This window comes from Pimephales promelas, chromosome 12 (assembly GCF_988280905.1).
Source record: "Pimephales promelas chromosome 12, fPimPro1.hap1.1, whole genome shotgun sequence".
Classification (NCBI taxonomy): Eukaryota; Metazoa; Chordata; class Actinopteri; order Cypriniformes; family Leuciscidae; genus Pimephales; species Pimephales promelas.
Window position 1 is genome coordinate 28,255,837 of NC_142780.1, and position 114,866 is coordinate 28,370,702.

General features: G+C 36.8%; 8 protein-coding genes and 1 long non-coding RNA gene across 15 annotated transcripts; 4 read left to right on the forward strand and 5 right to left on the reverse strand.

Annotated features, from left to right (window-relative positions):
* Positions 1 to 792: 792 nt before the first annotated feature.
* On the reverse strand, positions 793 to 7,683 carry gdf6a (growth differentiation factor 6a). The gene is made up of 2 exons (XM_039650593.2): positions 7,204 to 7,683; positions 793 to 1,825 (listed from the first exon to the last, which is right to left on the reverse strand). Exons 1-2 carry the CDS (start codon positions 7,538 to 7,540, stop codon positions 942 to 944), a joined length of 1,221 nt encoding a protein of 406 aa, XP_039506527.2. The 5' UTR covers positions 7,541 to 7,683; the 3' UTR covers positions 793 to 941.
* A 1,931-nt stretch (positions 7,684 to 9,614) lies between these two features.
* Positions 9,615 to 11,778, reverse strand: LOC148977036 (uncharacterized). The gene is made up of 2 exons (XR_016145771.1): positions 11,455 to 11,778; positions 9,615 to 10,488 (listed from the first exon to the last, which is right to left on the reverse strand). It is a non-coding gene; the product is annotated as an uncharacterized LOC148977036 (long non-coding RNA).
* Positions 11,779 to 13,904: 2,126 nt separating this feature from the next.
* sybu (syntabulin (syntaxin-interacting)) lies at positions 13,905 to 25,493 on the forward strand. 4 transcript variants are annotated; one of them, XM_039650880.2, is made up of 8 exons: positions 13,905 to 14,141; positions 17,157 to 17,211; positions 17,473 to 17,650; positions 17,865 to 18,068; positions 20,503 to 20,602; positions 20,998 to 21,147; positions 22,542 to 22,697; positions 23,733 to 25,493. In XM_039650880.2, exons 2-8 carry the CDS (start codon positions 17,188 to 17,190, stop codon positions 24,865 to 24,867), a joined length of 1,947 nt encoding a protein of 648 aa, XP_039506814.2. In that variant the 5' UTR covers positions 13,905 to 14,141; positions 17,157 to 17,187; the 3' UTR covers positions 24,868 to 25,493. The 4 variants fall into 4 exon arrangements, with proteins under 4 accessions (XP_039506814.2, XP_039506815.2, XP_039506816.2 ...); XM_039650881.2 differs by having other exon boundaries at positions 22,545 to 22,697; XM_039650882.2 differs by lacking the exons at positions 13,905 to 14,141; positions 17,157 to 17,211; positions 17,473 to 17,650; positions 17,865 to 18,068 and adding an exon at positions 19,490 to 19,654.
* A 2,590-nt stretch (positions 25,494 to 28,083) lies between these two features.
* On the reverse strand, positions 28,084 to 33,996 carry ebag9 (estrogen receptor binding site associated antigen 9). Its single transcript, XM_039650917.2, has 7 exons — positions 33,730 to 33,996; positions 33,198 to 33,294; positions 32,801 to 32,876; positions 32,166 to 32,324; positions 31,438 to 31,545; positions 31,230 to 31,321; positions 28,084 to 29,367 (listed from the first exon to the last, which is right to left on the reverse strand). Exons 2-7 carry the CDS (start codon positions 33,278 to 33,280, stop codon positions 29,250 to 29,252), a joined length of 636 nt encoding a protein of 211 aa, XP_039506851.1. The 5' UTR covers positions 33,281 to 33,294; positions 33,730 to 33,996; the 3' UTR covers positions 28,084 to 29,249.
* Positions 33,997 to 35,012: 1,016 nt separating this feature from the next.
* zdhhc3a (zDHHC palmitoyltransferase 3a) lies at positions 35,013 to 48,717 on the forward strand. 2 transcript variants are annotated; one of them, XM_039650791.2, is made up of 7 exons: positions 35,013 to 35,257; positions 36,584 to 36,903; positions 38,411 to 38,535; positions 38,638 to 38,734; positions 38,968 to 39,049; positions 40,661 to 40,791; positions 42,775 to 45,426. In XM_039650791.2, the coding sequence occupies exons 2-7, from the start codon at positions 36,604 to 36,606 to the stop codon at positions 42,931 to 42,933; spliced, it is 894 nt and encodes a 297-aa protein (XP_039506725.2). In that variant the 5' UTR covers positions 35,013 to 35,257; positions 36,584 to 36,603; the 3' UTR covers positions 42,934 to 45,426. The 2 variants fall into 2 exon arrangements, with proteins under 2 accessions (XP_039506725.2, XP_039506724.2); XM_039650790.2 differs by lacking the exon at positions 42,775 to 45,426 and adding an exon at positions 47,018 to 48,717 and having other exon boundaries at positions 35,014 to 35,257.
* Positions 48,718 to 49,173: 456 nt separating this feature from the next.
* On the reverse strand, positions 49,174 to 50,582 carry tmem42a (transmembrane protein 42a). The gene is made up of 3 exons (XM_039650793.2): positions 50,244 to 50,582; positions 49,838 to 49,984; positions 49,174 to 49,760 (listed from the first exon to the last, which is right to left on the reverse strand). The coding sequence occupies exons 1-3, from the start codon at positions 50,415 to 50,417 to the stop codon at positions 49,617 to 49,619; spliced, it is 465 nt and encodes a 154-aa protein (XP_039506727.2). The 5' UTR covers positions 50,418 to 50,582; the 3' UTR covers positions 49,174 to 49,616.
* A 443-nt stretch (positions 50,583 to 51,025) lies between these two features.
* On the forward strand, positions 51,026 to 53,408 carry kiaa1143 (KIAA1143 ortholog). Its single transcript, XM_039650851.2, has 3 exons — positions 51,026 to 51,275; positions 51,418 to 51,574; positions 52,615 to 53,408. Exons 1-3 carry the CDS (start codon positions 51,168 to 51,170, stop codon positions 52,812 to 52,814), a joined length of 465 nt encoding a protein of 154 aa, XP_039506785.2. The 5' UTR covers positions 51,026 to 51,167; the 3' UTR covers positions 52,815 to 53,408.
* Positions 53,409 to 54,149: 741 nt separating this feature from the next.
* On the reverse strand, positions 54,150 to 62,992 carry gpd1l (glycerol-3-phosphate dehydrogenase 1 like). The gene is made up of 8 exons (XM_039650850.2): positions 62,817 to 62,992; positions 62,265 to 62,442; positions 62,032 to 62,172; positions 60,415 to 60,553; positions 58,553 to 58,665; positions 57,125 to 57,361; positions 56,874 to 56,980; positions 54,150 to 55,710 (listed from the first exon to the last, which is right to left on the reverse strand). Exons 1-8 carry the CDS (start codon positions 62,858 to 62,860, stop codon positions 55,614 to 55,616), a joined length of 1,056 nt encoding a protein of 351 aa, XP_039506784.1. The 5' UTR covers positions 62,861 to 62,992; the 3' UTR covers positions 54,150 to 55,613.
* An 856-nt stretch (positions 62,993 to 63,848) lies between these two features.
* On the forward strand, positions 63,849 to 112,645 carry osbpl10b (oxysterol binding protein-like 10b). Of its 3 annotated transcripts, XM_089117890.1 has the most exons (13): positions 63,849 to 63,939; positions 64,092 to 64,272; positions 66,506 to 66,681; positions 68,772 to 68,851; positions 73,599 to 73,835; positions 84,629 to 84,851; positions 85,044 to 85,186; positions 96,362 to 96,508; positions 98,968 to 99,457; positions 103,961 to 104,147; positions 104,964 to 105,146; positions 110,735 to 110,888; positions 111,893 to 112,645. In XM_089117890.1, the coding sequence occupies exons 1-13, from the start codon at positions 63,879 to 63,881 to the stop codon at positions 111,935 to 111,937; spliced, it is 2,307 nt and encodes a 768-aa protein (XP_088974016.1). In that variant the 5' UTR covers positions 63,849 to 63,878; the 3' UTR covers positions 111,938 to 112,645. The 3 variants fall into 3 exon arrangements, with proteins under 3 accessions (XP_088974016.1, XP_039506772.2, XP_039506773.2); XM_039650838.2 differs by having other exon boundaries at positions 63,902 to 64,272; XM_039650839.2 differs by lacking the exon at positions 73,599 to 73,835 and having other exon boundaries at positions 63,926 to 64,272.
* Positions 112,646 to 114,866: the final 2,221 nt, after the last annotated feature.

Sequence of the window (114,866 nt, forward strand, 5' to 3'; positions counted from 1 at the left end):
TGAGTGCATTTATAAATGTACATTAACAAAGAAATGTGGTTTTGCATTTCTTCATACGTTGCACTTTAGGTTTTACTTTACAAATATTTACAGCTCAAATAATGAACAACAGTGCATTCAAAGCTAATGTGCATTTAAATATAATCTCGCTTGCGAGTCTCTTTTTTTTCTTTTTCTTGTCAGTCAATAGGTCGTGAAAAAACGCTCCTTCCAGACGACATGGACAGTTGCGGAAGTGCATTTTGTAAAGATGCAAACGTTGATGGATTTCCACTTTTTGACTTCTCTGAAAGTACAAAATAACATTTTGTGGATTTTTACCGTAGTAAAAATGTCCAGGCACTTCAAAAAAAAAAAAAATGCTCCTTTAAAAGCATCTGCCAGTCTCTGTTTCTCACTGCAGGGATGAAGCAGAATCGCTTTATGCCGTATTTAGTGTTTGGTACATTCACCTTTGCCCTGAATTTGACTCGATTACGCATCATTGGTCGTAAAAAGAGTTTCCAGGGCACTGTGTTTTACTCATTAATTCATATCCATATAGCATACAGTATCTTATCGATATATAACTAGATGAGTTTGAACAGGTGCCGGTCTCCACATTCTTCTGAGTCCACACAGATAATGGTGTAACACAATCCTCAGTCAATCCTGTCCAGACAGTTATGCACTGAACCAGGCGTTTCTTCTACCTGCCTCGTCCGAGAGACGAATCGTTATAGAAATATTATGGTTTGTGTAAGGAAAATGACAAGATTGTGTTAAAAAAAAACTATGCACGCGCTCTTGTAGATCATTTAAAATGTCTCTGATGAAGAATCCCTTTTGCATAGGTGAGAGTGCGCAGTTTGGGCGGCTCAAGCGCGTCTTTACGCATTGTTCAAGTTTTTTTGTTTTTTGTGTTTTTTATGTCTTGGTGCCAAACCCTCGTGTGTGATTCGCTACCTACAGCCACACTGTTCGACCACCATGTCCTCGTACTGTTTGTACACGACGTTGTTGCCGGAGTCTATGTATAGTATACTGATGGGACTGAGTTTTGTGGGTACGCAACAGCTCGGTGGCGTGCTGTTGGGGTCCATGGAGTTCATGAGCGTTTGAATGATGGCGTGGTTGGTCGGCTCCAGGTGCGACCTCAATGGGAAGTCGCACACCCCCTCGCAGTGGTAGGCTTCGTAATCCAGGGGAGCGATGATCCAGTCGTCCCATCCCAGCTCTTTGAAGTTAACATGCAGTGCCTTTTTGCTGCATCTCGATTTGGACTTTTTGCCATGCCTTTTCCCGTGGCGATTATTGAGCGCAGTTCTCCGTCTGCGCCGCGCTTTAAACTGCAGCGCGCTCTCCTCCTCCTCCTCCTCATGGTCTCCGCGAGACTTGATCTTCTCTTTCATCTCATTAAACAAATTTTCTCTCTTCCTAGACCGCGTGTAGACCACCAAAATGGCTTTTTCTTGCTGCGTTCGGCCGTGCCGATGCAAACCCAGTTGCTTTAGGTCGATCTCAGTGTCGGTTTTGCCATGCGTAACCTTGAGCTGGAGACAAAGCTGATTCCCTTGATGCCTGTTTTTAAAAATCCCCCACACATCCAGAACCTCCCATTCTGTGTTTCGGGAATCCTGAAGATCAAGGGATCTGGAAGCCAGTGGCCTCTCTGATCGACATGAGAGTAAATGAATGTTGTAGACGCCTGATGGGGACGCTTGGACATCCCCGGGCGCTTTGCGAAATATCCTTAATTCAGCACCGACCAGCTCCTCTTTGTCTGAGAGAGTTGAGACATCAAACAGATAAGTTTGTCTTCGCAAAGGAGAGAGCGTGAGATCGTCTGCAAGATAAAGAGAAATAATTGCAGTCAGATTCACTTAGAGTGACTCACATTCTAATAAAGGGGCCAGGTAAAACCTAAAAGCCTTAAATTCGGTTTTCGTTTAGTCTAGTTGAACAGAGGGAAAAATATATACAAAATGAAGCACGAGAGAGCAGATAGCTCATTTTAAAAGAGAGAGAGAAACGAAGAAGATGAAGATGCAATAGCTTAACTCACAGTTTCGTCGTTTTAGAGAAATATTTTAATTTTTGTTTTTCTAAAATGTTTGATAACCGTAACAAGCATATAGAACATTTTAAAATATTTGATTTATATTACAATGCAGCTTAAAAATAAAAGAAAGATGGATGGTTCATTAATTTCTCTGCTGACTCACATTCTTATTTTCAGATTTATTTTAGTTGGAAAGTGGGCAAACTCTCACTAAGTAAAAAATCAAGGAGAAACACAATTAACATGATGAAACAGCAGTACAGCCCACATATTTGTAGTCCAATATTTTCAGAAATATCTTATTTTTTCTTATTTTTTGGTTTCCCCCCGTTCTTCAGGCATAGCAAGAGCTTGAATAGCTAAACACAATTGGTCGTTTGGGATTCAAAATAAATTACTGGCGGTACTTTACAGGTTCTTCAGATCAGCATTGGTCTCTGAGGCTATAAAGCACCATGAAGAATTTAAAAAAACTTATATATATATCATGTGAACCAAAAGCGGGTTTTCATTATATTTTTGAAACTTAATCCCATTTTTATAAATCATAGCATATATATTTTCCCCCTTTTGTGGTCATTATTCCTGTCTAATGCAGGATAAACTGTTTGCAAAATAATTTGTCATAAATATGTGCAGGTGATAATAAGAGAGATCTGGTAGCTATAGTGAGGGAGAAAGAAAGAAAGCGAGAAAGTGGGGGAAAGAGTGCGCCAGACACAAAGCGACATACTGTACGTGTTGAACAATGCACAATTAATGCATTCTTTCCCCTTCAGGAATCCAGAGGCCTAGTCGCACTTTATCACCGCCTTTTATCTCTCTGACGGACCAAACGAGAAGCATTTATCTGAATTCACGTGGGCTTGTGTATGTAAGAAATGTAGTTGAACTGTTAGACGATTATCGCTCCAAATACGCCTCGAGCACATATATGGGTGATTCTCCAACTACAGGCACTTTTGTGTCCTTGGCCTTTTTTTGTAAATAAATAAACAAACAAATGCACAAATACATTGTATTTATGAAGTTCATGCTCCATCATCCTAGTAACCACCAAATCTGGCCCCTGTTTTCTTTTTAAAATGCCTTTGCAAGGCTGTTTATTAGCAGATTTTGCAGTTTTATGCTTGTCCCCAGCCCAGACTGGCCCTCTTTGAATGTTAAAAATACAAATTAAAGAATCGATTAAAAACATTTTTTTTAACATGTTTGTCTTAAGGACTAATAAAATAATATCTTACAAATCGAAATTCCATATGTATATCACAATTTTAAACTAATTTTGGAATAAAATAAGTCTGTCCCCAGGTTTTCCGTCATTTCCACCTCCCTCAACAAAATCCACCTTAATACATCCACCTTAAATATTTTATTTACTTGGTAACCATGGCAATATTAGTGAAATGACGTATTAGTTGAAGACGAAACTTCAGGCACATGTGCTCTTCAGTACAAGAAAATAAATCAAGGTAACTCAAGCTTTTATACAGAGTATTTTTATTCAGCGTCATTTCCACCGTGGCTGTAGTTTGGTTGAATTATGTACAACAAATATGAAAATAATGTATTTATGTTTATTATGAGTAAACAACATGCTAAGTCTAAAAGTAGCTAAGCATGACATGAGGGTGTGCTAATATTGCAGAAAAACTGCTAAAATGTCATTTCCACCTCCGTCATTTCCACCTCTGAGAAATTACAGGCATAGCTTTGGACATGATATACATGCAGTTTTTGTGTGCTATTTGTGTGTTCTCATGACATATTTGTGCTTTTGGACTGAAAACTATATATTAACATTCCAGTACACTCTATATGTATTTTTATGCATCTATATTTCTATTTAAGATGCCGAAGTCAGTGGCCAAGAAGTCACAGTTTTTTTACTGCTCTTGTTTATGTAAAACATGTTAGTTATGTCTAGCCTGTTTTTACGTAGCCTATGTGGTTATGGCTAAGATGTTACACTTGTGTTTTTTTATGATGGTAGCATTTTAATGTCTAATGCACACAACGTGATTTATAAGCTGGGGCATTCCATGCACTTTTATGATTCATGCATTCATGTTCGGGTCTCTCTATCTCACACAGACTCTCTCTCTCACACACACACACACACACACACACACACACACACACACACACACACACACACACACACACACACACACACACACACACAGTGTACAGCTTTATTTTAATGAAATTAATGTTTTGAGCAGGTTCATATATTTTTCATATCATTTGTAATCATTATTTTCAAAACTATTATGTATACTGTTCAATTTATACATGTTAAATAATAAAATACAAGGTTAAAAATATTTTGGACTGGCAATTTAAGTAAAAATTAACAGAAACTATCTTAACCGTCATTTCCACCACTTTCCACCACACAGTTTTTAAGTAAAAACATAAGAATAACAAATTATGTGGATCTAAATGTATTTTAAATCAAGTATTAATAGTTCATTACTTACAATAAATGTGTTAGTGACTTTAAAAAATAATCATAGACCTGAGCAAAAATGAAATGCTGTAGGCAAAAAATCCCAACTCGTGGCAACTCGTGGCATTTAACAAGTTTAAATGGAAATGTATTAAGTTCATGAAGTATTAAGATTTCTTTTGTTACATGATTAGGTAGCCACTGATGTAGTTGACTGATACATAATCTTATATAATCAGTTTTACAATATTATATTGTAATAAAATACATAAATTGAAAAGTGGTGGAAATGACATCTTTGAAATCGCTCTTCAGAAAAACTGTTAAAAATAATAATATTCCATGGAATTCTAAAACTGCCCACTATTATATTGTGTTAGAAGACAAATTAATGAAGCTAGGAAGATTGTTTTAAGTGTGTTTTAAGAGAGTGAATTTTCCAAAAACTCACAGTGCCAAAAGTGCCCCTAGTTGGAGAATCACCCATATAAGAACAAAAACACCAGACAAATACGTGCATAATTTCCAACAACACCATTAATTTTAATCCGGCTGTTCGAGAGCAGATTGCCTTGTAATGTTCAGAAATACAAAAAAATGCACTGCCTTAAAATCAATTCAGACTAAATTGCCATTTAGAACAAATAAAGCCAAATTAAATTATAATAACAATAGGCTATGCGACTTTTGGCAATGCGTGAACTTGTAAAATGATTCAAATTGAATGCACGTATGGCGTTTTTATAAGACCACAAACAAATCCAATACAAGGTCACCAAATAATTAACAGTTCCAAATTCCCTCCCACCCCACTGAAATGCACCCCTCTTATATTTCATCCCTTCTGCCAAAAACAAACATACCGCTTCAAAAGTGATTACTGCCCGTATAAAATGCAATTGCATGCAGCAAGAATTGGTCGAGTTTACGCGACGGCCTAAACTGATAAGTGAGGCAAATTTATCCACGAACATAAATTCATAAATCATCCCAGCCACACAATCGCACGCTTTTGATCAATGAACATTCTTGTCCAATAATTCAAATCTGTTGGACGAGAGAGAGAGAGAGAGAGAGAGAGAGAGAGAGAGAGAGAGAGAGAGAGAGAGAGAGAGAGAGAGAGAGAGAGAGAGAGAGAGAGAGAGAGAGAGAGAGAGTTCTCTTGGTGTGACTACCGGGGCACCATCTGCGTTTTAATGAGTTACTTACAAGTGCCAAAAGTAATTTTCATACATTCCGTTTGTTCTTGTCTGATCTTGCAACCATAACGATCTAAAATTTGGGGAAATGTCTTATCTGTTTTGGAGGAAATTCCTTCCTGTTACACAAAAAGATTACCGCCTTATCATAATTGAACGGCGCTTGAGTGGAAATGATTCTTGATGACATTCAGCAGCGAATGACGCGCATGACGCATATAGCCAAGACACTGTAGTGCAGCCAGGCAAAGCAACAGTAGGATTTTGCATTAAGCACTGACGGTAAATGTTCCACGCCGATTGCTACAGCACTTTAAGATGCTTCTGAAAAAGTTTTGATCTGTACCCCCGCCGCGTAATGCACTAAACTATCCACAATTTGAATGCTATAAAGTCAGCGACATGTCCATAAAGTAACAATTCTTCAAACTTCCAAGGTCCTCTCCGGTTTTTTTGCTCTCCTCTTTTGGTGATGTGCCACTAGCTGAACTAGTTCATTACGGGAGAATAGACAGTGTTTGATATGTTATGACATGGACACTCAATTAGATCACCCAGTTCAAATAGTCCAATCAGCGGTTTGATGCAAAGCAACCCTCAGAGGGTCCAGTGAAGGGTCATAGCCAATGACACATCAAATCAAAATCAGTGAGGAAAGTGAAGCTTTTTTCATCAAATCAGTGTGCGCTTCTCTTCTTTCTGCGAGCGCGTTTATCTGCAAAACGAAAAGTGCAATGTTTGCGCGCGCCTTGCTCTTTTTTATTGCATGTCTCTGTTTTCGTTTTGTCACCACAATGTTCACACAATTATACTTTGCTGCAAGTAAATACAATTTAACTGCAACTAATACGCACAGCATCATTAAATAAAATAACCCACTTGGGAACTCTAAACTGGATTAAAAGTTTGTTTTTTTTACTTTTAAAAGCAAAACAAAATAAAAGATTGTATCCGCTTTGTAGAAATAAAAATATTTCCTTTCAGTACAAAAAAGAGCAAATTTAATAATATATTATGTGCGCATGAAAGTCATTTTTCCTCGTGAGGTTTGTGAGAACCGTTTGTGAGACTGCTTGCACGCGAGGATGTTAAGGGAATGATTTATTGCCTTCATTTAGAAAACGGACCAATTAGTGTTTTATTGGCACGTTACCTTCGGGTCAATGTAAAGCCAATATAACTTTATACTAGCCAAAATATGAGGTCGTGCTGACCATTAAATTGCGGCCCAAGCAGGACGAGTGATTACCAAACCATTAGCACATGAACAAACCCTGAAAATTATTCCTCCAATTTCAACGCAAGATATCATTATTTTCCCTTTTAACAATAATCTAGAGCATTTTTAGCGCAAAGGGTTATGTTTTTTTTTACTAAAACGTTACTGCTTTACAAGTCAGCAAATCTTACATCATTTTAAAATGTGTATAAAGATTTAGTTAATAAAGACCGAAAATGCCAGAGTGCATAGTGCAGATAATGCATGGACAAGTGAATAAAACAAAACAAACCTTTTCCCCTGTCTACAAAACTCGTTATGGTATTTGCAGACTTTGAAGAGCGGAAAAAGCTTGCATTGAGCCCCAGTTTTTCAGCAGCGGAGTAAGTCCTGTATATGGAGATCATGTAATCGTGGGGCACAACCGGGTCCTTAAAGTCATCCCGACGACTCACGCCCGGGGAGGATGCGAAAATCTCTTTAAGAAATTTGGGTGACCTTTGTCCATCATACGCGCTCCTGGCACCCTTGCTCCTTTTCTGCGTTAGAAGCGCAGCTGACTGGCAACACGGTAAACTCCAAAGGAAAATGAAGAGTGTGTAAAAGGCGACTGCTCTCAAGGCATCCATGGTGTTACTGTCCCCCCAAAAGTGAAGCCGAGCCGTGTCTCCTAGTGAAGCCGGGGTATTTTTGTTTATGTTTTTTTTTTTTTTTTTTTTTTGGTTTGTGTTTGTCTCACGGACGCGGAAAGCGTGAGATCCGTGTTGCGTGTCTCAAGTGAAGTGCGCTATACGCTCAAGAGTGCGAGGCTGGAGACACACACTCACTCACTCACGAGTCACGCCCACTACACAGAAGCTCCAGCATTTATTGGAGAACTTCTCCAGACTCTCTGAAAACTTTCTGAGTTGGAGTCAGTTCTTTTTTAAAATTTTTATTATTTTTATTTTTTGTGTGTCATTCAATATAAAAATGTAAAAAAAAAATATATATTAGTTGTAGTATAGTAGTAGCAGTTGTGAAAGAATAGGCTATATGATGATGATGATGGTGATTATTATTATTATTTGTCCTTTTTAGGCTATATGGAGTTACATAACCATAACATTATAAATAATAAAATATTAGAACGAATGTACTTTCTTAATTATTCTGTAAAAAAATCTTAATTTAATAGGATTAATTAAATGTGCATTTAGAAATTATATTTATGTGCTCTTAAGGACAGAGTAGAGCTTTAAAATAAGTTTAGTCTCAGAAATTAATAAAAACGATGCACAATTGCTCGGTGTCAGGAGTCTGTCCTGAAAGGAAAAATCAGCCATAGTCTCGGTCTCTGTACCAGGCAACGCAACAGGATGCCAGGTCTTCCAAGTAGACTAACATGTTAACAGAGGTTAACATGTTGACAAAAATATTCACAGCTCAAATGAACTGGCTACAAGTGGTCATGGTGCGAAAGCGCATCACTGCAGGGCGCTTCGTCTCGCGAAGAACTGCACCAGTCTGTACAAAGAAGTTACTTCATAAATCAATGCCATTCATATGTCATGTTGAAATAGAGAACTTATTTGCAGGTCAGTTGAGAATATGGGTATGGTCAGGTAAATAACTTTAATCTGAAGTGTCAATCTTTTGTGAAGTGTCAAACTCTATTAAAAACTATGGACAGGCTATTTATTTCCAGAAAGTCTTGTCTCATGCGTATGTCCTAAAGCTGAAAGAATTTATTGTAACTAGTCGTCTCACTTCTATCCTCAGAATAACCGGCTGTAGGACACTTAATTCTCCAGTTTCAAATGCCCAGTTACCTTGCGCTGCACTGCCTCCTTGCGGTTATCCATTGCAATAATGTTGCATTTTGGAAGGGAAAAAACGGTAGAAAAGAAATCTGTGTTAGTGTGTGTACTATATGTAGATTTAAACTTCATAACATTTTTCGAAACTAACACAACAAAGATGGTCAGACACATATTATGGGAGACTGCTAGCTGTCAAATTTCGTTGAGAATTCCTCAGGGAAAATTAATTTTAAGTCATTTTCTCCATATTTGCATGCACCATTGCTGAGACAGAATATAATCTGTCTTTAAACAGGTAAAAATGTAAACAAATTTGAAGAAAAAAAAACTCAAGAACAGCAAGAATGTAACATTTAGACATTGTCACCAGGTAGACAAAATAAATGGTATTCGTTTTCATTAAAAACACATGTCCAGTTGAGCATGACAGCTTATCACATTGCACATTTAATTATTTTCCCACAACACAACTCGTAAATATGAAACCATGTAGCCTGCATATGTGTATAAAGATAGCCTAAATTATGACTATACACTCCTTTTACACCAAGATAGACAACAGCGCCCACAACAAATGCATCATTAGGCTACACTGTAAAAAATTTCTTGTCAAATTAACAGTAACTTACTGGCAACAATTATCCAGTACTTGCTGTATTTCATTTAACAGTAAAATTACCGTAACACTAACTACAGTACTGTTAAGCATACTGCAAATTAAATAACATTATTTTACTGTAATTTCTTACCATATTAAAGTACAGAATTACACTGTTAATTTTTAATAATACTGTATAGTATGAAATGTTATTGTATTTATTTTATAGTGCTACTGTGTAACCTGTAGAAAATCTGTAGAAATATTATTTTAACTGTTAATGGGAAATAGAAAAAAGAACAATTGAAGATTTAACTGCACAAGGTTTATTGTGTATTTTCAAACACATTAGTACATTTACATAATATACATTTAAATACATTAATACAATTAAATACATTAATAATAAAAATGTAATATAATACAATAAAAATCATGCATGACAATCATGAACAATTATGCATAAATACATGCAAAAATTATCATGAACAGGTAAAATAGAAAAGATTAAAGGGGTGCTATCTGATCAATCTATTAGAAAGATAGTTCATAACAACTCATCCACCCACTCCCTGCTGGGGTAAAACAGCTTAAACTAGTCTAAGATTGTCTATTGGTTTGAGATAGACTGTCTAACTGGTCAGTTGCTGATTTTAAAGGGTTTTTGGCTGCTTTCTATCTAAGGGACCAGATTTGCGGGGCTGGGAGACACATATAAACTTATAAACTATAAAAGCTTTGACGAGTAAACCACCAATCCAGATGAGTATAACAAAATGACAAGTTATCCAGTGTCCTTTAAAAAAAAAAAAATAAACACAAAACAACCTCATCATGCACATGTGCCATGAAAAACTTGCATTACGGTATCAATAATTATTTATATGCAGACTTATGTTCTAACTTTTGCAATAGGAAGTTTTCTATCCAAGCTTTTATGCAATTAAACCTTAAACTGTACTGTAACGTTTATTTTCACACAACAATTCTAAACAACTTGCAGATAGACAAAATTCACAGATGGATAAAAATCCGTTTAAAATGTTCTCAGTGGGTCAGTACTGGACCAAGGTATAGTAGTAGTAGTTAGATAAATAGAATAATTAAATTAGATTAGATTTACAATTCATCGGTCGTCAAGATGGATAGGGGTCTTCTTAACATGCACAGCTCACACCTGTGGAAAAGGAGAACAGACAAGACAGTTAAAATATAGTACGTTTTTGTTGTTGTTTTGGCTAAACAGCAAAAACAGACAAAATGATGTCTAAAGTGTAATTCACTTAATACTAAAATCTTGTTTGTTGGACTGTTGTTTAAAATTAATTCATTTACGATCACGTGAAAACGTAGGCTAAATCTTGCTTGTGTGATACTAAGTTACATGACTTAAAAAAAGATTGACAAGGCATCATTCCCTTCAAATGAGTACATGTCAGTTTACACATAGTAAAAAAAAAAAAAAATGATATTATAGCCGACAATACTGTAGTATATGCAGTGAATGGTTCCTACCGGAACACCCCCAGGCAGTTTGTGTAGTTGGTATGACCCGGGTTTTTTTTTGTTGTTGTTGATTCTAAGTTCGCTAGTAAAGTGTTCAACACCAGGCTAACTCCCTCGTGTATGTGTCGTTAATGATAACCACCAAAGATTAACAAAGACCACAACAAATACTGTAAATGTCACACATAGCTTTGTATTTTGGACAAAAATACACCTTGGGCGCTTTCCGCGGTCCAACTTTATCACTGAGGTAACGTTATAATGGCAGAACGCCAGGTCAGGATTTACACGAAAATAAGCGTGAAAAAATCAATAAGATGTCCTTGGATGTCCGATTTCAGGATACATTTATCGATTATCAATTCCTAACCCCTGTAAGTCATAAAATAATGAACGTGCAGGCGCTTAATCCACCGACTTAACGTGGTAAATAACAAAATGATTAGACCATTTTGACCGTATAAGAGGTTACATATGAAATATATGTTAATAAAATCACATTTAATCAAGTAAGGCTATCAACATAAAAGAAATCCGCGTCTGACTTATACAGACGTTATCGAACATTCCGCGGCCACTTCTTTCTAACGGTAATCTGTTAACTCATATGGTTTGCATAAAAATATGAATTACTAACCAGATGTATGGCGAAAACGTTGCCGACCGACAGCGACGCGATGCACGGCCTGCGTGTTCTTACAGAGGGAAGGGAACTGAAGAGTTCTTCATAAAATGGCAGCTTGTTGTGGTTATTTTTTGCGGTCATTTCGTACTAATGTATTTGAATTTACAGTAACATCCCAAATGGCTACATTGAAGAGTAGCCTATCATATACATATTATATTAAAATGTCTAGAATATATTAAATTGAATATAGAAATCGTGGTCAGCTATTCTAAATAACTTTAAAGTTATTATTAGCTAGAATCCGTTTGCATACACATTATAAGAATTATTACTTACCAGGTGAAGAAGTTGCAGGTCGGCAGAAAAGACAGCAGCACCACTGACACGACAGAGAAACTCTTCCAAAGTCAAATATGCTCTCATGCACACCCCACTGACATAAATTATGTCATAAATTATGACTGTTAATGGTCAACCAGTGCTACATTTTTATTTTAAATGTAAGAATAACATTAGTAGGCTAGCAATTTTACCCGTGGAACTGTGTGTGGTGTTTTTCGCGGTCAATTGCACTGCTGTATTTAGATTAACAGTAACTGATAATTTCCCAGAATGCATTGCAATTCTGCAGTAACATACTGTCAACTGTGTGCACAGTACATAACTGTTGAAAAAACAATTTAATACTGTGAAAACAACTAAATCTACTGTAACTTACTGTACATATATTATACAGTAAGAAACTGTTGAGAAAAACAGTATAATCCTGTGAAAACAACAGAAATCATTTACAGTGTACTCACCCCATCTCAACACCAGTACACTTTAATAATTTAAACAGTGAAACGTCAATTGTAGTTCGAATATCTACCAGAAGAGGGCAATGAAACATTGTTATTATTGCGCGACAATCATATAACAAACAGATACAGTAGCCTATATTCAATCAGTCAGAAGTGTTTGCTTGAGTAACTTAATTTGTTGCGTTAAATGTAGGGTATAGCAATTTGCTTTACAAACACTTTTTGTTATGCTGGTTGAAACTCTCATATTCTGATAGCAATCAATAATAGAAGTGGACTAAATGTATACATAGGCTAGCCTATAACTTCCGTGGAAGTCACCGACCAAAAATTGCCAATGATAAAACGTCCCTGTCAACATATTTCCATACCTCCTCCTCCCCTGCTCGTGCAGACATCACACAGCGTGTTCAGAAAGGCTATCAGAGTTAGACAGTCACGAACGCCACAAAGAAAAAGCAGCTGCTTTTTTACAGTCATCCTGAACCAAAACAACGAGCTTATGCTGCGTTCGTTCTTGACTGTAATTACAAGATGGCAACCCGATTTATGCTATGCCAACGCTATTAATGCTGAAATTAATCTAGGCTGCTAAAGTAGTTAGGTGGTACCGTACAACTAGAACACTGTATGTTGTTTCCATTCATTCTTAATGAAATGTTATGTGCTTTGAGACTGAAATTTGATGCCATTTCTCTTGTAATGCTTTGCAGACGCTGCTGTGCGCGCACGTCAATGGGTTTTAAAGGAGGCGTGGCTTTGGAGACGCTCTGAAGGGAGGTGGTGGGATCTCAGAGTTGACTTCAGCACCATGGAGAGCCGACGTCTCCTCTCAACTGCACTAAGTCTTTTCTGTCAGCAGTGCTAGTCAGTAAGAACCATATACCGATAATAAACATCTTAAACCAGCTTAAGCTGATTTTCTCATCTCCCAGCCCGGACTTAGGCACTTTTTATCAGTTTGTAAGCCTTCCATCCTAAACCATTTGAAGGAATAATGGAGAATTATTCAGTAAGTAAGTGTTAATTTGAAGCATACATCAAATAAGTATGCTACTTTTAGTTTGGTATTTTTAAAAAAGAAATATATATATATATATATATATATATATATATATATATATATATATATATATATATATATAGCATAACCAACAAGTAATTTACCCTATTAAACGTTTTGTTGAGTTTTCATTCTGATGTTGATCATTTTGATAGCCTACTGAATGAGACCGCTATATTTATTTAAAAAATGTAGTGTATCTTTGGATTGAAATACAAAATTATTTTCTTTAGTGCGTTTTTTGTTTTATTTTCCAAAAATTAAAAAGGGGTTTCCATTTTATAGTCAGTTTTACACGCTTCCGTATAAAACTGGCTATGATAAAGAGGAATAAAAACACCATGGGGCGTGATGAAAGAACAAGCCTGCAGGTTGCAAATGGTTGCAGGTCAGACTCAAACCCAATCCACTAACCACTACCCTAAAACAATGGGACTTCTAGTCACTTTTGATAAACATTAAGCCAAATGACTACTGTCATCTACTTACTAGCCTGTGAACCGTGCACGTCAATAAAACCGACTTGTTAAATGTCACTCGGGCACATAAGAGTTAATTCTTGCTGCTCGTTACATAACACACTCGGAACATTCACGTCGTACTGGCGATGTCAATCTCCTCAGTCTCTTCTGCTTGAGCACACACACTGATGCACTGAGATGTGCTGTGCGGAATAATCTGGCTTCGCTCGCAGACAGAGGCTGAGAGTCCTTCACATCAGATCAAAACAAGAGCAGAGGACCGAGAGCGCGCATTGTGTTGTTCTGAAGGGAAACGGAGCTGCGCATCCTTCACTCTCACTCACAGGAATCCATCCAGCACTTTACGAGGCAAGTGTATTTACTTACTGCGTCACAATGTTGTTTTCCACAGCGGGGTTTTTTTACGAAGAGATGTTAACGAAAAGAATGGTATAGCCTATATTATTTATTATTTGATATAACTATTTTTATTTCGAAAAAGACATACGGTACGGAAGCTTCAATTCAACACGTTTGCTCTAAATCTGTTATAGTGTAGCCTACACAAATGCATTGAACAACACTGCTATTGTTTAACGCATTGTGTAAGATTTATGTTTATGTTGAAGAAACAATAGGAATAAAATAAAATTCAGTCATTAGAAAAGCAGTTCATTTTAAATCGTGTTTTGATGCATATTTGCGGTTGGGGCAGAAGCGTCAACGTTTGTCAAGGTAACTTAATTTACTTTGTTTTAATTGAGATTCAAGCCAACATAGGCAATTATAAAACATCTGTCCTTTGTGGGAAAGCGGAAAGAAAAAAAAAATACGTCGTGTCACAGAGAACGCTATAAAACACTATAACGTGTGCTAAAAAAAGTTAAGCTGTATTTATTAAACCAGGCAAGTTACTTAAGAACAAATTCTTATTTTCAACAACTCATTAAAAAAATATAATGAGAATCCTCTTTGTGAATAATGGAAACTGACATTAAAATTACAAAGCAAAATTTTTTGCATTATATATTTCTCAAAAGCTGGTAGAAATATCACCAAAAAGTATTAGAGTGCACAGAATTCTCAACGGAAATAGAGATTTCACATTTGCTGGACAAAGCAGCCAGTTATAAATGTATGGAATACTGCAAAGTGTGTAGACTAAAAGAGAAGCAACTAGAGAAAAGCAATTGCTGAGATTTGTATTCACTGACTAATGTACATTGTCAGTCTGTATTTAGGAATGTCTTAGTCAAGCTCAAATGGCAACACTAAAACAAGTAAGCAGAGAAAACACTCAAACCCAGTAGCAAATGCATTTGTGCACATTACTCTCTGTCTCCAATAACATTGAGTCATCGTTGCTTTAGAGGACTAATGACAGAATGAGGAGTCACTGGTGCTGAGGCAACTAAAGTGTCTCTAGATCTCAATGTGTTGTGTTGACTAAAGGTTAGTAGCCAGAGGACAGACTGTTTACTTGTATTTCTGCATATCAGAACTAAAAAGTACTTCAAATTTACAGTATATTTTAAATATAAAAAGGCTAAAGAATAATATCTAAGATGATGTTCATTTTTACTGTCATGTTTTATGCATGAATTCCTTTTTCTTAATTAAATATGAGCAGTACATTACATAAGCTGATTCAATTAAAAAAAATTATATATATATTCAGCCTTTTATATATTGAAAATATACTGTAAATTTGAAGTACTTTTTAGTTCTGATATGAAGAAATACAAGTAAACATCTAACTGTGACTTCACTCCTGTTTATCACCTCAAGCCAGTCATGCCATTCCCATATAAGATGGATAAGGGGATTGAAGAGAGATTGCATCAGTAACCTCTAACTGTGTCAGGCTGAAACTAGCTTTTCTATTAGGCTGACAATGAGTAAAAACATTAAGCTTCTTGTCCTGACACAAGACATCAGTTAAGTGAATGGCTGCCTATGTCACTCACTGACCACTATCTGGCTTCTTTAAAGGCTCTGTTTCTCTGTGTTGCTTGGTTGTGTTGCTAAGGCTCTGACTTGGGATCCAAGAGAGAACAGTCTAGTTCCCATGGGTGGCAATCAAAAGATTTTGATAGCTAATTGAATCAGGCAAAAAAAAAAAAATCGACACTAAAGTTCAAAAGTTTTGGGGCTGGCAAGTTTTTGTTAGGGTTAGCAAGTTTTATTGTTTTTGTAAGAAGTCTATTATGCTCACAAAGGCTATACACAATTATTTGGTAAAAAAAACAGTAATATTGTAAAGTTTTATTACAATTCAAAATAAGTATTTTCCATTTTAATTTATTTTAAAATGCAATTTATTCCTGTGATGGCAAAGCCGAATTTTCGGTCTTCAGTGTCACATGATCCTTCAAAAACCATTCTAATATGTTGATTTGCTGCTCAATAAATATTTTGTATCAGTAATCATATTACAGACTCCAAACATTTAAATTGGTAGTGTACATTTTCAGAACAGTTCACAAAACCTCTTTTTTCTTTAAATGAAGCATAAACTATTTTTTTTTAAAGTGCCTTAATACTTCACAATTTATAAAAATGCAGTGACATAAGATACTCAAAATCAAGAAACATGTTTTCCATATCTGAAAGGAATGGGAAACCTACAAAAAGGTCTTTTGTAATGAAACATGGCATCCGGATGCAAAATGGAAAGAGGCAAGAACGCAGCGTTGCGTGAAACTCAAGGGGTCAATTACGTCATCCACATTGAAAGCAACTCTAACCCTTACATAACCAACATCAAAAAGATACTGAAAAACAAGTCACACATACACTATTAACAACAGGAAATGGACCGATGATGTCATAGTCAATCAAGCGTGATGCGTTATACTAAATGATTCAGAAGCTGTTTTGGTCCGTTACTTATGAGCAGATCTAGAACACCCAAAGCAGTGTTAACCAGAAGGGTGGTGTTTTATCATCTCTCAAAACAGACAAGGATTAAATTGACTATATTACTTCCTTCTCAAAGTGCAAAGCCTTTTACATAACACTCGGTAAATTCACTGACCGTCAAATGAATCATGTTAAATAAGAGCATTGGATTAATTCAAAATAAGAGTTCCTGCAGTTTAAATTCCAAGTACTAGTGAAATTAATTTAGATTTAGTGGATTTGACTGATGGGGTCATTTGTCTTTTATGGACAATTTAGAATCATACTTTATCATACTTCAATTTCAGACATATCAGCTTTATTCTATTTATAGAGCCATTCATGAATTGGGTTAAAACAGCCTGCAATCTTGTGGTCTGACCTAATTTTGTACACTGTTCTCTTTCTTTTTCTGGTTTGCTTGTTGTCATACCATCACTTCATGCTCAAGTAACCTGATTCCTTTTCTTCTTCTTTTTACAGTTTTACTTGAAGTATTCCCTATTTAAGAAGAATGGGACCTTTGCAGATATATGAGGTGCTTTACTTTCTTAACTTTAAAAATTTCCCTTTCTTTCCTCTTCCTTCCCAAATCCATTTTCCTTACAGCAAGACAAGCGGCATGCATGCAAAACTTACATTGCACACTGACATAACTTTAAGGATGCAAGCATAATTCAGCTCAATATCAGCTTTAAAAAAAGGTTAAATAACTCACCTCGGATGCTGGCTGTACAGTAGGTTGCTTGTCTCTATGTAATCGTAGCACCACCAGTTCTCAATATTCCATTTCCTGCAGGTGAAGGGAAAGGGAAGCATGCGCAGCCGTATCCCTCGATTTGTCCTCCACCCCTTGCGTACTAAAGCAAAGGAGTCATCGGTGTCCAACATGCCATTGTCAGAAGAGGAGAGCAAGGATTTTGACTTTAGCTCCCAGCACTCGAAAAGAACCATCAGCCCAAACAGCCTGTCCTCTGGTAGGCCATATGAGGTTGATAGGATACTTGGGAATTTTATTCCAAGTATAATGTAGAATTAGATAAATAAATAAGCACCGAAATGTCATTAGTTGCTGTATGATGGATTTTGTGTGTTGATGTCCTAGTGCTCTTGACCTTTCCGATAAGGAAAAGCACTATAGCATAACTTTTAAATGTGTGTTACATCATTGTGGAGCATCTGTCTTCTCAGATGATACTGGATGCCCAAGCAGTCAATGTGCATCGCCAACCAAGACCCTCTCAGCCTCTGACAACAGTCCAATGGGTTCACCCTCTCTGGGAGAGCGCACGGTCAAAGTGAAGAGAGTTCGGATGAACGTAGTGGCCGAGTGGAGCGAACCCACACAGAAGCACAAGAGAGAGAAGCAAAAGCCTGCCTCCATCATGCATAAAGGTCATTTTATTTCTGCTAAATTAAACTTTTTATATTCTAAAAGTTAACTATTTGAATAATAGTCATAATTATTATTAGGCTATATTTGATATACACTCTAAAAAATGCTGGGTTTTTTCAACCCAAATTTGGGTCAAATATGGACAAACCCAAATTTTGAATTAAAAATGCAATTAAAAAAATTACAATTGAAAGTGAAAATTTGATATTATTCCACATAGCAATATTTTTTCTGGCCCAGCTCCGGCCCACACAATCACTTTTCCCTCAGCCCAAGTACTGCAAAGAATGACGTCCCTGAAGCGGCCCAGAACTTGATTAAAGGCAAGGATCACACATGGGCCATAACTGTCCCGAATCTCAGCCAGTTAATTACCCTGAACTGGGCCAAAACAGGTTTTATTGTTGGTACCAATTCTCAGCCATAACAAACACCACCCTTTAACCAGAAACCCCAAAACTGAGCCATAACCCAGCCTAATCTTACCCAAACCATGTGAACCCAATCATCTGCCCAAGTACAGCAAAGAATGACGGCCCTAAAGTGGCCCAGAACTGGATTAAAGACAAGGGTCACACATGAGCCATAACTGGACTGAATCTCAGCCAGTTAATCACCCTTAACTTGCCCTGAACTGGGCCAAATCTGGTTTTATTATTGGTACCAATTCTCAGTTAACCATATCGACACCACCCTTTAACCAGAAACCCCAAAACTGAACCATAACCCAGCCATTTTTAACCCAACATTCAGGTTTGTCCATATTTTACCCAAAATTTGGGTTAAACAACTCAGCATTGTTTAGAGTGTAGTGCCTTTCTGATGCTCATGGACACTTCACAATCAATCAGAATTTAAATATATATATATATTGATAGCTATGACTTACATGATTATAAAATCAAGCCAAATAATCATGCTTTGAGTGAATGTTTATAGAACCGCATGTTTTACTGCATTCAGAAAAGTATGTACTGTACAATTAGAATGAATGGGTTTAGAAAGCTAATGTTTGGTTAGTCACTGAAACAACCACGACTAGTACAAGGAACGTTTGAGCATCAAATCCTTATCAGCTTGTGTGCAAGCATGCAAGTCCACTGGGATGCAAGCACAAACATGTAAACACATGCAGTTCTATTTCCTATCTCCTTGTTTCTTATTTTGAAAGTATGATAATGAATGTATTTAATGTGATGGTCACACCTGCCTGTTTAATCCCTTTAGATGTTCTTGAGACTGGGTTTCTCTGATGTATTTACTTTGAAGACATAAATAATTGGAGGGAACAATCCAGGAAGCTGCAGGTGCCATTAGCTTGATTACCCTGTTTCATTGAGGCCACTGATTGGTTGGCTTGTAGATGGCCAATCAGTGCAATTAAAAGTACATGGCTCCTCCCACTGCTTGTGAGAATTCACAGCATTTGAGCTTGATTTGTATTGAGCAACTGCACAATTTTGTGATTGTTCGTGAGTTTGTCACATTTGTTCGGTTATTTAGTTGGTTAGTTTGGTAGATTGTAGCACATTTCAAAAAGTACACTTTATCATGGTTTTGTCAAAAGGAAAGAGATGCTTCTCAGGTGTGTATATTTTGTGGGGACACTTTAGACAAAATTAAGATCTTGAGTTATCTTAGCCCCAGTATCCTTGTCACATGATCTGTCACATGATCTCTCCTTGTCTTTTAGTCACCTGTTTTAGAATTAAATACTTGGTTAAGTTAATTATTTATTTATTTATTTATTTATTTTCTCCAAATATACTGCGTTATCTGTCTTGATCTGATATAAGGATATCTAATATAGGTCAGAGAGTTATCACTTCACATTCCTACTTCATTTCAATGGAAGTTCAAGGAAGAACGTAATCATTAGATCTCTTTGCAGGACACAGGGAAAAATATAAAAATATTTCATGCTTTTAAGAACACTTGCACTGGTAAAAAATATATATTTAATAAATATTTACCTAAAATATATAAATATATTATTTAATAAATATTTACCTAAAATATATATTTTTTGCCATTAATATGTTGCTTGTGAGATAGAATACATTACGTTTGAAGAAGAAATGGTAAGTGCTAAAGCTACATAGAAAAGTTAATGTTTGCAGCTAAGGTGATATTCAAGAGAAATCAAATGTGAAAGAACTTTCCCAGCTGTAGTTCTTCCATAATGGATGCAAACAATGTTTGTCACGGGAGTGTGTAACCCTATATCCTCTGACAAGCCTCTTTGATCTGGCTACTGGTAATCTGCTCGGGTTGTGCATTTGCCAGGTTTTAAGTCTCTACTTCCACACCGTCTTTTTTGGATGTCCTTGAATGGAAAATTTGTACTGAAGTTTCTTTTTTTTCTTCTTTTTTTTTTTAGAGGAAACTTTAAACTTTTGATCTCTAAACTTTTTTTTTTTTTTTGCACTGTAGTCAGTGAGACAGATTTCAGCTCATCTAGCAGCACTGGAAGTTACAAGACACGTGAAACTCTGCCCAGCAACTCCACAGGGAAGATCCCATCTTCTCGCAGGTATGGCATATGCTTTATTTTATGCACTGGATCTGTAGCCTAATACAAGATGGTTGATATATGTTTTGTTTTTTCTACGATTTGATATTTCATCCAAGTCGTCTTACAATTTTACATGTTCCCTCAAACAAAACAACCTTTTTTAAAATATGTTTAAAACCGTGTGCATTAAACTGTTGTCACATGATCTCATTACATGCATGTTAAATTCAGTAAACGGTGTACATATGGCAAAGAAGTTAAGCATGATCCACATTTTGGCAAATGTACAGCAGTAAGGTCCATGCATTCTAATAGAATGTGTTGCATGGTTGTTTTTCATTCCAAACATAGCCTACGTGTCTTGCCTATTATGACACAGTCCTGTCCTATTTGCTTGCTCTTATCTCCCTCAGTCGTGAGCCTCACATCAGGAGCCTGCCTGTGTTCAAGCCCGCGGGAAGCCCCACCGCCTCTCGTGACGCAGAGCTTTATGCCCCATACAGGATGCCCCTCAAAGCCCCTTCTATCACCAACAGCAGTACCAACTCCAGCTCTACCAGAAGGTATGAACCAGGGGCAGAAACCAACAAACAGACAGAAAGGAGGCTGAGGGTTGAGGCACCATACAGAAATTGTGTTAACGTGTCCCCAAACTCTTCACAGAATAAAGGATTAGATTGGTCACGGTTTGGCTCTGCGAGGCTTTGTGGGGATTTTGACAAAATTGTCTGCTCTCATTTTGCCCACGCAGACTGCAAATCTGTTGCCTGGCTGATGGGAGTAAAGTGCTTTTCAGTGCCAAGTGTTTGTAGAGAGGGTGAGGGGGGCATTAATATTTAATGAGTGCGCAGTCAGTATGCACAGTCAGGGAGTGTCGTTTTGCTTGTTAATAGCATGATGTGGTGTTTCTGGATTTTGAACTTTCCATTTTATGGGATAGAGGATAAAAAAAGCAGTATGTAATCTTGCCGAAGGAGTGATTCTGGGTCATTCTGGTAAATACTGCTTCCATTTATTTATTTATTTATTTTTATAACCCACACTCTCCATTTTGTTTTATCCAAGCACAGAATGTGTGCTCTGTAATGCCTGCCTGGGCTGAGTCCTTGTTTGTTCTTCTATTGTTCCATCTCTGGCGCAGATGCAAATTTGACTTCAAAGCAACTTAGCAGGTTGCTAGGAGATTGTGCCTCTAGTCAGATAACAGAGCCTTTACTTTAATGCTTTCTTTCTTTCTTTCTTTACTGCAAAACAGTAAACTCTATAATTATACATTTCATAATTTAATTGAATATTTTGCTGTCTAATGCATGATTTTTGCTCTATTGACCATGGGGTGCATTTCCCAAAAGCATTGTTAGTCAACTATGGTCGCAAGTTCCTTCGTAATCAGTATAGATCAACGACTCTGTGTTTCCCGAAACCAAAGTTCCAATGAACATTCGCAAACAGCATCGCAAAGTTGTGTGGTCGAAATGACAGGTCTCGACCTGTGAAGCACAGTTTCTTGTTTGAATTACACGTGGACTGCCATGTCCGTAATTCATGGCAAGAATCTGGCATTCATTCGATCTCAAACTGATTCATTAAAAGAAGTTATTACTCCACCAACTGTGTGACCTAATTAACCGGCGTGGTTGAACTACAAATTTGCGACAATACGGTTTCGGGAAACAGTCTTAACTAGCTAGTTGAGCTATCTTCAGCGATGCACCGTACTATGGAAGTTAAGCGAGTTGCATCGTTGTATAAGAAACTCTGCAGTCCATTTTTGTGTCACGGCCCACATGTTGAGAACCACTGGCTGTGTATGTAATGTATGCTCTATGAAGTTTTTCAAATTAGAAACATTGGAAACAGTAACTGATTACAGACTCAACAGGCCATTACTTAAGCTCTTGTTGTAGCTTTCATCATATTATACATTTTAAAAAGGTAAACCTGTTTTTACTTTCAGAAGAACTACTCCTGTGCGCTACCATTCCTGCGGAGACAATCATGGCATCAAGCCTCCCAATCCAGAGCAGTACCTTACCCCTCTACAGCAGAAAGAGGTATCCATACGACACCTCAAGACCAAGCTCAGAGACTCACAGAACACGGTTTGTGACCGGTAAGACTCTGCTTTGACATACATGGGCTAATATGTCACTGTTCAAATTGATGGGATTTTCACTGAAACAGGAAGCTAAGGTGGGACATATTGAATGGCTCCTCCCCCTTTTCAAATGGCCAATAGCGTTTAGTTTACCTCACAAACTGCAAATCGTACTTGACAGCTCCATGGAAGCGATGATGCATCGGATTTCATAGTAGAGGTGTGAATAAATTCATTTCATTCTCGTATCATTTCGGAATAAAACTCGAGTGTTTGAGCAACCGAACACGCATCTCCAATCCATATTGCTCCGTGTTGTGTCAACGGTCGCTGGCCTGGTAGTATATTTGAAGAGTTCAGATGCAAAAGCCTCTAAATGCCATTTGAAATTTTCTTCTTTAATGATGATTTTTTATCAAACTTGTATATTTAAGTTCAATAATTTCACTTAAATAACAATTAATAGGTAATTATCGTTGCCATTTAAGTGAAATTACTGAACTTAAATATACAAGTTTGCTAAAAATCATCATTAAAGAAGAAAATTTCAAATGGCATTTAGAGGCTTTTGCATCTGAACTCTTCATTTATAGCATAGGGAGTGGGACGCTTCAAGATAGCATTTGATTGGACAGAAGATGTGATGTCATAAAATCCGTGATCCATTTTAGCGGAAGTGAGAGACTGTAACTTTTGAATGCTTATATCTCCTAAATGCAAATTTTGTCTTTGTTTTGGAACACACCAGCGACCAGCGTATTCATAACTTTAAGGCTAACATATTGATACTAAAAGCTAAAAAAAAAAAAACTTACATTTTGTTTCTTTAAGAACAAATTTTTTATTTATTTTTTTTACCTCAGAACAGTTAGATATTCAGCTAATGTTAGTTAGTAGTCATTGCATGATTATGTTCTAGTAAAACTGCAAGAAAAGTCAGCATTGGGGTCAAGTTATTCAACTAAAACTGAAACAAATGAGATTTTAATTGCAAATCCCTCAAGAGCTCTGACACAATTCAAACACTGATGTCACATTGATGGGTTACAGGGAGACTGAGATTGAGGAGCTGAAGTCCCAACTGGAGCGCATGCGGGAGGACTGGATAGAGGAGGAATGTCACCGTGTGGAAGCTCAGCTGGCTCTTAAAGAAGCACGCAAAGAGATCAAGCAGCTGCGCCAAGTGGTGGAAACTATGAAGAACAGCCTTGTGGAGAAGGACAAGGGCATCCAGAAGTACTTCATCGACATAAACATCCAAAACAGGAAACTGGAGTCCTTACTCCACAACATGGAGCTAGCGCAGAATGGCTGCTACTTGCAGGATGAGCCGACGTTAGACTTCATCTGTGGGTCTTCCGAAATATCTACCGCTGGCAAGTTGGAGATGAATCTACATGACGAGGAGGAGATGGCTGATAGTGAGCAGCTGGCCAATGACGAGATGGCCAACAGAGCAGAGACTCTGGAGCAGGTTCTCATGTCCACTGCTGTCGATTCAAGCCAGGACGGTGGGACCAAGATCATTCCCCAACCGGGACTGTCCACCTTGGAGACGAGCGTCTCGGAAAAGAGCACCGAGGAGCATATCTCAAGCGACCCCTTTGGTCCAGAAGAGAAAGGTGTCCAGACGGATGAGATCTACAGCGCTGATCTCCAAGCTCTCCTTTTCCAACTTCTAAAGCTCCAGGGTGGTGGCTTCTCTGGCCTCCTTATTCCTTCTCCCCTCCAATCCCAGGGATTACCTTCAGAACAGGTTCCCAAAAAGTTTGAGGACTTGCTAGAAGCACAAAGCCCCATAAAGAAGGAGAAGTCACCTGAAGCACAAGACAAAGTCGTCAAAGATGTTGGCCTCATTTGCACCAACATTTCCCAGAATGCTCCTGGTGATTCCGGTCTGTGCGTTTCTGAGCCCGGAATGAGTCCTGAGTTCATGGAGGAGCTGAATTTCGACTTGAAGAATTCAAAGAATACCTCAGTGGTTGGGAAAAGCCACTGGAGCAACAACTTCTTGGTGGATCTGGTTGCTGTGGCGGCACCCGTGCTGCCCACCGTGGCGTGGCTCTACTCACAGCACGGTTTGGTCGGAGGGGCTCCAGTGTACAACATTGTAGCTTTGATTCGAGGCTGTTGCATTGTGGGATTGCACTCACTCCGCCATGTCTCTCACGGGCCAGACACTTAGTAGCCCTCACCCACATCTACAACAAGAGCACTTAAACTTTATTTTCAAGTAAAAATTGTGTTTTTGCACACGTGATTATACGCATACACTTATTTTCTGTTTAGTTTTCCTAATTTCACTGTGTATTTTTCCCAGCTGAGGCACAAGGGTTGAATTTATAAGGTTATAACGGGACTTGATTTGTCTTTTTCTTTTTGTTATTTATTCCCCTTATGTTTGTGTGTATAAATATATAAATATTTTTGCAGAATCTGATCATGTTGCTGGTTATGTTGCTCAAGTCTTGTTCTTTGCTGACTGCTATTCCCTGCTTTTTATAGTCATTTGCAGTGACAATAGGGGTTGAATGTCAGTTAACCGTCGTTTTTGTTCTAGTTAAAATGTCACTTGTGTTCCAAAAGAACTAAAACCTTCTGCCAAAGCTTAAATGTGTTCAACCTTTTGTGTTAAGTGAAAGTGTATTTTCTCTCCTTGGAGTTTGAGCTTTTCACATGTTGCAAACTGACATTTCCTGAAAGGCAGCATTTGCCAGCAAACACTTGTTATGTGCCTGAGCTATATGTGCAATATTTTTGTTTATCAGATGTATATTATATTTATTATTAAAGCATGGAAAACCCCTTCAAGTTTGGTCTTTTATTGTATTGTCTAAACTTATTAGTATATAGGCCCACAACAGGTTCTGATCCTACAGAATTTAATGACTGTCATTCACTACACATCCCCCAACCATTTGCATGTTAGCTTGTTATAAATGTTTGCATCATGCTTTCAGCTACCAGTAAGAGTGTAGTATTCTTGTAAGAAGTAAAATCCTGCAGATTTTCTTAAATTGATGCATAAAATACAAAAACTGTTTAGGCGTGTTTTTCAGGTTCATCTCATATTTATATATTTTTCAATAATACGGAGGCCCCGGGGAAGACCTAGGACACGCTGGAGAGACTATGTCTCCCGGCTGGCCTGGGAACGCCTCGGTATCCCCCCAGAAGAGCTGGAGGAAGTGTCTAGGGAGAGGGAAGTCTGGGCATCTCTGCTTAGACTGCTGCCCCCGCGACCCGGCCCCGGATGAGCGGAAGAAGATGGTATGGTATGGTATAAATATAATAGAAATGTCCATAACCCAAGAATGAAAGTGATGTTATGTTCCGGAGAAAAAGGTTTAATTCCCAGAAAAGTGAGTTAAAGTGAGTCTTAATCTCCGGGATTAGTTTTAATCCTAGATTAACGCTGTTTAATTCTTTGCTGTTCACAAGATTAAGTTTCTTTAGAAAGCTAGTTGGTTATAAAGCAACATTTTAACAAACCAAAATGTTATGTCTATATGCCATATAGCATTTCCAATATTGTGTTTAATAGCATTATATATTTTTATATTAATCAAATAATTTTGCCAACTAATGTCATAACTACAGCATTTTGTGTGTACACACACACACACACACACACATTTTTTTATTTTTTCCCCCCTTGATTGGAAATGACAGACATTATTCTGTATACAATTAATGGTTTACGTTTCATGCATCATGTCTCCTATTTCATTTTATGATGGGTTTTAATATTTGCATGAAATTAGTTTGAAAAACAAAAATATAAAAATGAATCAAAATAAAACATAAATAAGGTTAAGACGTTTTAAGACAGTTGTACTATGACCTTAATATAACAAGAAGTAAAATAATAATTATAAAATAATAAAAAGAAAATTGACATAAAGTGCTCTCACTTGACAAAACAACCATAAAGAGGTTATAAACTGTCATTTGTTTTAAGATAAATCCTGTAGGCAGCGACAGACCTGCCCAAGACCCAAACACACACACACACACACACACACACTGGTGGTTCACTATCTTTGAGGGGACTCTCTATAGATGTAATAATTTTTATTCTGTACAAACTGTTCTAACACTAACCCTACCTAAACCTACCCATTACAGAAAATATTTTTACATTTAAAAATTTTAAATAATATAATAATAATAATAATAATAATAAAGATTTATAACTTTTCTCAATACCATAATTTAGGTCCCCACTGTCTGTGACACAAGTCCACAAGAGTCTGTGCATTCAGGTAAGTCCCCAACGGGATAGAAAAACACAACAAACACTTTAAACTGTATATTATATCCTCTTACGCTAACCCTACCCATCACAGAAAACTTTTTTAAGCATTTTTACATTTTCAAAAAAGATAATTCTTAATGATTTACATGCTGTTTTGGGGATATGAAGGTTATTATCTTGGAGACAAAAACAATGTCCCAACAACAAGGTCAACATTTATTACTAAATGGTGGTGACATTTGGTCCCCATAATGGAGAATCCAAAGACGCAAACAAATATAATATAGATGTATAATATGTATACATTGTATGTGATATGTATAATATAAAATGTATGGAGTATAGAAACCTAAGCACTGCTACATTCAGAAGCTGAGACGTGGAACCCTGGGCTGCCTGAAGAAGAACACACAGTAAATCTGTTACCAGATGGGACTTGACTGTTGCATAACATGCAGCCCCACATGCATGAAGTGTCAAGACTGAGGAAACGCTTGCTGTTCTCAGCCCATTTAGACACTATACAGATAGCTTTTGGATATGTTCCAGACTAAGAAATGAGGAAATCCAATGTATGTATTGAAAAAGATAACAGTGTTAATATGCTCATCTCTCAATGCAGTGGGATGCATTTTTACTGCATAAAATCTTCAAACGCTGTTTATATACATTTTATTTAATGAGCATGATCCAGAAGTCTTGATTACAAAGACAAAGTCGTGGGAAATCCAAGACAGTGTGATGAAGATGCGCATAGCTGCAGAAGACAGCATGTAATGTATAATTCAGTCATAGTTTATTTTCCTCTCTTTGTGTAAGTGGGTCAGGCTGTTGGAGGATTGGTCGACCGGGGGCGTCGCTGAGGCAGATGGGATTATGACATCACTTTCTCAGAGCTGGAATATTCCACCCATCCGGACAATGCGTCTGACCTTGAATAGCCTATCATAAATGATGACAGCTTCATGATGCTGTTTACAGTTTAACAGTCTGCGGACAAACAGAACAAATCAAGTCTTCTATTGCGGCATGATTATGTAAAAAAAAAAAAACATCTTTACCACAGCACAATGAGAATGTTTCGTTGTAGAAGTAATGAGATTCAGAAACCCTTCGAATACTATTAAACCACTGAACATTGAACAGACTTCCAAAGGTTTATTAAAGCTAAGGCTGGACAATGCAAAATTGTAAAAACAAATTAAAAAGACATGAGGGGGAAGCATAAATGATAAAAAAAAAAATTGATTTTATTCAGTTTTTCATGGTTTATCTGTACCTGTGGCTCTCATGGCTTCACGCTCCTTAATAATCATAGCATGCAGAGTTTAATTTCAGCTCACCATCATCATCCTCATTGTGTCAAAAAACATGATCAATTTATATATTTTTAAGAAATGGGAAATTCTTTAATAGTTAAAGACACAAAGTTGTCCCCATGGTGAAATCCCTTAAAATGTTAATTTGTGAATGTTTATCTCAGCTAATGGTCTTCTCAGTAACAGTCTCTTACTAAAGATAAAAGATGGTACTTAAAAATTTCAGCGTTTCCATGACGACCAACCCACATCCGCTCTCATCGAGTCTCAGTACACACTGTACATCTCTGTTCTCCATTCCCACTGACAATTATTAACTATACAGAGATGACCCAAATCATTTTTGTCTTCATAAAGATCAAAATATAAGGTCTTTAAGGATTATTTACAATTAAGAGCACGATAATCAGGTAAACTGAACGGTAGAAGATTAGATAGCCAGCTAAATAGAATGTGAAGAGCAGGAACTCAAGGTTGCATAAAATTGTTGATTTTTTTTTTTTTAAATACTGAGATCACCAATTTCTGGTGAGGTCCAGTGTTTAAAGCAGTTACAAGACGTTGATGAAGAAAAACAGGTGGGGGAAAAAAGCACCAAAAAAAAAAAAAGAAAAAAAAAAGCAGCAAAATATAAAAACCAAAAAGAACGGAATTCCTTATCTAAAATTATTCTGGGAAAAAATCGTTCAAGTATTATAAATACTGACAGAAAAAAACAATTTTTTTTCTTTCATCAAGTGCACAGTAAGAACAGTCATAACTGAAAGAGAAGTTTTTTTGTGCTGATTTCTGTCCAATGCAACAAAAAAAAAAACACAAAAGGACACAAACACACACAAAAAAACAAAAAAAATATCCCAAGATGGACTAAAAAAAAAAAATCCCAAAGTGTTGAAGACAGAAGTGCAGAGGGCAGGATAAAACAAGGTCAAATGTAATATGAACAGTTGTTTGGCTGTTGTTTTGAGTGTCCCATGCGCTGTATTAATGTTATGAAAGTTTGACAGCGATCTTCTGCTCTTTTTTCATCATTCTCTGTGCCTCTTTCTCCATTTTCTTCCTCTGTTGCTCCATGGACCGTCTCTCTCTCTCAGCCAACTTCTGCTGCCTGAGTTCAGGATAGACAGAGACAGATGTTAACTCACATGTTGACATGTTCATTTCAGTGAAATTGAGGGGGGGGGGAACTCTCAACGATCATGACTTTTCAAATATGATGTGATACATGATTTATCAAAGTAAAGCTTAATCAAGGACTGACACAATGCAGTGCAGATTGAATTCATCTGTGTTTGTACAATGACACCTAGTGGACAAAAACAAACAGAAAGCCACCCGACTTTCCTCAGCGTGAATTATGTGTAATTGCCAGGCACACACATAACCTGCTCAGCTGATTTCTAAAGAACTGAAACTTAGACATGTGCGATATACAGTAATACCAATACAAAGCCAAAACACATGTGCAAAATGACAGAATGAGTAAAGGAGACCACTGAATGAAAACGCACATTCACTCTCGGACAGCAGATGGCGCTAAAGGAAAAATATTTAAATCTTTTAAACAGCCATTTTTGAATTCACTCTGGTGTTATCACAGCACCAAATACTTAAATATGTAATAGTTAAAGACTTAAAGGTGCTATATGTATTTTTTTTAGCGGCCTCTATCTGTGATGTTTCAGATTGCAACCAATTTTTACAAGCGCGCTCTTGCACTTGCTCGAACACAAGAGGGAGCACTCATGGTACACGGTAAAAAATTTGGAGTAGGATTTACTTGAAAAAACCTTGCTAAACTATCTCACTCAGAAAATGCTAGTAAATTTACAAAGATTTTCCAAGTAAAAACCTAAACATATTTATCAGTAGCTTTAATTAGAAATCTTTAAGTTAACTTTACTTGGAATATGGAATTAAGTAAACTTTACAAAAAATAAGTAATTTTAACTCGGCTTGTAAAAGGTTGATTAATACCGATTTCCTTTGCCTTTGTATTACATTTCACTAAAACAAGAATCTTGAATTTTATTAGTCATTTATAGTATGTGCTTTACTTAGATCATCTAAGTAATTTATATATACTGTGCATCATGTCAGACATTAAGCCTCATGTGAATGCAAACACCTCAATACTTGGTAGGCAATACACAATGGCGGTAACATTTGATGGGTCGTTTTTGTGTTTGAATGTGTCATTTTGAGCAAAAAATTTACTCGAAATGTCACAAAATGGCAATTTACTAATACTGACAACAAAAATCTATGATAAAACAGTGTAAATACAGCTGGAAACCAGTGAAAAATGAGCCTCATTGATTATTCAAGGTCCAGTGCATGATGGGAACCCCAGTATCAGAAAAGTTGAGTAATTTTTACTTAATTTTATTGAGTTGATATTTACACTTTCATTTATACTCGCTTGAATTAAGTACTGATATGGAATTTAGTTAGTTTTTTAAATTCTTGCCTGAACTAACTTTTTCAAGTAAATTACATTGTTTTTTTTACTAGTATTTACTTCACCAAAAAAACAACATTTTTTACAGTGCACTGCACATGACAAACGACAGCCGTCAGACCGGAAGTCATTCATTTCCAATGCAGAGTCGTACGGGAGCTGCGGGGAGTTCCAATCATCTGCGTATGCGGAAAATTCGGATCGGATTTGAGCTTTGGATCCGTTGAAATGTCTGAACTTCTGTGGCTATACCGTATGCGAGTGAATTTAATAAAGAATTCGGTCTCGTATTCTGTCCTAACACACTGCACCTTCTAAGTCAGGTGGCTGTAAATGCGCAAAAAACTGTTTCCATTGCAGTTTTGCGAAATATTCCTTTTTTCAAACAGCCTTTTTTGCGATAAACGAGGGTTTTTGCGAAATTGACGCGTTACCATTGTGCGCATTTTAAATTCGCAATTTGAAGGGTAATGGAAACGCGGCTATTGTCTGCTGGTAATGCACCTTACCTTAGCACTTCTTCTGCATCCCATGATGCCTCTGCCTCATCCTCCCAGGCATTGGTGTTCTCCTGCCAGGTGTCCATGTCCCCCAGCTCTGCCTGCAGCCCACAACAAATAAAATGCGATGTGCGTTGATGGAGTTGGTTGCAGTCAGATAAAGAATTATTCTGGTCTCACAATAACTGTGTTAACATTGTTACTTTGTATTACTCACAGAGGGCTGGATGAAGGACATGTCCTGAGTGGCGGCTAGTCGGCTGGAGAAACCCGAGGAGCTTTCTGGCATAGAGAAATTCAGAGGTTCCCTTTTCTTCAAGACAATCTGGAAAAAGAGCACAAAAATACTGCATTATCAATAATACAGTATAGACACATTTTGGGGTGTGTAAAATATTTTTAAAGAAATATTGTATGTTCACTAAGGCTGCATTTATCTGATTATTACAGAAAAACAATTGTTTTCTACTTTTCTACAGTCTACTTAAAATTGTATTTATTTATACATTCCTCTGGACTCCATGATGAATAGTAAGTTCAAAAGCACCACATTTATTTGAAATTTAAATCTTTTGTAATATTATAAAAGTATATACATTTTTTTTCTTCACATTTTCAAACAGTAGTGTATATATTACACAAAAATGGGATTGAGATGGTCAGCACTACCACTGCGCCAGGCCTACAACATTTCATCACTGTTAGTCACAAAACCACAAGATTTTCTTGAATTTATAAACTATAAAAGTCTATTTCAACAGGTTTTAATTTTCCCTTTACCTAACTAATAAAACAACAAATATTTAAACAATTGTATGTATGATCCTTATAGTTTTAGAGAGAAAGCAAGAGAAAGACATTTGCTAGGACAGAAAAGAAAATGTATGGCAATGAAATGGCAGCAGATGTAGCAGGAAATGAAGCAGGCCCAAATATTGAACCTACTTTTTGTGTTTTCCTGATAGTGGGAGTCATGTCTTTGAAATAGTCCGGCTCTTCGTCTTCAGCTTCATTCTGTGGAGGTGGAACTATCCCGTTACCACCTTCGATTTTGATGCTCGTGGGAGCTTCCTCATCCCATGAGCTCCACTCCTCAATCTCTGGCTATTTTAATCATACAACAAACAAATTAAGTTAAGTGACATGTGAAGGCCAAGAATGGCAAACCATCCTTGGAATTTGTCCTCTGCATTTAACCCATTCAAGTGCCCACCCATTAGGAGTAGTGAGTAGTGAACAGAAACACTGAAAACCATGGACACACAACAAGAGCAGTGGGTAGACATTTTGCTGGGGTTTGTTTTTTTAGTTTTTTTTGTTTTTTTGCTGAGTGACTTTTTTGATCGCTGTAATTTAGGAATAATATTACATGGGTGTTTGAATCGAGATTGCAATCTTTCAACGATAAATTTTACAGCTCTAAAAATAAACAAGCACATTTTTTTTAATGTTTTTGGAAAAACTATGAAGTACTATATATTAAATGAATTACTATATATTAAAAACGATAATTTTTTTTGTAACAATGTAAAAGTCTTCACGATCACTTTTAATCGCTTTACAAGCAATTTTTCTCTGACCTGCTTTGGTGAAGAATAATCAACTGTGGTCGGGAGGGTGATCTGATCTCCACTCAGTTTGCGTGACCTTCCAGTCCTACATTAACAAACGACAACAGTCAAAACACAGTGTAGCAGAGTAAACTCATTCCCACAGAGTAAGAAACACACTCTAGATCCTCGTTCAGATTGACAATCTACAAGATAAATGTGCAAACAATTCAACAAAATAAATTAAGGTTACACTTTTTTTAAGGTGTCCGTCTTACGGTGTGATTATATATTTAAGTAGTGAGTAATAATTTCTATTAGGGTACAGTTTAGAGTTAGTTGTATGAAATTATGCACAATTAATAGTACAGTAACTAAATGTAAAAATGACACCATAAAATAAAGTGTTAGCGAAATTTGTACCCACCTGCAAATCAGTCTTTTCAAGAATGAAAGGATATATGCCAAGCAGGTGCATATTTTAAAAAGTCGAAACTGTGTAATGGCCATGTTATGAGTGATATCTGAAGAGAAATCGAGAGCACAGAGGGAAAGGGGATGTATTAATGCATAATTTCAAAGTAGAAACATATTTCAAGACATACAACATTAGCAATCCAGACATATGGATTATATGATGGTACTGAAAGAATTCATGACTAAGTCCTTGGACACATGTTATTTGCAGGATTGGCAAATATTCTTTTCTGAGGTTTATAAACTAATATGATCCATGCATTATATCATGCAATTTTTTCACCTATTATTTTGTTATATTGACCTTAAACAGCAACAATCAAGAAAGCAAGTGAACTGCAATAGCAATTGCTAATGTTAGCTATAGCCAGCTAACTGAACAACTATGTTGCCTAACGAGGTTACTTCGCTTTAGTTTACATTCACATGTCTTGTATGGGTAAATTAATTATAAAATGGTGAAGCTCCATCTAGTTACTCACCCGTCAGTTTAATTAAAGAGAGTTGATATAGGTAGAATCATAGCACGGGGCTAGCAGTCTGATGCAAATACAACACTTGATCTGTGCAGATGGCACGAACAGGGAGATTAGTGTGTTTCGGCAAAGAAAGAGTTTAGGAGAGCAGAACCATCATGAATAGCGGCTGTCAAGACGGTCAATCTCATCCATATTACTCTGATGCAGGCAGCCATCGTCTCTTCATTGTACCACCTCACGTCACACCAACAGGGAACTGGTCTAGTGGAGTCCGTGTCATGGGTTGCCAGGTTGGTCGTACAAAATAAATGCCCTGGGTTAAAAAACCATGGTAAAACCACAGTCTGTAATGTATGTAATATAAATAAACTTGTAATATATATTTTTTTGTGTGTCAGCAAATGACGAAAACACCCAATATGTTGTTGCATTTGTTTTTGCATAAGAAAAAAAAATACACACCTGTTCATCCAGATTCTGTATTTGTACCCCAGTAATTTTGTATTGTATATTGTATTTTAAATATTAAATAAAATTACATATTCAAATAAAATAATCTGTACGGTTTTATCAAAAAATATAATTTTGTTTAACAACCTGGTTTAGAATGCAACCTGGCAACCCGCATGTCAGGCTCTTTTGCGCAAATTCTAAGGGACGCTTTAAATTTTCAGCCATAAAAGTCCATGCTTGAAAATTGTCTTTTTTTCTTTCTAATAAATAAATAAATAGATCTATCTATCTATAGTATATATTAGCATCAGTTCTAAATTAGCGATTAAATTGAACTAAATTGATTGATTTATTTATGTTATAAACACACAATCAAACTATGTTTTTCATGACACTTATGCTTATGGGGCTGTTTGTGTTTCACCAAAACAATGCAATGCATTATCAACGGCCCACATAATATACTCAATATATTGAGTCGATTTAATATACAGAAATTTAATAAGAGGCTAGAATGGCTACCAGCATGCGCGGCGGTTTCTCTGGCGTTACCGCGAGGAATCTGTTACTTTTCTCTCCGCTGTAAAAGACGAACCAATCACAGTCGTTTATGATGACTTAAAGGGCTACAATAAAAAGTAATTTTACAATACGTTATGGAGATTAAATGCATTTGTGTATCTGATTCAATTGTTACGCGGGTCAATGGGACATTCTTCGTTCAGAGCCTCGAAGCGCCCTCTACTAAAAGAACTCAAGTTTCACTATCCTTGGCAACGCCTAGCAGTCTAATGATTTATTGTCTGGAAGTGGTTTCCATTTCGGATCGTGGTCCAGTTGCGCCTCCAGTGTAAGCTAGGGAGGTGTGGCTATCAGTTTCTCCAGTGAAGGGAGGAGCTGGCACCGCATAAAAATGCAGCATTTCACTAGCCTCTGTACATTAATCGGGTAAACCACTTTTTACTGTGTTAAAACTAATCTGGAACATGTTCCCCTGTTAGTATGATCCATGCATCATTGGATCTTCTCGGCCTTGGTTGGGCGAGCAAACGCGAGGAGCACCAATGTCGCCAAATATGTGAGTATCGCCATGGCCAGGTAACGCAGGTTTCTACACACAGCTGGCTGAATTATTTCAGTGTTATTCAATCAATATCGTGTTATTATTATCTATCATGAATATTCCATTGAGATCTAATTAAATGATCAACAGTGCGCTTGGATGCTTTATATGTTATTGCTGATGTGTCTTGGCAGTTGGCACAGTCAGTGCGTAATTTACGCCATTGTGGAACTAGGTCCTGTTTCGGCTGCTTTGGCTTGTTAAACCAGATTTTTGGCTGTTTATTGATGTTGATTTTGAAACGCACAATGATAATGCTAAATAATGTATGCCACTCTTGAACGGTGCTTGACTGTCTCTCCTCATTATGGACTCAAGTAGATAGGAATGTCATCAGTAGGCATAAAAGTTGGTTGTAGTATTGATTTCTGGGCCATAACAGGGGGAAAAAAGACTGAGACTACCACAGTGTGTCCTCTACTGACATTGTTGGTTCTGCTCAAGTGACTTTATCAGTGAGACTGCAGCTCCCATACTGCTGTGTCCACAAAATATGACCTTCTGTGTCTCCTAAACCAGTGGATCTCAAGCTTCTTGACTCCCAAGTCCACAATTATCAAAGACAATAGTTAATTAAATAACTACACAAATTATATCTGGTTCTTCAGCTCTAAAACTGCTTGTTTTCTAACTTTATTTACAGAAGCTAGTGGAAATATATTAAAGCAATTAAATGAAACATTACAAAAAAAAATCTAATTATTAATTTCCAGAATTAGGGCCTAAATGTTAATTTGGTAAATGACTCCAGGGTTTTGTTTTACTTTTACACTAATTTGGACTTTTCTAGTAATTTGTGATGAGATGGTTTTAAAATTATTTCCACTCCAGTAAATGTTTTAGCGCTTGACATGACTAGAACAATTTTATCAATTAAAATCATCCATCCATCTATCATTTTATTAATTTGAATCTTCCATGTCTAGAAATCACACTTTTTATATATGAGGTTGGTTATGAGGTTATCCAAGACTGGGAATGCTGGTTCTTACATAAAAATGACAGTTGTTGAGTCAGTGAATGATTTAAATAAGAAATAGGCCTATCATTTCTTTTAGATGTTCGTTTAAGCTTATTTTAATGCTTGTTTTGTCTTATTTAAAATAATTATAATTCATCTTGCTGTTGCTTTGGACGTTTTCTCTGATCCACTGTCCTCACACGTCTATACTTCTGCTAACATTTTGTATTTGTGAACTAGAAATAGACTGTGAACAAACTGCTATGAAATTCGACCGTTTAATCCAACTTTGACTCCTTTTTCCCCATCATCCCCGACAGGATGGCCTCTCTGTGGTAGGATGAGAAGTCCAGTGCCGCGCTTTAGGGACGTCGAGAGGCAGGCCGGTGGCCAGCATCCCGCACAGTGTCTTCCTCCCTGTCATGAGCGACAGAACAACATGTGGTTTATCAGAGATGCCTGCGGCATCGTTTGTGCGATCATCACCTGGTTTCTTGTCTTCTTTGCTGAGTTTGTCGTGCTGTTCCTCATGCTGATTCCATCGAATAACCTCACCTACAGCCTGGTGAACGGCACCCTGTTCAATAGCCTGGCCTTCCTCGCCTTGGCGTCTCATTTCAGAGCCATGTGCACAGACCCGGTGGGTTTTACTTAAAGCAATAAATGCATGCTTTCATGGTGCCTTTGGGTTGGGGAGACAACATCCCCATTATGAGGGAATTTTATACAATATATAGGGGGAATTATAGCACTGTATATCACATATTAGTAAAAATAATATAATTTAATTTATACTTTTAATTAACACTTAATATGTGTGTTATTATTATTGGTTTAATAATAATTAAAATGTTAATTATAATATTAAAATATTAAAAAACAACATAACATTAATGTTTATGGTAAGGGTGTTTCCGACAGCAGTAGACCAATCACAACAGACTAGCGACAGGCTGACCAATCAGAGCAGCTTATGCTTTCTAGAAGGTGGATTTTTTAAAAAAAAAGAAACAAATTAAAACAGTGCATTCAGATGCCTTGTCCAAATACCCACACTTGGCCACTTGAAATTCTTGAAGTATGTTAGTAACATACTCACTACTGAACAGACGAGTAGAAGTTTATTTAAAAGTATAAAGTATTGCAAATATGATAAATAAAAGCTCTGTATGACTAAAAAGTGTGTCCCATCGAGTAATCAAAGGTTCTATACACACTTGCAGACAAGTGGTCAAGTGTAAAGACCGCAAGTGTGGGTATTTGGACAAGACAACACAAAGAGTGAAAAAATGCTGCAACAATGTAAATTATGAGAAAAAATATATTTTTTGAACATTAATTCATCTCAACATGGCGTAAACAGAATTATGTTTGCGTAAACAGAATTATTAACATGTAAATGAGCATAAAAGGGGCCCACAACATCCCCTTTTACAACCTAGAAATAACATAGACATTCATTTAAATTCAGACGGTGCCAACTTTACACAGCAGAATAAAAATATCGGGCATAAATGTCATCACTGTAGCATGTTTGCTATTTAAAGGGACAGTTCACCCAAAAACTCCCCCTCATGTTGTTCCAAACCCGTAAGACTTTCGTGCATTTTCGAAACACAAATAAAGATCTTTTTGATGAAATCTGAGAGCTTTATGTCCCTCTTTAGACGGCTACACAACTGACACTTCAAGAAGTTCATGAAGAACTGGTAAAACTAATCCATAACAATTGAGTGGTTTAGTCCAAAATTTTCCTAAGAGACTCGACAACTTTACATGATGAACAGATTAAATTTAGGATTTTATGCACTCTACAAGAACCAGTGAGGTTCATTCTTGTATCACTTCAGACTATTTATACTAGACTACTTATGGATTAGTTTTACGATCTCTTTATTTATTTTGTAGCTTCAAAGTGTCAGTTGTGTAGGTTGTCTATGGCGGGACAGAAAGCTCTCAGATTTCATCTACATTTGTTTTCTAAAGAACTTAAAAACAAAAGACTTACGGGTTTGGAACGACATGAGGGTGAGTTAATAATGACAGAACTTTCCTTTTTGAACGAACTAACCCTATAAGAGATTTTTGTTATGTCTGCCCCCGTCTCCCCTAACTCACGTAACTGAAGTTGCCTTATGGTTTCTTAGGGAGCCGTGCCGAAGGGCAACGCCACTAAGGAGTACATCGAGAGCCTGCAGCTGAAGCCAGGTCAGGTGGTTTACAAATGTCCCAAGTGCAGCAGTATCAAGCCGGATCGAGCTCACCACTGCAGGTGAGAGAGGAACATATGGAGACATATAGACGCATAATCACAGGGTCAGCCATGTTTTTTAACTCTTTTCTCTCTCCAACCTTTCTTTCAAACTCATTTTAGTGTTTGCAAGCGCTGTGTACGGAAGATGGATCATCATTGCCCTTGGGTGAACAATTGTGTTGGGGAAAATAACCAGAAGTATTTTGTGCTTTTCACAGTAAGTTTCAAAAAAAGTCTCATCCTGCACACTTCTATAAATACGTTTTACAAGTGTTGCAAAGATTCAGAAGTATATCTTGGATTCTCTGATGTAAGATGTGAATTACTCCCCTGTGTTAATATGAATTTGATTGTAATCATTTCACTAAGGATTCAATTTCATATTTCATTCAGATTCTTTGAGAGCAGCACTAAAAAAACATCTAATGTTGATTCTGATGTGTTTTCCAGATGTACATTTGCCTGATTTCTCTGCATACCTTGGTCATGGTGGTCTTTCATTTTCTCTACTGCTTTGAAGATGACTGGACAAGTGAGTGAGAAAATCAGGCTATTGTTAGCAAGACCGATAACTTGACCCCCAGTGACCTCTAGATGACAGGGTCAGATGACAAGCATGCAATTTAGAATGTTGTCTACTGGGAAAAAAGAAGTCCAACATTTGCAGAAGTCCAACCAGTACTTCTTAAAGCAACAGTACACCCAAATATCAAAGTTCTGTCATTTAATCACCCTCATTCCAAAGTTACATATGTCTTTCCAGTACATTGTGATTAATATGCTGGAAATTTTTATATTCACTTATAATGTAAATAACAGTTTTAATATCCAAAAAGGATGCAAAAGCACCATAAATGTATAATAAAAGTAGACCATAGTCTGTGTGCTTGGGGAAGTGCTGCTATGCCGGCCAATCAATATCATTTAGATGAAATGTAATGCCACTTCTATTGGTAATAAATGAGTGGTCAAAGGGCAGATAATGAAGAAGAGGAAGTTGTATACATGTAAAGTTGAAAGCTAGATTCAAACTCCGATTGCACAGATGAGCGCCATAGCTCGATGTGTTCGAGGACGTGTGCTAGCCTTACTACCACCGCCCCAGTGACACTTTTATGACATTTTAATTTAAAATCCTGTGTTTAACATTAAAGGGGTCGTGAACTGGCTTTTTAAATTTTATTATAATGTTGTCTGAGGTCAACTTATGATGTTCGCTTGGTTTTTACATTAAAAACCATCAAAATGAGTAAGTAATAGGCTATTTTCTACCCTAGTTTTGAGCTTAGCTCAAAAACACTCGGTTTGTATAGGCGTCTCGCATTGAAGACTTGGAAGTAAACGCCCACTGCTGTGAGTGGATAACAGTCTTGCAAATTAAGAGTTTCACTCTCAATCCATTTTGTCATTACAAGGTAGCTAGGTCTATGTTATTTAGCTATGCGGTGGGCGGGGCTAAACCGGCCGTGTTGAAGTAGGCGTTGGTCTTCTTCTGCGGGGGTGGTGTTTTATCCTCTTTGACGTCATAGTTCCCCACTTTGAAAAACAAGTCGTTTGCTGAGCCTGGTGTCAATAAAAGCTTTTATTGGACTAACAAGGACGTTTTCAGTTCTGAAACTTACAGGTTATTCTTATAATATGATGACCTCTTAGATGTCAAAAGCTCAAGGAAAATTTAATTTCTCAGTTCATCACCCCTGTAATTTTACTTTATTCAGAGATGCAACTCGTCCGAACCACACAGTTATGTTACCCTAAAACACTCTCAATTAAACTAATATAAACTCTCTTTGCAGAACCTGACTTACAGAAAATGCTCTTAGAATAGCTTTTGATTTGCTTTCTTACAGATAAGATCCACATTATCAGAGAAATCCCTAAATGCCAAAGAGTGTAATCAGTGTTTTCAAACAGGTCAGCTGAATGTTGCTAACCAAGCTTAGCTAAAAGATGTTCTGTTTAGATTCTTCCAACCGTGTTTTGTCCCAGTTTGCACATGCAAATCTAGATGCCCGCTAACCCTCCTTTTTTTTTCTTCTTCTAGTTACAAATAATTTATAGATGTGTTACTAAATTGTATAGCTTGTGTTAATGGCGCGTGTGTGTGTGTGTGTGTGTGTTCCCTCTCCCCTCTTGACCCAAGAGTGCAGTTCCTTCTCCCCTCCAGCCACTGTCATCCTCCTCATCCTCCTGTGCTTTGAGGCCCTCCTCTTCCTCATCTTCACCTCTGTGATGTTTGGCACCCAAATCCATTCCATCTGCACAGATGAGACGGTAAGAGAACGCTTCCTTTAGGCAGTGGGCGAATGTGGTGGAGGTAGTGCTGCTTTTGGCCTGATATGCGCTGTTATTTTTAGGTTAATGTGTGGACAGTTGTATCTAAAATGCTATTGTGCTTGAAGTGAAATGTAACACATATAAAAGAAAGAAATAAGTAGGTCATTGTGTATTGAATAGATAACATGCATTCATGCTGGCTAATTTTCATGTACCGTACCTTGCTAGTAGAGTTGCACGATTCTGGATAAATTGAGAATCATGAATTTATTTTGTTTAAAATAGAGATTAGGGTTCTGAATAGACAACTAAACAAAATAGTTACTAGAGGTTCTGACAAAAAGATATGATCATCTAGGAATAAAATCACTTGGATGCTTTAATCATTTAATGATTAATCGTGCAGCTTTATTTGCTAGTTATTATTAAAATATACTGTATATTGGTGACATGTGATATTGACATCTGACATGAGTTCAAATGGTCCAGTGCTGTAGGCAACATTCTTGCACAACACATGATCTTGTGAATTTCTAACAGCTGACCTGGAAAACAAAACCCATATTCCTGTGCTAAAGATGCAACGAGATCCTTAAAAACTTATTCTAAGGAGATTGCTATTTCACACTGCCATTAGATTCTCTTTGATGGACTACATGTATAAACTGTTCACTAGATGCCTTTGATAAATGCAGGTGTTTAGCATCTGCTCAGAATAGCATACTATCATACTATTTGTAGGGTACTATTTCTGCAGTGTATATACTCTACCGTTCAATCTTTGTAATGCTTTTATTCTGCAAGGGTGCTTTAAATTAGTCAAAATGACAGTAAAGACATTAGCATTAATTAGAACGTTTTGTTTTTTTTAATTTGAAAATTGTGTGAAAAAGAATCCTGGAAAAATTTAACATGGTTTCCACAAAAAATATTAAGCACTACAACTGATTTCACCATCGATAATACAGTTTCTTGAGCACCAAATCAGTATATTAGAATGCTATCTGGTGGATCATGTGACACTTAAAAGGGATAATTCACTCTAAAGTGAACAATTAACTCATAAATTAATTACCCTGGTGTTGTTCTAATGCTGAATTCCCTTCTTTCTTTTATGGACCACAAAAAAAAAAAAAAAAAAAAAAAAGTCACGCTCGCTCTCGTACATATAATAGTGACCTGCATCCAGCTTTGTTCTGTTATAGGCCAGGAGCCATGTCCACTCCTCAGGATGTTTTCTGCTACCTTTTTTCACTATTATTTCCTAGTATCTTATATGTTGGGCCATCACAAGTTGATAATGACCACCCCCAACTCTGCCCCGTTTGGTCTCAGGGGCCAAAAAACACCCTTTTTGAGAAAGAATTTTTTTTTTTTTTTTTTGATTAAACAACATAAAAAAAAAACATAACAAAATCATACATACCCCAAACGTTTGAATGGTAGTGTATATTGTGTGCAGTAAGCAAATTTTCCACAATCCAATGCATTCAACTTGACCTTCCTTTCGCAGATTGAGGAATGAACTAAAATGATTGCATATATTTATAGAAAAAGAAATTATAAAAATATTTCCAAGAATAATACTATATGTGAACCATCATCCCAAAATGCAATGCACTTAATTTGACCTTTTTTTTCCTAGTGTGACAAATAAACCTGAAGTAATATCAGATGTACTTTTTAACCTTCTCAACTGCCTTCAATCCTAATTTGATTTGAATGTTGAGTTAAGGCATTTTACTAAAAAATGTATTAAAAATGTTTCAAATGCATCTTTTTATAAAATAAGTATGCTAGTATTTTATTCTGAACATAAACTTATTGGCATGATTTTTCATTATGAAAATCACTATATTATCTAATCTAAGATGAAAATATGGTTACAGTTCTGTTTTATGGAATGGGTCAGTTGTTCTTTTCCTCTTTTGTTTTGTAATATTCACACACTCTGAAGTCTCGGTTATCTCTTGTTTTTAGGGCATAGAGCAGTTGAAAAAGGAAGAGAGAAGATGGGCTAAAAAAACAAAATGGATGAACATGAAGGCGGTATTCGGACACCCCTTCTCGATAGCATGGTTTAGCCCGTTTTCCACACCCGAACACGGGAAAGCCGACCCCTACCAGTATGTGGTCTGAGCTCAGGAAGCTTTAAGCTAGAGACTCGAGTGCACTTGGACTGCCCTTAAAGAGCGTCTTTTAATTAATCCGGACTTGAGCGGAGCATTTACCAGTGAGACTAAATCACCTTCATCTTCCTTTTTTTCTTCAGGGAACAAATCATTGCATATCCAGTCATTCTTGCCTCTTATTTATTTGAATTAACAGAAAGTGGAAGCTTCATGTCATACTCTCAAGCATCTCTGCCTAGCTACACTGAAATAAAGATGAATGATGTGCAGATTATAGAAGACAATTTATGCTAATATAATCACTATTGTAATCTCTTCCGAATGTTGCTAAAATGATAACCTACTTTCTGAAAAACCTTCATTTAATTCCTTATACCCATCTATGATATAAAACCATGTTTTTTCCCGGTTAACGGTATAAGAGCACTGACAACCATTCACTAAAAAGGATTATAATTCTTATTGCTACAAGACATTTTACACCAAGGATAGTAATAACCATAACGATATTAATAACCATTGTAATCAGGGCTTGACCTTAACTTTTTTTTTCTCGCCGGCCACCGTGGCTGGAGGTTTTCCAAAGTTATTAGCCACTCAACATTTTCACTGGCTGCAATTTTGACATCGATTCCATAGGTAAAACTTCCATATAGATATTATATCATAATTTGACAGCAGGTACATTAGGCTGCTGTCACTTTAAGACCTGACACACGGATCCATTATACTGTTACACATGCATGTCTTTATCAACGGTTTAGGTTTATTTAAAACATAACTGTTTACGTGAATACTCACCAAGACTGGCATTTTTTGACATTATTTTGTGTCTATTTGACAGTTTAAGCGCAATAAGAAGCAGAAAAAAACTCAATTTAGTAGTGAGAGACGGCTTTATGTGCGGGCACTTTGAGTGTGAGCCCAAAATCTGGGGGAATGAGTAAAATTATGCGCAATATGAGCCAGCCCACACCAAAATTCAAGCCCTGTAACAGCAATAATATTCATCCAGAGCAAACGAAAGGAGTGAGTTAGGGGAGGCGGGTTTGTGTATCTATTCTGCGAAAATTAGTGTTGAAAGCATTTCAGTATCGATATGCATCAAAAAATATATATTTTTGACAACACTACATTGCACTTGGTTTATTATTTCAGATGCCTTTTTAAAAGACTGCAATTAAAAAAAAAATGTATTCATTATGTAAAATTCAAACCACCAAAGTGAAATAGAGTTCATATCAAGCCCTGATTGTGATACTAGGAGAATAGGCAAGTCCACACCACAACTACGGTATCATTATCATGACATAGAGGAACAATATCGTTGGAATCACTTTCAGAATTATTAATTTTTTCCAAGTGATGAATTATAACAGCAGTGACAGCCAATCAGAAACCACATGACTTTAAGCAGCTCAAAAATGTAGCGGCATATGACATATGTGCACTTATAATAAACAGAATTATCATTTGTTGCTGTGGGTGCTAATATAATTATTGTTGTGGTTCTTGGTGTGATCAGGCCTTAAAGCAGTAGTTCAAAAATGAAAATTGGACTTGAAGATGAACTATAGTCTTTTGAGTTTGTATGGAATAACATGAGATCACAGCATAACATTTTTAGGTGAACTATCTCTTGAGTATGGGTTATGGACTTTGGCTTTATGAAAAAAATATAGGAAATTTAATAGGGGTGTAAATATTTGTTCTGACAAAGCTTAGATTCTAAATGATCCTTTACTAAATGATGTAGTCATGACATCTGATCTCAATTTGGTTCGATTACTTTTGATTTTTTTGTTTAGAACTACTCGAAACGCTAATAAAATAAATGTAACCAAAGGTACGGTTCATACCGAGTTAAAAAATTGACAAAGTCATCCACCAGTTTTTGCATTCACATGTATGTACCACAGAATTGAACACGTAGATTGGATATTGTTAAATAAAAAATTCTATAATGAGTGCAGTATCAGATCATTGTTACACCCCTAAACTATCAATAAAAAATAAAAAATAATTCCATCTCAATAATTATTTTATAAATGTACAAACTCTGCATTGAGATATTATGAGTACTTTTGCTGTTATACATAACAATTAAAGTGATAACAGCACTTACCATTACAGAACAGAATTGCTGATTTACTTGGTATGTTGCCATAAACATGGTTTGCAGAAATGTATAAGAAAGGAACAGGCTTAAGAAATTGTGGGAATCTGACCATAAGATCAACTACATTTATATACAGTATATGAAAATATTTTATATCTTTTAAGGCTTATTACATGAAAGATAAATTGTGTTTTTGACAACTTTATTGATTTACCATTGTTGCCATTGTTTTGGTTAATTGCATATATTTTACATTTTATAAATATACATTTTTTGTTATGATGAACGGATGATATGTGCTTGAACTTTTAAGTATGAAAAAGACAATCATTCTGTTCTTCTTTGTCAAATGGTGAATTAAAAACATGAAACACTTGGTCATTAGTGCTGCTTTGTAATCACTTTTAAAGTGTCTGACATTGAATTTCTTAAATGCACAACCATCTGAAAAGTCGTATTACAGGAAATTCAACAGCTGAAATTCTATTCGCATTGCAAAATCCTTGTGTTGTAATCTCTCAAAGGCTCTAAATGTTTTCAAATGTGCTTGATCTGTATCTTTCTGTCCACTTCCTCTCTGTCTTTACCACTAACCTAGTTTCCCCAAAACAGTCTTAGTAAATTTATTTTATTCTTTCGTGTTGTCTTATGAATGGTTCCTTTGCTCAGAAATGTCCAGCCTTTGTGGTTTGGGGAATTAAAATGAATCTAAAAACAACTAATTACGTTTAGTATTAAATCAGGCTGATGTCCCTGTTTGATTGGTGTGATGGAGGTAAGCTTGATTGCTATCGATATATAGGCCGTTCAAACACATTCGATGTGCCTTTTGCCTGATCGCATGCTATAAAAAATAGATACATGCTGTGAAGGCATGCTGCATGCTTCATGTGTTCTTGATTTTTTTTTTTTTTTTTTTCATAAAGTGACAGTTGCACCATTTCTTCCAATTGGGTTATCTCTTATTGAAGATTAAAGGGATACTCCACTTTTTTGGAAATTGGCTTATTTTACAACTCCCCCAGAGTTAAACTGTTGAGTTTTACCGTTTTTGAATCCATTCAGCCGATCTCCGGTTCTGGCGGTACCACTTTTAGCGTAGCTTAGCATACATCATTGAAGTGGACAAGACCATTAGCATTTATCAAAAACGTTTACCAAAGAGTTTCGATATTTTTCCTATTTAAAACTTAAATTTTCTGTTGTTACATTGTGCACTTAGACCGACGGAAAATGTAAAGTTGCGAATTTCTGGGCTGATATGGCTAGAACTATACTCTGATTCATAATAATCAAGAAACTTTACTGCCGTACCATGAGTGCAGCAGGCGCAATGACTACACAAACTTAGTCCCGGCCACGTTGAAAGTTAACAAGGTAGGGACTATTTTCAGGTGCTGCGTCATATTGCGCCTGCTGCACTCACTCATGGTACGGCAGTAAAGTTTCTTGATTATTACGCAGGAATGAGATTATTAGCCATATCAGCCTAGAAAATCACAACTTTACATTTTCTGTCGGTCTTAGTGCACGATGTAACTAAAGACTTAAGTTTTAAATTGGAAAAATATCGTAACACTTTGGTCATTTTTTTTTTTTTTTTGAGAAATGCTAATGGTCTTGTCCACTTTTATGATGTATGCTAAGCTATGCTAAAAGTGGTACCGCCAGAACCGGAGATCGACTGAATGGATTCAAAAACGGTAAAACTCAACAGTTTTACGCTGGGGGAGTAACCCCAAAAAAGGTGGAGTATCCCTTTAAACACGCAGGTGCATGAATAAAATAAATCACTTCCCATTCTTTTTTTCTTTTAACCATGGTGGTAACCATTTGCTTTCCTTTTCCGTTCACGTAATGTAATGTATGTTTTTTGGCACTATGGATGTTGTTTTCCATGCATATGTGGATTATAATTCACGAATATAACAGACACAGAATCACAGATGTGTTGTTTTTTTTCTTTTTGCAGGGTATTGAAAAGTTGAAGCGTGAAGACCCTACATGGGAGAAGACTTCACCCTGGGAAGCTATAAAGTCAGCTTTCGGAGGTCCTCTTTCTGTGGCCTGGTTGAGCCCTTTCACAGATCTCTCGTGCCAGAAAGATGATTCTGCTCCTCTTCCCATGTTCCCACAGGGTGAGATCATTGAGGAGGATGTGATTGAAATTCCTCTGGAGCCTAATTCGATGTAAATGTGTTTGCTGCTTAATTCCTAATGACTGAAACGGCACAATTGGACCTGCAAAGAGACTACTGTGAATATTTGAATTTTACTTCCTTTTTTAACCTCTGGAAACCGCATTTATGTACTGTACCAATGTGCCTTAAAACAGTATTTACAACCAAAAATACATCTCACTCTCCTAAAGAGAAACTTGTGTCATGCATAGAGAGATGTGACTCTGTCATTAGTTTATTAACATGTACTTCATTATAAGCAGTTCCTGGAGCAGTAAAAACAAAAAATGGCTAAACACTAAGCTTTAAATTGTTTTAACCACAAATTATTGGTCAGGAAATTGGCAAGATTTAACTTAAAATGCAGGAAAAACTTTTTGAGTTTTTGGCAGAATATGGGAAGTTGTGTGTGGAGTGATGGGTCACGATGAAACACGAGTCACATGGTGATGCTCCAGAGCAGTGTCTTCGACAATCTGCTGAGAAATCTAATAATAAATACCACTGTGAAGAAAGAGGTGTCATGGTGTGGGGAGCCTTTTTAGCTGCTGGTATTGGTGATCTGCTTCACTGTGAAAAGTCATTTAATGCTTTGGAGAACAGGAGAGTATTGCAGAAAGGCTTGCTTCTCACAACTGAAAAGTTATCTAAAGCGAAATGATTAGATGTTATTTTCGACACTGCGCTTGCCCAAATTGCGAAGATAACCAAGAAGTGGTTTGAGAACAAGTTCATCAGGCTCATGTTTTGGCCTTGTCAGAATCCAGATTTAAACCCTATGGTGAATATTTGGTCTCACATTACACTCAAATGAACTGGGAGACCTTTTTAACTACTCATGAAATGCTTGAAGTCATGAACTTCGAGTGAACAACACACACTCTTCTTCCTGTAAAAAGCTGTCTGTAAGTTTGCTCACATGGCAGAGGGGAAGGCTATTGCTACTCATTTGCAGTGTTTGTGCAATTCTTGCTAATTTCCTGACCAGTGATTTGTTTGTGATTTAAAATGGTTAAGACCGATAAAAGACCACTAAATATTTTGCCATTTTTTTTGTTGGACCTTTATTCTTTGCCTAGGAGTTTATCTTTTTTAGTTTTGGTTAAAAAGAAAAAGAAATGTATTCAGTAACTGGAAGAGATCTTTTTTTCCTATAGGACCTTTTTAAGATATAATATCACAGTTAAAACTATAAAATCTCTAAAGTGTCCTTAATGTACTACAAGACTCTTAAAATGGCCTGACATTGAAAAAGGCATAAACCCATGACTATGCAAGTTCTGGTGCAGTATTTGATAATATAAAATGATGGTGCTTATTTGTAGACCTGTTAAGACTTTTCCATAATTGTCAAAAGCACATATCAGATTTACCATCCCAGGATCTGATTGATATATTGCTTATTTTTATTGTTGTTCTATGTCATATCTGTCTTTTTCATTGTATTTACGACCTTTAAAAAAATAAAATACTTGTACATCTTTTTCCATTACAGGCTCGTTGTTTGTTATGCTATTGTTTTGGATTTTTTTTCCATTACCTGATATTTCTCATTGGTTGACTAGGTAGTATCAAGTCAATTTTCAGATGTGATTTCAGAGCAGAATACATTGTAATGGCCAGCTGTGCTCAACAGATGCTGCCTTTGTGGTTGGGTTTAAAATAGAGTCCAGGTCAGTGGTTTACTCAAAATGACACACAACAGAAGAACTTTTCATTTTAAAATACATGTGGATTTTTTTTTAAACCACATTTTGCTTATCAGGTGCTATTTAATCCAAATATAATTTGTATGAGGTAAAACAGTGTAATGTATTATTATTAAAATATATACAAAAATGAATATATCTGAGTGTGCCTGTTCACTATTTGGAGTGCAAGTTTAAATAGGTTTTAGTTTAGAAGACTTTAAAAAGTTACAAACATTACGTTTAACAGTAAAACAAAATAAGATCCACAGCTGTATTTGGTCAAATATACAGCAAAAATAAACACATAAATAATAAAAATAGCGTTTGTGTATCAGCATCACACAGTATGACATACATATTTAATGTAGTAGTTACCAAGAGTATAAATTAATATATTATAAACGTGCATAATGTGCCCTTGACGGCTGAAGTATGCATTCACCTACTTGATTGAGGTAGGTAGGCACAAAGTGAGACACATTTCAAGGCTTTGATCGTGTCAATATTAACATTACCATGATGCACATCATGATGCACAATAATAAATTAACTACAAAGATTGTATAAAACAATCCCATGACAGAAATAAAAGTGCATAATTCTTATTAGCTCAATAGCTTTACATGGTTTAAGTTACACACCATCTGACTTGATTGATTTGACTTCAAGCATTGGATAAGGCAATGTTTGTGTTGTTCTGTCACTCATATTTTTTTTCCACATTTTCCTGTGGAGACTGAGGAGTCGATCCATGCAAGACCAGAAGCCCTGTCAGGGTCAAGATGATACCAACCCACCACAGCGTGGCATGTGTTTCGCCAAAGATCACATGTCCAAGGAAAGCCTGGGAAAAAGGCAATGAATTTTAAAAGAGTAAGTAACTAGTTTCTAATATGAACTTGAGGGTTTGAGCAATCTTACAGAGAAGATAAAATTTGAGGCAGTGGTGGTCACAGTGGCCCGGGCAGAGGAAGACGAGTGTCGGAGGGCTTTGGCGAAGAAGGTCCACATTACAGCATTGCAGGTGAACAAAAGACCACCACAAAGCAGCCGCAGAGGTATGTGTAACTGCGATTAATGACAACATTAAAATGACATTATGTTCATTGTTCATTTAAGGCAAGCTACTACAGTCAAAATCTGTTTTTAATGCATCTGATCTGTCAATTTTGAGATTTTGGCTTTTCATTAAATGTTTTTTTCAGACTAAACTCAAGATGTATGGTGATATCTATTAGTAATTTTCTTTTACCCTATTCACCTGAGGTGTCTTGCCTTACACACACATATATTTATTTCTAATATAAGATATATACACACGTCTTACCCAGTCACAAGCTGTGGTATCAACTCCTGTAGTGTTTCCCTGCCCATCTATCCGGATCAGCACTGTTTCACACACACCTTTAAGATAATCAGCACCCAAAGACAACTTAGCAGAAGATGATGCTAAAGCTGCCAAAAACCCGGCGATCAACGCATAAAACACCCCAGGAAACATAATTCCAGCTCCTACTGCCTCACCTAGACTTGACTATGGTAACACCACTACTTTATCATCTGGAGACATAAAACATACAATTTTAAGACATAAAATTAAAATGATAATGAAACTTCCCACTGTGCATCACAGAAATATATCGAACAGGTAGAGTGACACTTAGCGTGAATCACGTGGTCAAATGGGCGGGACTTAATAAAATAAAAACATAGTTGACCTAAATAAAAACGTCGTATTTAACATCTTCACCCCGTGTAATTGCTTTTTAATGTTGAAGTGTCATTACTTGTGTGAAAACTGTTACCTAGACCTTCAAGTCTTTCTTGTGATGCGTGTTACTTTCCTCAATGCTGTTCATAATGGACCAATCACATGTGATCACTGCATAATTAGTTTGTCAGAATAGCTTTTTTGGATTTCTATTTAGCTATTAAAATCTATACATCTAATTGATTATACAGTTTACAATGTCTCCAATAGGAGGGAAAACACTCTGTAATATAAACGGGGTTCAGTGGAGACTTCGGCTTTCTGGGCCGCCAAGCGCCTCTTGAGGAAAATAAATGTTGTGGAAAGTTAGCAGCCAGCAATGCTGCTCAATGTAAGAAATAATGAAGGCTCGCGATGATTGGTCATTCCCAGGCACTTATTGATGACGCAAAATTTACACGCCTGGCTTTTGTGTGTTTAGTGTTTGTGAAACATTAAGCACATTTACAGTTTATCAGTCTGATTTGAACTACAAACACAATGAGTAAAAAGGGTAATGTATCATGGGTGAAGCCAGCCGAACCATCTTTTTTGAAGAAATTTAAGAATGATGTTGGTTATAAAGAAGGGCCGACAGTGGACACTAAGGTAACGTTAAGTGTTTTTATTCACATTGGTCATGCCTCAAAACATAGTGAGATGCTAGCTTAAAAATGCTAGCTCAACGCATCTCTCTATTGTATTCATGACATGTTTAGTGTAGGAAATGAAGTGAATGTTGCTGTTGCAGAAGCAGCAGATGCCGCAGTGTGATGATGGTGACAGTGCTGACAGTGATCGGGAGGACGAGATGCCGCAGGTCGTGGTGTTGAAGAAGGGAGATCTGAGTGCTGAAGAGGTTCTGAATGTCAAAAAAGATACAAAGAAGGACACAGATTCAGACACAGGTAATGCGTTGTTGCACCTCTTTCTAATGCGACGTGCATTGCTTTCATGGATAAGAATGTGATCAAACCAAACCTGTCTTGCAATTCTAAGTCAATTCTTGATAATGACCCACATACTCCGAATGCAATAATTTAATAACCTAATATAATCTCCAAATAATCTAAATTACAATTAAATAGGTGCATTAAAAAAATCCATAGATAAAAGCATACTTTTTTTAAAATTATTTTTAACGTTTCATAAAATTGCTGTAGTTATTTCTGAAAACGAATACAATACATATTGGTACAGTAATCACAATAAAATCTTATTCATAAGGAAAGGTTTGATTTTTTTTTTTTTTTAATGACACTGACTTATTTAGGTATTCCATCTAAATATTTATTTTGCCAATTAATATTTTAGTCCTCCACATTTCTTTGAGGAGTTGTGTGTTGCTCAGACTGAATGTGGTTGATGGTAGACTTTTTTTTTTACTTGCCTAAAAATGAAAAGAAAGAAAGAAGATAATTATACAAGCTCTTTGATCTTTTGCTGTGAAATTTGCACACGTTTTGAATATTTCAATAGCTTAGCAGCTGTTCTCAAAGGTTGTGCAATGGTTATTTGTTCTCACTGTATAGATTACTGTGATGGATTGAATTGATATTTTTTATATCCCAATTTTTTTTTTGTCTTTTCACTGAAAAAAATTATTCAGTGACATAAATAACTACTATTAGACAAGTTTTATTATGTGTTTTTATTTGAGACAGACAGTGAGCAAATATGCAATTTAATTTTTCAGTTTTGACCAAGTTGCAAACTCTCGCTCTGGCTTCTTTAAATTTTATTTTATTTCTGTCTGGTTACTGGTCTGTTGATAATAGTTACTTGCGACGCAAATACATGTTTCTTATAACAAAGCTGGCAGGTACATTTGTAGAGGTCTGTGAGTTATGATGGGAAGAAGTAGAAAATCAATCCAGTCTCCCTTAATGTTCTGGTGTTCAGAGAGTATAAAGTCATTCATTAAATGAAATGCTTTCATTTTCTCCAGATGAACAGCCTCCATCTGATGGAAAGATCGTCTTTAAGAAGCCTGTCAAACGCTCCTCTGATAAATTCAAAGGCATTACGGCCAGCTCTAGCAAGAAGAAGAAAAGCGAGGATGGTGACAAGAAAGAGTCAAAAGCTGGTGTGAAGGTGAAGAACAACAGTCTGCTGTCCTTTGGTGATGATGATGATGATGAAGACTAGTTTGACATCGATTCAAGTATTTCTTCAGGTCAGATTGTGTCTCAGACTGTTTCTTGAAATGACCAATCTGCTCTTTTAAAAATATATTTGTGTGTGTGTAGATGGTGATAGATGTATATTGATGTTTGTGAGAGTGATCAAGTCCATGCAGCTTAATTAATTTTGTTAAATAATTTTGTTAAACATATGAGTCATTATGAGCCTCTGAAGGATCATCAATAGCAGGAAGGAACTATATATAACAACATCAGAACCATTAATAACGACAGTTTTAAAAACTGTGACGATAAACGTATGGACATAAACATAAATGAAAATATGAATGGAACAGGTTGATTTCAAAGAGGCTATTCAGTGTTTCATAGAAATGAAACTGTCCTGTTAGAGATGTCCAACAGGATGTACATATATGGCTTCTATGAAGGAGCTGTGCAGTTACCCTTTTTATCTTTGTTTTAGGTTTTTGTTTTGCAAAACGTTGACACTCAAAATCCCTGATTCGGGGACTTTTGCAGTTGTATTTTATTATACATTGTGTCCCATTTTAGAGGAAAGAAAAAAAATGCATTCTGGAATAAAATATTTTTACCACCATTTATCTTGTGCTGCAACTTGAAATTCTGAAGATAAATCATGTGTCTGTTCAGGAAGAAAATCTCATAGGATATTTTATCAGGTTGAGTGATATTACACTAAGAAAAAAAAGGAACAAATACAGCCAATGGTGTTTGCCACAGAACATATACACATATTGATATTAATATATAAATTCTCAAACTTTTTTGATTCAAAGGCCAAAATAATATGCAAAGGACCCCTATATAATAGATAATATAGATATATTACATGTACACAAACACATTATTATATATTTTATGATGACATTTTTTGATGATTTAGTTAATCTTTATTCAGTATTTAATGAAATGTGTTAAATTTACTCTGAATATTTTAGTCCTTCACACCCCTTTTCGACAGTCTTGTTTGCTCTTGCATAAACTAATAATAATGTTCTTCAATCAATTTTATTTATTTATTTCAGTTTACATATTAATTTTATTTTAATTTAGATAGTTTTAATGAGTTTAAATCATAAAAATAAATAATATAATTTGAGTTTTCAGTTCTTCATCCACATAACTTGTGATCTAGAGTTTACATATTGACTGTATTTTAATTTAGATTAGTTTTAATTAATATAATAAAAAAAAAATACAAGTTTTCAGTTCTTCCACATAACTTGTGATCTACAGTCTAAATTGTGACGCATCTAATGCTAATCATAAAATGTTGCTTCATATTTAGACCAAGATCAATGCAATAATGAAACAAACATTTAGCACAGAGATTATTGTATTGTTTACTTTCAAAAGCAGCATTTGTTTAAAGTTCAGCCTTGGACAACTTGCAAAGATGATCACATTCTCAGAGGAGAGAACACAGGATGGGTCATTAAACAACAGCAGTTTGATATACTTCATCCACTGGAGTGTTACACTGAGCACACTGCGACATTTGCACAGTTTAATACTTTTAAATGATTCAAACTCTTACATGAACACTGAAAAAATAAAAACAACACAGGAATAATAGACACACTGTAACAGCTACATGCAAAAAGCAAATCTAGTGTTAAGGTTAGGTATGACCCAACCGATTTGTAAGCACAGTACAGTGCTAAAAAAGGCCATTATGGGTTCAAACACTAGCTGCTCACCTATCAAGATCCCTTGTTTAAAAAATACAGATCTCATTCCTTCATTCTTTTCATAGTACAACTAAAGATGCGAGGACTAACGTGAACTGTTGTTCAGCTTTTCAGGATGCTAAAATGATTACTACATCAACGATTAGAGGATTCAAACAAGATGTTAATGCATTTCTGAAGCTTAGATATGCAACATTGCATTATTTTAACACTAACACAATAAAAGTTGTAGTCAACATTGTTGTTCTGTAACAAGTTTCCAGTCATAGAAGGGTGTTGCTGGGAAGTTGAGATGACAGATTTGAACCTCTTATATATTGAAATTTGAAACAAAAACTCAAAAGTGAGTCCATTAAAGTATAACTTTCATCTTCCTGACCAGTAAGGCATCTTCACATTTAAAGAAATCTAATGTCTCCCAAAATGTTAGGTGTAAATGGAAGTTGACATTTATCAACATGAAACAAACAGAAATGAAATAATGAAAGTGTATACTTCGTATTAAACCTAGCTTGTTCCCTTGAGTCAAACGATGTGTAAAATAACCCCCCGTTTTCTCTTTTATTAAAGATAGTGGTATTGTGCTGGTTCAACATGATATTAACACTCATGCTATTCATTGATTATAACGGAGGCGTTCTAGTCGCGTCGTGTTGCTCTCAATGTGGACGTGGAGTGAACGTTTATGATTAGATCTCTCTATGGTCATTTAAAAAAACTAAAAATAGGCATTTCATCTCATCTGTCAGTGAGGTGATATTGTGGACTATCCACAAGAGGGCAGTCAGACAGTGAGAAAATAGTTAAAAAAACTCCATATTGGCTCAAACAGAGTGAACAACACATGGCTTTTCCAAAAGAAAAACGGAGTACATTCTGTCATGTACAAAACCTGCGAGGTCGCAGGCAAACCCCTGAGTTCAAGCCTAACCATTGGTCAAAAACTGGAAAAGAGAAGCTTAAAATCTAACAATGTTTGTGTATATAAAAGAAAATGAGAAGTGTTAGAGGTAGGAGCACCTAACAGACTGTAGGGGACGTGGGTGGACAAGGGAGGGCAGTCACCGGGGGTTCTGGTCCCCATGAGACACTCACAGGTGCTCTGGATGGCTCTGCATGCAAGTGATCATGTCCTGAACCGGTTTGTCCTCGAAACAGATCTGATAAACAGCCGTGAACAGGGGGAACCTGGAGAATAATGCAGATTTGAGATATCACCAATTTTGTAAATGGATCTTGACAAAGAACATTGTGCCCCAGAGCGAGTCATCTGAATAATACACAGACTGTTAAATGAAGAATAGTCCAATGCATCCTCTTGTTTTTTTAGTTGATAAAAGCACAAATCCCACCTTCTAGTATTAGGTACACTACTGTTCAAAAGTTTGGTTGCCAAGATTTTTTTTTATGTTTTTGAAAAAAGTCTCTTATTGTCACCAAGGCTGAATTTATGCAATTAAAAATGACAGTAAAATCAGCTATATTGTGAAATATTAATACAATTTAAAATACACATTTTCTATTTTAATACTTTTTAAAACAGTTTATTCCTGTGATGCAAAGCTGAATTTAACATCATTACTCCAGTCTTCAGTGTCGCATGATCCTTCAGAAATTATTCTAATAGGCTGATTTGATCGATAAGCATGTTGTCTTATTATTATCAATGTTCAAAACTGCTTAATATTTTGTGGAAACTGTGATGCATTTTTTTTTCAGGATTCTTTGATGAATAGAACATTTTGCAACATTATAAAATGCCTGTTTTGAAGAAAATTCATACATCTTTGCCGAATTAAAATGTAGCCTTTTAAACGCTAGTGTAAGTAAAATAATATTTTTATCGAAATAAAATTAACATTCTAAAATTAGCAAGTAGCTAGTTAAAATGCAACAAAATGTCCATACTTTCTCTAAAATGGAAATTATTATCCAATAATTAAAATCATGTTATAATTTTGACATCCTGGCACATTTTTTTAAAAGTATTTAATTTATATTTTTATTTTGTTTACTAGAATATCACCACATTTTTCAGATGCTTCGGCAAAATAATAATTCCATACATTAAAAAAAAGAGATTTTCACTCTGCGAATGTCTTATAAAAATACTTCTTTTTAATGCATAATGATAGACACAGGGGGATAAATTATGCATCAAAAAGAAGCACATTTATAAAATTCTAGAATCAGATCTCTTTTATATGGACTGCAGTGTATTGCTAGGATACAATTTTTTAACTTTAGATTTGTATTCAGTATTGTGTCACGTGCATGAACACCATGTCAGGTTAATGCAAATATATAATACAGTTATAATAACATGACAGCCAAAAAATGGTTACACATACTTATCCACTAGGCCCTTCTGTTTGAGGATGTGATAAACCTCAGCAGAAGTCAATGGTCCCTGAAGCTTTTGTCCATTTAACATCTCCTTCTCCAGTTCCTCGATGCTCTGAAAGAAAAATAAATCTGTATTGATCTTGTGTGCATCAGCAAATGTGCCTAATGCTCAGCATCTTCCTTCAATCCATAAAATGTACATTACATGCCATCAGGCAAGTGGAGAAAAACACAAACGGATGTGTTTTCCGTTTACCTTCCCTGTCCTGGCAAACGCCTCTGCCACGCGACGGTTTCGTCCTCCGTAGCAGGTGGTGATGAGGTCAGCCACGCCGCAGCTCTCGAGGAATGTGGCGGAGGACACAGAATCGTCTTTGCTGAAGAGTTTGGCGAACGCGATCATCTCCATCAAGCCCAGCCGGATGACGGCTGCTTTGGTGTTGTCTCCACACTGCAGACCGTCACAGAAGCCTGCGCCCACTGCAACAATGTTCTAAAACACGGACAAATAAGGATGGAAAGGTTATTAGACTGCCAGAATGGTGCAATGCATCCAGCACTTTCCAGAAATATGGTAAAATTAGTGTCCAGCCTATTAACTTAAGCATAAATCCTATTTTCCTATATTATATACGCTACAATTCAAAGGTTTGGGATTTGTAAGATTTGTTTTGCTCACAAGGCTGCATTTATTTGATAAAAAACTGTAATAATAACTTTTTTATTTTAATATATTTTAAAATGCAATTCATTCATGTGATTGCAAAGCTGAATTCTTATTAGCCATTACGTTAGTTTTCAGTGTCACATGATTCTTCAGAAATTGTTCTAATATGCTAAAAATAATGGTAAAATAAGCAAGCAAAGATTATTAGAATACCAGTAAGATCTAAATTGGAGGTTCTGCGCAACAAACTTCTGTGTTCATTTAAACAGGTTGAATTACTTCTGTTTCTTTCTTTATTTCAGGTCTTTTGTATAGAGCAGTTTTACTCAAGATACCTTTAAAAGGAGCAAGCAAAGATAAGCATAACCGATGTCCGTCGTATAGACCATTTCACAAGATGTAAACAACACTGGTCCAGAAACACTTCCTGTTTCAGTTTGTAACTGTTTTCTTTATTTCACATGTAAAGAAAACATCTTAAAGATGTTTGTTTAACTTTTTGATCCAGTTTTAAATGTTCTGTTGGTTGTATTTTATTCCAGCTTTTATGTAGTGTTAAAAAACTGAAACAGGAAGTGCTTCTGGACCAGTGTTGTTTACATCTTGTGAAATGGTCTATATGCAGATTGATATCTAAAAAATTTTTTTTCTTTTGCTCCTCTCACTTTTTCGTTTATTGGTATCTTGTCGGCCGAGTCGGTTGACTTCCATTGTATGGATAAAAATAATGGCACTGAGACATTTCTAAAAACTTTTATGCTCCATAGAAGAAAGAAGTCAAAGTTTTGGAATGAAATAACCCAGAATATTTGTCAAAACTTGCCAATGTTACAACGATTTTTTACAATGTATTTACGAGAAGGAAGACAGTGGCCTTACAGCATCTAATTGTAAATTCAGCAGCGCAAGCTCTTCTTTACACAGAGGTCTGAGTCGTGCCCCCGAAGCCCTGCATCTCAGGTGCATGCATCCAGATATTTCCCTTGGGATGAGCAGCAAGACAAGACTGATATTTACCTTGAGGGCTCCACAGAGCTCTACTGTGTCAGCATCATCCACCACGGTGATTCTGAAGTTAGGCGTCTGCAGGAGCTCTTTGAACAAGTGGCCATTCTCCAACACCTTGCTGCCTGTGGATTGAAGATAATGTTTGTTGAGATTTCCCATGGTGCTGCTTTTTTAGCAAGTTACTATGTGTACTACAGTACACCCATCTAACCATGAGAGTGAATCCCTTATATTTTCATTGTGTGTGTATGGAACACAGTTTTCTCAAGAAATTGCGATGCTCTATAGACCTTATTCAGAGCAGCACCATGACAGGTATGAAAGTGAGGCTGTGAGGGGTAGACTTACCGTGTTTCCAATGGCATCCGCAGTATAAAGCTGAATAAAGCGGCTAGATTACTTACAATTTTCCACAGCTTACATTGTCAGGAGTTTTTTGTCAACTGAAATTTCTTGGAAAGATATTTTTCCAGTGTTTCATGAGCAGAACAATCCGAAAACACGTTAAATAACAGTACAGCCCATTGAAGAGATGCATGACTATCCCTCACAGCCTCGCTTTCATTCTCATTAAAAATTAAAGATGGCGCTGCCGTGAATAAGGTGTATTGGGTTGAGATCTGGTGACCATTTTGGTGGGGGCCATTTTAGTACAGTGAACTCATTGTCATGTTCAAGAAACCAATTTAAAATGTTTCAAGCTTTGTGACATGGTGCATTATCCTGCTGGAAGTAGCCATTAGAGGATGGGTACATGGTGATCAGAAAGGGATGGGCATGGTCCGAAACAATGCTCAGGTAAGCAGTAGCATTTAAACGATGCCCAATTGGCACTAAAGGGCCTAAAGTGTGCCAAGAAAACACCCCCCACACCATTACACCGCCACCGCCAGCCTGCACAGTAGTAACAAGGCATGATGGATCCATGTTCTCTTTCTGTTTACGCCAAATTCTGACTCTACCATCTGAATGTCTCAACAGAAATCGAGACTCATCAGACCAGGCAACATTTTTCCAGTCTTCAACTGTCCAGTTTTGGTGAGCTCTTGCCAATTGTAGCCTCTTTTTCCCAATTTGTAGTGGAGATGAGTGGTACCCGGTGGGGTCTTTTACTATTGTAGCCCATCCGCCTCAAGGTTGTGCATCTTGTGGCTTCACAAATGCTTTGCTGAATACCTCGGTTGTAATGAGAGGTTATTTCATTTATATATTATATATACATATATTATGTTATACTATTTTAACTAAATCGTGCATTTAAATATGCCATTAAAGGGATCCTATATTGCCTTTGCCTGCGGTCGCCTGCTAGCCAACATCAGTGTTGATGTAGTGTTTACTGTATCTTTTATAAGCTCTCACTTTTGTAATACTGTTCACCACCCGTAGGAAAATTAACTATTAACCATACTTAAGTCTGAATCAGGCTTGAAATTGACATGCTTAATATTTACACCTGAGCAGATGAAACTCACGATTAGGTAAGGGGCGTGACATTTCCCAAACACATGGTGTCAATAACAACACACTGGGACAGCTAACCAATCACAGCACATTTCATATTTCGAAAGGAGGGGCTTCATCAAACTAATGACATGTTCGAGCCAAACTGGGGAGAGAGGTGCTGTAATAATGTAAAATAATGTGTTTTTGAACAATCAAGACTATTCTTGTACACACAATTATACAATTCAGTTTTGTACACAATGCAAAATTTTGTAAATGCGGTTGTTACTGCTGCAAATAAACTTATACAGAACATGATTAAGCGTTAACAGGTGGTCTGAATTTACCCGCAGTGTGTTTGTGGTTTATGTGGTTCCTTACAAGCACAACTATATACAGTATTTTCACAGTTTACAATCACTCACCAATGGTGCTCTCGCAGAACTTCTCTGCCGCCACTTCATTAGCAATGTTGGCCCCCATTAGGACACTGACATCGATGCCCATTTTTTCCCGGATGATGTCAGAGATGAGCTTCAATCCTTCTGGTCCTTCATCTATGCCCTACAGAGAAGGAAAAAAAGAGCCAATTCTATCAACACTGACGCTCTTTTAATGTAGCATCACACCATTTCCCCTTCAGTAGATAGAACTCTGAAACACAGATGTTAGGAGGACTATCTGCCTAATGACTCAAAGAATGAGGAGGAACACCAAAGCAGAACAAAAATAATAAGGGAGGTGGAATGAGTACACAGGAAATGGGCAGAAATCTGAAAAAGAAAACAGACAAACCATATCTTTTCATATTAAACACGGAACACTGGGAGAAATGTAATGAGACACTTCAAATAGCGAAGTGAAGGTACAACTAGAAAGATGAAGCCCTGAGTGGCATAGTCAATAACAGAGGAGACAAACTAGCACCAGGAGGTAATTTGCACGCAAATAGTTTGCCAGCAGGACAGAGGGTCCTTTTTTTACCCATGAGTTACTCCACATATGGTGCACTGTGCTGAGCTTTTAAAAAGACATCAAGTCTGAGACTTCTCAGCATTCTTCTTCAGTCCTGAACATCCCGTCTGCATAGAAGAGGATTCTCAAGGTTTGACCAAAACTTGGGCTGTGTCTGAAATACCCTCATTCACTATTTCCTACATTAGTCCACTAAAATAGTTCACTGGAGGGAGTGAATGATGAGTGAGCGAATTCGGACACCGAGTGTGCCGGAAGGGCTGCTGCTTTTGCATAGTTTGTGCTTGCCGTTTAATAATCGTTTGAAATTTAGCAAACTCGCAGCTCCATAAATAAGATGAAAAGATTTATCTTGAACTCTGTCATGGAAAGTATGTATAATTAAACAATTTAACAATCAATTAAAAAGGAAATTACACCTGTATGGTATTACGCTATACCCACATTGGACCAGCGAATTATGAAAATTGATGGAGGGACAATTCAGCTGCGGGCACCATCTTCTGGTCGGACGCGGAAATTAATTCAGTGTGCGACCCTAACAGTGCATTATGGGTATTCTCTAGCCGTTGAGCATACATCGGTTGTACACTCGGTATTGTGGTGCATTGTGGGATTGAATTAGTGCATAGTCACACACATTATGAGCAGTGAGTAGTGAACACACTTATTAGTGGTTGGGTGAGCCATTTCCTGCCGGTATTGAGAATCAAACCTTACAAGTCCAGCTCTCTAACCCAGTCTTTCCCAACCCTGTTCCTGGCGGCACACCAACACTGCGTGTTTTCATTGTCTCCCTAATCAAACACACCCGATTCAACCCATCAGCTCATTAACCCACCTGATTATGAGCTGATGGGTTGAGTCAGGTGTGTTTGATAAGGGAGACAAAGAATACACACAGTGTTGGTGTGTCGCCAGGAACAGGGTTGGGAAACACTGCTCTAACCATTAGGAAATAATTTAACTACACAATAATAAAACCTTCCCTCTTCAATATAGCTTAGGAAGCCTTTCAAAAAGCACTACAAGTCAATTCTGTACAATGCTATGCCTAGCTTTCTCACTTTGATTAGCGTAATTCCACGAGCCTTCTCCGAAACGCAGCCGACCATCTCATCGCACAGTTTCCGGATGAATTGGTGAGGGACCACGAAAACCAGGAGGTCGGCACCATCCGCCGCATCCCGAAGCTGCGGCACAGCAACCTATGGGAAAAACACCATTAATCTGACATTTATTTCCATATCAGATCAAGCTAGCATAAAACAATATTAACACACCCCACCCACTGTCTTACCACATTCTCTGGAAGTTTGTAGCCTGGAAGATACTTGACATTCTCGTGCTCTGTATTGATGATCTCAGAAAGCTTTTTCCCATTGACCGTTTCTTCAAACACCCACATCTTGACTGTTGTGGCAAAGCACTGGAGTTTCTGTGCATTGGAGCCAATAATTCTTGCAATAGCAGAGCCCCTTGGCACAGTACAACACAACAGTATCTTTAATCAAAATGCCAGTCTGTTGTTAAACAGCAGTTCACTGAGACGTTTCAAGCAGGGTTTACAACCCTGAGAAGCTGTTTTGCCAGCTGCAATCAAATGAGTGTATGCAGCATGCAGCTCATCAGATCAAGCCATTAATCACTTGATTTTGCCCAGAATAACTATGTTTAACATATGGACCCGAATATCGAATAAAAACACGCAGGCAATTAAACTTGCGGTCCAGTTATTTGTAAGTAACGTTACTCTCTGAGCTAGCAGTTGATCCACGCCATATGTTCTTTATATTAATCTCATTACCAATCACATATTGATCATATCTAATCATTACACGTTCATACTCACCAGTTTCCTGAACCAACAATACACACTTTCAGCGGAGCAGCCATCGCCGACTTTGTGATCAACTAATGGATAAATGTTTCAAGTAAACAATAAAGGTAATAATACTATCAAGTCTAACAGTTTCTCGGTGGGAGGGAGCGTGCTGGTCCACTTTTGACTGCGTCATCGGTGGCATGTAGGAATTCTGGAAGTTGTAGTTTTCTCTCTCATTTCTACAGGTTTCTTTTAGATATTTATGATCATTTATTTCAGTTTATGTGTATAGCGCGTTTATGAAAATAATTAGGCTATCCATTCTACTTGAGCTGATAAACCTTATAAATAAACAAATTTAAACCTAGTAGCTCATTAAATATCCATTACAGTAATGCATCCTCATAATTTTCTTTCTTTCTTTCTTCTTTCACACTTCTGCTTATAGAAGAACTAACAATATTTAAACCTATTCCATCTTTTTATTTTTGCAGTGTGGTGGTCAAAACCTGGAAACTACTTTTTGTCTCAGACCCAATTTGAAATGCTAAAATATGAAAATATAAAAACATGAATGGAAATATTTTTTCTCGACAAATTACAAATGTTGAAGTATAAAAACACACACACAAATATTTTAATTCTTTTTGCATGGAAATTATTATTATTATTATTATTATTATTAATTACGACATAATTTTTACCCCAACGAAAAAAAAAGTTGAAAATATAAATCATAAATTAATCTTAAGTGAATAGCGTCAGAACGACAAATGAGACAGCCACTTAATAATTGTTACTGAAATAATTTATTAGTAAGAGTGCATTTCAAAAGAGTTTATTTTAAATAAATAAATTATAAGGTATGTTTTTTTTTATCATTTTTTAAAATATTTTTATACTCATTCATTCATTTTTATTTCGTTTATTTGTTATTATTTCACTTATTTCACTTATTTCATTCATTTTATTATTTCTTCGTGCCTATGATAATGAGGAGGCGCGGCTTTGCGTTCACTCGTCTCGCCTTCCTGATGCAGCATTCCTGTTTGAGGAGAGCGGGAGGGGAGTGACCACACACTGATTCCAATGAAAACACAGAGAAGCCCATTAAAGAGTCCAAGGCAAGGCATCAAGATAAAAAATGAAAGTAATCTCCAATCACGTCCTCTCCATGCGATGATCATTTTAACAGTATCTTTGGTTTGGTTGTGAAACTGTGCTTTGGATTTTGAATCGTCATACTGTATGATCCAGAGTTTGGAATAATCATGGAAAAAACACTGAACATGTCGCATTCAGGGAGCAGTAAAGGAAAGTGGTCCGCGGATCTGGGGAATCCCGCACAGAGACAGGCAAGAAGCGGCTCGTACAGTCCGGGATCAGGGGCTGTTTCGGACACTCATCCATCTCAGACCCAGAAGAGACACTTGGAGGGGATTTTGAACAAATACACCAATTTATTACAAGGTTGGCAGAGCAGGTAAAGAGTTTTTTGGCGTTTGCTCACTCTTTACAACTTTTAAACCCCTTTCTAAATATTTTTCTTGCCAGACAGTCTAATATGATGAAGATTGTTCACATTTCTGATCATACCATTGCTTCATATTCATTACATCAGTATCGGGATCAAAGAATGAAGACACGTCATCTTCCAGCAATGCAAAGAAAGCGGTCTATTCCAATGCAATATGACGCTATGCATGAATTAAATATTATCTTTCACTGTTTAAATTTGTGGGATTCTCTCCCTGTTGATGCTGAGCATATGGCCCGCTTTATTCTCGTACTTGCATCGCATCTTAAGTTTCGGTCAAATATTATTTTCTAAGTGAATAATGAAATTGATGTCAATCCGTAATGACATCATGCATGAAAGTAAACAATTTGGTACTAGCTAACTAACTAATATATATGTGTCAAATCTTTGTTTGATGATTCTCCTAAAGGTTTTTGATTTGGACATTATATTATATTATATTAAAATATTTTTTTTTATCAAATAAGACGTTGCATTTTCTAAAATCTGATGCAATCTGTTGAGATGGAAGATCCCACCTCTTAGTTTGCCTACCTGTTATCTAAGTATCTGGTGTTATGTAATAGGCGATTGTCTTGTGATTTGATTTATCCTATGTCTTATTGCAGATATCTATTTTATATAGTAAAATTGCATTAGTTTGCTTAGTATACTGGCTGTATCTCTAGATTCTCTACAAAAGACACAAACTCTAATCTGGAAAGTTTTCTGCTTTTTAAAACACATCAAAATATCATGATTTCATTATAGCCCTATGTTTAGAGGACCTTCCCAAAAATGAAAGTGTCTAGGAATCTAAATGTGAAATGAGCCCTTTAACAGCTAAGCTGTGCAGAAACACTCCAAAGCAAGAGCCTCTCATTGAGAGCAGTTTTGTTTATGTCGGATTTCATGCTTGTGTGTTCTGCAGGGTTGAGTGCAGCACAGCCCACAGTTAAGGCTCTTTCATCTGGAAGAGAGACTATGACTCATCCGTGATGGGAAATCCCTCACATCTATAATGTTGTGCTCATTCTCTTGCTTAGTCCAACGATCGATAAGGAAACAGGCCAAGCAAATAACGAGCATCAGGATCGGAGGGTTACTCGCCCTCCACAATGGCTCAGAAATAGCCCTCACGTTAACCCCAGCACTAGTCACTGTTTAGTGCTTAATGATTTGTGGGTGTGTGTGTGTGTATAACAGAGAGAGGTTTCCACACCACTCAATATTTTGACCTGATGAGAATTGGGCCTTGGAGAGAATAACTTACTGAAAAGAACCGCTAAGAGAATGTCTATCACAAATCTAATTAGTTCTGTTGTGCATCTTAACAATGGCAATGACATATTGTAAGATAAAAAAAGCTCAAATATGCATTTTAGTTTGAAACCAGGCTTAAGCCTTGCCTGTGATACTGGGGGTCTATTTTTTTAAAGGCTGATGGGGTATAACACAATGTTCTTTTTGCACACTGCTGGGGTAAGCAAATGTCACCAAAGGTCCCCAGTGATTGTCTGTCCTGCGCCATCAAAAGCAATGCATTTGCTCCTGCTTTGATCTTCATACTTTTAGCTGCTCTTTAAAATAATGTTGTGTGTACGCTAGCTTTCAGAGACCACATCAGAGAGACTGTGGAAGAGAAACTGGCAGCACATCCATTTTTTTACTAAGAGGGTGGCTGTTGTGTTATAGCACCCAAACCGTGTGATTACAATCCATTCCCTGCAGAGTTACGATCCCGTATAAAGCACCTCTCTGGTTGGCTCTGAAAGTGGGGAACCAGACGTGGCATGTAATTCATCACGAATAATGAGATAGAAAGAGAGAGAGACAGTAATAATGGCCACCGTAAAGCTCTTATGAGCTTTTTGTTGTTGGCCAGTTATACTGCATGTATGTTGTGTGTTTCTAAGGCAAGTATTGTTTTCAAGTATTAAACTTTGTTTGGTGCATCCTGTAACTCGCCCGACAGGTTTCTGTTACGGACATAAATAATACCTCAATTCTTGCAGCATTTTGAGAAGATACTTTTCAAATTAGTATTTACAACCATTAAAAATTAGAGCAACCTCATAGCAATGCTCTGGTAAACAGACAACACCCTAGAAAATGCATATAATGCAATACACATCAGGCATCACTCGCTGTCAAAACCCAGATTAGTTGTAATGTCGTCATCTTCTCCCCTCGGTAGGTACTTTGTGTTGGACCCTGAGCTTGGCCAACTTCAGTATTTCATCAACGAGCACAATAAGGACCAGAAGCCACGAGGGTCTCTGCCCCTAATTGGCTCCTCGGTGGCCCTAAGCGACGAGTTTCCCTTCATGTTCACAGTCTATGCTGCGAATGGAGATCTCTTCAAACTGCGGGGTGAGTGTCCTCTTGTCTTTGTGGGTTTGAATCTTTTGCTTTTAACATGGTCATTTGTGTCCGATTTGATCCCTCCCGCCTCAATCATCCTTTAGCTTGAGTCACCTCGTCCTATGTCTCTTAAGAAAGAATCTCTTTGAAAACTGTTTTCCCCTCAGGCATCCCTCTTTATCTGTGATTTAGTTGTCCACACTCACCCTCTGTTTCCCGCCAGCTACTTATACATCAGATTAGATCTCTACACTTCTCCACCTCTCTGTTTCTCTCTGTCATCTGAAGTACGCCATGAGTTTTTTCATGGTTGGCATTCACTGTGTGCCACAATTTTTTATAATGGTTTTACATCAAAATTCTCTGTCAGTTCGGGGTGACTCTGAGAACTCATTTAGACTGTATCAGGAGTTTACAAGCAAAAATGCCACCAGCCAAATCGGCCATTTGTAACAAAGGCAATTTCGGAGAGGTTGTGAGAGGATGAATTTCGCAGGAAATAAGCTGTCACCTCCAGCGTTATTTGACAGAGCCTCGTCTGCTCCTTCCAGTCTTCTGAAATAATAATCTTCAGGTGCTGTTTTTCTCATTTCACACCTTCCCTCAATCTTACCCCAGGTAACAGACAAGCCACAAATTGAGTTTTTTTGGTCTTGTGTCGCTGAAAATACTTGTATTTGTGGTCCATTATAATATACAATACCTAATGGTTTATCATAGGCCATATAAAAACCTTGTCTGATATGCAACTTCAGCATGTGCCGAAATGTTAGTAATTATTCACTGAAAATCTTAAAATATGGAGCTTATGACATTTGGTTTCATAGGATAAAAAAAATTACGTTTTTTTTTTTGATAAAAAAAATTACATTTTTTTTTGCCACAAAATTATGTTTTATAATGTAGGGAAAGCGAAATTAAGTCTCCCACTCAAACGAGCACATATACAGTACGGACACACACACTCACACAGAAGCCTGTTATCATCGCTGCTCTGATGATTTTTTTTTTTTTTTTTTGGAGTAAAATAGTTTAGCAACTTAAAAGCTACATGACATTTCTCTCTAGCGAGGTAGTAATGGCACTGTTCTTGAAGCATGTAAACGTATAGTTTCGCAATTAGTAGAGTTGCTGCTTCCGAACTCTGTTGAGAGATGCACAGACTCAGGTAATTCACACACGCTTAAAGGGGTCATGAACTGGCTTTTTACATTTTATTATATTGTTGTCTGAGGTCAACTTATGATGTTCGCTTGGTTTTTACATTAAAAAACATCAAAATGAATAAGTAATAGGCTATTTTCTACTCTAGTTTTGAGCCCAGCTCAGAAATGCTCGGTTTTTATGGGCGTCTCGCACTGAAGACTTGGAAGTAAACCCCCACTGCTGTGAGTGGATAACAGTCTTGCATATTATAATGAGTTTCCTTCTCGATCCGGTTTGTCACGAGGTAGGCATCTGTTATTTAGCTATGCGTGTAATGCGGGAATCGGTGGGCGGGGCTAACGGCCGTGTTGAGTAGGCGTTTCTGCGGGGGTGGTTTTTTATCATCTTTGACGTCATAGTTAGTTCCCCACTTTGAAAAACGAGTCGTTTGCTGAGCCTGGTGTCAATAAAAGCTTTTATTGGACTAACAAGGACGTTTTCAGTTCTGAAACTTACAGGATATTCTTATAATATGATGACCTCTTAGATGTCAAAAGCTCAATGAAAATTTGATTTCATCACCCCTTTAATCTCTCTCTGTCTCATTAGTCTACTGTAAATGGCTCAAGCCTCCGTTACTAGCTCTAAAATTACATTTTGGAATTACTTAGCAATGGAAGCGTGGAATGAGATGCGTAAGAAATTAATCCTACACACACAAGCGATTCAAGGACCAAAAAAATGATGTCTTGAATGTCTTAAAATACAACATCTGAAAAATGTCTTGAGGTGTGGTAACGAATACGTGGAATTATTTACTTCACATTGTGGCATCACATCGGGTGTGCATTATTTTCAAAGAATTGAATTATTCCTAAATTTATTGGATTAAATTAGCTATTGAGACATCATGAATGAATGTGGCCATTTATAGTATGTGTATCTTCTTCTAGCTTGTGATGCACGTGAGCAGCAGATGTGGATGACCCAGCTTCAGCTGTGTGCCCGACGCCACTCAGACGGCAGCGCCAAGGTAACCCAGTTACATTTAACTCGGCACACTGTGCTCTCATTTCCTTCCTTTACATCTCTTTGGCTCCCTTTTGCTTTTAAAACCAGTTTGCTTGAGGCTCTCCTCCTTTGATTTAGTTCGCCCTGTCATCGACAATGTACTTGCTGTCCTATCTGTAAGTGCCTCTTGTCATCCTTCCTGTCTTTGTCTCTTTCTCTCTCACACACACACATTCTCTGTACTGACTGACTTGCTCTCCATTTCCTCTGACCTCTTCAGACGCTACTCTGATGATAAACTGCCCCTGTAGTCGTGTGATTTGTGATGCTGCAGTGCTTACTTTTCTTCTTACGGTTACGGCTCTTTTCAGCAGAGAATAAAGTTAATTACATGATTGGATATAAGGTTCGTTGTAATGGGTGGCATTTCCAATGAGGTCTTGAGTTTGCTTATTCGATTGAGATGTGCTATTACTTTTTTACCTGCAATTTAACTCAAGGCTTTGGCTTGGCGGGTGATATAACAGGTGAAAAAAAAAGTAGTTTTACTCTATGTTTACACGGAAACGATTCTGAAGAGAAAACGCAAAACGTCATCTTTGTTTATTCTGCGTTTAGACGAGCGTTTTGTGTGGGAAATCCGCGTGCAAATGGAGACGCAAAAGTGTGTGAAATTCAATGTAGTATGCACTTCAGGCGGCTAGGAGTGCATACAACAACACCAAGTCCACGCGCCTGCGTACAACCTTCACTGTCAAGCAGACTTTTGCCTTTTTTCTGTTTACACGGGAACGCGGCGGTGGAGCGTTTTTAAGATTTCCACTCTGGAGGGTGGTTTCACGTTTTTGCGTTTTTGAGGCTCAAAACGCCGTTGCCGTGTAAACGAAAGGCACATCCGATAAAATATTTTTACGTTTTCAGCCGCGAGCGTTCTCGTGTAAACAGGGCCTTAGTTGACAATAACAACATTACATTGATTGTGCCTTCTGTGACATTTTCTCCAGAAAATGTAAAGTATTCTAATATTATATTCATGCTCATATACAGAATTGCTATTGTTATTCACAGGTTTTAGTTATGATTACTATAATTCAGTGAGCAATAAAACAGCTGTATGGATATGATCTATAAAGGGAACAGCTTGCCTGACATGATCATTTACTGTAAGTGTAGACTCATTTCATTTACAGTACATGGCACGGTTTATCTTTGTCCAAAAATATATGCAACAGTTTGATACTGAGAGGAGACAGACTTATCTTTATTGTGTCAGTTCACATGCCATGTGACAAAAACACACTGCTGGTCACGCATTGTTTCCCACTGTTGTCTTTGAACAGACAGTGATTTGTATGTTTAACCTTTACTGAGTTAATCTTTAAGCGTTAGCGTCCTTAAAAAAATGTAAAAATGCATAATGTTTGTTTCGTAGCCTAAAAGAGATTTAGTTGATATAGTTGTTGCCAATTATTTATTGTAATTTTCAGCGCTATTGAGTGTCTGAAAATGATGGTAACTCCAGTCAGATCTGAAAATGAGTGTTTATGGGTGAGACCAGCATTATCCACTAATTTAGAGCGTGGGTTAAATGGACTGAAATTTAGCCTTGAGGCTGAATCATTGTTTGACTTCTATTAGCATTCATTTTCAATATATGACCAACAAATGGTAGTCTAATAACACAACCCAGTGCTAGCTGCTAATGCATTCTGAAAGAAGAAAAAATATTGCAGTCTCTTTGATTAATCACATTATAAGCAAAGTCATTTGAAACCACACAAATCTGGGCCTTGTCTTCATCTTTGGCCTAAGGCCAAATAACCAGTGTGTTATATTTATTCATTTAATGACTAAATCCATAATGCATACAACAGATGTTCCATGGAGTCTTTATACTCCGTGCACTTATTTTGAATATTTAACATAACTGTCAAAATTGGTGTATATATTTAATTATTTACTGGCACTGCACTGAATCTAATTATTACCTGCTGCAGTGTTAGCATGGTACTATTATCTTTTTGCATTATGTAATTTTGTCAACTTACAAAAAGGTTATAATTACAGATAGATGTTGCTTTAAACAGCATGCCACTCATAAAACGGTTTGTTTAATTTGACAGAGACTTGAGTTTATGAAGGCAGAACCACAGCGCTATTGGCTCTATTTACACAACATTACACACAATTTTAAGTTGCCCCTCACGGTACTCACTCAGACTTACAATCTACGGGTCAGGTTCCTGTCGCTCATCTTGTTGTGCCACTGGAAAGATGTCATGTGTTTTCACAGAGATGCCAAAGTATAGCTGAAGAGCCACATTAGAAAGATTGGCAACTGGTTAGCATGTTAACCAACTAGCATGCTATGCTAACTAGCCTAATATAAAAACAGGCAGCGTGAACTTTGGAGATATATTTCTCAAGAACGGTAGTGAATATCAAAAATTTGTTCAGTCATTTCTGTGCGTGTAAATCTTTGGACAAAACTGGGCAAAGTTTATCGGTGTAGCAAAAAAAAAAGGCTTCGATTTGGGGGACACATTTTTGGAAAATGATAAATGAGATATTGTCAGAATTGGCATAAACCAAGAAACAAAATGACAAAGAAATCACATTTTGAACTATGTTTCCAAAAGTTAAAAGCATTTTTGCAAAAAAACTTATATCTCTAGAACATTAGGTCGCGCTGTGTTCAAACTTCTCAGGTATCTTCAGGACATGCTAATGATGATACCTACCAAATTGTGTGTTAATATGTCAAATCGTTTAAAAGACGGTATCATTGGATTTGGCATGACACGAGGAATCCATCGATCATGATTTTCAACGTTTCAAATGTTCAACAGTTATTAGCAAATTTAGCCATTTTCCAGATCCCATGACCTGTAGGTGGCGCTGTTCACAAATTTGGCAAGGACCCTCAGATCATGGTTCCAGTGAAGTTTACCAATTTTCATTTTGATCGATCAAAGTTTGGGTGAGATACAGCCTCTGAACAAATTTGGAGTCTACCTCGCTAAGTCAGCTACAATACAACTTTAGAACAAAGATCAATAAAAAAAATGTAAAAAATCGTTTCTGTCATTTCTTTGCAGCTCAATCCAAAAATAATCTGAGCCAATTTTCATATGAATTGGGCAAAATTTGAAGGAGTCGCGAAAAAAAAAAACGTAATACCGTCCTTTCTAAATGGCCACTACTGTAATTGAATGTGATCAGCGTGATGAGATGAATCAGGTGTACTAAAGTTCATTTTTCCAGATCAAAGCGTTCAAAAGTTATAACTATTTAAAGAGTGAATTTTTGAACTGGTAGTAGTGCTGTTGAGATTGAGTTGAGAGACCCCAAAGTTGGTTTAGATTACTATTCATTACCATCACTAAAAGTATGCCAATTTTCACAATTGTCCTACAGTTCATAGGTCTGTCTTTGTCTCCCATTGGGTAGGAATAATAATCAAGTAAACTTGCAATTCCAATAGGGGCTATACTATAACACACACACTCTCACACACAATCTTTTTGTGGTTTTAAATCACATCTGAAATCTTAGACGTCTGTACAATGGGCTGCCATTTGACTGCAGACATAAAGGGCGGGGGAGCTCCATCAGACCTGAATAAAATACTCATTCCGGCTTGCAAACCTCGTAGTGTGATCTCATTTTGGGCCGTATCAAAGAGTGCGATCTTCATCCAACCTAAGAGTCCATTTTAAAACTCCCAGGAGTGCAATGTTCCCTGCAGTTTCATATGAATGCACAGGTGCTATTACATTTTCTTTTATTTTTACCTAACCACATCCTCCGTTTATATTTAATATTTTTGTGGAAAACATACTTGTTTTAATGAGTCTTTGAAAAAAAAAATACAGTTAAAACTGTAAAATTGTGTATTATTATTATTCTTACAATTTAAAATAAATATTTTCTATTTGAATGAATTTTGAAATGTAATTTATTCCTATGATGGCAAAACTGAATTTTCAGCATCATTGCTCCAGTCTTCAGTCAAATGATTCTTCAGTTTCATTTGCTGCTAAAGAAACATTATTGTAATCAATGTTGAAATCAGTTGATCTGCTTCATATTTTTGAAAAGCATTTGTTTTAAAAATAAGTAAATGTAATAATAAAATAAAATACCCCAACCTTTGAATGGTTGTGTGCATTAAATAATAGACCCAAACTATGGATGAGAATAAAGATCGTTTGTATAAGCCACGAAGCAGAGCGGTAAAATACACTCTTCAGTAAACCCAGAAGCATTGTAAAAGAAAGTTTTGCTAGTTCTAAATCTAGTTAGACTTGCATTTTAGTGACTTTTGTGAAGCATGCATTAGACACTTGCCTTTGCAGCACACTAAATGCTTTTGTGAATCATGGAAAAATGATGATGTCTATGATTAGCTTTGATGGAATGAGATTGCATTTCTGAGGTGTAGCTTTTAGAGATGAAAGCATTTGAAACGAGTGACAACCTTTATCTCTCTGCTGCGGAGAACAGGACTCCACAGGAAGCTCTCTCTCCTCCTCTCTCTGCCGTCTCATATTCTCATCTTCCACCATGCGATGCGATGCGCTTGCTTCCTCTCCCCCTCCCTGTCTCTGCTCGGCTGCTGTCGTGGTCGTGTCAGGCCGATGATGCTCTTTTGCGTGATGGTAGACCGTGCTGGTGGCACAGGGCCTGTTCCTGTGCCCGTGGGGAAGCGAGGCCTGGGCGGCTGCTCTTCCTCTCGTTCCTGCTGCCATTGCTGCTGTCTCTTTCAGGGCTGCACCTCCTCCTCCTCCTGCAACACCTCCTCTTCCTCCTCATCCGGCCGGACCCGCAGCTTCTCCCTGCACCCACACCCCGTCCCACAGTGCTCCTCCATCTCCGCCCAAAGACAGACCCCCCAGCACGGGACGCCCGCCTCTGTCATCACCATCACCCACCACAAGTCCCCCACCGCCAGCCACCGGGCCTGCAGTCAGCAGCACCCTGCAGGACTGCACCAGGTCAAAGAGGTATGAACAGCGTCAGACAGAGCCAGCTAGACATTGTTACTAAACGAACGGATGTTTTACGGAGTCTGTCAGGGTTTTTAATTTGATTTTACCCTTGGATGCAAATTTTGTGGGAGTTTTGTAGTTTCCGGCTGTCAATATTTTCACTAGCCCCACCACAACAATTACTAAATTTCAATTTTTATTAAAACATGTTATAAAAAAAAAAAAAAATGCTGGATATGAATAAGGAAAATACTTATTTATTAAATATGAAATATTTGTCTATTAAATTTGTTTATAATATAAGTATAAACCTATATTTTAATTTAACAACCAAATATTTAAATGCGAAATTTATATATAATTATAAAAATGTATATGTAATTTTCTTTTTGTATATGTATTTTTTATGTGTAACTTTATATCTCTTTTTGTGTTGTTACATTTTTAATTAAATGTTTATTTTTAGCATCATATTTCTATATAAAATATGAAAAAAGTGATATAACAATATAGAAAGAAAATATTATATATATATATATATATATATATATTTATATATATATACATATGATGTGTATACATTTAGTGCTGTTAAATCGATTAATTGTGAAAAAAAGTGTATATATATGTGTGTGTGTAGTCTATTTATACATACACATTTACAAACTTTCATTTGTTAATTGCGATTATTCAATATGACAGCACTAATACACACACACACACACACACACACACACACACATTCCTTTAAAATAAAACATTTGTTTTATTTTTAGAATTTTCATCTGAACTAATGCTTTTAAGTCAGTCAGAAATCAATTTGGCTGTTTCTACAAAAAACTCATCTCTGTTAGCCAGGCTAAAAATAGTCGTTTATAGATCTGTCTGTAGATGTTATACATCAAAGGGTTAAATATAGAATGTGGTCTCTGTTCTGCTTTGGGTTGTCACATGTTAGTAGTTATTAAAGATAGCACAATGCGTCTTGCTTTAAGCTTCAAGGCTTGACAGAGGTCCAGTATGCAGTCAGCAGCACTGGCAGTTTTGAGCTGATCCCTTATGGAGCGTCTCAACCTCAGCTGGCCCGCGAGTGCTGCGTCAGCTTCAGAAACTGGCTGTTCAGCAGGAAGCTTTTCTCATCACATTGTTTTGACATTGTTGCAGTGATACCTCGCGATGGAGTGAGGATTGTTAGAAATGGTCAGTTTTTGACACAGAACTATGACAATTGTAATAAAGATGAATGAGAAAAGGTCTAATTTGCAATTACAATTTCCTGATTACAGTAATTAGCACTAATTGCTAAGACTAGCATCACTATAGGCTATTGCTCATGCTTAGGGTTTGGATGAATTCCTAACCCTAAGTATTAATCTTTGGCACGTAACTCGCCTAATACTGCTTTGTGTTATGAAAACACCTCAAACTGCTTTATCAGACTGAACAATGTTTTGTCTAAATAGTTTCAGACTAAACAATGTTTTGTCTAAATAGTTTCAGACTAAACAATGTTTTGTAATCTAAATAGTCTTAGACTTGAAATGAAGAAGGGAGGGGAGCCATACGAGTCAAGAATTTTGCTATTGACAGATATTAAGCCTTTCAGAACACAACGTAGAGTTTGCGTTAAACTATTTGCGCATAACTGTTTTTAAATGTATAAACCAATAGGCTAAAATTAAATGTAAATGTTTATAAACATTAATATATTTTTTGCACAGGTAATATTTTGATCATTTACTTTTGATGGAGTACATAAATAACTTTATGAAGTACTATATTAATATATATACTGTATATACAGATATGGGGGTTGCAGTCCATATAAGCTGCGAATGCTCTGCATACCCAAGCCATTTGAGGACTTGCGAATTAACTCTACTATAATCTTGTTTGAGTTGTATCAAAAAAGCTTAAATGATAAAATGTTGGTACATATGCAACTATCCATCATTTATTCATTTACCAAACTACGGTCATTTTTCTTCAGATCTGTCAGTTACTGCGGGTTTTGGGGACACGGATGCACAGCAGGGTTGGCGCCTTCACTCTGTAGTTATGTATCGTCATCATTGTCCAGCATTCTCATTGGTTTGCGACCATATGGGGGATTTCATGATCATGGAAAGCGGTCCATAAATCGCTCGCCCAAACGGAAAAAATCTGGTGTTGCTGCCAGATCCCAAACGTTGAAAATCACATTGTATTTGATTCAAGACTAAAAACGCTAAATCATAGCAATTTCATAGCATATTTAGCAAATTCCCCTTCCACACGTATGTTGCACCTCCCTCAACTCAAACAACACTATCACAGCTCTCCGGTGTGTGTGCTGTCTCAATGGGTAAATGTAGGCTTTTTTCAATAAAAGGTCCAACATATTAGAAATACTTTTAGCTGTGTTGCTGTGTGTCATATGAGAGTAAGAAACTGAGTATGTAACACTGTCTAGAGCAAACTTTTCTCGCTTACTATAATCCAGCATAGCTACACCGGGCACATTTTTTGACATGACGCGCTACCCATACCCGATTAAAGAAGCCCCCATTCGCCACTGATATACTGTAAAAAATAACCGTGATTTTAACGCTAAAATACTGTAAAAGTGCTACAGTGCAAAACTGTTAATTGGTAAACAGAAAGTTTCCGTACTATACACGGTAAATAACTGTGATATAATTTTACAGTAAAATACCATTAAATTTACAGTTTTTGAAAGTGAAAAAGAACAAATCATAGTATAATTTACAGTGAAAAACCGTAAATGGACATTCCCACAATTCCCTGTGTGACACTTCACATTTTATGTATTTTTGTTGAAATAACTATGGTTCCTCATAGTTTTATTGTTTTTTTTTTCTAATCAGTTATGTACATTAGGGTTATATGTTACATTTAATGTTGTTAAATTAATGTTTATTGCATTTTTTTTTTATTTCATGTGTGTTACCATGATGGTGCTTAATGTTTGTGTGAATGACATTGTGCAGCTTCTTTAATTAAGTATTGCTTTATACAATATTATACAATTATTCACTTGTGATGAGCTGTGAATGTGATTGCTCATGTAACTCTCATCACTGCTGTGATGATTGTTGGTTGTCAGTGTATTACAATGGTCTAAAATAGATATCAATTCATCAATAAGTTGGTAATTCCACATTTTATCAGAAAATAAATTACGGTTTATTACTGTAAATTTTAAGTTAAATCTGTAAAACCATTAACGTTCCTACCGTAATTTTAACGGTAAAGCTCTGGCAACCAGAGCTGCCGTTTTTTTTACCGTAAAATTTACGGTTTATTTTTTACGATATCATTTACATTCAATTATGATTTCATTTTGAAACAATTATTGTCCCCATAATATCATTCTTACAGAGTATAAATGGATCTTCAGATAAAAGCATACCTTTTATAGTTTTGTGACGTCCTTCATTTATCTATGAATTGCATACAAGAACCTTTTTTTGCTGTTTTAAACTGTCAGTTTGTATGACCCTGCTTTGGTGTCTGGTGTGACATTTTCGTGATAACCAGCTGCTGCTTCCATTTCTTAGGCCATATTTTAGTCCTCGAATTAGACAACACTGTCACTTTCCATGACAGTCCAAAGGAAACATGCAGCAGGTCATTGGAAACCAGCTTAGACTCATAAAATGTGCTTTCAAAATGTGTGTGCATCAAAGCAATGAGGCGGAAATTATTATTAGCACTCTCACTGAATATCTTGCCAGCGTATATTTTACTGGGTGTAAAGTTGGCAAGCATTTTTAAAGGGATAGTTCACATAAAATGTAAATACTGCCATTATTTACTCCCCCTTACATTTTTCAGTAACTATCTCAAGTGAGTGCAATAGTTTACTGACATTCTCTTTAAATAGCATTTTGTGGTGGATTCGATCGTCCTCTCATTCGTCTTCAGTCATCTTTCCCGGTCCTGGTGCCAGTCCACTCCAATACACGTATTTAACTCACCCTGGCCCATTTACACCTGCTGATATAGAGCTCAAACAGTGTAATCTGTGGGCTGTCAATCAAAGATAGCTAGCACCTGTGCTTTAGAAAAGATGCCCAGACATAAAGTGACCTCTTCTCCTCTGCCGACTGGAGATTGCATTGCTTTTTTTTGTCATATTCACACCAGTTGCTTTCATCTCTAATACCTTTTTTTAAGCAGGTGGAATTCTTTTGCCGTATATTTTGAGGTTTGGCTTGAAGTTCATCCTTTCTATATTCTGTAGATAATGTCTTTGATGTTCAAAGGCTTCTTTATAGCGTCCCTAAACTGGAAAATACTTATGCAAAAATCATTTTTCAGAACACTCCCCCATCTGACATTGGTCGACTACACAGGTAGTCCCGACCCAATCTCACGCCATTGGTTGAAACAAAATTGCTGTGTTGGGAGTGGAACTTGGGATGGTGTGATAGAACCACAGAGTTAATACTCATTTCTGGAAATCAACCTGCAAATGGCTTAGTTACTCACACTTTCATTTAAAAGGTTGGGTCGATGATTTTTCATCCCCAAAGCTGCATTTATGCAACAAAAACAGATACTGGTATATATATTACTACTTGATGATTATATGTTTTTTTGTAAACTTTGAATAAAATGTATTATGAAATTTTTGGTGAATCGTGATTTGTTCTAAAAGTCTTTAGTTCGTACATCTCGCGCACAAATTTGTACGCATGCTTAGTGAATGAGACCCATTGTTCTGCTGCCCAATATTTTTCTGTATTCTTTGAAAATTCAAAAGAACACCATTCATTTGAAATGGACTTTTAAAACAGTGTAAAAGTCTTTGCTGTAACTTTTGATCAATTTAATAGGCTACATTCTTACTGAATATTTAAAAAAAAAAAATCTCTCTCTCTCTATATACATATATATATATATATATAAAATCGTACTGACCCCAAACCTTTGAACAGTGTATAGCCTGGAGTTTAACCCTAAAACCGTATTCTGGACAAATGTGGGCAAAATAGTTTTGATTTATTTTTAAAAAATACTTCCCTTGATCTGAGCGGTACAAGACTTGGCTACTTTTCCTAAGTTTGCCTCTGAACACACACAATTTTTTTTTACTCAATTCTAAAATGATAAGTGGGTGAAAAAAACCCTCCTTAATCTTGTATTTGGGTCAAAAATGGGCACCCATAGAATTGTATGGGAAAAACTGAAATTTAGAGCATTGTAAAATAAGACAAAATAAGACACCAGGTGACAGCAGTCACTTCATCTTTAGGTTTTAGCTCTAAGAACATATTGGAATGATATTTTAATGTAGTTAAAAAAAATAAAACATAAAAATAAGTATTTACATAGAACAATTTACATAGAAAATATAGTACTTTTTGAAGTAAATAGATTCAAAAATACCCCCAAAATAAAAAAAAAACACGATAAATGGATAGACAAAACTTTATCAAAGACAGTGATATAAAATTTTTAATAAATAAAAATTAGGATCACACCCGAGTCCTCTGTGCCCACATTTGTCCACAATTACAGGATTAAGGGATATAAAGTGAATACGGTTTGAGGGTTAAGCTGTTATATTGAAAGAAATGACACATCACCTCCAGATACGATTTTGAAAGGCGCAGTGACTGACGTTATAGTTGCATGAAACTGTTGGCATTTTAATTATCCTGCTGCATTTATTTTTATCCATGGCTTGATGTGCAATTAGTTACACTGTACAAGTGTGAGAGGAAATTGCTCACACACAGAAATCATTTGCTTAGAGGTGATCATCGTAGGGATGTGCTGATGTGTCTGTTTCAAGGTGATCAGGCCTTGGTGTTTAAACAAAAATATTTAACTGGAGAATGATGTAATTGACCGTTCAGAATCAGAAATGACAGATTTGTACATGCAATGTTTTATGCTTAACAGAATTTGTATGCTGTATGTAACTTAAGTTGACCCCTGTCCCCTGTATAAAACTAAAGTTGACCTTCATTTTGCTATGCTGTACAGTAAATTAGCTGATGTGTGATTCAGTTCAGTTACCAGAGTGAGTAAAAAGTTGAAGATTTGCATAGAACATCACGTCTGAAAAATACACTACAAATTTAGATGAGAAAACTACAAATTTAGATAGGTAATTGTTGTTTAACAAGGGCCCTGTTTACTCCTGGTATAAAGATGCTTTTGGTCGATCACAAGTAGACGAGGGAGGACAATTTACATATGAACGTGGTCAGTAGGCGGAGAGTAGGCGCTGTTTTGTGGCTGTTTGAACACATTCGACCACATGAGCGTTAACACTGAAAGCAATTCGGTCGAATGTGTTTTCTAATGGATGTGGTTGAAAGTGGACAAGCTCAAAACGCTTTAGACCCCGTTTACACATGTATTTAGTGTGGTCCGATCGACAACAACACATTTTAATACCATGTGTAAACAGGTGAGACAAGTATGTACACTAGGCTGTTCTAGTGTCTAGTTCTTTTTAAAGAAATTAATACTTTTATTTTGCAAGGATGCATTGAATTGGTGTGACGGTGACAGTAAAAACATGTATAATGTTACAAATAAATTATATCCTTTATATTCATCAAAGGATACTGTAAAAAGTATCAGGGTTTCCTCAAGAATATTAAGCAGCACAACTGTTTTCAACATTGAAAATAATAAGAAATTTTACTTGAGGACCCCAAATCATTATTAGAATGATTTGTGAAGGATCATGTGACTGAAGACTGGAGTAATGATGCTGAAAATTCAAAGTTGCCATTAGAGGAATACATTTTAAAATATACTCCAACAGGAACCAGTTTATTTAAAATTGTAAATATATATATATATAAATTATTATACTTTGGTCAATATATAATAAATATACGCCTTGGCGAGCATAAAAAAGACTTATAGACATCAAACCTTGAAAATATTATATTATAGATTTTCTGTTCGTTTCGTGAGTAACACACCCCGAGAGACACGCTAGAATATAGAAGACGGATGACCATTATGAGGAATTGACTGTACCCAAGCCTGGTCTGCTGCACTTACTAATGTGCAATGTCTTCAAAGTTTCTTCTTTTGTGTTCCTTGTTAGAAAGAAAGTCATACAGGTTTGGAATGAAACGAGAGTGTAAATGATGACAGAATTAAAAATTTCGGGTGAACTATGCCTTTAATGTTGTTTTGTTCTTTTTCTCTCAGCATTATGCAACAGTTTTGAGGGTGTGTGTGATCTCTCAGCTCCAGAATCGTGATCAGTACTAAACCCGTGCGCAGGGAACCTTGGGGATTCTGTGCCGAGAGCAGGTGACGGCTGTGATGCTCGTCTTTTTTCCTTTAATACTCGCTCAAAAAGAGAAACGGATCAAAGAGGGAGAATAAAGAGACAGATCAATTTTTCATGAGAGTTGGGTTATGAACATCTGCAAAATCTCTTCTCTGCTCAAAGTTTGCCATGCTGTAGCAGACAGACAGCCAGGACAGTGAATATAAGAAAAAGTCTAAAGTCTTTCACTTGTTGTAGAGAGAGCCGGCAGTGATATCCTGTTTCAGTGAATTATTAAAAGATGACGTCAGTGTCTCTGGGTCTACAAACACAGTGTGACCCGTGAAACCACATTTAAAGGCGTAGTTCACCGGAAAACATTTACTATTTATCTATGTTGTTCTAAACCTGTATGTGGAACACAGAAGGATTGTTTTCACACAGCCCTTTTCCATTTAAAGGCCCATTTACACCAAGGTTGATAACTACAATGATTACGATGCGATTACGATTAAAATATAAAAGAATGGCAGAGACCATAACAGCACAGAGAAACAATATCGTTGGAATCACTTTCAGAACAATATTTTCCTGCTGTAAAAACCTTGACAGCCAATCAGAATCCATCCTGCTTTAAAGAGTGGGAGACCACAAAACTGCAGCTCGTGCTTCGAATAAACAGAACATAACTATTATAGTGATTGTTACTTATCTTTATAGCTATAATTCTTGGTATTAACAGGCTTTCAAAAGATAGTTCGCCCAAAAAAATGGAAATTCTGTCATCATTTACTCTCATCACCAGTTTGTTCCAAACCTGTATACATTTCTTTGTTCTATTGAACACAAAGGAAGATATTTTGAAGAATATGGGCAACCAAACAATTTTGACTTCTATAGTATGGACATTGGACGAAAAATACTGTGGAAGTCAATGGTGCCCCACCGCTTACCAACATTCTTTAAAATATCCTCTTTTGTGTTCAACAGAACAAAGAAATGTATACAGGTTTGGAATTGGAACAACTTGTGGGAGAGTAAATGATGACAGAATTTTCCTTTTTTAGGTGAACTATCCCTTTAACGGCCAATTCCCACCACACAGACACTTCGTCGGATCAGTGTTTTTCTCCTGTCAGAGTCTGTTAGTGTCTGTCAGAGTTTGTTGAACATGCAGAATTGGAGTTAGAATGTCTGAGAAGTGACGTGCTGTAATCTGGTGGCTGTCGCCGTTGGTCTGTGTCAGTCGGACTCAGTTGAGTGTGAATTGGCCTTAACCGCTCAAATTTTCCTTAAAAGAAAAACAGTATATAAGTTTTACAATCAGTTATAATTCTGATTCTTAATAATTGCATCCATTTTTTTTTTTTTTCAATGAACTGTTGCTTTAGGTTAATTTTCAGCTGAATTTTGCACAAGCCTGCTTTAGCTTCCATACAATTCCATCCATTCAATACCATTCCATTCCATTCCATTCATAGCCTCCATTCAATTCATGAATTGGAATTTGAATTGAATTGACTCCGCCCCACAAGAAGTTGAATTGGAATTGGAATGACAGGAAGTGGAACTAAATTCAAAGAAATTCCACACAGTCACACACCAGAAAGAATGTGTTGAATCTCACATACATTCAGTGTTAGGAAGGTTACTTTGGAAAAGTAATTGCTTACTGTTAGAAGTTACCCATTATAAATGTGGTTTGGATTACTTTATCAGTGTAAAGCAATTTCCTTTTAATTTGGTTAGTAACTTTGAATTACACATTTTACCTCAGTTATACAATTAAATTCATTTTATAATTTAATAACATCATTTCACCGTAACTAGTCACTCCTCAACCCAGCATAAACAAATGTCAAACTCAAATTGTTTTTTTGTTTTTTTTTTAAGATTTACTAAAGTAATATCATGTCAAGACCATCATGTTCCACAAAGTCACAATTACAGTAAATCAAACTTAATTATTTGTTCTATGACTAGAGCTTTTAACAGTAATTGCTGGTGGAAAACGTTTTCTGTTAATGTGATCTATACAAGTAGTTCAAACTAATATCAATTATAGATTATGTATCTGACATAGGCCTATACTGTAAAGCAGGGGTTCTCAACTCCAGTCCTCGCGACCCACTGCTCTGCATATTGTGTATGTCTCCCTTATTTAACACACTTGATTCAGATCCTCAGCTCATTAGGATAGACTCTTTTGTCTATCCTAATGAGCTGGATCTGAAGTAAAACTACAGCTGTGCTGTAATAGTGTTGCAATCACTGAAGTGTTGAGAGAGAGAGAGAGAGAAAGAGAGAGAGAAAGAAAGAAAGGAAGACAGACAGAGAAGTATGCATGTACAGATCAGCCTACAGTGATGAGTCACATCCTGCAAGTTTCTGCTCCTCTTTAGTTATTTACTTATCTGTCTGTTTTTAATTAGAGCTGCCCAATATCTACACCACCACAAAAGCCCATGGTCATCATTAGCTTCATGACGGACTCAAACGGGGGCAGCAAGCACTACAAACTTTTCCTCACGACTCGCTTCACAGTCATGTGCTCTAAAAAGTGAGGGTACAGTGAGCAACATATATACATATGCCATATATTCCCTGTGGGAAGGATTTTCAGTTGACAGGATGTGGTTTGTTTTGAACACTGGGAAGATGGGATTGAGCTAATCCAGGAGATTACTTTCACTCCGGGAGGATTACAGGTGTCTCAATCTTCTCTAAATCAGACATCGGTAATAAAAGCCACAATATTAGATTATTGTACTGCACTTTTCATTTCTACCTCAATATATTATTTTTCTTTGTGTGTGACTGTGTGTATATCTGCTCACCAAGGCTGCATTAATTTAACTAGTTAATTAATTTAAGCATGAATATTATTACAATTTCAACATTTTATTATACTATTGTTAAAATGCAATGTGGTGGCAAAGCTCAGTGTCACATGATCCTTTATCATTCTAAAATGCTGATTTGCTGCTCAAGAAACATTTCTTATTATTGTTGAAAACAGTTGATATATATTATATATATATATATATATATATATATATATATATATATTAATAACTGAAGAGAAGAAGCACCAACATGGATCCGGGAATCTGAAGGATCTGGAGAGATTATGAGATGTCATTAATTCTGACCACAACTATATATATATATATATATATATATATATACATATCTATATCACAGTCTTGTGCTCTAAATATATATATATATATATGTAAATACATACTACTCTCCCAATATACTGTATACAGTATAAATAGTGTAGCCTACACTGTACAGAAATAAAATAAGCTACAAATGCTGTATAGTATACAAGCTGGCAGCATGTGCCTGTCTAAATATTAGCAAACTAATTCTAGACACTAATTCTAATCAAGGATTCATTTACTCGAGGACTGTTCTGTAGTAGGTAATGGATAGCCCAACTAAAGTAGGTCTAAATACAAATGTGTGCTGTTCAGATTAATTTAATTAAGATGTCTATGAAGTCCAAGTGAAATCGATGAGAAGACTGTCTATTGCCCTGTCTTTTCAGGTCATGTCCCAGGCGGAGGGCCAACAGAAGAACCTGGTGAATTCAATCGAGTCGTTGCCGAGCCGCGGCCCGCTGTCTTCCCTGGATCAGGACCTGCTCCTGCTCAAAGCCACGTCTGCAGCCACACTCAGCTGTCTGGGAGAATGCCTGAGTATCCTTCAGCACAACGTGTGCCAGGCTGCCCAACACATCACCCACAGCCACACACAGGGATCCAATACAGGCGAGAGAATATGGCGCTGTCTGTCTCTTTTGAAATGTGTGATGAGTGTTAGTTCTGCGTACCAAAATGTGTTCTCTTGTTACATCATATATATCACATTATAATCTTATTTATTGTATTGGCAGCTTCGTTTGATGTTCAGTATCCACGAATAATAGTGAATGTATGATAACTGATATTGTACTTGTGCAGATAACATCTCTACTTGGTCAAGGCCCAAAACTGCCCCAGAGGACCATGTGATTAACGGAGAATTGGCACGTAACAACACCTCGGCCATACATCAGCCCCACTCCCCTGTTCATAGGAACAAAGAACGCCTCAAAAACACAGAGGTATTTAAAAATATGATTCATTTGTATTATTTTATTATTTTAGAAATGCTGCCTGAAACTTTCACTACTACTTTAAGTTTATTGTCCTCAAAGGCAATTCTTTGTGTAGATAGATAGCAGTATGCACATACACATCTAACAACATAACACACAAATTACAATTTAATTTATAAAATGTATCCATTACTCTCACTTTTGGACGCTGTTTAGAAAAGGACACATGTACTACATGTGTATGTATGTTTTTCCTAGCATCCTTTACATTTTGGATAACAGTTGCAAGTAAAGATACAAATTTTATTTTAATTGATTAGTTAATATAATTTTATTATCTATTTTATTTTATTTCAACTTTATCCATTTCTGTCACTTTTAGACAGTTTTACTGTAGAAAAGGACAGATTTTGTTTTTAGATATTTTTTAGATATTTTTTTTAGATATTATGTTTTCCCTAGCATCCTTTACATGTTGTATAGCAGTTGCTCAAGAAATATTTCTTATTATTATTAATGTTGAAAACAGTTGTGCTGCTTAATATTCTTAAGTAAGCTGTAATACATATATATATAAGTTTAATATATGATATATTATTCATGTGCATGTATATACATACATATACTGTATATACTTGCACATGAACTATATATAATATATTAAACTTATATATTTATAACTTATTACTCATCCAAGTTCCTTAGCAGCACTTTCTCCCTCGCTTTCTTCAAAGAAAACACCCCTGCAATACAGTCATCATTACACCCATCATTATCGTTCTGAAGCTGGCAGCTCTGTGACACGCTGCTTATCACTTTTAAAGGGAAATGATCTTTCAGGGGTAAAATCTGTCACCGGGATCTGTTCAGCTTATCTGATAATAGCCCATAAAAATCAGAAAGGTCTCTGGCTCATTTAAAGTCTCCCGTAGACATGTCTTTGAAAAGTTTCAGAAGCGTGGCTGCGCTATTGTACGCATGCCTGCCAGACTTCTGCAGCGAACGAGTGAAAGAGGAGCACTAATTGGACGTGTTCTAGTTTTAGCATCTGTAGCGGGTGACTGAGGATACCCACAATCCCTCTGGAGCCCTGAATGAGTCAGCCCGTCCCTCTTGGAAACCTTTTATCCGCCTGCGTTCCTCTGGATAGAGGCCAGGGCTGCTGTTTCTTCGGCGTAACTATGCAACTGTTTGTTTGCGTGGCGTGTGCATAAACAGGTTCATTTGTGTGTGAGCGTGTGCCTGAAGGGAGCTAATTCATTTTTGCGGTTGCTTTGTGTGTGCTTGTCATTAAATCGGCACCCTATGAGGATGAACGTACTCGCAGAATGCAACAGACAGAATCTGTGCTATGTTTTTGTTTTTTTTCTCAGATATAGCCAGTGTAATGCATCTTATTAATTTAACATTGTGACTCATATCATTAAACCTTTAAATCACTCAGTTCGCACTTCGTTGAATATTAAAAAGATGAGGATAGCACAATGCTAGTGTAAAACAAGTGCACAGTCTGTGTATAGTTCAGTTATTTTAATGCGCTTCCAGCACCAAATGCAGTTTTACAAATGTAACATCAGCACTGACTGCATGGCTCATGGATAATCTAGGCATGAAACCAGCAAAGACAGTGAAATATGCTGAAATCTGAGGTCTGAATTGGGTTCATATGAGCCCCATCAATCAATCCCATCATACTGCATATAAGAGCCTCCTTTTTTGGAAGTGCAGTGCGTTTACAGTTTCTGCTGCTGAATGGATGCTGTGCGTCACACAGGAGTGCTCTGGTAATCTTTATCACACTTTGGATATTGCAGCCCTGGAGATACGTAATTATCCGAAGTCTTCGCGCCGCGTAATGTAATTGCCATCTCTAAAAAGTCACTTCGGCTTCTGTGGGAATTAAAGGAATAGTTCATCCACAAATGAAAACCGTGTCCTCATTTACTTACCCTCATGTCATTCCAAAGTCAAATCATATGACTGATGGACTTCCATTGAACACAAAAAGAGACCTTTTGCAGGAACGAAGTCATCTTCACTGTGAATCTAATCACTAATCACATGACTGTTAGTTCTAATGTGTTAAGTCAAGTATGTGATGTATATAGATATACATGGTCTTTGACCTGAGCATCCTTAGACTGGACTTTTCTGCACATCTGAGACCATTACATAAAACATTTCCATCTCAAAAATGAATAAGAATGTAATGCACTATAGAAGCCGTAAAACATATTTCACACTTTATGTGAGGTAAAAGACCTAAACTTAAGTCATTATTCAATGAAAATCTTTACTTTCACCCTATCTCTCATTAGCACATTCGTGAGTTCATATAAGAAGTGGTGAAGTATGATCCACAAATTAATTTTTAAATTTGACTCGACACATTTGTGATTTGACGACAAGCTTATAATCAATTAAATCATAAAAAAGTCAAAAGTCATAAAAATCATTTTAAGATAAAAAAAAAAAAATCTGAAAAAAAAGAAAGATCCGCACACAAAAATTGGCCAAAAGGCTCACAAGATTTTATTGTCCAGAGGCCACAAATAAATTGCATAAGTGCATGGTGCGCAAACCTTTTTCAGGTAAAGACCTTCATCAGTGTCATACACCTGCAGTCATTTACAAACGTATTACCGTAATCAGTGTAATATATTGGAATGTAAAAAAATATGTTGTTGTATACATGTCATGTGACTGACCATTATCCTAAATCAGAGAACCGTGAACATACGAATATGTTGGTAAATTATTAAAAGCTGCAGTCCGCAGTTTTTCCTCTTTGTCTCCATCTCTGTTCCAAATCTGCAATTGCAGTTAGTCGTGGAATTATGAACTCTACGTGAATTGTACTTCGGCACGCCACAGGGTGGATGAACACAATGTTTGAGGAGACTATGAGGCTGTCAGTCACCGCTCCGGTGTGGATACTGGCATTCAGAATCACATATTATACTTTTTGGAAGTATGACCAACATAAGAATTTTCACTGGAAAATGTCATCTGAACTAGTAAGAAACATCCACATTGCAGTAAATCTAAAAATCGCATATCATATCATGCAAATTATACATACTTTGTTCTCAAATTGTTAATGTTAACAACATCAGCATTGTGTGACTACATGTACTGTCCTTCTGATATTATTCTTGTTTTCACATGGGTCCGGTTGCAGTCACTTTTCTGTATCCACTCCGAAGTCCGAACAAAGTCTTTTGTATTTTACAGCGGGTGAATCAGTTGTCACTGGTGATTGTCGTTTGAACCTTTCTGGATCCGCCATCAAATTGATAAGTTTAATTATATCAAGTGTTGTGAGAAAAGGCTACAAATCTCCACCTCCAGCATCCTCACGCGCAAAATAGCTACTAGCCGAGACTCTTCTTTATATGTACAGATGTGACGTAATGACGCAAAGACATGCTTGAATCTCCCGCGGAAATCCATCAGTACCACTGGAATTTAAAACATTATTACAAGCTTACCGCTTTGAATCGAGCTACGGCAAGCAGATAGATTTGAACACTGGCTGCTTATGAATTTTCTCAAATATCAATTTTGGATCATTTTTAACCCAAAAAAGCTATGGACTGTAGCTTTAAATACTGTATCTTAAAATCTTAGGGGGTATTTCAAGTAAAAATTTGAGGTCAAAAGTGTTTCGCCTGACAAAAAATATGACGCATCAGAATGTCCGATTACTTATAACGTAATTACATTTGATAGATGGCCATGAGTCGATGGAGTCTCTACTCTCCCAATGAGAATGGCCTGGCCGGGAGTTCAGCCATACCAGTTTAAAATTCACAGGGATTGCTCAAGGATATAGAGGGAACACAACAAATGATTAGCCAAGCGATTTATTCAGCAGCCGCCCCAGCGATTCTTCTTGTCTGAATGCAAAAACAGCAAGACATGCTGTAAAGCTGCCGCCGAGAGGTTATAAATCTTGGCTGCGTTTGGGATTGGAGCGACGGGACTTCTGCTGGCCAAATGCCAACGCGTTCGTCTGAGTCTTTTAATTGACAAATATGTACCTTTTGTGTGTTTAAATGCCTGCAGATTGTGTTTGCTCTGATGTGAATGAAATATAACGCAATCTCTCGTGGCAGATTGCCTATTGTTTTCTTTATTAGAATGGCTGTACTTCATCGTAATATCCAGTAGAGGAAGGCAGAGTGCAGAAAAAATTGCTGTGATTGAAGATTGCAAGTGAACCGCAGAGAGAAGCAGTCACGACTAGCGGTCACGACTGAATAAAGCTGTCTGGGAAGGAAGTGTATAGGTTTGTGTTACGTACACAGAGCGCTTAACTGGTTCTTTTTTTAAGACAACATTTGTATTGGATTTTTGGACTCCTACTGTAGGATTGAAATGAGGCTGTCAGCAGTCTCAACTCCGAAAGGAGAGAGGGAGAGAGAGATTTCAGGGTTGTCTGTCTGTTCATGGTCTGATCGCTCTCTCTTGTGTGCTGTCAGAGGAAAAATAACGCCAGCAAAACTGCAGGGAACAGAAAAACAAAACCGAGCTGTGAGACATGGCCCATCAAGCATACAGATCCCAGATGTTTGACAGGAGAAGCAGCGGTGCAGATCTCTGTCAAGATTCAAATTGGTGTGTGTATGGGTGTTTGGTGTCTCTCGGGTGAGGTGTTTGTGTGTGTGAGAAGGCAAACATCTGTCCTCATCACTGTTGGGGCAGAAAGGTAACACACTCAGGAACACAACAGTCAGGGAGGGTTTGAATTTGTGTTCGTATGGTCCGTTCACCAGAAGTACTAGGGCTTAGCAGGGATAGATAAGTAATGTATCGATTTGGTTCATATTTTGATTTCAGTAATTTTGATTTACAAGAACTCAGACATTAATGATGGTTTTGAAGTTAAACTCCCACAAGCACTTGATATTATTAACAGTATTTGTTCTTCATTTTTTCTTTTTCTTTTTGTGTAACCCTATACAATAAGGCCTCATTTCTTAACATTGGTTAATGCTTCGGCTAATATAAATTATCAATGAGCAATATACGGTATTTTTTACAGCATATGTTAATATTTTTTTATGTTCATCATGTTCACACAGTGGATAAATGTTGACATACAATTTTGATTTAAAAAATGTGTTAGTAAATTTTGAGATTAACATTAAGGTTAAAAATGCTGTAGAAGTATTGTTCTTTGTTAGTTCATGTGAACTAATTTAGATAACTATTGTTAATAAACAAAACCTTATTGTAAAGTGTTGCCATTTTTTAATATCTAAATGTGCTTTTAATAATTCGCTTGATTGAGTAAATTTTCTTGTAATATTTTACTTAATTTGGCAATAATTAATCACTAAAAAATGAGGCACTAAATTAAATTATCATTATTATTTTATCAATGCATATCAGTGATACCATAAAAAATGTAAATAATGAAAGAGTAATTTAAAATAATATAATTTTTTTTTTGTTAAATGTACCTTGTAGTTTACTTTACATTTGATAAAATAATAATAATAATAATTTTAAAAACAATGTAAAATATATTAAATATTTCTACATTATTATTGTTATTGTTGTTATTATTATTATTATTATTATTATTTCATCCGTTTAAAATAATATTGTAATAACATTTTAAAATGTAAAAGGTAAAATTTAGTTTGTTGGTTTTAAGTTTTATAGCCCTTGTTTCACAGAGAAAGCTTAAGCCTAGTCTAAGTGCTACTGGTTTGTCTCAAGAAGCACAATAATATTTTGGGTTTTTTTTCTAAGGCATTTTTTATAAAAGCTACTTAAAAATCCTAAATGAACAAAGGTCTAATCCTGGTTTAAATTGAGCCCCGTCAGTGAAACCAAGCCATAAATTATCACTATTATCCTTATTTGTACACTTTAATGCAACTAGTATATAGATTTTTGGATAAGATTGGAATGGTGAATTCAAATGGTTTGACATGAGTGGTTCATGATCATTGTGTTCACCCCTGCGATCTGTTTCTACAGTTGTACTGCTTTTTTAATTCAACATGGTAGAGTTGATTAAAGGCTCTTTGTCTGAGCAGCGTGGTTTCATCCTGTTCTCAGTGCGTAGGCACTCACGTTAACCGTGTCCCTGAAGACAACGTGCTGCCGCTGATTATTAATTCATGAAGGTGGTGCTGTTTTAAAACACTGCGTTCTCACCACCCCGTGCTGTTTTCTAAAGAGCTCTAACATGATGTCAGGTCACCTGACCAAAGTCAGCTGATTTTATGACTGGCCCTAAAAAGGAAGGTTTCCACAAACAGTGTCTCCTATTAAAAGTGGTGAGTCTTTCGATGCTTTTAAACCCCACTGTATTTCATCGAGTGTATAAGAGAGCTAAATGGATTCTGTATAAAATGCATCTCTGTATGCTAAGCCAATGCCTGGAGGCATGCTGTAGTTGGGTTGTGTTTGTGAACTCTTTTTTTTTTTTCTGCTGTATATTAAATGCATAGTATAATCTGAGATCATACCAATTTGAAGTCTATAGTCCACGCTTAATCCACTGACTAGGGATTTTCTCATTTTCTCTTCTTTCCTCTGTTGCCCATCATCACACACTGAGGCTGTGCTGATTCTAGGATTCCAGCCTTAAGATCATACATATAACCATTTTTGGCTGACTTTTATTATTTAAACCAATGAAAATGTCAGTCATGATTTGCACTCTCAAGAGTTAAGACATTTTTAGAGAAAATTGAATTGTATGTCAATAGACCTTTTTTTCTTTCTATGAGATTACATATGGGGGCATCATATAAAAAGGTCTTTCATACTGTTGAATCGCTAATCGTTAAACGATTTCAAAGATTTCTTATAATATATTTTTTAATAAATAGTAGGCAGTATTCAGTGTATACTGTGCAGTGTTTTAGTATTCCATTGTGAACGTACACTGTAAAAAATATTTTCAAGATTTGTTATCACAACATATTTTCTTTTGTCAAATCAACTTTATAATAATTTATTTAGTTGAGATAACTTATTATTTTGAGTTTCTGATGATTAAATCATTCTCCTTCATTGTATTAACGCACTTTTTCCAGTTCAATGAACTTAAAATTTTAAGGCAACCCAGGTTACTTACTTTTTTAAGTTAAACCATCAATATTTTTTTTTTACAGTGTAGTCACGCATACACACTCTAGGTTCAGGAGGTCCCTGTGGAGTCATGTGCGGATCAGACCATGTCATGGGACCACATGGGGATTAAACACATCGTCTGAAATTATACTGAACACATCACACTCTGAAACATACTGTACTATCATCATGGATGGAGATCACTGGGTTCGCAGTCGCTCACACATCAAACAGGAAGTGCAATTATCGGGTCTTCACCATTGAAATCAATGGGGTCGCTGCGTCCATTTCTTTTACGGTCTATTAGTTTTACATGTTTGTGGTTAATGCCGTATTGTTTTACGTGTTCAAACCAATCGTACTCAAAGTAAATTTGAAGGAACATTTGCAAGTAATGGCTAAATATTGTTTAACAACACATATCAGTTGTATTTAATTGCACTGCCATAATCTCAGTCAAAACAAGTGTTAAAAAGCATTACCAAAGTACAAAGAGCAATATAACTGAATTTTCATCAGCATAACGATCACTTGATAGTTTTTGAGGTGAATCAATCAACATATGCATAATGATTGATCTGTCACGTAATATAGGCAATAATAAGTGATATTATTGACAGTTACATGTGTTGCAAGGAAACACACAGATTTTGTTTCATGTTTGCTCACCTGTCTAATAAAGTATATGCAAGAGCGGTGTTGCTCCAAGTTAGTCGCGGACTTGGAGCTCTTGGAATCTCAAGAATGCCACGCTGATATTGATCCTCATTTTAGTTCTCCATGTTTGTGCCAAAGTCTGCTTGCCATGGTCTATGTTTGAAAGAAACAAGAACTGCGTGCCGCTAAATGTTAAGAAATACGCAGTTGTCCACATCTGTCGCCATGGTTACAGTATGAACGGAAACCGAGGATGGCGCGGATATTGCGTCATTGACATGCCACATTTTTTTTCCAGGACGGACACTTATTTAAAATTAAAATTTCTCTGAAATAAAAAATCTTTGGAGACTTTTAGGTACACAACTGCAGGAAATGTATCACACTATGCAAGTGATTTTGGGATATTTTGTTACAAAATTCCTACATATTGTACCTTTAAAGTATTACAGTACATTCCCAATGTGTCACTTTTTTTTATTGGGGACTTGTAAATGTTCAGGTTAGTGAAAGTGTGTTGACTACTATTGACACAGTAACTAAAGGGGATGTTTATGACTGCAGGTAGAACTGAAAGCGACTGGACACACTAAATAAGTATACCTACACTTTGAAAAGTTCGATTTTAATCATTTGTGTTTAGTCATACTGAAATTGGAGTGAATTTTTAGTGAACTACACTTGTCCTCAGCATTGTGTGCATGCTCTGAGAAACAGAGGTGATGCATATTTAAGTAGTCATAATGGGGGAGGGGTAGAGGTGAAATTGGTGTAAATGCACTATGGAAGTGAATGTATTGTGATTGACTCTGACAAATGGGGGTCTCAATTTTAATCTTCTTACCAGTCATGATTTCCATCTATTCTCCATCCTGAGCAAACAAACTCATGAAGTTCAGCCCGTATTTTAAACAAGAGACCTGTGGAGAGGCAGCAGCGTGAGAGAGAGAGAGAGAGAGAGAGTGTGTGTGTGTGTGTGTAGGTTGGCAAAGTGGGAGGGAGCAGTGCTTCCTTAGCTCTGGGACAGCTGGGCAGCGAGATAAGAGTCAGAGTTAGTGAGAGATCGTGAAAGAGAGAGTTTTGGCGAGACCACCATAGTGAAACTATGAGATGAACCTATATCCGAACCAGCTCTGAAATGAATGTAAGTTTGAGTTCATTTGAATCCTTAGGGCAGCATGTTTATCCTGTTGGCAAGAGAGAGCAATCCCTTTGGATTGCTGGGAGTGGGGAAAGTTGGAAACTTCATTCATTGTTGTAATGTTTTCATTTATTGGTCCTATTGTGCCAGTTTTTAGCCAATGCAAAAGACTGAAGACTCCTAGAGGACAATATCCTTGCTCAGAGTCAGAGGTTTCTCTTTAATAGCTTCTGGAGTTATTTAGATATGATTTATGTATGTATAAAGTAAATTTATATAGGATAAATTTAGGAAACAATTGTCTCAGGAGACCGTTATATAATATGTATAGCAATGCTTAGATCATTTGGGACAGTTTGATGAGAAATACTTCTCAAATCTCTGAATTAATCGCAGACTTTGGTATATGGTACATTAAGATCTCTTCTGAAACTTTAAAGGAGACGTTTGAGATTCCTCCATCTTCTTTCCATACAATCTCGTTGTTTTCTAGAAGAAACGGCAAAGTAGGCTACTTTTCCTTGATTTTTCCTTTTATTTCACTGCATCTTTAAAACCTCTGCGTATCTAATTAGCTTTAATTAGATTTCCAATTTTTGGCTAGTTACTGTAGCTACCAAACAGTCCAACAAAACAAAACCACCCAACTAGACCTCCTCCACAGAGAAAGAAGGACACCAAATGAATTGTTCTGAGTGTCCTTGACATGATCCTTTGCAAATCCTACATGGACAGTGGGATGTAACATGCCAGCATGGAACACTGTATTTAGTATTGATGATGCATTTGTGTGTATAGATGTGTGGTCACGCTGGTTGCATGTGACCTCATTCGCATGTGTTTATTTAATCATATAGAGATGTCGTAGAGGGAAGGAGAAAGTGCTCTGCTCTTGTTCTATGAAATATTCAGTTGCAGCTCGAAATGAGAGCGTTCCATCCTGCATGATGAGCTCCCGTACTTTTTTCCGGGAACACAATATTCCATTTTTACCATTATTAAAGAATGCAGGAGGAAAGAGGAAAAAAAGAGATGATAAATGGTTTGCAAGAGAATCTAATAAAATCTAGCCATAATGCCACGGGCAATGGTATGTGCCCAGTCGTAAGTGTTACCTCGGGGATTACGGCTAGCCCACAAAACCCTACTGTTTTACTTTACTGTCTAACCATATCGTAACCCATTTAGATCCCATCTGCTGCCCCTAAATTACTAACGTTTGTGTGCCTTGGAAAGGAAAAAAGAGTGATCCATTCCACTGAGAGAGCATCATGCGATCTGCTTCGCTCATCTTTCAACACTATCTACGTAGAGCCCTTAGAGGAGGAAGGGGCTTTTTATGCACTTCCCATGATGCTTTGGGGCAGGCGCTTCTGGACTACTTCTTTACATTATGCATTAGGAACAATGTAAGGTTGTTGCATGACTGATTGAAGGGGTACCAACTACATTAGCCAACCAAGACTGCGTAAAAATACACAGTTGCCTTGAGCATCTTCATTTGGGGAAAGAGAAAATACATTTTTGATATAACATTTTTATATAATCAGAATTTTTTTCAACAATTTGTACCTTTTCAATTTACCCGTGAGTAAATGTGGTTGTCAATTCCAAAAGACTTACAGTGTGAACGTATCCTTAGTATCTCATACTTTTGACTACTATGTAGTTTACTTTTAAAAACATTTTGCTGATAATTTACTCACCCCCATGTCATCCAAGATGTCCATATCATTCTTTCTTCAGTTGAAAAGAAATTAAGGTTTTTGATGAAAACATTCCAGGATTTTTCTCCATATAATGGACTTCAATGGGAACCAAACGGTTCAAGGTCCAAAAAAACAGTTTCAGTACAAACTGCAAACTGTTCAAAGGGCTTTAAACAATTCCAAACGATGAATAAGGGTCTTATCAAGCGAAACGATCGCTCATTTAAAAAACAAATAACAAAGTTTAAGTTTTATAAACTCAAACGCTCGCCGTCAATTCAGTCATTTCGTTCGTCGAAAAAAGATTCGTTCATTTTGATGAACAAGTTCGAACAGGATTAAACACTCCGATTAAAGTGCATTATATGGAGAAAAATCCTTTCATCAAAAACCTTAATTTCTTTTCAACTGAAGAAAGAAAGACATGGACATCTTGGATGACATGGTGGTGAGTAAATTATCAGCAAAAGTGTTTTAAAAAGTGAACTACTCCTTTAAAAATTTTATTTAATGGTAATTCACAAGTAATCTTTGTTCAGTAACATTTGTAAATTGTCGTGTGTGTGTGATTTGCAGAACTCCAGCCCAGAATCGGTGGACTCCAGCGAGGAGATCACAGACACAGAAGATAATGAGGAGGAAGACCTCGGAGTCTTGGATGACCAGAGGAGCATTATCCTTCATCTGCTGTCTCAACTCAAACTGGGCATGGACCTCACACGGGTACACACACACACACACACACACACACACTTGCTGTCCCACCCAAACTGATCATCAAGTTAATGATGCTGAAAGAATTCGGCCATTCCGTACATGTATACATCATTCTTCCTTTTCTCATACAAACAGGAACCACTCAAGACTGTTTATCTGTTCTTAATCTCAGGGAACAAAGGAGGGGTTTTCCAGCTTTTTATGATTTGGAAATTTTGACAAAAACCCAACCCACACTGTGTGCCATAAACACGGATATTTGGAATGTTTTGGAATACACAATGAATTTATTTACCAGTAAAATTTATACGAATATAATTTTATTACATCAAAATATTTTATTATATCCACAAGTTTCCATGAGGCCTTGCGTCAAAAGTGTCTTCCGGTTCGAAGTAAACAAAGCGCGACTTGACATGCTTGACACTCATTCATTCAACAGTTGACAGTCATTCAAGTTATAGCGATCCAAAGTAGCTAACGATGTGGGAACACAACCTCAACGAAATTAAAAAGGGTGAAATAACAGTACCTTTACCCTCCACAGTAGTTGGTTGGGAGTATTATAATAATATTATTTATAATCAATACTCATCAAGGCATGGACAGACAGTTGTGTGAGCTGACAAACAATTAAAACAAAAAAAATACACACTTAGTCATTGTGCTTTGGAGTTTATTCAAAATTCTAAATGAACGTAACTAGCTAACCGAGCTAACCGAACAAAATGGATGAAAAATAATTTTTTAGTATGAAACAAATTATCTGCGAAATCAGTTACAAGTAAACTGTGCTGCGGATATTCTGGATCATAGGAACGACACGTCTCAACGGAAAAACGCTGCGCTGCCAAAACGCTCTCAAGCGCCTAAAGCACGGCGTTTTCAGCTGGATAAAAACGCTTTGGTGGACACAAGGCCTTAGCTCTGTTGGTTGATGTCGTTGTACAGAAAGAATTTTGTGACGGTTGGTCAGTGTGGTTTAGTCCCGCCCCTCCTCCACTGTGATTGGACGGCTAGGTAAAAAGTGACAGTGATGAGCGCTAAGTTGAACATTTTTTAACTCTCGGCGACCAGTAAAAAACGCTTAGGGCCTCGTCACGCTCATGGCGTTTAAAAAACGCGGCGCTCCCATTGAAAACAATTGAAAACATACGCCAGGCGCGTTGAAAAACGCTTTGGTGGACACACAGCCTTAGTTGTCCTAGTTTCCTAGTGTGGGTCTATGTTTAACCATAGTAAATTATTGTGTCCACCTGCCCATTGTTAACTTAGTCCTTTAGTCCTGTGTGTATATTTATACACACCCCTGTCTTGTCTTGTTGACATTATGTTTGGTTATTATTATGAGTATTGTGGTTTATTTTTAAAAGACTAATTCTTGGAATTTGATATGGTCCTACATTTGATTGAACCACGCTGTTACAGTACCATGCTACATACAAGGAATATTAACATAATCATAGCTCAGGGGAAATTCAGTTTCATAATTATACTTTACGTAATCAGCTAACAGGATACTTTATCTGATTTGATGATCCTATTCGTCCTCGTGATTAGGAATCTACTGGACCGATTCGAGCGTGTCGAGAGGTGTCATGATATTATTATTCTAATTACTGTTCATCAGCCTCAGTGTTGGTTTTGATATATGTTTCTCTCTTTACTCTCTACAGAGGCGTCTCTGTTTAGTCTCTCTGATATTAACATTTCCTTCAGGGCTTGTGTTTATAGTTCAGCAGGATTCGAGCAGTCATTTGGATTGCTGAGATGATGAAGTTCAGTGATGTGTGTGTGTGTGTATGGGCCTCAGGGGAGAGGGACAGAGCATTAATCCATGGAGTCAGAATCTGTATTACAAAGACAAGCATACAACTATTATATTATCTTTGAGCGCCAGTAATAGGTATGCGCTTACACTGACATCATATCACATTCATTGCATAGTTTAATAATAAAATATTTTAGCAATATGACAAGAATAATATGCTCTTTTGTAATATCGGCGTAGATGTGAGTGCTAACCAAAGCCAAGATGATAAAACGGCAAGATGGCAAGTATGATAATGTTTTTATACACAAGTAAAAACAGGAAATTTGTACTGACTAAATTTAGGCACAATATTGCAAGTTGCTTTGTCTGTTTTGGCCCCACCAACAAAAACAGCCATTGTGTGACATATTAAGAGTCTGCATCTTGAAACGGTTGAGTGAATAATTCAGTGACTTGCTCAATAAGACAAAATCACATACTCTCTTGAGTAGGTAATTTGAATACGTAATTACTTCACGGCCGCTAAAAAAGTATGTTCTTCTATATGGTATGAGTGTGTGTAGTTTGAATGTAATCTGGACTACATTCGCCATGTTGTCATTATCATGGCCATATTCAGCAATATCCGTGAAATCTTTTTTCACTCACAAACTGTCTTCAGATAATGTAGGCCTATATCTTTTGTTCTTAGGTGGTGCTGCCCACATTTATCCTAGAGAAGCGCTCCCTTTTGGAGATGTACGCCAACTTCATGGCCCACCCGGATGTGTTTTTGGCCATCACGTCTGGAGCGACGGCAGAGGAACGCATGATCCGGTTTGTGGAATACTACCTGACCGCCTTCCACGAGGGTCGCAAAGGTGCTGTGGCCAAGAAGCCTTACAACCCCATTCTGGGAGAGAGCTTCCATTGCACATGGGACGTACCGCGAGATAAGGTACGGCCCCTCAGGACTACCAGCTCAAGCCCAGCACCTGCGGCTGCTCATTCCGCCCAGACCATCTCCAATGATGGGTTAGGATCTTACCGGCTACGCTTTGTGGCTGAACAGGTGTCCCACCACCCCCCAGTCTCTGGATTTTACTGCGAGTGCAAAGAGCGCCGGACATGCGTCAACACCCATGTTTGGACAAAAAGCAAGTTCATGGGCATGTCCATAGGAGTGTCAATGTTTGGAGAAGGTGAGTTTGAGTCTCTTTTAACTCTTTTCCCGCCATTGACAGAATTTTCCGGCTTTTTTTTTTCTCACTGTTATACAGTAGGGAACGCTATTACACATTTGAGAGTAACGTTACTGCATCTCCTGATCAAAACATATGCGAAGAAGATACAGAATCAAGCGATATCATATGTTAAATAATGCAATCTTCTACACTAAATAGCATATAATCAAAACGGCATAATGTTACAGAATAAAATGTCGACCCAGGACAAGGTAAAGGACTGTGAAGCTGTTGATGATGGACTCGATCATCGATCTGAAGTATATCCAGACGTAGCCTTTGACAAAAAATATGATTTTTTTTTTCAGCTTTTTGCTCAAAATGTTGCTTGTGTAACACCCTTTTCTATTTGAATGTGCTTTTTTGGTATGAAAAATATTTCACATATTTTAGTACCATATTGACAGATACCAATATTGACAGATATTGGTATCAGTAGATATTGAATATTTAATAGCTTGTAGTCATTAGTTAAGGTTAGGATTTTTGTTGTCATCTAATGCTGTTATTATATATTATTATAACAATAATAATCTAGTTGTATGTTTCATGTTTCACATTATATTGCGATCATTGTTATTTTTTATTTATATATTTTTATTGTTTTTGTTAATATTTTGAATTAGATTTTATTTGAATATTTTCTGTTTTCTTTATATATATATATATATATATATATATATATATATTTGTATATAATTTGTTTTGTTTCATTATAGTACTTCAACTTAAACTAAACTTTAAATTGAGAAATGTTGTTGCATTTTTCTTTTATTAGTAATTAAAAAAAATATTTAGACAAAATAGGATACTTTTAATAGTGGTAATTTACAACCATAAAATGCATATACTGTATATATATATATATATATATATATATATACCTTTTTAGACAAAATAGGATATTTTTAATATTGGTAATTTACTGTTGACCAACCATAACATGAAAATAATTATATAGTCTTGTAGCTATCGACCAATATTAACATTTGAATAAATATGCATAAAATCAAAATTGTGCAAAACAAAATGTTTTCATTTATTTTCAAAATTAAACAGTGTATTTGACAATGAAGGATAAAAGAGACAATGTACTGTGCAAAGTGACCAATACAGGCAATCAGAATTGGTTTAGTTTAATACACTGCTAAGTAGAGCAGGATTTTGGACCAATGAGATTTCACAGTGGGCAGGGCTACAAAATGCAATGAGGAATCAGTGAATCCAGTTCATCCAGTTCTCAAGATCCATCCATAAGATCTCACTACGAGTCTTTGTTTTCATACCAAAACATTAGAAAAAAATACTAATAGTTTCTTAGAAGCATTTATTTATTCATAAAGTTGTGTTTTGTTTATGGGGATCATTTGTCTGCTGGGATCATTGAGTTTTGTTCATTACTGTTTGATTAAAGCCTGAGGGTTTGCTCATTCAGGCAGAACTGTGTCCAAAGAGCATACTGTTTCCAGATCAGCTGATCTGCCTCAGGGCCTGTGATATTTACTGGTGCTTGTATCACAACTCCATCTGTCTGCAGGAACAACAACAGAAATGTTCATCTGTTTGAAAAACTCTCCTCTTGATGTGTCACTTCACACGCTCACTAGATGCTTCGCTCAAGTCCCAAAACTGTAGAGCTACCAGCAAAAGGGGCATTTTCAGGCATTTCCCTCAAAGATTCTGCCTTCATTTAGTTAATATACCTTGTTTTGGCCAGGTTCTTCATTTCCCATTCATGTTGTGACAAATGCCAGATAAATGTCATTTATAAATACACTTAAAAAAAAGTATCTTATGCTCACTATAGTTTATTTGATCAAATATATAGCAATGTTGTAAAATACTATTACAATTTAAACAACTATTTTCTATTTGAATATATTTTATAATCCAATTTATTCCTGTGATGGCAGTGCTGAATTTTTAGCATCAATACGATAGTTTTAGTGTCACATGATCATTCAGAATCATTCTAATATGGAGATTTGATGCTCAAGAAACTTTTCCTATTATTATTGATGTTGAAAACAGGTGTGCTGCTTAATATATTTGTAGATTTTTTTTTTGTCAGGATTCTTTGATGAATAGTACATTCAAAAGAACATCATTTAATTGAACCTAAGCATTTCTCAATTCTCTTGAACTGAGAGTTCAGTGAAGTGGAGGATCATGAGGGATGAAGGTAGCTTTTGGTGAGCTTTAACCGGTTTCTTCTGTAATTAGGACAACATTAATTACTTATAAGACGGCTTGCACTAATCCCCTCGAGTAATGTACACAGTGTTAATTGGAGCAGCAGGAATTTTAGAGGAATTTAAAAAGTTAAAAATGTTTTACACTAAAATGAAAATTGTCATTTACTCATGCTTTTATTTTTCATTCTGTCAAACTCGAAAAGTGTATAAGTTTGGTATAAGTTGTATAAGTTTTCTGATGTCATATGATGAACAGATCAAGCTGTCATTCACTGATAACTGACAGCAGATTAGTAAGTCACAGAGCTGTCTGTCTGATTCCTCAGTGATTCATTGTCTATTCTATTTAGAAATTTTCATTGAAAAGAACTGGCTCAAAAAACAAGTTTTTTTTTAGTTTTTGTTCATATTTTCAATTTGTTTTTAGTTGTATATTTTCCATTTTCATTTTAGTTTATTTTTTTGTCATTTTTATTATTATTATTTTTAATATGTCTGTATAGTTTTTATGCATTTTTATTTCAGTTTTAGTTGTAATAATTTTTTTAGTACGTCAAGTTAAACTAATTGAAAATGAGAAATGTTTCCTTGGCAACCAGCTAAATAAAGTAAGTTTAATTGTTTTATTTTTTTTCCCCTTTAACTTTTAAATAGTTTTTAGGGTTTTAGTTTTAGACCATAAAAACTATTTAAAAAGTTAATGGAAATAAAATAAAACACTTAAACTTATTTCATCATTCAAACTTATTGGCATGAAGATTATCTGGCAATCCTTTACTTTTAAGACAAATTTGTACACATTACTTAATGCCGAGCTAACGTTAACTAACAGTGAACAATATATTTATTTAAATCAGTTATTATCTAAGTTAATGTTAGTTTGTAAAAATGTAATTGTTGGGGGTTTTTTTCGGTTTTTTTGTCCGTGCTTTGATTTAAACCCTCTGGTGTGCTTCATCTGGCAGTCAAAAATGAATTGAATTTTAGTATCTCAAGCAATGTACTTTTAGTTTGATAATGTTTTTTTTTTATTTAATATTTTGTATTTTATGGTACTAAATTATTTATGCAGTAATGCATTTATTCACTTTTTTGAAATTGAAAATTCCAACTGAAACTGTCATAAATCTGGAATGTTTTGGTGCACATACTTGTTTTGGTCTCTTTTTAAGGATGACAGATTATTGCTGAAGTGAAAACAGTTTTATAAAAGTGAAATTAAAAAAAGTTATAGAATTTCTGTTATTATTATGAAAAATGCCTTTTGACATTGATATATTAGGACCTTTCGAATAATATTTATGGGTTTTTTTGTGTGTGTTCACATAGCAGGTGCCAAAACCTTTACCAAGTTTCGAATCATTCCTATAAAGCAAAAAATTCGAACAAAAAAAACAAAATGCTAAATTTTTCATTCAAAAATGACTTAAGAGCACCAGAGAGTAAAAATGTATTAGTACACGTTGAAATGAACTTTGACTGAGATCAGGGGTTTTCAAAGTCAAAGACAGTGGGTTTCCCTTCTAACACAACATATACACGATGGCGTCTGAAAGATATTCACTTTCCTTATGCATGGATCCAATATAATTATAATTTCCCCAATGTTTACTTTCATTTTACACATAACTAACTAACTGTTTACATTGATAACTCACCAAAACGGCCATTTTGAAACCCATTGTCAAATACTGTAGTCTTCCAGGTTCGCCTACAAATTGACATCATCATGAATTTATCTGTCCTCTACTGGGATCATCAGAGAAGCTCTGTTCTCAGCATGATCACAAGGAACTGGGCCGAAACACGCTTGACCCTTTTGGAGCTGGGAGCCGAACTGCACCCCCCCGTTCAGCTCTCTTGTCTCTGGGAAACAGATGTGCTGTTGTCAGACCTGGCTGACAGCCCACAGAGATTTTGCCACTAGACAGCTGTCCATTATGTAACCAGAATAAAAAATAGGCCAGGCCTGCTGAGAGAGCTGCTGTGAAAATGCTCGCACTGATCAGATTTTACCTGAGTTATACAGATAAACACAAGTAATCATTTTAATGAATAACTGTATAATCTGTAGTTTAAGGTTTGCATTATAATATAGTGTATTTAAATCTAAGTACACTATATACAGAAAGAATCTGTCATCCTGATGACTGGTAAATCAGAACAGGTTAAAACGCATGACACTGGACTATATTACAGAAGGTGGATATGAATTCCTGAAGGAATGCTAATATCATTTGTAACAACTTCTGTGTTTTCATTTTAGGAGTCCTACATCTCTTAGAGCATGACGAGGAGTACGTGTTCACGCTGCCCTCAGCTTACGCTCGCTCCATCCTCACAGTGCCCTGGGTGGAGCTGGGTGGGAAAGTTTCCATCAGCTGCGCCAAAAGCGGATACTCCGCCACCGTCACATTTCACACCAAACCCTTCTATGGAGGGAAAGTTCACAGGTGAGAGAGTGAAGAAGCTTATTTTATTTGAGATCAGGTAAAAACATGCATCATATTTTAATATGTGTTTTGCTGATGATTATTTGGATTATTTTAAAGGGGCGATAGGAATTTTCATTTATTAATCAGTGGGTGAACAGGTTGTAGCGAAATTAAAAAAAACGAGACCTTTCCTGACTTCCTGAGTTTTCTATAAAAGCCTGAAGGCCCATTTTTATGTGAAGGACTCGGCACGTTATTGCCGTGATTATAAAAAAAGATTTGACATTTACACGCTACATCCCCTCTTCCTTCAGTGGCTCATGAAATGAATGCATGTACATGTTCAGGATACTAAAAGAGCTATTCTGTAATGTCAATGTGTCAAAAAGAAAAGGGATTAATTCAAACTATAGTCACAAATAGCCAGATCTATATAGTCTATCTATACATTTATACATTTAGCTGACGCTTTTATCCAAAGCGACTTACAATTGCTATGTCAGAGATCGCACGCCTCTGGAGCAACTAGGGGTTAAGTGTCTTGCTCAGGGTCTCTCGCACCAAAGGCATGCGTCTTATCCACTGCGCCATCACCACCCCCTATACATTTTCATGTCCTAGTCTTAAACATACTTTTATAATCAAGCTATCATTTTAACTACCTCATCTGTCCACATGATGCTGGTGAATTGCAGTCAGAGCTTGCGCAAACATATCCACCTGCAAGAAGTTTCTGGCTGCAGTTCACTTATTGGCCACTGGTGTCACTAAAAACAATGGTTTCGGAATTCTACATATAGCCCCTTTAACTTACTTTCTTTTTTTCTTCAACAGAGTCACAGGTGAGGTAAAGCACAATCCCACCGGTACCATCGTATGCAAGGCTCAGGGGGAGTGGAACGGGACCCTGGAGTTCACTTACAGCAGTGGAGAGACCAAAGTGATTGACACATCCAAACTGCCAGTCATTAAGAAAAAGATCCGCCCGCTGGAGAAACAGGCTCCGTATGAATCGAGGTGAGATTTTATCACAAACTTCATTTCAATACTATGGATAATGTGGGCATTTATGGGAGAACTGATGCTTTTTTCAGAATTGAATTTAGTTTAAATAATGCTTATTTTATTTTTGCAATTACATTTTGAGCCACTAGTAATGCAGAAATCAAAAACAACTATTTTGGTGGTCTTTTTTCTTTTTCGGTTGCAACTGAAGTCCCGCTGATTTCACACGTGCACGAGTCATGTTGAGTCGTGTATACAACGAGTGTTTGAGTCTGGGTCGTCCCCCTAATAACCCTACAAATAAAAAAGTCAAAATGATCTGATTATCACACTTCCCAAAGTACAAAATGGACTAAATATATTTATATAAACAAATGTGTGTTTTTATTTAGATTTAGCTAGTTATGTTCATTTTGCAGAAGTCTGTTAACTTTAAATTAAAGCATAGTGAAACCTTTCTTCTAGGGAAGAGAGTTACTTCGGCAATGCAAATAAATTGTGAGTGTGAAAGATCAGAACTCAGTGATCCAGATAATGCCATGGTGGATGAGCATTTCTCATTTTAGAGCATTTTAGCTTAATCCTGCCCCTCTAGATCTCTTATACGATACTCGTGACCCTCATGCGCTGGCCCTGAGTGAGCTGGACGTTTCACTTAATAAACTCTAATGCTGCTTATTGGCTTACTGTAGAGCAGAGATCCAGCCGGACAAGTCAGAGCCCCATCAGAGTAGTCTAATGCTCTCAGCCTGGCGGTACCACAGCCTCGTAATGCAATCAAAAGAAGATATAGCGGCAGAGAGGTGCTTCTGAAGTAGTGCTAAGCTTGCAAAAAGTGTGGATCCATTGATCCTTGAAAGTTTTGGGATCAAATTTAATAAAAGATTTGGCTAATTCATCATTGAGGTTGCTTTTCTTATCCTAATCAATATGGCTAGACGCATCACCCAGCGGCCAAAAACACACGCACACGAGCATGGCACAGCGGCCAAAACACAGGCACAGGAGCATGGCACAGCGGCCAAAACACAGGCACAGGAGCATGGCACAGCGGCCAAAAACACACGCACATGAGCATGGCACAGCGGCCAAAAACACACACACAGGAGCATGGCACAGCGGCCAAAAACACACACACCCACAAGCATGGCACAGCGGCCAAAACACACGCACAGGAGCATGGCACAGCGGCCAAAAACACACGCACACGAGCATGGCACAGCGGCCAAAACACACGCACAGGAGCATGGCACAGCGGCCAAAAACACACGCACAGGAGCATGGCACAGCGGCCAAAAACCCACGCACACGAGCATGGCACAGCGGCCAAAAACACACGCACACGAGCATGGCACAGCGGCCAAAATCCACGCACACGAGCATGGCACAGCGGCCAAAACACACACACACGAGCATGGCACAGCGGCCAAAACACACACACACACGAGCATGGCACAGCGGCCAAAAACACACGCACAGGAGCATGGCACAGCGGCCAAAAACACAAGCACATGAGCATGGCACAGCGGCCAAAAACACAAGCACATGAGCATGGCACAGCGGCCAAAAACACACGCACATGAGCATGGCACAGCGGCCAAAAACACACGCACATGAGCATGGCACAGCGGCCAAAAACACACGCACAGGAGCATGGCACAGCGGCCAAAAACACACGCACAGGAGCATGGCACAGCGGCCAAAAACACAAGCACATGAGCATGGCACAGCGGCCAAAAACACAAGCACATGAGCATGGCACAGCGGCCAAAAACACACGCACATGAGCATGGCACAGCGGCCAAAAACACACGCACATGAGCATGGCACAGCGGCCAAAATACCGTACTTTCCGCACTATAAGGCGCACTTAAAAGCCTTTAATTTTCTCAACAAATAAAAAAAAAAAGGACAGTGCGCCTTATGATCAGGAGGGCCTTGTATATGGATCAATTGGTTAATAACGCTCCGCGTTATTACATTCACCCGCGAACTCGCTCTCTTATCCATCTTAAGCCTTGTTTATACTCGACGCGTCCACAAGAGCGCGCGGCAAAAATAAGGTCATTGTGGTGTGGGCGGTCGTGCGCGTAGGGTCCGCAAGACCCCATTGCCCTGGCGGTGTGCACGGCACTTTTTGTAACTTTCCGCGCGGCGCCGCATCCGAAGATGGACGACTACGAGCCGAATCTGGCCGAACTGGTACGATCTGTACCAGCATGTTTATGATCCTTCTATACACAGAGACGTTTGCATTGATGGGCGACCATAACATCTCATTTTGTGAACAGGAACACTTACATTAAGCACCTAGTTTGCACTCGTCTAAAGTAATTGGTTACATCTACAAAATAAGCCTACAATAGCAGAATTAAGCCCTGCTGGTAAAATTGTAGAATTATTACATTTATTTTATATTCAATTTTATTAATTAATTATTAATTTATTTTTAAACACTCTCCAATAAGGCTTCAATTGTTTAACTAGTTTACATGCAGTGAAAGTAGGCTACAATAAACCTACTGCATTTACTTTTATGAATTAGCAATTAATTAACTCCTAATAATAAACGGCAAACTACTCCGCTCACATGCTCTGCTGCGAATGTAAGTTACGTGCCCGCCCCAACGCGCTCGCGCTTCATAAACATGTTTTTAAATATATAAAAATATAATCCGCGCTGGATTATAAGGCGCACCTTCAACGAATGACCTATTTTAGAATATGTTTTCGCCTTATAGTGCGGAAAATACGGGTATGATAAAAAAAAAAGCATGGCCTACCTTACTAAATCAGCAGCCGTTGCATCAGCGCGCTCTTGTGATGCAATCCGTGTCCAAAGAAACGTCTCTTTTTCGATTGCCATCAACATAAAGGCTTCAAGATGCTCCTCCGCTGTGCTCCTTAATCGATTCTTGATGAATTTTAGCGTGGAAAAGCTTCGCTCACATGCAACTTGTGTCACAGAGTTAACAGAAACTTGTATCCAAGTCCGATTAGATATGGTATAGGAGTCAGTGAGCAGGTTATACCTTTGTAGGACATAATAACAACAGATGGGACCTTTTCTGCAAGATTGGCAGGTTGTGTTCACAACATCCCATTCTTCATCTGGACTCTGTTCATCATCTCCATCCTCAGTACTCATCTTGGTCAGATATTACTCTTCGCGCACAGACACATTCTTGTCCCACTGCGTAAAGGCTAAGTAGTTCACCCTGAGTTGCTCTGCTATCGCATCTGATCAGTTTGGCGCTCAGGGCATTGAGTGCGCCTGCAGGTACACCGTTACATTTCAAGTCATTGAAATTCTTGGGATCAAGCAGGGCGAAATCTGTGTATAGTTCTCTGTTTTTAGCAAAACGTCGGAAAATACTTTCAATGATGGTATCCAGAATGACATTGTGCTCTTGATTAATTCAAATTGATTAATGCAGGTGTGTCTGACCTCAGTAGTCATGGCAACAATAATCAGACGCACCTGAATGAATCAATTTAGCTGGCTTAGGTTCAGGAGGTAGTGCAGCTGTGCATAAAGCCCATTCGGGGAGCACGCCACCAGCCGTAGTCACGTGACGTATGTGTTTTGAATCACACTTCGGATCAGTGTTTCGAATCATCTGCGCTTCGGGATCTTGCAAAGCTTCGAAACGTCTGTTTCACGTCAGCAATCCCTAAAAATAATATCCCGTATTTTTACGCTCTGACTGTGTTAACTGACTCAGAACACGCAACTATCTGTGTCTCGGCCCAAAACAATAGAAAATCACACCGGCCCTTCTGGCATGTGCCAGAATTGCCAGATGGCCAATCCGGGCGTGCACACACGCACACACTCACACACAAACGAGTTTATTCATGTTCACATAATATTGTTTTGTAATTTGGTGTTTAGTTGGTTGTATAGTTTGATTAAGCTGCTGTATTGTTTCCAGGAACATCATCTTGGCTGCTGTAGGCTGACGAGTGCTATAATAAAATTAATACATTCTAATTCATACATACTACATTCTACATTCATAGATAATTTTTTTAAATAAACAGATTTCCAGATTTATTTTTCTTTTATTCCAAAGCTGCAATTTTCTTTTTCTTTTTTTGTTGCTTGCATTAAAATAATTTTTTTTTCTTTTTTTAATGCTTCTCAGTTTCATGCAATTTAAGAATTTTCTTTGTTCACTCTATAGCATAGGCGACCTCTTTCACAGTTTGTTTTACAGTTTTACAGTTTTTTTCAAATTGCTAATACACTAAAAGTTGAATTTGAGGCTTACTTGATGAAACCATTCACTCATGTACCCAATCTTAAGACCAAGTCTGCAAAATACAAAGATTAATTGCTTTGCACTCAGTTTGCATTTGAAAAACAACCTTTTTGCAAAACTCTAAACACATTTCTCTACACACATCATTCAAAACTAACAGCTCTTGTTTCATTTGGGAAACCCTGCATTCATTTACTGATGTCCTACAGCCAGTAATCATGTGGGAAAACAATTGTACATAAATTGATCACTTAGAAATCAAAACTCAGTTTTGAGAAAGAAAGAAATTATTTTTACTATTATTATATATTATGACATTATTTTTGATCATTTTCAAGACATTTTGGACAATTTCATGCTCCCAACTTTGTGGGAACAGTTTGTAGATGGCCCCTTTCTGTTCTAAAATGACTGCGCACCTGTCCTGACCTCAACCTGATAGAACACCTTTGGGATGAATTAGAGCGGCAACTGCGAGCCATCAGTAAGCTGGTGTGTGGTGGGTGTTCTGGTACAAAATATGGCTGCCATTGCATCATCCATAGATAGATGCTGCACATTGGAGTCCCTTTGGTGACTTTTGAGTGTTCCTGTGCACCCATCAGGAACCCTATATACATATAAGTATATACATATATACTTTTTTTTAACTCTTTCCCTGCCAATTTTCTGTCATTTATGACGCAATGCTTCCCCGCCGTTGACCAAAATGTAGAACAATCCATGTTTTCAGTTATACAGTAGGGGGGCGCTATTATGCATGTTATTAAAGAGGACAGAATCTCCGCGTCAAAACAGGCATGATAAAAGCATTCCTTATCTAAAATAACATGATCATCAAATTAAACTGCATATAAATCAAAACGGCCTAATGTTTTAGAATGAAATGTTGAACCAGGACGAGGTATAGGACTGTGCTTGGAGAATGGCGGTTTTGATGGACTCAATCTACTCCTTCTACTGTATGTGTTAAACATCATTCTGAATCTGATCCGGACATAGACTTTGACAAAAAGGCGATTTTCTCAGCTTTTTTTTCAAAATGTTGCTTTTTTTTTATAACTTGTGTTTTTGTTTTTACACACATTCTATTGTTGATAAAAAAAAAGAATGCATGAAGCTTGAATAAAATGTTTCAATTAACCCATGTTGTTAACAACATTTAGAATATAATTTAAATACATGACAAGAAAAATGTCATATGGGGCAACCACAAAAAAGTTTGCAGGTGCAATTTAGGAGCAAATTTATCTGAAGTATATTATTCCACAACAATATACGAGAATGAAAGTATCAGCCTGTGGTATTACCCTGTCTTGTGGTAATGATTGACAGACGGCTGTGGCAGCATGTGACCGCGGCGCTGAAGGCCGGGGACATCGATGTGGCCACTGAGCACAAACATCAGCTGGAGGAGAAACAGAGAAGAGAAGGGAAGCAGAGAACAGCCAGCAGCACCACCTGGAAACCCAAGTACTTCATCAAAGAGGTGAGGCTTCCTAATTCTGCATCAAAAACCTGAAGAAAACTTGCAGCCTCAATGCCTTCGTTTGTCCTTACAAGTCACATTTGTTATTTTACCTAGCATATGCAAAACTACATATTTTCATAATTGACTAGTCAGTACTTTTACTAGTCAGCTAATTGGTCTTAAAGGGATAGTTCACCCAAAAATGAAATGATCCCATCATTTATTTACTCACCCTCAAGCCATCATAGGTGTGTGTATGACTTTCTTCTTTCAGCCAAACACAATCATAGTTATAATACAAAATATCCTGGCTCTTCCAAGCTTTATAATAGCAGTGAATAGAGTTTTTGAAGCTCCAAAAAGCGCATCCATCCATCATAAAAGTAATCCATACGGTCCAGTGGGTTAATAAAGTCCTTCTGAAGCAAAGCAATGGGTTTTTGTAATTTATAACTGTCTTTAAACATATCAAAAATTAATTTCAAAGTGAACTATCCCTTTAAACCAGCAATAAAGTAAAAAATAAAAATAATAATATAATGCAATAAATAAATGTTAAGTAATCAGTCCAAACCATTGACAATCATAGGCTTTTGTCCATGTCCAATAGAAACGGGAGTTTTTAAACCGGTTCAATCGACATTTGTGTCTTTTTAAAAGTACAGCATTTTTTTTGAAATATTATTTTGTAACATTGTAAAAGTATTTGTCCATTTGTATCCTGCTGAATCAAGATTGTTTAAAAAAATTTACTGAAGCCACCTTTTAAATGGCAGTGTGCATTGTGACCCATACTTAAATGTCATGGTTTAAAAGGGAGCTCAGAGGCACCATCTATGTGTTCACAATTCACCCTCAATACAGCATTTTACATTGTCACCATGTTTGGGACGGGGCCAAATATTTTTAATTTCCCTTCACGTCCCGCCTCTTTTGATTAGCTCCAGAGTCATGCAGGATATTGGTTCTCATATCAGATCTAGCATGTCTAACATTTGATTCTGTTCTTGAATTGCCCGCAGGGGGAAGGATGGGTGTACCACAATCCTCTATGGAAGACGAAGTGATGAAGAAAAGCCGGAGCCACATGATTCCGGTCCGTCACAGCCCCCGCCCCACAGATGGGAGTGGCCATGTAAACGAGGGGCTGGCCGACCAACGGGACTCAAACAGCAGGGAAAAAGATTGATCCTTTACTCCAACTTGTCGTACGGAGAATGAAAGGTGCCAAAAACAACAAAAAAAGACTCTAGAGTGGTTATAATACCTCAAAAGCCCCTCCGGATGATTAAGATTTGGATGTGGAGGCCTGAATTGTGTGACATTGTGCAATATGTTTATATTTGAATTTTACTTCTGGTAATCAATACTACAGTAAAGTGAATTTTTACACAGAAAAGATGTAGCATCTGTATCAGAGAGTATAACACAAATAACCAATAGCTATTATTTTAGAACACCGTAGAGCATTCTGGTTATTTGAGACCAGTGAGCACAGAGCGGCTATAGTACGTGAGGACATATGTATTCATGTTCAAGAGACCTCACTCCCTCATGTTCTTATGTATTATTTGAATGACTGAATCAATCTTACCATTCGATGGCAGTATTGTGCTTCAGTCGAGTCTCTCACACCTGAAGAAAGAATAAAATGGAAATTTGAAGAAATGGATTTTAATATCATGTGCAAATGTATTTTTTCCTTCATGATTTAGCAAGGTCAGTGATATGCATGCTTTTCAGTCACTTATCTGAACTTTTCATTAAATGCCTTTGATTTCTAAAAAGCTGCTCTTGAGAAATTTGACTTTTTGACACAATTCAATATCTTCTCAAAACATACTATTTTGTGAACATGCAAAAATGTGCAAATTAAATTAACACATCAGGATATATCAAGTAATTGGATATAGTAAAGACAGTTTTTCACAGATCTATGTCAGCAGTGTTTAGTAACTTACATACTGTAACTTTATCTCATACATGCTTTTCTCCCCAAATTTAGAAGCATCACAAATTTATTTACATGGCCATTCTATATTGTGAATAAAGCTATACAGTATGACACACAGTTGATTTTTTTTTTAAAAAAGAACATTTAGTTCTTACAAAAAAAATACAAAAATGTCTCGAATGCTTAAAGTAATTGCACTCCAACGTTTACAGTTTTCATAGAAAGTAGGCTACAATTTACAATCTAATGTAATAAAACGCAGTTCAACTGATTTGATTTTGCAGATCTTAATCATGCACATCATCTAAATAAGGTAAAGTCACCCACATCCAATCATGTAACTTGCTCTGTTTTGTTATCGTGACTTCCATAACTGGCTTAGCTAGTATCTTAACTGAATGAAGATGTGTGTTGAGGGTCTGACTGAGACAGACATGCAGAGCTTATCTCTGTAAGTGCAAGTGAACATAAAGTAATTGGGTTTTGATTAGCACAGATTCAACCTAAGAAGACTTTCCCCAAACACTGTTTAAAAGACACATCTGCCAAAGTTAAGTGTACACTTCAGAAGTGTAAATAGTAAGCAAAGGCCAACAGCCTGCAATTGAAATAGCCATGTAACCGACATAGATACTATGGATACACATCAGGAATATAAACACTGGGAGAAAAGATAGATTTCATACATTCAGATTTCGTGCATTTGAAAACCGATTATCAACTTGATCTCAGCTGCATTTGAATGAGAATTCAACGGAGTAAACTAATATGATGCAAAGGTTTACGGTTTGCCTAGTTACGTAGAATGTCGTCATTTAAAATCATGAAATAGACATTTTCTCCCCTGCCTGGATGAAAATATTCGCTTGAGACTGCAATCATGACGCACTTTTCTAGAGTGATAGCCACGTGACATTTACAGCTCATCTGATTCGCTTAAGAAGTTCTGAAGGCGGCAGATGTTTACCGCCTCCATGGTGTGATGTGCTAGAGCTGCCACCTAGTGGACACATGTAGAGCAGAACCAATGCAGTACAGAGGACTTGAGCTGATATTACTTGAGCGTATAGTTCACTTTGAAATTAATTTTTGATGTTTTAGCTTACCTCAAGGGCATCCAAGATGTAGGTGTCTGTTTCCACAGTATTTTCAATTTTGATATTTTTAGGTTAAACCGTTGTTGTCTGTCAGTCATATAACGTTAACTTCAAGAAGGTAACGTTATGGGGGTCCACGTCAAAGAGCATGCACAGAGAAGTCGAAATTAAACATGATTTAATGACTCGAGAATGTAAGTACACACTGATGGCCTAAGACACGAAACGAGTGGTTTGTGTGAGAAAACGAATAGTATACTGTATTTATTTAGTTACCTCTTGTTAACAGCTATGTCGAACTGAATGTACCAGATGTCCAACTGAATCATCTCCAAACTTTACGCCGGAAGTGATCTCTCACGCGTCTACGTCACGCATTGTTTACACGGAGATTTCGAAATTTTACCTTTCACTAAACATATTTAGATATATCGAAATCGTATTTATTTATTTTTTACTTTTCACAAAATTGGTATTTAAACTACAAACAAAATGGAAAACATTTCTTAAAGCAGACATGGATAAGGCAAATTCTTTCATTAATTCTTTTAATCACAAATGGCATAAACTCATTCTCACAAACAGCATCTTTGCCTTTCTCTCGCTCTTTTTAATTATTTTTTTAACTTTATTTTACAATTTATGGAATAAATTTCACTTGAAAAAGAAAACAAATACAGTTTTTGCATTTCAGGATGAATAGCTTCCTCTTCTCAACTTCATTCTTATTAATAAATACCTTCTCTTAAGATTCAGAGCCCTCTGAGAAGAATAATATGGATATGTTGTGGAGAAGAGGGGAAAAAAAATTTCCTTCTAATTATCTTACAAAAAGAAAGAAAGAAATGAAGCAAAAGGAATACGCGTAGGGTTGAAAACCAGAAAGGCAGAAAACAAAGAGGGGAAAAGTTTAAATGGCAGCCCAGAAATCAAAGAAAACCCATT

What these genes read in the sequence shown, in the direction of transcription:
- gdf6a (XM_039650593.2), bottom strand. Translation starts at nt 7,540, where the DNA reads ATGGATGCCTTGAGAGCAGTCGCCTTTTACACACTCTTCATTTTCCTT. An exon ending in TTTTGTAGACAGGGGAAAAG is followed by an intron (nt 1,826 to 7,203) that starts GTTTGTTTTGTT and finishes TTTATCTTGCAG; the next exon opens with ACGATCTCACGCTCTCTCCT.
- sybu (XM_039650880.2), top strand. Translation starts at nt 17,188, where the DNA reads ATGGGACCTTTGCAGATATATGAG. An exon ending in AAGATCCCATCTTCTCGCAG is followed by an intron (nt 20,603 to 20,997) that starts GTATGGCATATG and finishes TATCTCCCTCAG; the next exon opens with TCGTGAGCCTCACATCAGGA. An exon ending in CAGAACACGGTTTGTGACCG is followed by an intron (nt 22,698 to 23,732) that starts GTAAGACTCTGC and finishes GATGGGTTACAG; the next exon opens with GGAGACTGAGATTGAGGAGC.
- ebag9 (XM_039650917.2), bottom strand. Translation starts at nt 33,280, where the DNA reads ATGGCCATTACACAGTTTCGACTTTTTAAAATATGCACCTGCTTGGCA. An exon ending in ATTATTCTTCACCAAAGCAG is followed by an intron (nt 32,325 to 32,800) that starts GTCAGAGAAAAA and finishes TGATTAAAATAG; the next exon opens with CCAGAGATTGAGGAGTGGAG. An exon ending in CTATCAGGAAAACACAAAAA is followed by an intron (nt 31,546 to 32,165) that starts GTAGGTTCAATA and finishes CTCTTTTTCCAG; the next exon opens with ATTGTCTTGAAGAAAAGGGA.
- zdhhc3a (XM_039650790.2), top strand. Translation starts at nt 36,604, where the DNA reads ATGAGAAGTCCAGTGCCGCGCTTTAGGGACGTCGAGAGGCAGGCCGGT. An exon ending in AGTATTTTGTGCTTTTCACA is followed by an intron (nt 38,735 to 38,967) that starts GTAAGTTTCAAA and finishes TGTGTTTTCCAG; the next exon opens with ATGTACATTTGCCTGATTTC. An exon ending in CTTTGAAGATGACTGGACAA is followed by an intron (nt 39,050 to 40,660) that starts GTGAGTGAGAAA and finishes TCTTGACCCAAG; the next exon opens with AGTGCAGTTCCTTCTCCCCT.
- tmem42a (XM_039650793.2), bottom strand. Translation starts at nt 50,417, where the DNA reads ATGTTTCCTGGGGTGTTTTATGCGTTGATCGCCGGGTTTTTGGCAGCT. An exon ending in ATACCACAGCTTGTGACTGG is followed by an intron (nt 49,985 to 50,243) that starts GTAAGACGTGTG and finishes CATTAATCGCAG; the next exon opens with TTACACATACCTCTGCGGCT. An exon ending in CCTCAAATTTTATCTTCTCT is followed by an intron (nt 49,761 to 49,837) that starts GTAAGATTGCTC and finishes CCTTTTTCCCAG; the next exon opens with GCTTTCCTTGGACATGTGAT.
- kiaa1143 (XM_039650851.2), top strand. Translation starts at nt 51,168, where the DNA reads ATGAGTAAAAAGGGTAATGTATCATGGGTGAAGCCAGCCGAACCATCT. An exon ending in GGCCGACAGTGGACACTAAG is followed by an intron (nt 51,276 to 51,417) that starts GTAACGTTAAGT and finishes TTGCTGTTGCAG; the next exon opens with AAGCAGCAGATGCCGCAGTG. An exon ending in GGACACAGATTCAGACACAG is followed by an intron (nt 51,575 to 52,614) that starts GTAATGCGTTGT and finishes CATTTTCTCCAG; the next exon opens with ATGAACAGCCTCCATCTGAT.
- gpd1l (XM_039650850.2), bottom strand. Translation starts at nt 62,860, where the DNA reads ATGGCTGCTCCGCTGAAAGTGTGTATTGTTGGTTCAGGAAACTG. An exon ending in GTTCTGCGAGAGCACCATTG is followed by an intron (nt 58,666 to 60,414) that starts GTGAGTGATTGT and finishes TTCAATCCACAG; the next exon opens with GCAGCAAGGTGTTGGAGAAT. An exon ending in AGCTCTGTGGAGCCCTCAAG is followed by an intron (nt 57,362 to 58,552) that starts GTAAATATCAGT and finishes TCCGTGTTTTAG; the next exon opens with AACATTGTTGCAGTGGGCGC.
- osbpl10b (XM_089117890.1), top strand. Translation starts at nt 63,879, where the DNA reads ATGAAAACACAGAGAAGCCCATTAAAGAGTCCAAGGCAAGGCATCAAG. An exon ending in CATCAAGATAAAAAATGAAA is followed by an intron (nt 63,940 to 64,091) that starts GTAATCTCCAAT and finishes TGTCGCATTCAG; the next exon opens with GGAGCAGTAAAGGAAAGTGG. An exon ending in TTACAAGGTTGGCAGAGCAG is followed by an intron (nt 64,273 to 66,505) that starts GTAAAGAGTTTT and finishes TCCCCTCGGTAG; the next exon opens with GTACTTTGTGTTGGACCCTG.